Source organism: Lutjanus erythropterus, chromosome 19 (genome assembly GCF_056507025.1).
Source record: "Lutjanus erythropterus isolate fLutEry1 chromosome 19, fLutEry1.hap2, whole genome shotgun sequence".
Lineage (NCBI taxonomy): Eukaryota > Metazoa > Chordata > Actinopteri > Lutjaniformes > Lutjanidae > Lutjanus > Lutjanus erythropterus.
The window spans coordinates 31,101,907-31,240,457 of record NC_139335.1 but is presented as its reverse complement, the minus strand read 5'-3'; the positions used below and the strand labels follow the sequence as shown (position 1 = coordinate 31,240,457).

Here is a 138,551-nt window from a genome sequence, read left to right as displayed (position 1 = left end):
ATGCCTCAGCTTACATCAACATGTTTCATCATCACTTCATCAGTGTCAGAACATGTTGCCAAAGCACTGCAGTGGAAAACTGGCCAGCTGGAACATTTACATAAATGTTGGTTAAATTGTGTTTAAACTGTTTCTTTTTTATCATCTTATACTTTTAAACGGAAATAATGCAATGATAAATTAGGTTTCTACTTCTTCTTCTTCTTCTTCCTGTATGAGAGGAGTGAGAGTAGAAGAGCTGAGTGTATGAAAGATTTTCTTTCCTTTTTTTCCTTTTTCTGTCCTTTGTTCTTTGATGTAGTGGTAGCTGTGATTGTATTAAGTGTTTGAGATTGTGTTTGGTTGTATTTTAGTTTATACTTGTTTTGTGTGCTTTTGCTGGCCAGGCTTTGTCCGGTTGGAAGGCCACTCAGAAGCCGCCATAGCGTCTGGTGGTTTCTCCAAGCTGAAGAAGTGGAGCAGTGAACATGGTGGAGACAGGGATCACTGTGAATGGGCTGTTTGAGTTGCTGCTGCCACAACATTGTCTTATCTGCTTATGTGGATGATGATATTGTTCTGGTAAAAAATCAAAAGGATGTTGACCTTTTAGCTAATTTAACTAATTCCTTTAACACTCTGTCTGCAGCGAGGGTGAACTGGAAAAAAAAGTGAAGGCCTAGCTGTCAGCAGATGACATGACAGTCTCCCAGTTCTTCCCCAAAATCTGTCTTGGAAAAAAGCTGGTCTAAAGCAGGGGTGTCAAATGTACGGCCTGCGGGCAAAAACCGCCCCACCAGGGGGTCCAGTCTGGCCCGCAGGATGACTTTGCAAAGTGTGAAAATTACAGAGAAGACATTAATTTTAGGGTTGAAACGATTCCTCGAGTAATTTGAGTAATTCAATTTCTAAAATCTGTTTAAATCCAAACAGCTGTACAGCACACTGTGTTTGGCATGAGTATTGATGAGTGCTGACATTTACATTTTGATGTAATTTATTATCACAGGGCTGCAGCATCTCTCCTCTCTGCGTCAATGCAGCTCCTCCATACACACACATACAGTACAGACACACACAGAGGAGGTCAGTGTGATTCTCTGACCCTGTCTGTATCTGATCTGTTGACTTTCTTCATCAGCAGGATGTTTCATAAAGACAAAAAGACAAAACCTAACTCGCATTCTGGGTTTTTCCTACATATTAATCCACCCGTGATTCAGTTTTCACAGCAGCAGAGAAGCTGCGTGTGGAGGAGACTGTTGTTAATGACAGAGTTTATTACAACAGAAACTAACTTGATGGTTAATGACATCAACACCAACCAGATGCACTTATAAAATTAAACAACTGTATAAAGAGGCCTATACGTAAAACAGGAGAGTCTGTGTTTCTCTGTGAGAAACTTTCAGACCTTCTCACAGCAGAGTGAACAGGTGAGGGAGGAGAGGAGGGCAGACTGATCACTAATCAATCACTGATGCCGTCATTCTCTCGGACTGTTTAAAAAACATAAAAATGCCAAAACTGGTGACAAACCAAACCTGGGTGTCCATGTTGTGCCCTTAAATAGGGGGGATGATAGCGGGAGATGAGTAACAACGAACTACACGCAGCTCTGCTTCACTCAATTGTATGGAGGAAGCGGAGCGCGTCTCCATCTACCAGAGCCCTGAGGCATTACTAGCAGATCGCCGAGCAATCGATCTACAGCTCTGTATCACCAACCAACACTGTAACCCACAAGTAATGAAAAAACAACAAATGTCCTGAACATATTATATTAACGACAATAAAGAAATATTAAATAAACCCCTTTTTTTCTCAAAGACTTCACCTGAAAAATAACAAATCTAAAAATGAATTACTTATTTTGTCACATAATAACCTGTCACATCAAGTTTTTGTGTGAAACACTGCAGAGTGTAACATCGTGCTGTTTACAGACAGTCTGCTGCAGGGCCGTGCAGAGACCTTTGGAGGGGCAGGTGTTCAAAGTTAAAAGGGGGCCACGAATTTGCTCCATGGTGGTGGGGTTTTTTTTACCTTCTTATGAATTTAGCATTAAATAAAGTCAAGTTCTTTCATTCCTCATGTATCAAAACATATATTTTTAAACTGTTGGGAAAGTCACCGTCCAGACCCATAAGAAGTCGAGTATTGCTTTTCTCAGAGTCTTCTGCACACCGCGTCAACATGTAGAGAAATGTAAAGCTTGTCATCTCTAGTTACGGTTGCTAAGCTATGATTGGACAGTTGCTGTTGGAGGTGGGGCTTAGTGATGGGTCAGTTGGCATGAGAGTGAGTAGATCACTGAATTTTCGTTTTTTTGGTTGAAATGTCCCTTTAAGCTGAAGGACATGTTTTTTTGACATCACATAAGCAGTCCTGTAGAGTCAGCATGCCAGGGTCAATGGTCCTAAAAGGGACATACATTTGGGAGTCATCAGCAGGTCCTGTTCCAGACCGCAGTGACTTGGGGTGCATCTGAAATTATTTGGAGTACCAGTGAAGGCTGGCAACAGTGTAGATATTACAGGTCAGACTGTGGTCCCTAATGAAGATCAGCGTAAGTTCAATCAGGAAGACTTTCTTTTACGTTGCCTTCATTCACCGTTTTCCGTCTCTCTCCTCCTATTCCCTGTAATCAGCTGATTGTGGGCGTTCACCTTCGTCTTTGCTATCCAGTCAGATTTTGCCACGGTCTCAGTAGCCAGTCAGTTGCTGCTGCCAAACTTTAAATCGCCTCTGTCTTTGCTCCATCAGTGTCATTCAGTCAGTTGCGCGACCCTCCTCCACCCCCCTCTCTCCTCCAGTCATTGGACCCAGGCAGCAGATGACGCTCACCTCGATCCTCCCCGACGCCCTCTCCTCCAGACTTCAGGTCCAGGCAGCAGGAGTCTGGAGCCACACCTCACATTCCCTGCTTGCACCTCTTCACCACCACCACCAGTGTCTAGACCCCGGGGGGTTCTCTTCACTACAGCTCCACCACCCCCATTTTTTATATGTACATGTTGTTTTCACCATGATGGGGTCTAACCGCCAAAGACTGTCATGTTTCATTTCTCATGCTTGTGTTAATATACTATTTTCTTTTACTCTTAGTCTCTCCTGATTGAAATAAACAGATGATGCTGGAAAACAAGTGGAGAAACTTTAAAACAGTGTTAAGTGAATACAGTGTTCTTCCTTTTCAACAACAGTGTATCTTGGATAAATCTGCAGCCTCTGAGATATTCCGTGCCTGAACACAATACCTGTTACACACAGCCAGTCCATGTGTTTACCTTCATTAAATGGCCTGAATTCAACACCAGGCTGCTCCAGTATAACCATACAGACCACACACACACCAGACTGCAGTGCAAACACTGTTGAGCAACATTATTTACTACTATACTATGATATTAATTTCTACTATAATCATGTGACCATATAGGTGGTGAGATGCATTAAATTTGTTGCTAAAATAGTCAATGAATTTCTTTATTTTTTATTTCAATCATCATTATAACTACCTGATGCAAAATCATACTTCATGTGTCTTTGGGTACAGATGTGGTGTGTGGTCATGTTGTGACACTTTGAATCATCAGAAAATTTCCCTACCCTTGTGGTACACCATATTAAACATGTTGCATACAGTGTCAGGTTTAATCAGTCACTTTCCCAGCTGTGTCCACAGACTGAAGAGGCTCTGTGGTTTAAAAAAAAATAGTATGTGTTAAAAACACGGAGGTCTGGGTGTGAACTGCTGCAACCTACAACTTCCTCTTCATTGATCTGATAAAGAGCATGAAGGACAGTATGAGTGTAGCTGTCTCTGTCATTATGAACTCTCCTGTAATGTTTCTTATTTCACTGCAGCGATCATGAAACACTTCAGTGATGACAGACAGCTTTTAGTGAGTTTTGTTTTAAAATGTTGGTATTTATCACCAAAAATATTTTTTTTACAGCGTCACTGTAAATTAGTTATCAATTCAGGAGATACGAGATGAAAACTTTAAGTGAAGGGTCAATGCTATGCGAAGGAGAAGGGTGAAGCATGACGATGAAATTAACACTAGAAGTGCCAGAATTCCGTAATTACTAGAATGTACATCAGTGTCATTTTGACCTTTGACATCAAAACTTTATTATTTCTCATGATAAAACCAGACTTGGAGATTAACACATTATTTTTTTCAATCATTTTAAGAATCAAACACAAAACACCACAACGCTAATTTTGTAAAATGTATTCATACATTCATGAATATGCATGTCATTGCATATATTCACAGCAGTATTTTTCTGTAGGATAATAACCATCAGTGATCTGATTCAAATTCTACATTAATCTACAATTAATCAGAGTGATAAACTGTTAAATGTATTTTTTAAGATTATAAACATGTTACTGAAAAACAATCAGAGGCTGTGGGAAAAGTTGGAAACAAACAAAGTTGGAAACATTGTTATTTGTAATAAGTAAAGCTTCTTTGATATTTGTGCTCTTTGAGATTTGAGACCTCAGTGAGTTATAGGTGCTGAGACAAAAAGTGTTACATCTGTCCCTGGTCTCCCCTACTGAAGTGAGTCACATGCTTTATTTATGTCATAATGTTTTCACCAAGTCATTTTCCACTGTATTTTTTTTACATTTTGATTTTATCGATACAACCAAGTTTTCCACCACAGACAAGGGCAAAAACTTGTGCAATATGTCAACCTTTTTTGTTTTTTTTTTTGTCTTTCCAGTCAACTTTTCTTTTTGTTTTTGCACAAATTGTAAATTTGCAGAAAAATATGTGGTTGGAAATGCAGTTTTTGTCATAAGGCAGCAGGAGATTCCAGGCATGATGACAAAAAGACAAGTTCAAGGACAAAGGAAATCCAAAGTTTACAATAAATTGCTTTTAAAAAAACATGAAGTCCCTCTTTCCATCATGCCCCTCACCTTCTCTTTTGGATGAGATTTTTAACTGTAAACCAGATTCAAAATGTGTTATAAGTCTAATATACGGGATGCTGCATACACAAAAGCTGGCAGTGCTAGAGTCACTCAAGAATAAATGGGAGGAAGATCTAGGGGAACAAATCTCAGAAGAACATCGGGGGAAAATAATTGGCCGAATTTGTTCCACTTCTATATGTCTCAAACATTCAGTAATTCAATTTGAAATTGTCCACTGCCTTCACTGATCTAAGGCAAGACTATGCAAGGTTAAAGCAGGTCTTGACCCTACATGTGATCGTTGTCGACGAGAGCCTGCAACCTTAATACACATGTTTTGGACCTGTCCAAAATTGAGTAGTTTTTGGGAATCCATCTTTAGCACCCTGTCGAAGGTTTGTAATTCCTCACTGGAACCATGCCCATTTATTGCTCTGTTTGGAGTGACTCTAAGAAATGTCAGCTTGACTAAGCTACAAACCAATATGATAGCTTTTTGAACTCTTTTAGCAAGAAGAATGATATTACAAAAATGGAAAGATGCATCACCACCTGTATATACACACTGGATGAGAGAGGTCACATATTACATTCAACTGGAAAAAATTCTATACACAATAAAAGGGTCAAGTCAGAAATTCTTTATTGCCTGGCAACCCTTCCTGAACTATTTAGAGAATGTGAATGCAGAGGATATTGAATTATAGTATGCATGTGTGTACGTATTCAGTATGTATCTAAGTTTTATCTTATTTTATTTTATTTATTTATTTATTTATTCATGAATTTATTGATTTCTTGTTTTTTCCTTTCATGTGTCTGGCCGCTGTGTTCGGATGTTGGTGTTGTGGGGTGGGGAGGGAGGTGGAGGAGGAAAAAGGGAAAATTTGTAAAATTAATATGTTTATGGTCATTTTTTCTTAATATGTTAATAAAAAAGACCTTGATCAAAAAAAAAAAAAAAAAAAACATGAAGTCAAAAGTTTTCAGTTGTTAAAAAATGCAGTGTGAAGAACTAATCTCTCCTATCTTGACCCCTAATGAACTCTATTATTCCCCTTGAATTTCTCTGAAACATTTATCCCCATATAGATTTTATATTCAGCATCTTCCACTGTGACCACAGCACATCATTCTACTACAGAGATTTCTAATTTAGTCTGTGTGCTTGTTTAGAGAGAAGCATGTGACATTCATGCAATGGACAACTTTTATGGTGTCTTGCAGGAACTCTGGGAGAGAGATAAGAGGATGACATGTCATCAAAATCTCCAGCATGAGGTTTGACTGGATGAATGGCTGTTGGGTGTAATCCTGTTGCAGCCAATCACACCAAGTGCTCTGAAAGGATGTTACCAACTGTTACCAGCCTGAGCATCCTGTTTAAGGAGGTGGCCTCATGGATAGTGTGTGTGTGTGAGAGAGAGAGATGTAGGTAGCATGTAGCCATGTTGTCAGTGTGTGTACGCTCACAGAGAAGCGTGTATGTCTCTCTCTCTGGTAAACCGTGCAAGAGGTAATGTCAGCTATAGCCTCTGTAAGTTTCTGTACAGTCAGTGTGATGAAGCTTTACTCTACAGCCATAAAAGTTCTGTGTTGTAAGTTTGAAAGGAAGAAAAGATCCTAATAAAGACCTGATCCATGTGTTCAAGTACTCTTCCTCTCCTCCTCTGTGTGTGAAATTAGCCCAGACTGCTAGTTACCAGCACCAAACAAGCCAAGCTGAGGTGAAACAAGACTTAGTTTTATAACCAGCTGTTCCATACTACGATTAGGAACTACGAACTGTGGAGGTAACACAATATAATATTGGTTGGTTGAGATCACTCAAAGAAGCTGTGACCACACTGGATTTTTTTCCTCAGGAGACAGGTATTCATGTTGAACCTGCAGGTCATTTTTGTTAAGAGTTCATGAACGTAACAAACAAAAGTCTTCAGCTGAATCTCTGCTTTTGGGGCACCTGAAGTTGACACAGTTATCATCTGGCAGTTAACAAACTTTCATGCTAATTCAGTTGAACAGAAGTGCCAAAGAAACAGCTGTTCCACGTGTTTAAAATAAATTTCTGTGAAAGTGTAAAATGAATCATTTGAAATATCTTTCTGACCATGGATGTGGTGTAGCTGTTGAACTTGTTGATGTCCAACAAATATAACATTTAATAGTTTCTTTAAATGTTGCTTGTGCTGCAGCACTCTGACTTTAAACTAATCAGTTACTGATCTTAGTTGAAAAAACACCAGAAGAGAGGAAGTGATTCAGGAAGAACAGCAAGGTGAAGTGTCACACAGCACCACAGCTCTTAGTTCATTTTTCTCTCCTCTGCTCTGACACTGACCACTCAGAGCATCCTGTCTGTTTCAGCCATGGAGAGCTCACAACAGAGACACTTGTTCTGTTTGATCACTGGTGAGAAACATTTCCTCAAACTTACATTTCTTAATTGTTTTTATATTCACATAGTACAGGGAGGAGGGTTTACAGAAGAAATGTTCTGTTAAAAATCCTCACAGTTCATTCATTATATTTATTCCAATTAGGAAGCTATATCACAAAGAGAATGTCTTATATTTCAGTGTGTTTTTCTCCTCTGTAGTTTCTCTTTTCTTGACCTTATCTTCAACTGCTGCAGGTCAGTCCATTCTGTTGTGTAAAATCCTTGTAGTTTTGTATTTATGTTCTGTGTAAATTTTGAAATGCTTTATATGACTGTATGTCTTTTTTTTCTATAGACATTCTGATCAGATTAGCTGGGTCTGGGTCGACTCAGTGTTCTGGAACAGTCGAAATCTATTACAACAACACCTGGGGAACAGTCTGTGATGACAACTGGGACTTAAATGATGCTGAAGTTGTGTGCAGACAGTTGGGTTGTGGTACAGCACTAACAGCCCCTCAGTTGGCCCACTTTGGTGAAGGAACTGGACCAATCTGGCTTGATAATGTGGACTGTTCAGGAAGTGAAAGGTCTCTAACTGAGTGTCAGCACAGAGGATTTGGGACACACAACTGTGGACACAGTGAGGACGCTGGTGTGGTGTGTTCAGGTGAGAAACCTTTTGGATAAAGTATTTTGAATAAATGTGTCCTTTTCTGTATAATCTATCAGCTCTTTCACCTCGTCATTGTGGCTTGTGATGTCTAGAGAAGAGCAGGTAACCTCACCGTGCAGCATGCTGTTCAAACTAAAGAGCAGAATAACAAGTGTGAAATGTTGCTCCATAATTAAACTGTAATGTAGGTGACCAAGTTTGTCACAAATATTTGATCTAATGTGAAATGTGCTGTTTATTTCTTGCAGTATTTGTCAGTAATGTTAAGTATGTAAATTATTGAGAAGGTTTGCCAAATGTTTCTTACAAGAGCACTTTCTGTCATGACCAAATGCCAATCAATCAATCAATGATTCAATCAGAGATTGATTCATTGATTGTGTTTTATTCAGCAATTATTTGTATTCTGTGTTCTGAATATAGGTGATCAGATCAGATTAGCTGGGTCTGGATCTTCTCGTTGTTCTGGAAGAGTTGAAGTCTATCACAACAACATCTGGGGAACAGTCTGTGATGATGAGTGGGACTTAAATGACGCTGAAGTTGTGTGCAGACAGTTGGGTTGTGGTGCAGCACTGAGTACCCCTCAGTCGGACCACTTTGGTGAAGGAACTGGACCAATCTGGCTTGATGATGTGGACTGTTCAGGAAGTGAAAGCTCTCTAACTGAGTGTCAGCACAGAGGATTTGGGACACACAACTGTTCACACAGTGAGGACGCTGGTGTGGTGTGTTCAGGTGAGAAAACTTTTGGATAAAGTATTGTGAATGATTTCTGTATAATTGAACAGCTCTGTCACATCATTATTGGGGCTCATCATGTCAGAGCTGTTCAGATGCAGCAGACTTGAGTTTAAGATAAAAGCTGTCAGATGTCAACTTACAGCTCTGGCAGTTGTGAAAAAGACATGAAAAGTTACTTGTCTTATACAGAGTTATTATTTTCAGAAGAAATACCAGTTTTATTAACTGCAACAAATATTAACATGCAACAAGCTTGTGAGGCAGCTGGATTCATGAGAACAACAGTTCTTACTTTAACATTTTAAATATTCATGATTGTTGATACTTTCTACACATGTAAAAGTTTGTAGCCTAAACAACAAATACATTTTTTAAAAAGTTCTAATATTTTATCATTTAAAATGTGCATCATATCGTGTGTCTTCAGGTCTTTTCCTCTATGTTGTTGATACTCTTGAGTCTCTCTAGGCTAGCTGCCAAATCCAAACAAAGAAAAGTCTCAGAGGAAAATAGAGAATTTAATAGTTACAGCTCCAGTCAGATTTCTTTTTCTTTTTCTTTTGATAAAGGTTGTAGATAAGTGGTCTAGGCTACACAGCAATCTCTATGTCTTGTGGACTACATATATCTGAAGTTTCACATTGCCATGCTCCTTTATCAGATTATAAATTGATTTCTATACATTTAGTTGGTTCCAAAGATAAAAAGAGTAAACTATGTGGGCACTGGAAGCTAAAAAATAACTTAATTTAACACAAAACCTTTCAAGATTCAGTGAAAGAAATGGCACAAAATTTTATATTTGGATTGTGTTGTTGCACAGATTAGACAAAGAAAAGATCTGGTAACCACACCCTGCAGCATGCTTTTGGAATTAAAGAGCAGAATTCAACTAAACTTAATTTCATTTAACTAGATTTTGATTTAACTGTTACATAAATGAAAAACTTTAACTGAGTTTAATCTAGTGTGTAAAGTGTTACTCTTACTGACAGTCTGTGTAAAAGTCTGTACATTACTGTGTATGACTGTATGTCTTTTCTTTCAATAGTCATCCAGATCAGATTAGCTGGGTCTGGGTCTACTCAGTGTTCTGGAAGAGTTGAAGTCTATTACAACAACATCTGGGGAACAGTCTGTGATGATGAGTGGGACTTAAATGATGCTGAAGTTGTGTGCAGACAGTTGGGTTGTGGTACAGCACTGAACACCACAAAACCAGCCATTTTTGGGAAAGGAACTGGACCAATCTGGCTTGATGAAGTGGACTGTTCAGGAAGTGAAAGTTTTCTAAGTGACTGTCAGCACAGAGGATTTGGGACACATGACTGTGGACATCATGAAGATGCTGGTGTGGTGTGTTCAGGTGAGAAAACATTTGGATCATTTACAGAATATCAAATCACTGTAAACATCTGCTGTACTGTTTTACATGTCTATCATCCAATAATTGTGTCTTATAATGTGTGTCAGTTGGCACAGCAGTAAACTAGAAAACAATAAGTAACCACACTCTTCAGCCAACCATGTCTCCTAGAAATTACATTTTTATACAATCAATTTACCAGCTGAGGTGGAGGAGCTGGAAAGTGTTGCTGAAGAGAAGGACGTCATGTTGCTGCATGAGAAAGAAAATGGATGAATGGATGAATCACCAACTATCAGAGACATGGGTTAGACAGAGACAAGATTTTGTTTTGACCTTTTCTTTTCCTCTGGACATAATCCAGATGAAAATTAATTATACAAACACTTTAGTAATATATAAATGTAATTTCTAGGACACATGGTTTCTGCAGCACATGTTCATCATTTCAGAGCAGAGTGTCTAAAAGTGAATATGTTGCTTGATCCACAACAAATGCAACTGTATTTTAAAGAGAATGGATTTACACAGTGTTAGCTATGGTTAACATACTCATTATAACTAACAAAAGCCTATTTCTTTGGCTGTGAGTATTAGGGGTTTGGGCTGATGGTCAATGCCATCATCCTTCACCGATGACTGACAGTCACTGACCACTGACACACCATTGCAACATCATGATTTAAAAAACTTCTGTGTTTTAAGGTCGTGTGTCCCCTCAGAGTTGCCATAAGGCAGGAGTTTTGCTCTGTTTTTGTCTTGTAGAAGAAGAAGATGTTGCTGCATTAATGTTCCGTCTCCATGTCCTCCATGTTCTTACTAAAGCTGCCCAGTTAGGAGAAAAAGACTCTTGATTGGTGACAGTGTCATTGCTTTTCTGTGGGATGCTGTCAGTGTGTGTCTTTCAACCATGCTGCTGTTTTCTTAGCTTAGCTTCCTCATTTTTTGTTCCATTTTTATCATTTAATGGTTTAGTTGTATTTGTCTTGTTGTGCGTTGGTCTTCATCATATATTTTTTATATTCTTTACCCTTTTTTACCCAGTGCCACTGCAGCAGCCCAGCATCTCCCTGACATCTCCTAACAGAGGGTTGGTCTGGGGTCCTGAAGGTGCAGAGGTCACCAGGGGTTACAGCTTCATCATCACCTGCTCCATTAACTCCAGCTATCCTGGAGGTGTTTTCTCTCTCATCTTCTCTGGCTCCAACATCACTGACACCAAGCCAGCAGTCAACCACTCAGCCTCCTTCAACTTCCCTGTAGCTGAGAATGAACACCAGGGAAACTAAAGCTGTGTGTATGAAGTCACACTGTCCTCAAGGAAATTCACTTCTCCTGAAACAGCAACGATGAGCGTCACCATAAAATGTAAGTAGCCAGAACTGAAGCTTTGTTTTAATTCATGGGTGAACAAGGACTGAATGATGCATAAGCCACTGATGGGGGCACCGTTAATGTCTGCTGCTCATACTAGTATTTCTATGTTTTGTCTCTGTGTATGTGTATATGTATATAATATATAGTTCAGCCAAGATTTAGCCAGATGCACCAAAAATAGTCCAGTCCTGATGTATTTTTCATCAACAAGATGTATATGTGCAGTGAGTCCTCAGAGCAGACAAGTGAAGTTGTCTAGTGGCAGTAAATGTACAGTTTGCCCATGAATAAACACTGCAGAAGAAATGTTCTTGTGTCCTGCTTCCCACATGCACATATGGCAAAAACATATGGTTAAATCAAAAGTGTTTCCTAATATTGTAATAAAACAGTTTTGTTCCAAATTTCAAGGGTAATAGGCGCCTGTGGCCAATAGACTCATTTATTACCATCTGCATTTCCAGTATTGAACCATTTATCATGAAAAGTGACAATGTGGATTTATGTTGGTGCAAAACAAACAAGTAACCAACAGATCACAGTATTTCACAGTATATTATATCTTTACTGTGTGTGTACTCATCATGTAAATCTCTTTCAACAGATCCAACAGTTTATGGAAGTATAATCCGACGTGTTACTGTGCTGTTTATTCTGCTGCTGGTGATCATCGTCCTTTATTTCTTCTACAAGGTACTGTGTACATCTTTGTTCCTCACAGGCTAAAATCCACAGTTCATTCTGTGAATAATAACTGGAAGAGAGGAGAGATGCAACCAATGACATGTGCATGCTGTTATGTCTCTCCAGGCCAGAAGAGGGCAGAAGAAATCAAGCCAACAGGAGACGACTGAGGTGGATTATCAGAACCTTGATGATGTTGGAGCTGAAGGAGGGCCTGCTGAGGAGGAAGAAACCCAGCAGTAGGACCTACAATGAGCTTGTGCTCCTTCCAGGTGGATTTCTTAGCTGCCACACAACCGTCTGTCAGCTCAGTGATGGATTTGACATTTTCATATTGCAGAAGAGAAGTGTGCTTGAATCAATGGAACAAATATACATGATAACAGCTCAAATGATTTGCTGAATAAAACCATAACTTGGTTTGAAAATGATGCAGATATGCTGAGCACACTGCTGTTTATATGTACAGATGTTATATGTAATTGTTTGTGTATGTACATGCTAAAGTGTGCAGAGTGACTTTTTGATTTTTACACAATATAAAAAGTCTTTAGTGCAGCATTGATCAGATATATTGATCTGTTATTACTCATGACTCATAACTTCTTATTTTGAGCTGTAATTAATTAACCCTGTAATAATTTTTGGCAATTTTCTTTGTTTTTCATCACATTTTGTGTTTTCACTTATTTTGAAGGGAACTTTTGACAGATGTTATTTTGATTTTACTCTGTTTAAACGTAGAATCAGTGGGATTTGTCTGAGCTGTTCATGAACACACCATAAAGATACCAGGATGTTAAATACCAACGTTTTGAGTTTGTCAAGTGTCCTGAGAACAGCAAAATAATGATAAAAATGATGAAATACAGACAGAAGGCAGGTTCTCTGCAGACACAGACACCACCACACACTTCTAGTCCATCATAAGTGATGATTGAGAGCCATCATGTTTCTATGAGTCTGTGTTGTTTTTATAGGAAATGTTGCATTTTATACCTTCAATAAAACACAATGCATAAAGGCATGAAGCCATACCTCTGACTTGTTTCTATTTTTGCTTCACTCACAAACTGTATGTTCAGACTCTTTAAACTCTCACACTAAGTGACTGTAAAGTAAAAATTCCCTCTGACATTTTTCAGGATGTCCTTAACTTGATGTATTTATATGTATGGAGGACACAGCTTGAGAGGACTGTGTTACATTGTCTTTTAGTCTATAGTTGTTGACTGGGTGTGTAAAATGAGGGGACAAACTCTCAGTCCTTTGCTCTAAATCCAAACACTTGCACAGCTGGTTTGAGGTGTCTCCAGACTGCAGATAGAGAATAATGATGAGTAAAAAATATTCCTGAGGACAGGATTCACCTCAAGACTAAAAGTGTTAAATGGAGTGTATATGTAGAACTTTTCTACCTAAACTGTCAAAGTGTCTTACAGTTGAGCTTCTATTACTCCCAATGTCTCTTACTCTGATGTTCTTCACCTGCAACAAGATACTTTTAACCTGTTTTATCCCACTACCCTGTCTGAACCTGAAACTAGAAACAGTAGTACAGATAAGAGTACAAACAACAAAACAACAACAAAGTTCTTACAAAAAGTAATGGGATTTATTGTGTCCCTGTTAGATTTATGTTTTTAACACTTCCTTATCTAATGCTTGTGTCCCTGATGACTTTAAAACTGAATGTGTGAGCCCACTGCTAAAAGAAAAAGAAATAGAATGGATCCCTCCCTCCCTCAAAACTATAGACTAACCTCCAAGTCACCTTTTACATTAAAAAAGGAAAGAGAAAGAAAAAAGTGTTCAAGCCATTTCTTTCTGCACTAGAAAATAACATTTTTGGCTGCTGATGGCAGCAGGTTCTCACAGGGTGGGGTGACTGGATGAATATATTGTCTCTCGATGATGATCTGGTTGATTTTTGGGGTAATATTTGTCATTTTATTTAGCTAATGTAATGGTCTGATGAATGGTCGGTCATCCAGCAGCACAGTACACACACACTCAGTGCTCTGAGCTGTGTGAGGAGTGAGAGGTGAACAGCCTGCAAAGCTGGACACTTTGTTCTCTTTTCATGCAGTGAATTAAGGATTTAATTTGACCAAGTCAGTGTTAGTGATTGTTGGAAGAGTGGACAGACTAATGATGCTTTTCAGCTGAGTTTTAATGACGTGTGTTTTACGAGGAGGTAACGAGCCAGTTAAGTTCGTCTTAGTCTGGTAAAAAGAGAGAAACTTGAATTCAGAGACTGTGTTGTTCTATTTGTCTGTTTAAAAAGGACAATTGATGTGAGAATATTTAAATTTCTTCAAAGTTTATGTCTTTATTTTGTTTGTTGGGTGTAGTGAACCTATGCAGTGTATGTAACGTAGTGAATTCACCATTTGCACACATCTCCCAGCTGAGACTCCAGAGGATGGGAGGAGGTGGGAGGGGAGACAAAGATGTCCCCAGTCACCAATGGATGGTCTGCCTATGGAATATTTTAACAATTGCCCAACCCTCCATTTTCAGCCCTTATGCTCCTGGAACTTAGCGCAGCCTTTGACACGATTGATTACAGCATCTTGTTAGACAGGCTGAGACACTGTGTGGGGATATCTGGTACAGTGTTAGAGTGGTTTTCATCCAGGCCCAGACTGACTAATCTGGACAAACGGATTCCTGGTTAATTAATATTAATATAAAGAATGTAAAGAAATTGCAGTGCTGCTACAAGGCTGTAGCATCCCTCGCCTTGTCGACTTTGCCTCCAGTAAGCCTCTCTCTATCACTCCTGCCTGCTGGAGAAGGGAACTGTACGGGTCTGGGGGCTCACGGCTTCTCCCTCGGTCCTGTGTCCAGGTTTGGCTCCGCCCATTCCTCACGTCAGACATCCAGAGACTGTGTGTGGGCTCCAGGTCCCAAGAAAGAACTTTTACCTGTGTTTGTGTGTCAGCTCGAGTTTCCTGTTTTGCTTGTGTAAAATTAAAGGGCCATTACCAACTGTCCCAGATTTCCAGAGTGCTGCTTTTGGGTCCTAAGAACACCCATCACATGATTAGTAAAACATTACTGACAAATTAATGCAAACAGCCGCTTAAAGGCATGTCAAAATATGTAATAAACAATGAAAGCGCAACAGTAAATATAATTTACAAAGGTAAGAATGCTTCAGCTATCTAACACTAATGTGCAGTAATGTAGTTTTGTAACAAACTAAACTAACCACCATCAAAATACTGTACCCAATGTCAAGAAATAGTTACATAAACATACAAATATGAACATAAATAACAGATGACTTACAGATGAAGCTGTTTTGTGGACTTGGAGGCAAAGGATTAAGAGGATTGTCACACTTGTGCTCACTCTGCTTCCTGTTTCTCTATCAGTTCACTTCTCCCTCAGTGCAGATACCTGCAATCCCCACAAGGTGGTGCTACAAAACATATAATGAAACCAAAACACTAATTCCAATACAACTCATTCTGTCTGACGTCTCACTCTGCTAGTGACTGGTGTCTTCAAAACACACATTACAAGTTAAACAAATCAAATCAAATTACAGTCATGTGATCATGTAATGATTCATTATGTAAACACCCTCTTTTAACCAAAAGTATTTATCTTCAATGAACTTCCTTTTTAAACTTAACTTAGATCTGTTTTTAAATCATCAGTATTATTGTCTTTGTCTAACTCAATGTTCACCAAAACCAACAATGCACTTCAATACTGGGATCATGTTTCCATATTATTTTGAAATGTAATAGCAAAATCCATGTTAAACACATCTTTTGCACTATTATTCTGAAAAACTCACAAGAAATTGCATCCACATGTTGTGATGTATTTATTCCTGGCCTGCCATTAATCAGAGCCGCAATGCGTGCAGGCTTGATTATGGTTAGCATTTGTATCATTCACCTTCACTTATTCACACACAAATAAAGGTTTTTAAGCCCCTTAGCTGTTTCTAATGAGTTCAAATTTTAAATGGTGGGCAAGGTCTTTTAATCAAGTCTCTTTAATGTTACTGTCTCTGAAAGTTCTTTTAATGTCTCTGAAGACACACAGAGCCACATATGGATGAATAAATCTGCAGCCTCTGAGAAATTCCGTGCCTGAACACAATACCTGTTAGACACAGCCAGTCTGTGTGTTTACCTTCATTAAATGGCCTGAATTCAACACCAGGCTGCTCCAGTATAACCATACAGACCACACACACACCAGACTGCAGTGCAAACACTGTTGTGCAACATTATTTACTACTATACTATGATATTTCTACTATAATCATGTGACCATATAGGTGGTGAGATGCATTAAATTTGTTGCTAAAATAATCAATCAATTTCTTTATTTTTTATTTCAATCATCATTATAACTACCTGATGCAAAATCATACTTCATGTGTCTTTGGGTACAGATGTGGTGTGGGGTCATGTTGTGACACTGAATCATCAGAAAATTTCCCTACCCTTGTGGTACACCATATTAAACATGTTGCATATAGTGTCAGGTTTAATCAGTCACTTTCCCAGCTGTGTCCACAGACTGAAGAGGCTCTGTGGTTTAAGAAAAAAATAGTATGTGTTAAAAACACGGAGGTCTGGGTGTGAACTGCTGCAACCTACAACTTCCTTTTCATTGATCTGATACAGAGCATGAAGGACAGTATGAGTGTACCTGTCTCTGTCATTATGAACTCTCCTGTAATGTTTCTTATTTCACTGCAGCGATCATGAAACACTTTGTGTATTTGATGTTTTTTTTTATTTTTTTCAGGGTTACTGTAAATTAGTTATCATTTCAGGAGATACGAGATGACAACGTTATTTTATCCTCTTCTTATTATCATTATTATTTTGTTAACGTTCAACAAGAAGCATTAGGAACAAATATCATGTGAAAATAAGAATGCAAAGCTCTGAAACTAAAGTTTCTAAACTTTCCTCTGTGATGTCACTGGGTCCAATGTCAGGTCCCATTCACAATGAACAGCAGCCTGTTACCCAGTTTCCACACATGTGCTGACTTGGTTTGACTCAGTTTGACTCGGCTCGTCAGCCCAGCACGGCAGGGATTTGCATTTTCATCACAACAGGGCTACTCGCATGAAGGTGTGTCTTTAACTGAAGACGAGCAGCTTAGCTTGAGTCGAGCAGCTGTAAAACAGTCAACAAACACTGAACTTCCTACAAATTCTTCACAATAAAAGTCCTGTGCTTTTTAAAAAGCTTTGACAGTAAAATACAGCAGATACCTGAATGTAAAAACAGAGACACAGGAGAGAAACTAAACTTAAAGCTGGACTGAAAGCTGAACACACAGTCACAGACACTTATAGAAAACACTCACTTGTCTGAGGGGGAGAAAGAGGGGTCGTCACAGGTTGGCCGTGGTCAGACAGACGTCAGCCTGCTTGGAGGCGGGTCTAGCTCATTTTGGCCGCACTACAGAGCAGGTCCATCTCAGGCTCAACTCAGCACAGCTCAGCATGATAAAAGTGGTGATGGAAATTCAAATCAGAGTGTCATGGTTTGACTTGACACGGCCAAAAGTGCCTCCGGGTGCTTTGGAGGCGGGGCTTAAGTGAAGGGTCAATTCTATGCCAAGGAGAAGGGTGAAGCATGACGATGAAATTAACACTAGAAGTGCCAGAATTCCATAATTACTAGAATGTACATCAGTGTCATTTTGACCTTTGACATCAAAACTTTATTATCTCTCATGATAATTATCTGACTTAGAGATTAATGCATTTATTCTTTTAGATTATCATTTTCAAAATGAAACACCAAACACCACAACATAAATTCCATACAATTCCTTTATGTATTTATCAATATGCAGCCATCATTTGTAGTAAACTTTAATGACTGCATATATTAACAGCAGTATTTGTCTGTGGGATAATAACCATCAGTGATCTGATTCAAATTTTAGATTAATCTAGAATTCCTCTGAGCTATTTAAGAATATTATAAACATGTCATTTTAACATTAATAATAACAAGTTTCAACTTAGAACCATCACAAAAAAAAACCCAGAGCCTGTGGGAAAAGACTGGACACAAAAAAACTTGGAAAAAAGTCAGGAACCAGCAGCACTGTATCTTTTCAATTCAACAAATTTATTTGTTGTTCTTTTTTTTTTTCTTTTTGTGCAAACTGAAAATGTGCATACAAGTTGGTGGTTGGAAATGCAGTTTTTGTCATAAGGCAGCAGGAGATTCCAGGCATGATGACAAAAAGACAAGTTCAAGGACAAATAAATTAGGATAAATAAATTGATTTTAAAAAACATGAAGTCAAAAGCTTTCAGTTGTTAAAAAATGCAGTGTGAAGAACTAATCTCTCCTGTCTTGACCCCTAATGAACTCTACTATTCCCCTTGAATTTATCACCATATAGATTTTATATTCAGCATCTTCCACTGTGACCACAGCACATCATACTATATTAGGCTGCATACACAGCTGCACCATAATGTTTAAAGTCCAGTGCATTATTTTATAGACGTTTGTCTGTAATTTAGTTTTAGTGTTTAGAGAGAAGCATGTGACATTCATGCAATGTACACCTTTATGGTGTCTTACAGGAACTCAGGCAGACAGATAAGAGGATGACATGTCATCAAGATCTCCAGCATGATAATGATGTTAGGTGGTATTTTCACTGAGATCACAGGAAATCACAGCTTTTTTTAAACATTACCAAGTTATGAATATAGTCAGGATTACTGAGGTTTGTTAATGTCAATGCAGTTTTTAACTACGTACAAACATAACATAACATTACCCTCTTATATCAAGGAATTTGAGGAATCTGACCATTTTACTTTTCTGTTGATATCTGTTAACTCTCTGCCCCAGAATGCAAAGTGGGGTTTGACTGGACAAATGGCTGTTGTTGCAACCAAACACAGCAGGTGCTTTGAAAAGATGTTACCAATATGTTTTTGCAGGGTACCCCCAGGCTTTTTCAACTTAAATTTAAAACTTTTTAAGACTTTTTTAACACCACTTCCAATGAAATTTAAGACCAACCTTGCACGTATTCTGTGCTGTGCTGTAGGCGGGACATTGAGCCAGACTACAGAGCCTAGTTGTGTATTATACTGTACAGTGTATAATGATCTAATATATATATATATGTATAGTATATATATAGTACAGCACTGTATAAGTTTTTAATATTATTACCATTATCATTACTATTATCATTATTATTACATTATATAACTATGGTGATAATTACAGACAGACAAAGATCAAAGACAAGTGCATTTTTAAAACAATTTAACCCTAATCCCACCACTTTTTTATTTTTTGCTGATCCGAAAAATGATCCGATCTATGACTCAAAACCGTGACACAATCCGAACCGTGACTTTTTTTTATCTGTTGCACCCCTAGTGAGGAGTGTGTGTGTGTGCATGTGCGTGCACACACACATACATTACACAAAGGAACCTACAGCCTTCAAAGCTGTGGTAATCTAGAGTCGGGCGATATGCTAAAGTCCAAATGATCACTGTCAACCCATCTATCAGCGATTGGCGATACCATCATCCCCCAACCCGCCTTCTCCCGACCTCTCGGGTCTCAGCTGGGAGATGTGCGCAAGCGGCAAATTCACTATGTTATGCATGCTGCGGACGTTCACTACGTCCAGTGGACAAAATAAACTCACAATGTGTGTGTCTAAAAATTACGGGGTTTCACACTTATTTTCCATTTTAAATGGAGAAATACAACCGTTCACCTTATGAATTCAAGTTTCTCTTTTACCGAAGTAATACAAACTTAATTGGCTTGTTAACACCTCGGAATAACTCTACAGAAAAACATGTAAAACTCACCAAAACCGTCTTTGTTAGTCTGTCCACTTTTCCAACAGTCACAAACTCTGGTTTGGTCAAAATAAATCCTCAGTTTACTGCGTGGAAAGAGTTTAAAGAGTCTGACTCTGCAGGCTGTTTTCCTCTCACTCGTCACCCAGCTCAGTGCACTCATGGTCAGCTGAATGGGTGTGAACTGCGCCGCTGGATGAAACCACTGTCAGAGGCTGTCACTCTGCAGACTATTACATTTGCAAAATAAAATGACAAATATTGCCCTAAAAATCGGGCAAAAAAAGCCATTGGCGATGGGCTCAGCCCATCATTGATAGACGATATAGTTGTCCAATTGCCCAACCATATTGCAATCTCTACACTATATTAACATCAGACACAGTCATATAAAACACAATAACTGTGTGAAGGGTGTGTGTGCGTGAATACGTCTGTGCGTGGGCCTGTGTGTCAATGTATTACAGTAGAGGCTGTACAGCCTTCAAAGCTCTGCTGCTAATATGTTACCCAGCTGGGTAGGCTGGATACCGCTGCTAGCCGAGGTGCTTGTTGCAGAGTTCATCATGCACAACTGTGATATCGGTGCCTGTTGCTGAGTATGCTAAGTGTTTAGCATTCTCAATGTCTGAGTCCAAGGCAGTGTGTCCCATGGTTCCAAGCTTGAAACTTTTACGGCACAAATGGCATTGAGCTTCCACTCATTACCTGGTACAGGCTGAACCCAGTCGTATTTCGAGTCATTTAGCCATAACAGCCAACCATCTAACAGACAGTCCCACGTGTGATCTCTGCCTGGCTCATTGAAACAGCCTATCATATCCCTGGATGCCTGTGTTTGAATAACATTGAATATATGTTTGACAACTCATAGCGCTGTATCATGTAAGTAAGAAAGGGAAACAATAAGACCTTTCAGAACAAAATTTAAGACTTGTGAACAAAATTCAATACCTTTTCAAGGCCTTGATTTACGATTATTAAATTTAAGACTTTTTCAAGTTTTTAAGACCACACGGGTTCCCTGTATTGGTTGGTTGAAATGTGTCAAAGTAGCTCAGTGATATATACCTTAGTCTTATTTATTATATCACACACATCAGCACGATTTCCATGCTGCCTATTGGTTGCCAAAAAAAAAAAAAAAATCAAAAGGGTCATATCTGATAATTTTCAAGCTGCATTCACAAGATCATGCATGAAACCATCTTGCCAGGCTTCAAGTTATCCACTTGTGTCTGCACCAAAGGTGGTGCAGCTAAACAGCATCCTAGGAGGGACTACTGGATCCTGAAGAGCATCAGTTATATCAGAACTGGAGAGTATTTCATCATTGAAGAAGAGCAAAGAACAGCACTGAAGGCTTTTCTCCATGGAAAAGATGTTTTCACTCTTCTCCTCACTGTCTTGATCATGAGTTGATGAGTTTGATCTGATTGGTTGAACTTAGCCCATGTTAGACATGATAGATGGTTCATCCAATCACCTGCCAAATATTATTTGAAAGTACTTGCCCTTTTCCAAATAGTTTTTAGATGGTCTGTGTAACAAACCCTCTGGTGTGTCAGGTTACCGTATCTGGCCCACGGACCACTAGTTTCAGATGATTGTGGGCGTGGCTTGTTAGTAGCATCTGGGTGAATTCATGGTTTGACTGGGCACAGCAGGTCATTGTAACCAACAATGCACGTTACACAAACTGATGGATTTCAATAATCAGTTAAACTAAGCTAAAACAGTCCCACCCTCTGTAAGTGGACATTGGACTTCAGCTCACATTGATGATCTCACTTCCTACACTCTAGTGCTCAACAACGAAGCCCCCTACTGTTTATGTCATACTCCCATGACTGCAGTCCCCACAGAGAACTATTGTGAAAGTGACACCAGGTGAAGTTTGAGGAGATCATGAGAAATGGAGTAAATACTTGGAGGACTGAAATTCACTGTGACCACATGTTTCCTCAGGAGACAGGTATTCAGGTTGTACCTGCAGGTCATTTTTATTAAGAGTTCATGAACGTAACAAACAAAAGTCTTCAGTTGAATCTCTGCTTTTGGGGCACCTGAAGTTGACACAGTTATCATCTGACAATTAACAAACTTTCATGCTAATTCACTTGAACAGAAGTGCCAAAAAAACAACTGTTCCACGTGTTTAAAATACATTTCTGTGAAAGTGTAAAATGAATCATTTGAAATATCTTTCTGATCATGGATGTGGTGTAGCTGTTGAACTTGTTGATGTCCAACAAATATAACATTTAGTAGTTTCTTTAAATGTTGCTTGTGCTGCAGCACTCTGACTTTAAACTAATCAGTTACTGATCTTAGTTGAAAAAACACCAGAAGAGAGGAAGTGATTCAGGAAGAACAGCAAGGTGAAGTGTCACACAGCACCACAGCTCTTAGTTCATTTTTCTCTCCTCTGCTCTGACACTGACCACTCAGAGCATCCTGTCTGTTTCAGCCATGGAGAGCTCACAACAGAGACACTTGTTCTGTTTGATCACTGGTGAGAAACATTTCCTCAAACTTACTTTTCTTAATTGTTTTTATATTCAGATAGTACAGGGAGGAGGGTTTACAGAAGAAATATTCTGTTAAAAAACTACAGTTCATTCATTATATTTATTCCAATTAGGAAGCTATATCACAAAGAGAATGTCTTATATTTCAGTGTGTTTTTCTCCTCTGTAGTTTCTCTTCTTTTCACCTTATCTTCACCTGCTGCAGGTCAGTCCATTCTCCTGTGTAAAATCTCTGTAGCTTCTCATTTATGTTCTCAGTGAATATTGAAATATTTCATGCTATGGTATTGTCCTTTTCCCCTAAGACCTTCAGATCAGATTAGCTGGGTCTGGGTCGACTCGGTGCTCTGGAAGAGTTGAAATATATCACAACAGCAACTGGGGAACAGTCTGTCATGATGAGTGGGACTTAAATGATGCTGAAGTTGTGTGCAGACAGTTGGGTTGTGGTACAGCACTGAGTGCCCCTCAGTTGGCCCACTTTGATAGAGGAACTGGACCAATCTGGCTTGGTGATGTGGACTGTTCAGGAAATGAAAGGTCTCTAACTGAGTGTCAACACAGAGGATTTGGGACACATGACTGTGGACACAGTGAGGACGCTGGTGTGGTGTGTTCAGGTGAGAAAACTTTTGGATGAAGTATTTTAAATAAATGTGTCCTTTTCTGTATAATTGAAGAGCTCTGTCATGTCGTCATTGTGTCTTGTGATGTCAGAGCTGTTCAGATGCAACACTGGAAAGAGCTGTAACCTCACTCTGCAACCTGCTGCTATAGAAGAATAACAAGTGTGAAATGTTTCTTAATATGCTATAGTTTAATCTGTTATATAAGTGACAGTGTTTCTTAAATGTTTCATCCACTGTGAAATGTGTTATATGTTACTCACCATCTGTGTAATAAATGAAAAGTGTGTGTAATTAATGCAAATTTTTGTCATGCTCTATCTAGCAATAACTTTTTGTGTTCCATGACAAGGTGTCAGATTAGCTGGGTCTGGGTCGACTCAGTGTTCTGGAAGAGTTGAAGTCTATCACAACAACATCTGGGGAACAGTCTGTGATGATGAGTGGGACTTGAGTGATGCTGATGTGGTGTGCAGACAGTTGGGTTGTGGTACAGCACTGAGAACCCCTCAGTCGGACCACTTTGGTGAAGGAACTGGACCAATCTGGCTTGATGATGTGGACTGTTCAGGAAGTGAAAGGTCTCTAACTGAGTGTCAGCACAGAGGATTTGGGACACACAACTGTTCACACAGTGAGGACGCTGGTGTGGTGTGTTCAGGTGAGAAAACTTTTGGATAAAGTATTTGTAGTAAATGTGTCCTTTTCTGTATAATTTAACTGCTCTGTCACCTCGTCATTGTGGCTTGTGATGTCACAGTCTGTCAGATAAAAAGATCTGCTAACCTCACCCTGCATATCTTACTCAAAGTCTGTGGGAGTGATGAAAAGTATGTATTTTAAGATAATCATATTTTTTGTTAAATGTGTCTTTTAAAATCACTTTCTGTCATATACAAACAACAATTGTTCTTCTATCCAGCAATAATGTATTTGTCTCCTAAAGGTCTTCAGATCAGATTAGCTGGGTCTGAGTCTACACAGTGTTCTGGAAGAGTTGAAGTCTATTACAACAACATCTGGGGAACAGTCTGTGATGACAACTGGGACTTAAAAGATGCTGAAGTTGTGTGCAGACAGTTGGGTTGTGGTAGAGCACTGAGAGCCCCTCAGTCGGACCACTTTGGTCAAGGAACTGGACCAATCTGGCTTGATGATGTGGACTGTTCAGGAAGTGAAAGGTCTCTAACTGAGTGTCAGCACAGAGGATTCGGGACACATGACTGTCTACACAATGAGGACGCTGGTGTGGTGTGTTCAGGTGAGAAAACTTTTGGATAAAGTATTGTGAATAAATGTGTCCTTTTCTGTATAATCTATCAGCTCTTTCACCTCGTCATTGTGGCTTGTGATGTCTAGAGAAGAGCAGGTAACCTCACCGTGCAGCATGCTGTTCAAACTAAAGAGCAGAATAACAAGTGTGAAATGTTGCTCCATAATTAAACTGTAATGTAGGTGACCAAGTTTGTCACAAATATTTGATCTAATGTGAAATGTGCTGTTTATTTCTTGCAGTATTTGTCAGTAATGTTAAGAATGTAAATTATTCTGAAATTTTGCCAAATGTTTCTTACAAAAGCGCTTTCTCTCATGACCAAATGCCAATCAATCAATGAGTCAATCAAAGACATGTTTTATTCAGCAATTATTTGTGTTCTGTGTTCTGAATATAGGTGACCAGATCAGATTAGCTGGGTCTGGGTCGACTCAGTGCTCTAACATTTTAACTAGTTATGATTGTTGTTACTTTCTGCACATGTAAAAATTTGTAACCTAAACAACAAATACATTTTTTAAAAAGTTCTAATATTTTGTCATTTAAAATGTGCATCATATCGTGTGTCTTCAGGTCTTTTCCTCTGTGTTGTTGATACTCTTGAGTCTCTCTAGGCTAGCTGCCAAATCCAAACAAAGAAAAGTCTCAGAGGAAAATAGAGAATTTAATAGTTACAGCTCCAGTCAGATTTCTTTTTCTTTTTCTTTTGATAAAGGTTGTAGATAAGTGGTCTGGGCTACACAGCAATCTCTGTCTTCTCTACTACATATGTTTGATGTGTCACATTGCCATGCTCCTTTATCAGATTATAAATTGATTTCTATACATTTAGTTGGTTCCAAAGAGAATAAGAGTAAACTATGTGGGCACTGAAAGCTAAAAAATAACTTAATTTAACACAAAACCTTTCAAGATTCAGTGAAAGAAAATGCAGAAAATATATATTTAGATGGTATCGTTGCACAGATTAGACAAAGATTACACAAAGAAAAGATCTGGTAACCACACCTTGCAGCATGTCTGTGTAAGTCTGTACATTACTGTGTATGACTGTATGTCTTTTGTTCTATAGGCATCCAGATCAGATTAGCTGGGTCTGGGTCGACTCAGTGCTCTGGAAGAGTTGAAGTCTCTCACAAGAACACCTGGGGAACAGTCTGTGATGACAACTGGGACATAAATGATGCTGAAGTTGTGTGCAGAGAGTTGGGTTGTGGTACAGCGCTGTACACCACAAAATCAGCCATTTTTGGTGAAGGAACTGGACCAATCTGGCTTGATGATGTGGACTGTTCAGGAAGTGAAAGTTTTCTAAGTGAGTGTCAGCACAGAGGATTTGGGATACACAACTGTGGACACAGTGAGGACGCTGGTGTGGTGTGTTCAGGTGAGAAAACTTTTGGATCATTTACAGAATATCAAATCACTGTAAACATCTGCTGTACTGTTTTACATGTCTATCATCCAATAATTGTGTCTTATAATGTGTGTCAGTTGACAGAGCAGTAAACTAGAAAACAATAAGTAACCACACTCTGCAGCCAACCATGTCTCCTAGAAATTACATTTTTATACAATCAATTTACCAGCTGAGGTGGAGGAGCTGGAAAGTGTTGCTGAAGAGAAGGACGTCATGTTGCTGCATGAGAAAGAAAATGGATGAATGGATGAATCACCAACTATCAGAGACATGGGCTAGACAGAGATGAGATTTTGATTTGACCTTTTCTTTTCCTCTGGACATGTTCTGGATGTAAATTAATTATACAAACACTTCAGCAACATATAAATGTAATTTCTAGGACACATGGTTTCTGCAGCACATGTTCATCATTTCAGAGCAGAGTGTCTAAAAGTGAATATGTTGCTTGATCCACAACAAATGCAACTGTGTTTTAAAGAGAATGGATTTACACAGTGTTAGCTATGGTTTACATACTCATTATAACTAACAAAAGCCTATTTCTTTGGCTGTGAGTATTAGGGGTTTGGGTCGATGGTCAATGCCATCATCCTTCACCGATGACTGACAGTCACTGACCACTGACACACCATTGCAACATCATGATTTAAAAAACTTCTGTGTTTTAAGGTAGTGTGTCCCCTCAGAGTTGCCATAAGGCAGGAGTTTTGCTCTGTTTTTGACTTGTAGAAGAAGAAGCTGTTGCTGCATTAATGTTCCGTCTCCATGTCCTCCATGTTCTTACTAAAGCTGCCCAGTTAGGAGAAAAAGACTCTTGATCAAATTGGTGACAGTGACTTTTCTGTGGGATGCTGTCAGTGTGTGTCTTTCAACCATGCTGCGCTTTTCTTAGCTTAGCTTCTTCATTTTTTGTTCCATTTTTATCATTTAATAGTTTAGTAATATTTGTCTTGTTGTGCGTTGGTCTTCATCATATATTTTCTTCATATTCTTTACCTTTTTTTACCCAGTGCCACTGCAGCAGCCCAGCATCTCCCTGACATCTCCTAACAGAGGGTTGGTCTGGGGTCCTGAAGGTGCAGAGGTCACCAGGGGTTACAGCTTCATCATCACCTGCTCCATTAACTCCAGCTATCCTGGAGGTGTTTTCTCTCTCATCTTCTCTGGCTCCAACATCACTGACACCAAGCCAGCAGTCAACCACTCAGCCTCCTTCAACTTCCCTGTAGCTGAGTATGAAGACCAGGGAAACTACAGCTGTGTGTATGAAGTCACACTGTCCTCAAGGAAATTCACTTCTCCTGAAACAGCAACGATGAGCGTCACCATAAAATGTAAGTAGCCAGAATTGAAGCTTTGTTTTAATTCATATGTGGACAAGAACTGAATGATGCATAAGCCACTGATGGGGGCACCGTAAATATCTGCTGCTCATACTAGTATTTCTATACTTTTGTCTCTTTGAAGCATTTGCATGTGCATTAAAATCTCGTTTTTGATGCTGGAACAGTGAAGAGAAGTTCAGGTAGAACATGTTTGACCATGTTGGTTCAAAGTACAGGGGATAATTTATCCCAGGATTAAATTTAAATGGGAAAATCCAATTATTGTATTGTACTACATATGTATTTTTTATATATGCATATGTATATATAGTTGAGCCAAAATTTTGCCAGATGCACCAAAAATATTCCAGTCCTGATGTAGGTTTTATCAACAAGATGCATATGTGCAGTGAGTCCTCAGAGCAGACAAGTGAAGTTGTCTAGTGGCAGTAAATGTACAGTTTGCCCATGAATAAACACTGCAGAAGAAATGTTCCTGTGTCCTGCTTCCCACATGCACATATGGCAAAAAACTTATGGTTAAATCAAAAGTGTTTCCTAATATTGTAATAAAACACAGTTGTGTTCCAAATTTCAAGGGTACAAGGCGCCTGTGGCCAACAGACTCATTTCTTACTATCTGCATTTCCAGTATTGAACCATTAGTCTTAAATGTGACAATGTGGATTTATGTTGGTGCAAAAGAAACGAGTAACCAACAGATCACAGTATTTCACACTATATTATATCATAATGTGTGTGTACTCATCATGTAAATCTCTTTCAACAGATCCAACAGTTTATGGAAGTATAATCCGACATGTTACTGTGCTGTTTATTCTGCTGTTGGTGATCATCGTCCTTTATTTCTGCTACAAGGTACTGTGTACATCTTTGTTCCTCACAGGCTAAAATCCACAGTTCATTCTGTGAATAATGACTGGAAGAGAGGAGAGATGCAACCAATGACATATGCATGCTGTTATGTCTCTCCAGGCCAGAAGAGGGCAGAAGAAATCAAGCCAACAGGAGACGACTGAGGTGGATTATCAGAACCTTGATGATGTTGGAGCTGAAGGAGGGCCTGCTGAGGAGGAAGAAACCCAGCAGTAGGACCTACAATGAGCTTGTGCTCCTTCCAGGTGGATTTCTTAGCTGCCACACAACCGTCTGTCAGCTCAGTGATGGATTTGACATTTTCATATTGCAGAAGAGAAGTGTGCTTGAATCAATGGAACAAATATACATGATAACAGCTCAAATGATTTGATGAATAAAACCATAACTTGGTTTGAAAATGATGCAGATATGCTGAGCACACTGCTGTTTATATGCACGGATGTTATATGTAATTGTTTGTGTATGTACATGACTTTTTGATTTATACACAATATACAAAGTCTTTAGTGCAGCATTGATCAGATATATTGATCTGTTATTACTCATGACTCATAACTTCTTCTTTTGAGCTGTAATTAATTAACCCTGTAAGAATTTTCTGCAATTTTTCTTTTTTCTTTTTTAATCACATTTTGTGTTTTCACTTATTTTGAAGGAAACTTTTGAGAGATGTTATTTTGATTTTACTCTGTTTAAACGTAGAATCAGTGGGATTTGTCTGAGCTATTATGTTTATATGAGTTTGTGTTGTTTTTAAAGAAAATGTTGCATTTTATACCTTCAATAAAACACAATGCATAAAGGCATGAAGCCATACCTCTGACTTGTTTCTATTTTTGCTTCACTCACAAACTGTATGTTCAGACTCTTTAAACTCTCACACTAAGTGACTGTAAAGTAAAAATTCCCTCTGACATTTTTCAGGATGTCCTTAACTTGATGTATTTATATGTATGGAGGACACAGCTTGAGAGGAGTGTGTTGTCTTTTAGTCTATAGTTGTTGACTGGGTGTGTAAAATGAGGGGACAAACTCTCAGTCCTTTGCTCTAAATCCAAACACTTGCACAGCTGGTTTGAGGTGTCTCCAGACTGCAGATAGAGAATAATGATGAGTAAAAAATATTCCTGAGGACAGGATTCACCTCAAGACTAAAAGTGTTAAATGGAGTGTATATGTAGAACTTTTCTACATGAACTGTCAAAGTGTCTTACAGTTGAGCTTCTATTACTCCCAATGTCTCTTATTCTGATGTTCTTCACCTGCAACAAGATACTTTTAACCTGTTTTATCCCACTACCCTGTCTGAACCTGAAACTAGAAACAGTAGTACAGATAAGAGTACAAACAACAAAACAACAACAAAGTTCTTACAAAAAGTAATGGAATTTATTGTGTCCCTGTTAGATTTATGTTTTTAACACTTCCTTATCTAATGCTTGTGTCCCTGATGACTTTAAAACTGAATGTGTGTATCCATTTCAAAAACACAAAACACAACAAATCCCAGGCTCCATGTGTTCCTGTAGCTCAGTTAGTAGATCACGTGTCCCACACATTGATGCTCTCAGTTCTCTGTAACAGACGCTGGTTCTACTCCCACCTACGGCACATTGGCTGCGTGTCATCCTCTTTCTCTCTACCCACCTTCCTGTCACATCTTCAGATGTACCTGCCCGTTAGATTCACAGACTCTGCTATGCTGAGTTCACTTAAAGACCTCAAAAAATTACTTCAGCTGAACTCAAAACCAGACAAAACAGAGAACCTTGTCATTGGGCCTCAGCACATGACAAAACAAACTCTGCCATCTGCTGGTCCCCTGGTGGATTATATCAAACCTGTTCCAAGGGAAATGGACGCTGTGTTTAATTGATGTTTTGAGCAGCACAGTACAGCATGTGGGATTTGTCATACATTCATCTCACAACCAAACCTGAGTTCACACTTTCAGTGTCTGCTGATACCATATAGGCCTGTGTCTGTCCTCTGTCTCAGATGATAAAAGTCATCCTCAGTGTCTCCTCTGGTGGTGCAGTAGTGAAAACAATAAAACTGTAACAGTAATGGACTGCCTATTTGAAAATGTTACAGTATAACAGAGTGCTTGAATTGCAAAACTAATATGTTACGTTGTTTATTACAACAGGAGAGTAATCTCAGGACACCAATGCAAAATAAATAAATAAATAAAATAAAATAAATTACAAAGTAACAAAATTCTCTCTCCACATGTTGTGATGTATTTAATGGAGCACAGAGAAGCTCCGTCTTCAAGAGGTTCATTATTACAGCCTCATCCAGCTTCACCATGTTTGCTGCTGTCAGAAACCTTTGACTCTTTTTCTACAGTGAAACTTTTAACTCTTCTTCAGGGTTGACTCTGAGCGCCGCTCTCTGGTGGATGTTCTACTTTCATTCATCCATTCATTCATTCAACCTTTATTTATACTCGGGAATACATTGAGGTAGAGACCTCATTTACAATGTAGCCGAATAAAACAATAGGAAATAAAAGCACATAGACATAGAAAGCCAAAGAGAAACTTGCGTAAGAGTGGCAACCAGAATTAAAAAACACACAATACAACTGCAATTAAAAATGTTCAAATGTTTAAAAAAAAATAATGAATTAAAGCATCAATAATGAATAAAATAGTTAAAATCTAAAACACAGTAATCAGGTAAAACAGGAACACCTAGAGGTAAAATGTGAAACAGTTAAGGATTTAAATTGCCCTATGGATAAAAAAGATGAAAGCTTTAAATGGTTCTGCATGTTGTTCCACGTTGCAGGTGCACAATATGACAAACTAGATTTTCCAAGTTCGGTAAAAACAACTGGCACCTGCAGTGTAATCCAATCACTGGACCGAGTCCGATAAGAACCCACATTAAAAGAAAGCATGGAACTGATATAAGAAGGTAAAAGACCAATAAGAGCTTTATAAATTAATAAAACCCAGTGTCTTTCACATCTTAACATCCATACCAACGTAAAGGATGCATGGAAGTATGTGGGCACTTTTTGTGTATAAAGGGAGACTAAATGCATCAAAAGCATACAAACAGCTGACTGAAAGTGGAGGCAGCCCAAGTCATCTATCAACAGAAAAACATGCACAGTCCATGTTCTTAGCAGAACATTAAAAAAAAAAAATCCAAATTAGGTACTAAATTGTGAGTTTAGAGATTTAAATTGTCAAACCTGCAGTCAGAAGAATTTCTGGGTTGGTGTATTAATATGTATAGATGAGTTTGTAATATTTGAGGAACCAGTGTCAGCTCTAAGAAAACTCTTTCTCAACAACAAGCAGTCCTGTTTTAAACAGTTTGTTTCACAAACTTTGAGGTTAGGGTGTTAAATGCAACTTCCTACAACGTCCTTCATTTACTTCACTCTTCTGTAGTTGCACAGTATGTGTTCCCCTTGTTGTTTGTACCAACGCTCCTGTGAGGGATGAGAATTTCCTGAAGAAGCCATAAAACACCTACACTTGATGCTGACACACAAGGGCAAATTACAATGATGAGTTTTCACCTTAAATGTTATGAAGTTTGAATCAGGCCCCATTCATTAACTGTACTTAAATGATTTAGCTTTATGATAGACATTCGCTATCAGCATCCTGTTCTTGTGGGACTATTGTAATAAATAACACTTGCAGGATTATTGTACAAGACAACTGAATGTACTACTGAATGTCAACTTGCTGGCAGCACTAGACAAAAAGTCAGAGGTTCAGAAAAATAGTAAGATATATCCATGAATGTCTACAGAGTATCACAGCATAACAACATAAATTATGCTTATTATGTGATAATGATGGATATGTTGAAGAGTCTGTAGAACTTAAGATGGGAGAATAATAAGAATGATTTGACAGAACAACTTTTTAGAATTAAGTTCATGAAGTTTATCATTTACAATTGTGCCTTGTTTTATTGCAGACAGAAATCAAATGCATTTTTAGCTTCACTAATCATTTAAATCGTTTAAAACATGACAAATTAAAATTATATAAAACCACAATACAAATATTACAATATTTTAATCAGTGAAGAAGTAGAACATTATTTAAAATTGAAACCTTTTATCTTTATTTATCTGTTTCTAATAATAAAAGGGTTATTTAACTTGTGAGCAATTGTAACCAACATTAAAACATTATGTGAATAAATGCAACAAGCCATTAAATACATAAATAGTTCTTTAAAATTCATAAATAAGTGATTAAATGCATAAATCTATTTCAAATGCTAAAAAAAATGTGCACTTCATTGATTAAAGCTGTTTCTCTTTCGAGTCTCTCGAGGACGGTAGGGCACAGGACAGTCATTCTGCTATTGGGACAGTAGCGTACTTGATGATGTCACCATCTCAGCTCGTCTTGGCTTACCCACTTGCAGTTATTTTCACCATTAATGTATATTTGAAATAAAACAAAATATGATATAAAACACAACCCTCTATCGTGTTGTTTAAATGTGAGGAAAATGAATTATATCTTGTTTTACTACAATAGAGATGTCAGAGCCAGCGGCCAATTTCAAAAGGTCATGCCGGGATAAGGCTGTTTTAGCGGGGTAACATGAATGCTAACAGCCCGGTCATCTTGTCAGCTGGTGAGATATGCTGGCCGTCCCGTTAGCAGGACGACACATCTCCGAAAACTTCGGAGCAAATTTTAAACTACGCGCTATCGTGATGAATCGACCACAGATTCTAAGTTTTAATGTCTACATTCTCACATAAAATAATCCTAAAATTGCATTCCGTGATACTAAAACAGTCGTATTTCGACACTTGTAACTTAAAGTTGTGGGTCCTCTCCTCTGCCATTGTTGCTATGAAATGCATTCTGGGATACGTGGCTGCCCCAAGTCCACACAAGTCACCAACTGATGCATCCTGGATAAAACGGGCGAGGCAAGAACACATCCGGGTATTTGACTGTACTTGGCAAGATGCTGACTTTTGAATTGGAACAGTACTTGGACTGAGAATGATGACGTTTCTCAAGTACACAAGGACAGAAGTACAGAGAAGAACGCATATTGAGAAACGGCTTAAGAGTCTGTAAAAAATGTTTTAATAGCCCTTTAATGACAACAAATAAGAAATTGCCTACAGAAAATAGTAATGACACTTCCCCTTTAAGGGCCTCGATGTACCTTTACCGTAGTGAAGGCTCAGAGCATGGAGCTGAATGCAGAGGGAGAAGTGGGAGGAAAACGGACAAATTAACAAGTGAAATATTGTAAAAAGAGTTGATTTAAAACCTGTAAAACATTACCTACCTGGTTGGTGACCCATGAGAACCTCATAATAATGAACCTCAACGTTTTTTGGTAAGTTTTAACTCCTTTATTTAATTTGCCATAATGTTAACACTTGAGTGGATTAATGCTAGCAGAGAGCTAATGTGACTGTGTAAAGAAAGCCTTAAACACCACAAACTGCTAAGCATTTAATTCTCTTCTTTATTAAGGTAGCCATATGTGGGCATACTTTGTATTAAGTGAAGAAATTATGAGTTTTGTTACATGTTAGACACAAGGAGAGAGAGTAATATTGCAGCTTCGGTGCCATATTAGTCCTGTGTCAACAACGTAATGGTAACGTGACGCCGCCATATTGGGCCTGGTTGAATAGTGTGGCAGTAATATTACAACTCATGGTAAAAGTAAAGCTTTATTAAGTTCATTTATATGGACAGAGTAATTTATTTTTTTGTTATATTTTCTTGTGTGAACCAGTTTGAAGTTGGACTCGCAGTTAAAATCTTTTCCATGAAGTGTGTGTGGGACATACACAACGAGAGACAAGATGGCAAGCCAAACCCATGGACTACATTTCTAGAGACTGTTGTGCCAGTTAGTGGCTTTGTTGCACACGGACAGTTTCACTAGTCTTTCTGCATATTGTGAATCAGGTCTTCTGAGAAAAAATAGATTTCTGGACCTCATCCTGGCTCTGTTTTCAGCCTCTAAAGAATCTTGCCCGTGACAGTAGACTTTAACCAATCACAGGTCAGCTCAGACTACTGCGTTCCTATTGGCTGTTGTTCCCGTACCATCAGCAGCAGTGGAGAGCAAGAGGCAATGGCGGACAGTGCAGCAGGGAGAGTAGGTATGTCAGCATCGGCTACAACTGTCTATACCGCTAAACAACCCCAAAAAAGGAAGACAAAATTAGAAAAGAGACTCCGACAACAAAAGGAACAAAACACGTCTTAATATTGGCAGAGCGTTCCAGAAATGGCCTTGGCCTGAAGCTGGATTCAGAGCTGGCCACTCTTCTTTTGGACAGGTAAGCTGCTAAATGAATAACCCTGTAATATTTGATGCAATATGTTGCAGTGATATTTTTATTGTGTAATTAAATTTCATGAAGGCAGATGACCAGCTACTGGTATGTTGAATGCGGCTATCAGTGTAGCTTTCTGCTAACTAACAAGTAAAGCTTTTGGTTGAAGATATTTGAAATTTGTGTTTAGCTTATGTAGTTCTCTGCTAACTGCAGCTAACCTAAACAAATCGTAACCAACCTAAAGCTTATGGTTGAAACTGTTAGAAGTACTTGATTATGTAGCCTTTTGCTTACTGTAGCCACAACTAACACTTGAAACTATTTGACGTCCGTGTTGATGACAATATATCATATCCAAGGGCTTACATGCCTACAAGTTAGCCAAGACAACTTCAAGGTAATTCTAGTGTTATATGATGGATATAGGGCCTCAACTGAGAATGTGACAATCAAAATGGATGGCATTTACACTTACTCGTAAGTTACAAGTTGCCACATTGTAGTCATCCTTGTCAGTCATCTCATTGTCATATAAGCTAACATGATACTATGGCAGATAAATAAATGTTCTTTGTGGCAATGTCAAGGAAGTCAGATCAAATAGTGCATCATGTTATTTTGTATCCTCTGGGAAAAGTAAGCCTGTAGTTGTTCTCATTTTATGTATGTCATCAGTCAGCTGGTTCATTATTGTTTCTTGTCCCATGGAGGAAACACATTTTCCCTGAGATGTTCTAGCCTCCGTTTTGATATAATAGAGTTTCTTCTGTTTCATTAGCTTTCATGCTTACAAAATATACAGGAGAGAGAACCCACCCCCATCTCAGCAAAGTTGACATGGTGGATAGTTGTTTATGTTGACAAGTTTATGGTCACAATCTGAACTGCCCCGACAGCAGTTAGAATCTAATAAATATACAAGATGTGACCAATAAAGCTAATTTTACCTGTCAGAATTTATGTGTTGTTTTTTATATATTCCCTTGTAATGACATGGATTATCAAAAACTATAATGGTATTGTGTGTGTCTCTTGCAGTTATAACAAAATGAGGTTAACCTCTACTCCAGAAAAGGGTAGATAGTGCCAGACTGCCTGACCCAGCAGAGTCGAGTATTTTAACTACATCTCTATCTGACCTGTGAGTATAACTTGTTTTTGTTTGCCACTGTGAAAGCAGAATTAGCCCAAATAGCAATTTTCATTGTTGTTTTCACCTTAAATTGAGTGAATGGGTGAATCATCAGCTGAACTTATCAAGACAGATGTCATCTCTGTTTCATTTTAATTTCAGAGATAATGACCTTTCTGTTGTTCGAGTAGCAGAGCTGGACAATGAGGATGCATGTGAAGTATATTTTCCATTTATTCAAGTATACCGTTCATGCCTAGTTCTTATATTCTGGTATCAGTATTAGTAATGTGTAGTTGATTGACGTTATACTCATATTATTTTATTATTATATTTTTGACATACTTCATCAGGACCTGGCAAATCTGAGTGAAATATGTACTGACGCTCATAGCCAGACAGCTGCACCTTTTAGTAAGTATAGAGTTTTTCATTCTGTTCATTTTTTAATCATATGTTAACTCATGCAGGAGTACTACAGATGTTTATACTCATACATTTATTTTGTTCATTTTTCATACATACATATATAAATCATGGGGAGTTCATCATACCCTTGACATGTGGTACGGATCGAAAAACCTTGGGAAGAAGATCCCCCAGGTAATATTATTGAATGTACTTTATTTGATGTTGTTATCATTGCTCCACAATAATAGCCTGCTTTCACAAGTGATTTTATCTGATTTGGTTTGGAATTTCATTATGTGTTCAGGCCAGCCAGAAGAAGGGGCGCTCCCTATTACTTCGTTGGACGAAGGATACATGTAGCCACATTTGGTTTTGGCAGACAACTATGATGACTTCTTTATAAATAATACATGAAAAGTCATTTATGATCCTTCACGAGAGCCAGAAAAGCCTGATACAAATACAAAACCAAAAATTCAAAACCTGTGTACAAATATTACTGATGTGTCATTGTTTTCTAAGGATATGTGGACAGGCATACTCCACCACATTGCAAGTGGGCTCTTGACGTCTGTCACCATAGCCCCTTGTCAGACAACAGGGACAAGGATCGGATACAGATGGGATCTGTGGGACATGATGCACTCTCCGAGATAGTGCTAAATGAACGCTGGCTGGGGGAAGTTGAGAAGTACCTGAGCTTTAGGTAAATGGGCGTGGATTGTACATATTTATTTTTATGTTTTAGTATTATGTATATAAGTATTAAACAGATCAATCATTTAGAGTGCAGGACCCCCTCCTGACAAGTTTCTAAAATACAGATAATTGTAAATGTTGCGACATACTTGATCACATGCCCTTTTTATTTTTTTGCTGTTCATAACTGATCATGACAATTTTTCAGTAATCAAATATATATAATTGATTGTTGTAATCAATCAAAATGTTTTACCCTTTTTAGATTCATGACGATATGAAAGTGCTAATAGTGAGTTTTCACTGTGTAGGTCTACAGCAGAACTGGAGTCCTTTCAAAATGACATACTGATGTATGTCAGCAAGAGATTCAGCTTCACCCCACCTGTGTATTCAGCTCACACCCTACTTGTGGATTAAAATCACGTCAATTGACCAGTGCAGAGAAAAGCAGATGGCTCCAGTGAGTAAGTGCTTAAAACACAGTTCACCCATAAATGAAAAATACATATTACAATACATAGAGATGTCAGTCTTCTCTCAAGTACAGTGGGTTAGGGTTAGAGCTAAATGCCACAACTCCTGTAGTCCTCAAAGCACCAAAAAAAAAAAAAAAGAAAAATTCAAAACCAGTGTCTCTTCACAAAAATCACAACCTGGTTACGCAAGATAATCCAAAGACCTTGTGAGCAGTTTGATCTAAGAAATATTCTATTTATTCTATCTATTACTATTTCTAGTCAAAAGAAAGTAGTTCGGGTAGACTCAACTGCAGAAATAAAGTACTTCCTACATGACATTGTTCACAACAAGGTCTGTGGATTAAAGTTATGTTTTATATTAAAATAAATTTTTGGGTAAAATTGTCTCTAACCCTATGTAATTGATGTGGTGTTTTTTTTCCATTTGTGTTTATTGTGAAGTTGGTCTTAAATTTAATTTCAAATGGCATTAAAAAAGTCTTAAAAAGTCTTGAATTTAACTTGCCTTAAGCTGTAGGAACCCTGGAGCTGCTACTTTTTGTGACGTGGTATTGGGTCTGGGGTATCAGAGCAGTTTTAAGTACGAGTACTAGTACGAGTACGTGAGGGCAGTATCGAACTGATACCCAATGCTGGTATCGCTATCATACCAGCATCGGGTAAACATCTAAAGAACCAACATGATGCAGAGTTTAAGACGTTTCCTGATGCTTACAGCCTTTTTTTTGGATGCGTCATCATCGTCAGCGAGGGACTCACTGTCCTCAACATCATCCACTAATGAATGCAGTGACAGGTACTGTCTGTAAAATTCCATGTAAGTCCATGTAAAACTAAAATAAATGCGCAGAGTGCACCTGTAGACCACAGCCGGGTGCTGTCCAATAAGTCCTGGTGGGTGTAAACTAGCTGGATCCCTCAGCAATTTAATCTGAAGATGAATAAAAAACACCGCTGCCCCATTCTTCATAATAAGCTGCTACAACTTCTCTTTGTGTACTTACTCTTCACCAAAACAACCTGACAGCACAAAACACGCAACTTCACTCTTTGAGGTTCACAGCAGGGTCAACAAAACTGGTGCACAAATGGTGTCACACTCATACCTGTCCCCCCTAAACAATGACAGGTAGGAACTAATTAGCTCTTAGACAAGAGGGACATGAAGAAGAAACTTAAACACTACACATGTAAATATTAAATTAGAATACTAGTTAAAATGCTGTAAATGATAATGACATAAATACCATATGTAACACCATTTACAATAGAAATTTTAATTCTGCATAATAATAATGTGAAATTATTATACTGAAATATACACAGTAAACTGCACAGCTTATAAAATTTCTGAATCATATCGTTTATGAACTTAGCTACATCCAGAGATAAAGTTAGCTCAGCTGTTTGTACACCTGTTTTGGTGAAGATAAAGTACACAAAGGTAAGTTGTAGCAGCTTATTACAAAGAAAACAGGGTTACAGACTGGTGGTAGTGGTGTTTTTTCTTCGTTTTAGGATTAATTTGCCAAGGCATTCAAATAGTTTACACTTGCCCAGACTGAATGGATAGCGGCTGGCTGCGGTTTATAGCTACACTCTGCATTAATTTCAGTTTTAAATGGACTTGCATAGGATTTTATGGGCAGTTTCCAAAGTCGCTGCAGTTAGTGGATGATGCTGGGGACAGCGAGTCTCTCGCTCATGTTGACGGCGCGTCCAAAAAAAAAAGAGGGTAAAGCATCAGCAAACACTTTGAACTCTGCATCATGGCGGATCTTTAGATGTTTACTTGTATCGAGCAGCTACTTTTCGTGACGTGGTATCGGGTGTGGGGTATCGGAGTAGTTTTATGAGTATGAGTACAAGTAAGTGAGGTCAGTATTGGACTGATACCCGATGCTGGTATCAGTATCGGTGCATCCCTAATTTTTATACGACTTGATTGATGCACTGACCGGTTGGGCATTTTAATTTCGTTGTACATGTTGCAATGACAATAAAGATATTCTGAGTTCTGATTCTGAAATACACAGTAAACTGCACAGCTTAATAAGGAATACAAAATCAGAAACTTAGTACAATGATTTGTTACATTTAGAAAGTGACTACCTAATGAAAATAAAACCTTTTAAAAGTTATTGTAAGAACTTTAATGGCATTTTTAAGTACTCACTGGTTCTCGGTATCGGCAAGTATCCAAATGTAAGTAGTTGTACTCGGTCTGAAAAAAAGTGGTATCGGTGCATCCCTAGTCTAAACAAGAGCTACAAAATGAGCCAGTACTTCTGCAGGAGAAGACGCACCTCTTTATATCACAGTTGTAGGTATAAGTGTTCTTTTTTTCCCTTTTTATTCCACATGCCCTGGTTATGTGTTGTACGTATCCTGGTCTGGATAAATGATATATGATATAATTGTCCATTTGCCCATTGGTAGTAACAAGTACTGTTCAATTACTGTGAAATAGCACTTAAACATTTCACTGATCTGACTGCATTGATCTGTATAAATTCACGTTTAAATGTAATGTTGAGTTTGCTGAACATGTTAAAATAATACAAACTTCTACTCACCTCATGCTCGTCCCTCATTGGCCTGTCTGCCTGTCTTGCTCTTCTGGTCTCAACTTTTCCACCTGGTCCTAACCCTCCTTCTGCTCGTCCCTCATCGGCACTGCTAATTCTGGACCTCTCGCCTTGTTCACCTCTTCTGTAAGCCCGCCTCTGATAGCTCAGCCTGTAATTGAACTGAATGGTTGAGGTCTGAGGACTCACAATGCATTCGCAGGTGGAATAAAATGAACCTTATTTCTAAAAATCCCTGTGGTATTCAAGTTATACCTACAGGTTGTATTATATTTAATTGTTTGAACATTTAAGTTATGTTGACATTTTATGTACTTGAACCTCATTCTTTGGGACTCTAGAAGTTGGAGCAATTTTATATATATAACAACTTTAAACTTCCGAGGTACTGAACTTGAAGGAAAAAACAGAAAAGAGGAAATGTTTCAGGAAGAACAGAGTTACACCACAGCTCTTAGTTCATTTTTCTCTCCTCTGCTCTGACACTGACCACTCAGAGCATCCTGTCTGTTTCAGCCATGGAGAGCTCACAACAGAGACACTTGTTCTGTTTGATCACTGGTGAGAAACATTTCCTCAAACTTACATGTCTTAATTGTTTTTATATTCAGATACAGGGAGGAAGGTTTACAGAAGAAATGTTCTGTTAAAAATCCTCACAGTTCATTCATTTTATTTATTCCAATTAGGAAGCTATATCACAAAGAGAATGTCTTATATTTCAGTGTGTTTTTCTCCTCTGTAGTTTCTCTTCTCTTGACCTTATCTTCAACTGCTACAGGTCAGTCCATTCTGTTGTGTAAAATCCTTGCAGTTTTGTATTCATGTCCTGTGTAAATTTTGAAATGCTTTATATGACTGTATGTATTTTCTTTCTAGACATTCAAATCAGATTAGCTGGGTCTGGGTCCACTCGTTGTTCTGGAAGAGTTGAAATCTTTCACAACAGCATCTGGGGAACAGTCTGTGATGATGAGTGGGACTTAAATGATGCTGATGTGGTGTGCAGACAGTTGGGTTGTGGTAGAGCACTGAGTGCCCCTCAGTCGGACCACTTTGGTGAAGGAACTGGACCAATCTGGCTTGATGATGTGGACTGTTCAGGAAGTGAAAGGTCTCTAACTGAGTGTCAGCACAGAGGATTTGGGACACACAACTGTGGACACAGTGAGGACGCTGGTGTGGTGTGTTCAGGTGAGAAAACTTTTGGATAAAGTATTTTGAATAAATGTGTCCTTTTCTGTATAATCTATCAGCTCTTTCACCTCGTCATTGTGGCTTGTGATGTCTAGAGAAGAGCAGGTAACCTCACCGTGCAGCATGCTGTTCAAACTAAAGAGCAGAATAACAAGTGTGAAATGTTGTTCCATAATTAAACTGTAATGTAGGTGACCAAGTTTGTCACAAATATTTGATCTAATGTGAAAGGTGTTATTCATTCGTTGCAGTAATGTTAAGTATGTAAATTATTGAGAAATTTTGACAAATGTTTGTTACAAAAGCACTTTCTCTCACGACCAAATGCCAATCAATCAATGAGTCAATCAAAAATGTGTTTTATTCAACAATTATTTGTGTTCTGAATATAGGTGATCAGATCAGATTAGCTGGGTCTGGGTCGACTGAGTGCTCTGGAAGAGTTGAAGTCTATCACAACAACACCTGGGGAACAGTCTGTGATGACAACTGGGACTTAAATGATGCTAAGGTGGTGTGCAGACAGTTGCGTTGTGGTACAGCACTGAGAGCCCCTCAGTCGGCCGACTTTGGTGAAGGAACTGGACAAATCTGGCTCAGTGATGTGGACTGTTCAGGAAGTGAAAGTTCTCTAACTGAGTGTCAGCACAGAGGATTTGGGACACACAACTGTGGACACAGTGAGGATGCTGGTGTGGTGTGTTCAGGTGAGAAAACTTTTGGATAAAGTATTGTGAATGATTTCTGTATAATTGAACAGCTCTGTCACATCATTATTGGGGCTCATCATGTCAGAGCTGTTCAGATGCAGCAGACTTGAGTTTAAGATAAAAGCTGTCAGATGTCAACTTACAGCTCTGGCAGTTGTGAAAAAGACATGAAAAGTTACTTGTCTATTAGAGTGTTCACCTGCTGCAGGTCACTCTATTCTCTTGTGTAAAATGCTTGTTTCTTATTTATGTGCTCAGTATATATTTGTCACATTCTTGTATGTCTTTTTTCCCCCATAGAGCATCAGATCAGATTAGCTGGGTCTGGGTCGACTCAGTGTTCTGGAAGAGTGGAAATAAATCACAGAAACACCTGGGGAACAGTCTGTGATAACAACTGGGACTTAAATGATGCTAAGGTGGTGTGCAGACAGTTGGGCTGTGGTACAGCACTGAGAGCCCCTCAGTCGGCTCACTTTGGTGAAGGAACTGGACCAGTGTGGCTTGGTGATGTGGACTGTTCAGGAAATGAAAGTTCTCTAACTGAGTGTCAGCACAGAGGATTTGGGAGATGGTACTGTAGACATGAAAATGACGCTGGTGTGGTGTGTTCAGGTTAGAAAACTTTTGGATGGAGCATTTTGAATAAATGTGTCCTTTATTAGATAATTTGTCAGCTCTTTCACCACATTTTTGTGGCTTGTGATGTCAGAGCTGTTCAAATGCAACACTGGAAAGAGCTGTAACCTCACTCTGCAACCTGCTGCTATAGAAGAATAACAAGTGTGAAATGTTATATGTTACTCACATCTCAGTGATGAAGACTGTGTAAAATTAATGCAAACTTTTTAACATGTTCTGTATAACAATGATATATTGTGTTCCATGACTAGGTGTCAGATTAGCTGGGTCTGGGTCTACCTGGTGCTCTGGAAGAGTTGAAGTCTATCACAACAACATCTGGGGAACAGTCTGTGATGATGAGTGGGACTTAAATGATGCTAACGTGGTGTGCACACAGTTGGGTTGTGGTACAGCACTGAGTACCCCTCAATCGGTCCACTTTGGTGAAGGAACTGGACCAATCTGGCTTGATGATGTGGACTGTTCAGGAAGTGAAAGTTCTCTAACTGAGTGTCAGCACAGAGGATTTGGGACACACAACTGTTCACACAGTGAGGACGCTGGTGTGGTGTGTTCAGGTGAGAAAACTTTTGGATAAAGTATTGTGAATGATTTCTGTGTAATTGAACAGCCCTGTCACATCATTATTGGGGCTCATCATGTCAGAGCTGTTCAGATGCAGCAGACTTGAGTTTAAGATAAAAGCTCTGAGATGTCAACTTACAGCTCTGGCAGTTGTGAAAAAGACATGAAAAGTTACTTGTCTTATACAGAGTTATTATTTTCAGAAGAAATACCAATTTTGTTAACTGCAACAAATTTAACTACCTAACCTGCTACAAGCTTGTGAGGCAGCTGGATTCATGAGAATAACAGTTCTTATTTTAATGTTAACTAGTAATGATCGTTGTTACTTTCTGCACACGTAAAAATTTGTAGTCTTAACAACAAATACATCTTTTAAAAAGTTCTAATATTTTATCATTTAAAATGTGCATCATATCGTGTGTCTTCAGGTCTTTTCCTCTATGTTGTTGATACTCTTGAGTCTCTCTAGGCTAGCTGCCAAATCCAAACAAAGAAAAGTCTCAGAGGAAAATAGAGAATTTAATAGTTACAGCTCCAGGCAGATTTCTTTTTCTTTTTCTTTTTCTTTTTCTTTTGATGAAGGTTGTAGATAAGTGGTCTAGGCTACACAGCAATTTCTATGTCTTGTGTACTACATATGTCTGATGTGTCACATTGCCATGCTCCTTTATCAGATTATAAATTGATTTCTATACATTTAGTTGGTTCCAAAGACTATAAGAGTGAACTATGTGGGTACTGAAAGCTAAAAAAATAACTTAATATAACACAAAAGCTTTCAAGATTCAGTGAAAGAAATGGCAGAAATTTTATATTTGGATGGTATTCTTGCCCAGATTAGACAAAGAAAAGATCTGGTAACCACACCCTGCAGCATGCTTTTGGAATTAAAGAGCAGAATTAAACTAAATTTAATTACATTTAACTAGATTTTGATTTAACTGTTATACAATGAGGATGTTTATTAGATATTTAATGCAGTGTGAAAAGTGTTACTATTACTCACACTCTGTGTGTGATGACAAATATGTACATTACTGTGTTTGACTGTATGTCTTTTTTTTCTATAGGCATCCAGATCAGATTAGCTGGGTCTGGGTCGACTCAGTGCTCTGGAAGAGTTGAAGTCTATTACAAGAACACCTGGGGAACAGTCTGTGGTGACTGGTGGGACTTAAATGATGCTGATGTGGTGTGCAGACAGTTGAGCTGTGGTACAGCACGGAGAGCCGTTCCGTCGGTCTTTGGTGAAGGAACTGGACCAATCTGGCTTGATGATGTGGCCTGTTCAGGAAGTGAAAGTTCTCTAAGTGAGTGTCAACACAAAGGATTTGGGAGACACAACTGTAGACATCGTCAGGACGCTGGTGTGGTGTGTTCAGGTGAGAAAACTTTTGGATAAACTATTTTTAGTAAATGTGTCCTTTTCTGTATAATTTATTTATTTAATTATTTATTTGTGATGTCACAGCCTGTCATATAAAAAGATTTGGTGACCTCAACCTGCATATATTACTCAAAGTCTGTGGGAGTGATGAAAAGAATGTACATGAAATCAAATAGATTTTTTGCCAAACACGTCTTTTATTATTTCCTGACATGTAAAAATGTCACACAGCTATGATTTACACCAATCAGGCATAACATTATGACCACCTGCCTAATATTGTGTTGGTTCCCCTTTTGTTGCCAAAACAGTCCTGACCCATGGAGACATGGACTTGGTATCTGGCACAATGATGTAAGCAGCAGATCCTTTAGTCTTGTAATTTTTGCGAAGTGGGGTCTGCATGGATCCAACTTGTTGCCCTCTATTAACCATTGCTGGTTAATAGAGGGCACTAGGGCGCAGCCCCACCTCTCCCCACATCTTAAAACGTCTGTGAAGAAGACTTAATTACTTGAAAATGTATACTGTATATTTCTTTGAATGAGCAGTGATAATATTGTGTAGTTGGTGAGTAAAATGTATAATCTGCACTAAAATATGCTGTAAAAGATATTTTACAATGTTCAAAGTTCGGTTAGGTCACGTGTTTCCAGCTTAGGACACAATTTTTTGGCCCGTTCACTCTTGCTATAAGTTGTACATGTGCAGGTTGATCCTCTCAATACAAGAGATAGGAGCTTGGTGGGGCGCACAGAACCTGCACCCTCAGCATTCATCTAAATGCTGCTGGTTTATACATTATCAACCTCTGGGTGGCAGCAGAGAGCAACTGACTCTATCTACATCTGATAATTAATACACCAGAGTGAGATGTGTTGATAGTTGAATGGAGATATAAAATATGCAAAATCAAACAGCGTGTTTTGAGAGGAGAACATTAGAAGAGAAGCTCAGAGTTAAAGAACCTGATCAGCCGACATCATAAAGCAACAACAATCAGAGGAAGATGATAAACTCTCTGCGGAGAACATAGTGACAGTGGAAGTCAGCCTCATTCTGGGACCAGGTCATCTTCATAGAGGTGAGCTGTGCTGGAGAAAATATTCACATTCTGTATTGCAATAAAAACACCAATACCACACTGTGAAAATACTCCACTACAAGTAAAAGTCCTGCAGTCAAAACCTTACTTGAGTAAAATTATGTAACCCTTATCAGCTGTTATCAGTATGAAAAGTAAAAGTAACCACTGTGCAGTAAAATATTTACTGTCAGTAACTAGTAACTGTACCTGTCAGGTAAATGTAGTGGAGTAAAAAAGTTAAGTAGAACTATAAAGTAATATAATATGCAGATAGCAGATACTTTATATAAACCTGTCAAAGACAATTAACCAGAGAGTCTCTGAGACATTTAAATCTCTCAGGGAGAATTAACATGCAAAAATATGTTTTAAGCCACAAGATGGCAATTTTTAATTAATTTGTTTATTTATTCTTAAATCTTGTTATTTTCTAATAGGTTTTAGTGTGTTCATAATTTTCTTCCATTGTCTGAAGGTTTGTGGTATCAGATTTCTTTCATACTTATTGAGGTATTTTGCTGACTTTAGTCTTTCAGCATAAATTGGAAAATAAAATATAATTATTATAAAAGATTTGCACAAACTGAAGTACCTTAACTTACCTACCTACATACTAAGTAAGTTCCATTAGGTTATAAAACATGCTCATTTAGTTCTGCAAGTACACAAGTTCCTATTAGTACATTGAAATACTCTGGTGCAATACCTCAAGATGTTTGCCTGATTTTTGCTGTAGCCTCCCCTGGAGAAAAATTCACCAGCCGCCACTGCTTGTTTGTTCAGCACATCCCACAGATGCTCGATTGGATTGAGTTTTGGGGAGTTTGGAGGTCAAGCCAACACCTCAAACTCATTGTTGTGCTTCTCAAAACATTCCTAAACCATTTTTGCTTTGCGGCACGGTGCATTATCCTGCTGAAAGAGGCCACAGCCATCTGGGAACTCTGTTTCCATGAAAGGGTGAACATCAGGGGTATTCAACTAAAATTCAAAGAGGTCCAGTTAGAGAAAATTTCCTAAAGCAAAGGTCCAGAACATCATAATGTCTAACTTGTGTTATGATCTAGAGTGATATATACTGAAGTAATGTAGTAGTTGTATCAACGTCTACATCAGGGGTGTCAAACTCATTTTAGTTCAGGGGCCACATAAAGACCAATTTGATCTCAAGTGGGCTGAACCAGTAAAATTAAAGCTTAATCTGTTGATTATTCTGGTGATTAATCGAGTAATCAGATAAGAAATATTGCGTGTTCTGGATTTTTTTTTCTATTACATTACTTTTGCTTTATTTAAGAACAATGGTAATATACAAAAGAGAAAATAAGACAGGTCTATTAAATGAACAACTATAAATTACTAAAGTAAAAATACTCAGTAAAGTAATTTTACTTTTTCTGTAGATTTATTTTTACTGTTTTTACTTTACTTTCTACTTTTTTTTCAAGTACAAAGGTAAAAGTAAAGGTAGTAATGTCTGCAGAAACCACAAACAGAAGATGGAACAAACTCTTTTAAAGGGGAACTATTATGCTTTTCCTCTTTTCTGACCTATAAATGTTGTCACAATGTCGGATACTCGTGTTAAATGATTCCAAAGCATCAAATATTGAGGTTCATGCATTTGGAAGATGGCTCTGCACGCTGTGTTTTACTGTCTTTTTTTTAACAGTGTAGTAACATTGACATCAATGCATGCCAGACTTACTTATATGGTCACACCCCGGCATGTGCTCTAGGCCTGCCTTCGGAAGTTATATCGCTGTGCGCTGCTCTGAGGTGTGTAACTACGAAGCGAGATTAATGTGTTAGCAAGCTATGTTGAGTCTAAAGCCAGGATTTTCAGTGTCGCGAGCAGGTTATGTTCAGAGTTTCAAATTAAATCGTCTGTAAAACGTGCTGTTCTTTAACTAATTTTTGTTCTTAGCTTTTAAACTGAGGGAGGACGTTAACATTGAACAATTACTGAGCTGTATGCTCGTAATATCCCCGAACGAATCCATATAATGTAAAAATGTAACAGCGGCACAAACTGTCTGCATCGTGCTGTCATGATGGTAACCCCCGTTTGGTGATGCAGAGTCATTTTCCCCATTTGCTCCAGATCATATTAACACTTTAAATTGACATAATCCACACAGTAAAATAATGATGAAACAACTACAGACACTTTGAATACTTTTTACTGTTATCTGTTTTGCAGCTCAGATCACTGATCAGAAAATTCATCATCATTTATCACGGACAACCTTAAATCAGTTACACTCATTTTACGTTGGTTTGGTCAAAAACTTCAGTGTTTGACGTCTCTGTCATCATAGGACAGTGTCAGACAGACTTCATCATGTTTAAATCTGCTGTATGGAGTTTTATTGTTTAATGTGCAGTTTTCATGTTAGAATAAACAGCAGCATTAAGACCGCATTTAGTCCATCAGTAATTTTCTGACATCATTCTTCTTCTCCTGCTTTATTTGCAGCAACAATGTTGCTTTTTGCCGTAATGTATTTTGTATATTTTCCACAGCTCATAATTATAACAAGTTGATGATTTTGACTTAAGTAAGTGGCTCGCGATCGTTTCATTTCATGTGGAAGAAGAGTCAAATGATGCAACAGACGCCCAGGGGCTTTTTTAGTCACCTTGGGGGCCCTAGGCAAGAGTGACCATGGGGGCCCTCCCGGCCTAAAAACACCAAGAAGATCATTCAATTCAGAAATCTTTTATTTTAAATAACAGAAGTGCACAATCATGAAAGAAAACTTTAAATACATTTTAACATAACAAACACAACTGAAATGTGCAAAGTTTTCAGAATGACAAAAACACAATCAAGCAAAAAATAAAAATAGTTAGTGGTCTTTGGTTCCATATCCACATCCACGTCCTGGTGGAATTTGTTTTTAAAACTTTTGCTTGCGGGCCTTGGCTTGTGCAAATGCAGTAATGATGTCTAAGACATCATTACAGCTGTACATTAACAGTTTGTTAATTACTGTTTAAATTACTGTTGAAATAAGCTAGGCTAAGGTGCAGTAAACATGTCATTTGCAGGTGTGCTTTGTGAGACTACAGACTGGGACAAAGTGGCATCACTTTTTTTTAAAATAATGTCAGATTATACACGTTTGAATTTACCACTTTCCCGTTTTCTTTTTTCTTCATCTTCTTGTTTTTTTTTTTTCTTTTTGCATGCCCTGACGGATATGCTCACTTCATTTTTCCTCGAGTTTGAAGTACCGCAGAAAGCCGGCCACGGGCAGTCGGGGCCCCACTAGGGGGGTTCCAAACATGTCGCTGCACTGTCTATGGAGGTTTCAGGTTGTGTCATTGATATGGATCGATATTGGCCGTGTCTCTTGGTCCCTTAACACACTAGGCAGTGACAGCTAGTGGGGGCCCTATGCGGGGGGTTTTCCAATGCATCGACGTTGCAGTGTCTAAAGCAGTTCAGTCATTTTGTCATTGACAAAAGGACCAATGTCAGCGCTGTCCTGGGGCCCCTTCCAGCTCGGGGCCCTAGGCAATTGCCTACCCCATTGCGGCGTCTCTGCAGACACCCCTTTTATATGAACGCGCACAAAGTCTGAAGACGAAAACCTGGATTAACAAAGTGAGTTGATAACCACCATCGTGATACCCGTTATCTCTGATTGCAGTTTTAGGCTTTGTCGATCCAGATCATGCAGAGAAAGCCTGGCTGTGTTGAGCTTCCATCGTAGTACACCCCCTGCTGTCTACAATGATTTCAGTGTTAGTACGTTGAACAATGGCTCCCAGAAAATGATTGTTTGGGTGTGAGGGAAAGTTAACTTTGTTTAGCTTTCCTAAAGAGGCGAGCACCAGGCAGAAGTGGATAGAGTTGCTTTTTCCCGTCCAGCAAAGGAAAAATACCTCGGTGTTTGTCTGTGTACGTTACTTCACAGGGGACTGTTTTGTCAACACGGGCCAATACCAAGCTGGATTAGCCAGTAGCTGGGCTCAGCAGCGCTCGCCAGCCCTTCGGAAGTCCTCGGGAGTGTGACCAATCACAGCGGAGTGGGCTTGGCGGGAGGCGTACATGGAGGAGGGCCGGGGGGTGGAGTAAATTACACAGACCATTTTCGCGGGATGCATAATATACAAGGAAGAGATGCAGCGAGAGGCACAGCATCCCGAAGATCTACAAAGCTTTCTGTGCGGGCGATCGTGTGTAGCTGCTCTATAGGAGTCCAAAATCAAATACAAAGGCCCAAAAATGAGTATAATAGATCCCCTTTAACTGAAACAGTCACCAGAATGTTTTGTTAACATGTTAAAATTACAACATTTTTCTTCTGGAGCAGGACAGACACTCCCAGACCCCCAGGGGACAGGGGACTGGTTTACCAACATGCCACCTTTTTCTCCTCTTATGAGTTTACAGGTCTGTATTTAGTCATCAAAAAATAACAATAAGAATACCATTAAAGTACAACAACAGCAATAAAATAAAATTTTTAAATTGTAATTAAGTAAAAACACTAATACCACAATGTAAAAATACCTAAGTAAAGAATGTGAGTATTTTTCCATCACAGCAGGTCAGTGATCAGTGTTTCAGTGACTCTCTGTGGATCAGTGAATACTGTTTTATTTATGGCGGCCCGCCACATTAAAAACATCGGCACCACAACATGATTTTCTATTTTTGGAGCTGCGCACCTTTTTCGGTCGTGTCTAGAAGGTAACTCTTTATTTGCACAACTCTCGCGAGATTTGTTTCCGTTATTTCTACTAAAATAATCAAACTCGCGCGGGTCTAGGGTTCCCTTCTAGACACGACCCACTGTCTCTCTGTCAAACTACAGACAGCAGACTGTCTGTAAACAGCACGATGTTACACTCTGCAGTGTTTCACACAAAGACTTTATTTGTGTGGACACACAGGTTTGGTTTGACACCAACTTTGTCATTTTTATTTTTTTAATCAGTCCAAGATGACGACAGTATCAGTGATTGATTAGTGATCAGTCTGCCCTCCTCTCCTCCCTCACCTGTTCACTCTGCTGTGAGAAGGTCTGAAAGTTTCTCACAGAGAAACACAGACTCTCCTGTTTTATGTATAGGCCTTCTTATACAGTTGTTTAATTTTATAAGTGCATCTGGTTGGTGTCGATGTCATTAACCATCACGTTAGTTTCGACTGTTGTAATAACTCCGTCATTAACAACAGTCTCCTCCACACGCAGCTTCTCTGCAGTTGGTCTGTCCGTTTCCTGATCAGATAAACCAGCGCCGGAAAGACTAGAAAAGTTGCGCCAGTTAAAATAGAAGCATCCCGTAAAAATTTAAAATCTATTAAGAATTTATTGGTTATAGGTCTGGGTCCGTATAGGACGGCGTGTAGGTCCTTACTCAGACCGCGGTCCGCCTGTTAGGGACCCCTGGTGCACATGGTCTGCAACAATGCTTAGGTAGGTGTTAGGTATCAATGTAACATCCACATGGATGGCAGGACCCAAGGTTTCCCAGCAGAACATTGCCCAAAGCATCACACTGCCGCCTCTGACGGCTTGCCTTCTTCCCATAGTGCATCCTGGTTCCATGTGTTCCCCAGGTAAGCGATGCACACGCACCCGGTCAAGAGATCAGACCAGGCCACCTTCTTCCATTGCTTTGTGGTCCAGTTCTGATGCTCACGTGCTCATTGTTGGTGCTTTCAGTGGTGTACAGGGGTCAACATGGACACCCTGATTGGTCTGCAGCTATGCAGCCCGATACCCAACAAACTGTGATGCACTGTGTGTTCTGACACCTTTCTATCAGAACCAGCATTAACTTCTTCAGCAATTTGAACAACAGTAACTCGTCTGTTGGATCAGACCACACAGGTCAGCCTTCACTCCCCACATGCATCAGTGATTCTTGGCCACCCATGACCCTGTTGCCGGTTCACCACTGTTCCTTTCTTGGACCACTTTTGATAGATGCTGACCACTACAGTTCGGGAACACCCCACAAGAACTGCAGTTATGGAGATGCTCTGACCCATTTGTCTAGCCATCACAATTTGGCCCTTTTCAAACTCACTCAAATCCTTACGCTTGTCCAATTTTCCTGCTTCTAACACATCAACTTTGAGGACAACATTTTAACTTGCTGTCTAATATATCCCACCCACTAACAGGTGCCATGATGAAGAGATGATCAGTGTTATTCACTTCACCTGTCAGTCATCATAATGTTATGCTTGATTGGTGTGTTTGTCTTCTACAGGTGAGAGGATCAGATTAGCTGGGTCTGGGTCTACTCAGTGTTCTGGAAGAGTTGAAGTCTATTACAACAACACCTGGGGAACAGTCTGTGGTGATAATTGGGGCCTAAATGATGCTGATGTGGTTTGCAGACAGTTGGATTGTGGTACAGCACTTAGAGCCCCTCAGTCGGCTCACTTTGGTGAAGGAATTGGACCAATCTGGCTCGATGATGTGGACTGTTCAGGAAGTGAAAGGTCTCTAACTGAGTGTCAGCACAGAGGATTTGGGACACACAACTGTTCACACAGTGAGGACGCTGGTGTGGTGTGTTCAGGTGAGAAAACTTATGGATAAAGTATTTTCACTAAATGTGTCCTTTTCTGTGTAATTAAACTGTTCTGTCACCTCGTCATTGTGGCTTGTGATGTCACAGTCTGTCATATAAAAAGATCTGGTAACCTCACCCTGCATATCTTACTCAAAGTCTGTGGGAGTGGTGAAAAGTATGTATGTTAAATTAATTATAATTTTTTGTCAAATGTGTGTTTTATTACTTACTGTCATATAAAAATGTCACAAAGAACATGTTCTATCCAGCTATGATGTATTTGTCTTCAACAGGTCTTCAAATCAGACTAGATGGATCTGGGTCGACTCAGTGCTCTGGAAGAGTTGAAGTCTATCACAGCAACACCTGGGTAACAGTCTGTGGTGTCAACTGGGACTTAAATGATGCTCAAGTAGTTTGCAGACAGTTGGGTTGTGGTACAGCACTGAATGCAACTCAGTCGGCCCACTTTGGTGAAGGAACTGGACAAATCTGGCTTGATGATGTTTCCTGTTCAGGAACTGAAAGTTCTCTAAGTGAGTGTCAGCACAGAGGATTTGGGAGATACAACTGTAGACGCAGACAGGATGCTGGTGTGGTGTGTTCAGGTGAGAAAGACTTTCTGTTTAATTTACAGTTCTGTCATGTCGTCATCGTGGTTTGTGACATCAGATCTGTTCAGCTACAGAACAGGAGAGCTGGATGCTCACCCTGCAGCAGGCTGTTAGAATTAAAGAGCAGAACAACAAATGTGAATTGTTGCTTCATACATTATGAATTAAACTGTGATGTAAGTTTATCAGGTTTGATTTAGTGTAAATGTGTTATATCTTACGCAGTCTATATGAGTCATGAAAAGTATGTGCATTAATAACTTTTGCCAAATGTGTCCTACAAAATTAGTATCTGACACAACAAATGACCAATGATTTGTCTGTGTCATGAAAATAGATGTGCAGATCAGATTAGCTGGGTCTGGGTCGACTCAGTGCTCTGGAAGAGTTGAAGTCTATCACAACAACACCTGGGGAACAGTCTGTGATGACAGCTGGGACTTAAATGATGCTGATGTGGTGTGCAGACAGTTGGGTTGTGGTACAGCACTGAGAACCCCTCAGTCGGCCCACTTTGGTGAAGGAACTGGACCAATCTGGCTTGATGATGTGGACTGTTCAGGAAGTGAAAGGTCTCTAACTGAGTGTCAGCACAGAGGATTTGGGACACACAACTGTTCACACAGTGAGGACGCTGGTGTGGTGTGTTCAGGTGAGAAAACTTTTGGATAAAGTATTGTGAATGATTTCTGTATAATTGAACAGCTCTGTCACATCATTATTGGGGCTCATCATGTCAGAGCTGTTGAGATGTATTTGAACATTTTATGATTGTTGATACTTTCTGCAATTGTAAAACATGTAGTCTTAACAACAAATACATCTTTTAAAAAGTTCTATTATTTCATCATTTAAAATGTGCATCATATCGTGTGTCTTCAGGTCTTTTCCTCTATGTTGTTGATACTCTTGAGTCTCTCTAGGCTAGCTGCCAAATCCAAACAAAGAAAAGTCTCAGAGGAAAATAGAGAATTTAATAGTTACAGCTCCAGTTAGATTTCTTTTTCTTTTTCTTTTTCTTTTGATAAAGGTTGTAGATAAGTGGTCTAGGCTACACAGAAATCTCTATGTCTTGTCTACTACATATGTCTGATGTGTCACATTGCCATGCTCCTTTATCAGATTATAAATTGATTTCTATACATTTAGTTGGTTCCAAAAAGAAAAAAGAGGAAATTACTTGGGTACTGAAAGCTAAAAAATGACTTAAATTGAGACAAAACCTTTCAAGATTCAGTGAAAGAAATGGCACAATATATATATTTAGATTGTATTCTTGCACAGATTAGACAAAGAAAAGATCTGGTAACCACACCCTGCAGCATGCTTTTGGAATTAAAGAGCAGAATTAAACTAAACTTAATTTCATTTAACTAGATTTTGATTTAACTGTTGTGTAAATGAAAAACTTTGTCTGATTTTAATTGAGCGTGAAAAGTGTTACTCACAGTCTGTACATTACTGTGTTTGACTGTATGTTTTTTTTTTTTTTTATCTATAGGCATCCAGATCAGATTAGCTGGGTCTGGGTCGACTCAGTGTTCTGGAAGAGTTGAAGTCTATCACAACAACATCTGGGGAACAGTCTGTGATGATGAGTGGGACCTAAATGATACCAATGTGGTGTGCAGACAGTTGGGTTGTGGTACAGCACTGAGTGCCGTTCAGTCGGCCCGCTTTGGTGAAGGAATTGGACAAATCTGGCTTGATGATGTGGACTGTTCAGGAAGTGAAAGTTCTCTAAGTGAGTGTCAGCACAGAGGATTTGGGACACACAACTGTAGACATCGTGATGACGCTGGTGTGGTGTGTTCAGGTGAGAAAACTTTTGGATAAAGTATTTTGAATAAATGTGTCCTTTTCTTTATGATCTATCAGCTCTTTCGCCTCGTCATTGTGGCTTGTGATGTCACAGTCTGTCAGATAAAAAGATCTGGTAACTTCACCCTGCATATCTTACTCAAAGTCTGTGGGAGTGATGAAAAGTATGTATGTTACTTTTATTGTATGTATATATATATATATATATATATGTATATATATATATATATATATATATATATATATACAATATTTTGTTTTTTGTTTTTTTTCCAAAGGCATCTTTTCAAACCACTTTATGTCATATACAAACAACAGAAAGAACATGTTCTATCCAGCGATGATTTATTTGTCTTCTACAGGTCTTCAGATCAGATTAGCTGGGTCTGGGTCGACTCAGTGCTCTGGAAGAGTTGAAGTCTATCACAACAACATCTGGGGAACAGTCTGTGATGACAACTGGGACTTAAATGATGCTGATGTGGTGTGCAGACAGTTGGGTTGTGGTACAGCACTGAGAGCCCCTCAGTCGGCCCACTTTGGTGAAGGAATTGGACAAACCTGGCTCAGTGATGTGGACTGTTCAGGAAGTGAAAGGTCTCTAACTGAGTGTCAGTACAGAGGATTTGGGACACACAACTGTTCACACAGTGAGGACGCTGGTGTGGTGTGTTCAGGTGAGAAAGCTTTTGGATAAAGTATTGTGAATGATTTCTGTATAATTGAACAGCCCTGTCACATCATTATTGGGGCTCATCATGTCAGAGCTGTTCAGATGCAGCAGACTTGAGTTTAAGATAAAAGCTGTCAGATGTCAACTTACAGCTCTGGCAGTTGTGAAAAAGACATGAAAAGTTACTTGTCTTATACAGAGTTATTATTTTCAGAAGAAATACCAGTTTTATTAACTGCAACAAATTTAACTGCTCCAAGCTAATGTTGACTTGCCTACTGGACATCAAACATGTCAAAATAAGACAAGGACAGGAGGGGGAACCTTCTGATGGACTTCTGGTTGTACATTGTAATAAAAGTACACTTCCCCTGTGCTCTTCCCTTGTGAGGCAGCTGGATTCACAAGGATAACAGTTCTTATTTTAACATTGTAACATTTTATGATTGTTGTTACTTTCTGTAATTGTAAAAATGTGTAGCCTAAACAACAAATACACTTTTTAAAAAGTTCTAATATTTTATCATTTAAAATGTGCATCATATCGTGTGTCTTCAGGTCTTTTCCTCTATGTTGTTGATACTCTTGAGCAGAGGTTGCGCTAGACTTTTTCGTTGTCTGTCATTTTGATTGACAGGGTCATAGAAATCCCGTCATAATCTATTTTTACCCCTCACTTTAATTTTTAAAATGATAATAATTACATATTCAGTAGCATTTTCTTTTCATTCATTTTTAATTAATATTCAGTCCGAACAAGCTGAACAGAGAATCCACACTGTACCTCTTTTATCAACACCATCATTGTTATTGGGCTTTTTGAAGAAACTTCAGCTGCTGACGCTCAGCTGCCGTTACACTAGGTGCATTTGAGATGATCCAGGCCTGCACAGAATCAATCAGCGGTGATCGCCGCACAGTGCATGCCGGTTAGATTTGTGTCCCGACTTGATCCCGACTTGCACTGACGTCATGCACATGTGGGCAACGATAACCTCACGAGATCGAGGCGGCCGCAGTTTGTAGAGCCAGATGCCGCAGCTGCTCTCCACCAACTGCAAACGCCTGGCTGTCACCTGATTGACAAGCTGACAGGCTCTGATTGGCTCTCAATTTTGACAACAAACACCACTTGTTGTATAAAATACTAATTTTCTGTGTAATTGTAATATTTAATGCTGGACATATCGATCTTCTGTTGTGCAATGAAGTTTTAATCTGTCAGCAAGCAGATATTTTGTGTCTGATAATAATAAAGGTTATATATATATATGAATTATCAAAAGAACAGTTTAGTGCTTTACAAGGCAGATAAAAGAACAGATGTTACAAGTGTCAAAAGGAGGATCTCTTCTATTTTAACTTCAATCAGCGATCAAGAACGCACTTTATTTCTTCAGCTATGATCATGATCTGCAGACTACAGGTAACCTACAGGTGATCTAACAGGATGTTCGTGTCTCTTCCTCTACTCTCTCGCAAGTCTACTGAAAACTGTCCGACTTGACTGCAGCTTTTTGTCTCCACCTCCTGCTGTGGCCGCCTGATCTCGTCTACTCTCCAGGCGAGGCGCAGTTCATCTCAAACGCACCTAATAGCTAATTAATATGCTCACCCGCCACCAAGTGGTCAGGGATGTGAATTGCAACCTGTCAAAATGACAGATGACCTTCAGATTTTTCCGTCACCGTTTTAAAAAACCGCTCAACGACGGAAAATATTCCGTTAACGCGACCCCTGCTCTTGAGTCTCTCTAGGCTAGCTGCCAAATCCAAACAAAGAAAAGTCTCAGAGGAAAATAGAGAATTTAATAGTTACAGCTCCAGTCAGATTTCTTTTTCTTTTTCTTTTGATAAAGGTTGTAGATAAGTGGTCTAGGCTACACAGAAATCTCTATGTCTTGTAGACTACATATATCTGAAGTTTCACATTGCCATGCTCCTTTATCAGATTATAAATTGATTTCTATACATTTATCTGGTTCCAACGAGTAAACTACATGTGTGTACTGAAAGCTAAAAAATAACTTAATTTAACACAAAACCTTTCAGGATTCAGTGAAAGAAATGGCAGAAAATATATATTTGGATGGTATTCTTTTTAAAAAAAAACAAACACTTTTTTCATCAGGATTTTCCATTTAACATTTAAGACACTGACATATGTTGTTATCTCACGTTGCAACTATGTGCAAAAAATAAAGGATACTGGAAATTGCCAGCCACTAAAGCAAGAAAATCACATTAAAGGAAGAAGAAAACAAACAAACAAACAAACAAAACAATAACAACAAGCAAACAAGAAGGTATAAAACAAATAAACCTAAAAACCTACGGAAAATCAAAACAAAACTAGTGCATCATAGTACGTCTAAGCCTAGATCAGGCAGTCCAGAGTTCATTGTTCCAAGCCAGGTAACCTATTCACATAGTCTAATAATGGGTCCCAGGTTTCATAGAACCTTTTGGTCGAGCCATTAAGGGTGCATCTCATTTTCTCCAGCTTGATATACTGCATCACGTCTTTGATCCACAGATTCTGTGATGGTGGCGTAACATCCTTCAATTTAAACAAGATTAAATGTCTAGCCAATAGAGAAAAAAAGCAATAACCTTCTGCAAGTACACAGAGAAACTGAAATCACGTGGAGCTAAGAGTACACCAAAAATACCAATAATAGGAGAAGGAATTATATTACAGCTGTATGCCTTTGAAATAGTGTCAAAAAAGGATGACCAGAAAGAGGCAAGTTTTGGGCAAGACCAAAGCATGTGATAAACTGTTGCCGGGGTCTGTTTGCACCTGTCACACATATCACTTATATTCGAAAATATTCTAGCAAGTTTAGCTTTTGAAAAGTGCAGCTGGTGTAGAACTTTACACTGTATTAAGGCATGCTTTGAACATAATGAGGAGGAATAAACGTTAGAAAGTGCCATGTCCCATTCCTCGTCTGACAGTGGGACCCCTAAGTCATTCTCCCATTGTTCACGAATGTAGGATATAGAAGGATTATATCTGTCCATAATCTGAGCATATATAAATGAGACCCTGCCTTTGTTTGTCACATTGACCCCTAACAAAGAATCCAAGCAGGATAATGGAGGGATATTTGGGAAGTTAGCAATTTTTTTCCACACAAAGTCCCTGATTTGTAAATACCTAAAAAAATGAACCCCACTCAGTCCAAATTTCCTGGTTGTTCAAAGCTGGCAAAAGTTTTATCAATGTACATGTCCCCAATACTATGTATACCCTTATCATACCAGGTTTGAAATCCTTTGTCCAATAAAGATGGTTGAAAAAGGTGATTGTTTACTAAAGGTGAGTAAATGGAGATATTCTGGATACCAAAGCATTTTTTAAACTGCTTATCAATATGTAGTGATTGGGTTACAATTATTTTTCCATGGATTTTATTAACTAGTGATTGTAAGGATGCGCAGAACAAAGCAGAAAGTGAGTTTGGACTACTCATAAACATTTCAATCTGCAATTATACGGGGGCTGTACCATTCCAATCCTTTAGCCACAAGGACATAGCATTAAAATTTGCAGCCCAGTAATATGAGCGCAGGTTTGGAAGAGAGAGCCCACCTAGGTCTTTTAGTGTTTCCATGAATTCTCTCCTTATATGGGCTGGCTTATTATTCCAGATAAAGGAAGAGATCATCTGGTTAAATGCCTTGAAAAATGACTGTGGTATAAAGATAGGTATTGCTTAGAACAAATATAAAAATTTTGGCACAATACTCATCTTTACGGACTTTGTTCTCCCAGTAAGAGATGGTGGTAGAATAGACCATTGTTTAATATCCTTTTTGCGTTGTTCTAGAAAAGGGGTGAAATAGCCCTTAAGTAAACTGTAGTAGTTTTTGGTTAATTTTACACCTAAATATGTAAGGGAGTCAACTGAAAGTTTAAATGGCAGGTTGGGGTAATTTTCAGCATTCTTGTAAATGGGAAAGTACTCACTTTAGTTAAGATTGAGTTTATACTCTGGTATTTTTCCAAATTGTTCCATAACTGTAAGCACTTCGGCCATGGTTATAATGGGATTTGTGACATATATTTGGATGGTATTCTTGCACAAATTACACAAAGAAAAGCTCTGGTAACCACACCCTACAGGATGCTTTTGGAATTATAGAGCAGAATTAAACTAAACTTCATTTCATTTAATTAGATTTTGATTTTACTGTTATATAAGTGAGGATTTTTGTTAGATATTGAATCTAGTGTGAAAAATGTTACTCTTACTCACAGTCTGTGTAAAAGTCTGTACATTACTGTGTATGACTGTATGTTTTTTTCTTATTTATAGGCACCCAGATCAGATTAGCTGGGTCTGGATCTACTCAGTGCTCTGGAAGAGTTGAAGTCTATCACAACAACACCTGGGGAACAGTCTGTGATGACAACTGGGACTTAAATGATGCTAAGGTGGTGTGCAGACAGTTGGGTTGTGGTACAGCACTGAGAGCCCCTCAGTTGGCTCACTTTGGTGAAGGAACTGGAAAAATCTGGCTCGCTGGTGTGGCATGTTCAGGAAGTGAAAGGTCTCTAACTGAGTGTCAGCACAGAGGATTTGGGACACACAACTGTTCACACAGTGAGGACGCTGGTGTGGTGTGTTCAGGTGAGAAAACTTTTGGATAAAGTATTGTGAATGATTTCTGTATAATTGAACAGCTCTGTCACATCATTATTGGGGCTCATCATGTCAGAGCTGTTCAGATGCAGCAGACTTGAGTTTAAGATAAAAGCTGTCAGATGTCAATTTACAGCTCTGGCAGTTGTGAAAAAGACGTGAAAAGTTACTTGTCACACAGTTATTATTTTCAGAAGAAATACCAGTTTTATTAACTCCCACATATTTAACTTGCTCCAAGCTAATGTTGACTTACCTACTGGACATCATACATGTCAAAATAAGACAAGGACAGGAGGGGGAACCTTCTGATGGACTTCTGGTTGTACATTGTAATAAAAGTACACTTCCCCTGTGCTCTTCCCTTGTGAGGCAGCTGGATTCACAAGGATAACAGTTCTTATTTTAACATTTTAACATTTATGATTGTTGTTATGTTCTTCGATTGTAAAAAAATTGTAGTCTTGACAACAAATACATTTTTTCAAAAGTTCTAATATTTTATCATTTAAAATGTGCATCATATCGTGTGTCTTCAGGTCTTTTCCTCTATGTTGTTGATACTCTTGAGTCTCTCTAGGCTAGCTGCCAAATCCAAACAAAGAAAAGTCTCAGAGGAAAATAGAGAATTTAATAGTTACAGCTCCAGTCAGATTTCTTTTTCTTTTTCTTTTGATAAAGGTTGTAGATAAGTGGTCTAGGCTACACAGCAATCTCTGTCTTGTGGACTACATATGTCTGATGTGTCACATTGCCATGCTCCTTTATCAGATTATAAATTGATTTCTATACATTTAGTTGCTTCCAAAGAGAATCAGAGTAAACTATGTGGGTACTGAAAGCTAAACAATAACTTAATATAACACAAAACCTTTCCAGATTCAGTGAAAGAAATGGCACGAAATATATATTTGGATTGTATTCTTGCACAGATTAGACAAAGAAAAGATCTGGTAACCACACCCTGCAGTATGCTTTGGGAATTAAACAGCAGAAACTAACCTTAATTTCATTCAACTATATTTTGATTTAACTGTTGTGTAAATGAAAAACTTTGTCTCATTTGAATCTAGTGTGAAAAGTGTGACTCTTACTTACAGTCTGTGTAAAAGTCTGTACATTACTGTGTATGACTGTATGTCTTTTTTTCTATAGACATCCACATCAGATTAGCTGGGTCTGGGTCGACTCAGTGCTCTGGAAGAGTTGAAGTCTATCAAAACAACATCTGGGGAACAGTCTGTGATGATGAGTGGGACTTAGATGATGCTAATGTGGTGTGCAGAGAATTGGGTTGTGGTACAGCACTGAGTGCAACTCAGTCGGCCCACTTTGGTGAAGGAACTGGACCAATCTGGCTTGAGGATGTGTACTGTTCAGGAAGTGAAAGGTCTCTAACTGAGTGTCGGCACAGACGATTTGGGACATACATCTGTAGACATCATGATGACGCTGGTGTGGTGTGTTCAGGTGGGAAAACTTTTGGATAAAGCATTTGTAGTAAATGTGTCCTTTTCTGTATAATTTAACTGCTCTGTCAACTCGTCATTGTGGCTTGTGATGTCAAAGCCTGTCAGATAAAAAGATCTGGTAACCTCACCCTGCATATCTTACTCAAAGTCTGTGGGAGTGATGAAAATTATGTATGTTACGTTCGTTATAATTTTTTTTGCCAAATGCGTCTTTTCAAATCACTTCCTGTCATATACAAACAACAGAAAGAACATGTTCTATCCTGCAATGATTTATTTGTCTTCTATAGGTCTCCAGATCAGATTAGCTGGGTCTGGGTCGACTCAGTGCTCTGGAAGAGTTGAAGTCTATCACAACAACACCTGGGGAACAGTCTGTGATGACAACTGGGACTTAAATGACGCTGAAGTTGTGTGCAGACAGTTGGGTTGTGGTACAGCACTGAGAACCCCTCAGTCGGCCCACTTTGGTGAAGGAACTGGACAAATCTGGCTTGATCATGTGGACTGTTCTGGAAACGAAAGTTCTCTAACTGAGTGTCAACACAGAGGATTTGGGACACACAACTGTTCACACAGTGAGGATGCTGGTGTGGTGTGTTCAGGTGAGAAAACTTTTGGATAAAGTATTGTGAATGATTTCTGTATAATTGAACAGCTCTGTCACATCATTATTGGGGCTCATCATGTCAGAGCTGTTCAGATGCAGCAGACTTGAGTTTAAGATAAAAGCTGTCAGATGTCAACTTACAGCTCTGGCAGTTGTGAAAAAGACATGAAAAGTTACTTGTCTTATACAGAGTTATTATTTTCAGAAGAAATACCAGTTTTATTAACTCCCACAAATTTAACTGCTCCAAGCTAATGTTGACTTGCCTACTGGACATCAAACATGTCAAATAAGACAAGGACAGGAGGGGGAACCTTCTGATGGACTTCTGGTTGTACCTTGTAATAAAAGTACACTTCCCCTGTGCTCTTCCCTTGTGAGGCAGCTGGATTCACAAGGATAACAGTTCTTATTTTAACAATGTAACATTTTATGATAGTCGTTACTTTCTGCAATTGTAAAAGTTTGTAGCCTAAACAACAAATATATTTTTTCAAAAGTTCTAATATTTTATCATTTAAAATGTGCATCATATCATGTCTCTTCAGGTCTTTTCCTCTATGTTGTTGATACTCTTGAGTCTCTCTAGGCTAGCTGCCAAATCCAAACAAAGAAAAGTCTCAGAGGAAAATAGAGAATTTAACAGTTACAGCTCCAGTCAGATTTCTTTTTCTTTTTCTTTTGATAAAGGTTGTAGATAAGTGGTCTAGGCTACACAGCAATTTCTATGTCTTGTCTACTACATATGTCTGATGTGTCACATTGCCATGCTCCTTTATCAGATTATAAATTGATTTCTATACATTTAGTTGGTTCCAAAGAGAAAAAGAGTAAACTACTTGGGTACTGAAAGCTAAACAATAACTTAATTTAACACAAAACCTTTCAAGATTCAGTGAAAGAAATGATACAAAATATATATTTGGATTGTAATTCTTGTACAGATTACACAAAGAAAAGATCTGGTAACCACACCCTGCAGCATGCTTTTGGAATTAAAGAGCGGAATTCAACTAAACTTAATTTCATTTAACTATATTTTGATTTTATTGTTATATAAGTGTGGATTTTTGTTAGATATTTAATCTAGTGTGAAAGGTTCTACTATAAATTACACTCTGTGTGAGTGATGACAAATATATACATTACTGTGTTTGACTGGGTGCCTTTTTTTTCAATAGGTCTCCAGATCAGATTAGCTGGGTCTGGGTCGACTCAGTGCTCTGGAAGAGTTGAAGTCTATCACAACAACATCTGGGGAACAGTCTGTGATCACAACTGGGACTTAAATGATGCTGATGTGGTGTGCAGACAGTTGGGTTGTGGTACAGCACTGAGAACCCCTCAGTCGGACCGCTTTGATGAAGGAACTGGACCAATCTGGCTTGATGATGTGAACTGTTCAGGAAGTGAAAGTTCTCTAAGTGAGTGTCAGCACAGAGGATTTGGGACACACAACTGTAGACATCATGACGACGCTGGTGTGGTGTGTTCAGGTGAGAAAAGTTTTGGATAAAGCATTTGTAGTAAATGTGTCCTTTTCTGTATAATTTAACTGCTGTGTCACCTCGTCATTGTGGCTTGTGATGTCAGATTCTGTCAGATAAAAAGATCTGCTAACCTCACCCTGCATATCTTACTCAAAGTCTGTGGGAGTGATGAAAAGTATGTATGTTACGTTTATTGTAATTTTTTTTTGCCAAATGTGTCTTTTCAAATCACTTCCTGTCATTTACAAACAACAGAAAGAACATGTTCTTTCCAGTAATGATGTATTTGTCTTCTACAGATCTTCAGATCAGATTAGCTGGGTCTGGGTCGACTCAGTGCTCTGGAAGAGTTGAAGTCTATTACAACAACATCTGGGGAACAGTCTGTGATGATGAGTGGGGCTTCAATGATGCTGATGTGGTGTGCAGACAGTTGGGTTGTGGTACAGCACTGAGTACCCCTCAGTCGGCCCACTTTGGTGAAGGAACTGGACAAATATGGCTCAGTGATGTGGACTGTTCAGGAAGTGAAAGTTCTCTAACTGAGTGTCGGCACAGAGGATTTGGGACACACAACTGTGGACATCATGAGGACGCTCATGTGGTGTGTTCAGGTGAGAAAACTTTTGGATAAAGTATTGTGAATGATTTCTGTATAATTGAACAGCTCTGTCACATCATTATTGGGGCTCATCATGTCAGAGCTGTTCAGATGCAGCAGACTTGAGTTTAAGATAAAAGCTGTCAGATGTCAACTTACAGCTCTGGCAGTTGTGAGAAAGACATGAAAAGTTATTTGTCTTTCAGAGAGTTATTATTTTCAGAAAAAATACCAGTTTTATTAACTGCAACATATTTAACCATCAGAAAGATGCACATTTTATAACAAAAATTGAAACTGAAATAGCGACATTGCAACTGGTTGTAAATTTTACATGTCAAGCGATTACAGTTATTGTGACATATAAGCCTCCAAATGCCAATACAAGCACTTGCTTATTGCAGCTCACCGATATAATAAAATCAGTAAAAACGAAAGAGCTTGTTATTTTGGGTGACATTAACATGGACGGGAATGACGGCTCATCAAAATCATTGAAAGCTGCTGCAACAAAGTTTGGCCTCTATCAGTTAATTGAAGGCCCCACTAGATTTGGAAATACATGTAGTTCAGTCCTTGATCTCATCTTTACAAATCAACCATCTAAATATGAACTATCTGGCGTAATCCATACTGCAATATCCGACCACTCATTAATCTATGCCATTAGAAAAACTGTAAAACCCCCAAGAAGCCATACTTGTCGTTCTTTCTCAAAAATCCTAAACTCAAAACTACCTCAGTTTAATGTTGAAATTAGTGATATTGATTGGAGCAATGAACTGACTTTAGAAAACCCAGAACAAATCCTGTCTCAGCTCTATGAAAGAGTGGAGTCAATACATAAAAAAATTACTACTGCATACAAGGTACAGTCTCGGCAGAGTAAATTACCATGGGTAAATTCCAGAATTTTGCAATTACTCAAACAGAAGAGACTTTCTCTTAAATTGTATAGATCATCAAAAACGTTGGAAAATAAAACACATTTTATTGAGATCAGAAATAAATGTACGACGAACTACGTAAGGTTAAAGCTGCTTATTTCCAAAAACAAATTACTCAAGCTGCCTCTAAACCTAAAACACTATGGCAGACACTTAAAGTCATTACTGGGGAAAATGAAAAAAAAAGGAATGACAATATTCAAATCTCTGTACAGGAAACTATTATGACCGAATCTGAAAAAATTGCAAGCACTTTTCAATGAGTATTTTGATACTCCCTCTTTTCCCCCATTGGTTTCTTCTCCTACCTTACATGACTTTTCATTTTCTGAGGTTACACAAGCAGAGCTGTTTGAAACCTTAAATTCTTTGAAAAATTCACATGCCCATGATATTTATGGATTGAATATATATTTCTTAAAGATTCATGCTGACAGCTTCATGCCCCTTTTACTACATCTGATAAATCTCTGTATCAGGCTTTCTGTTTTCCCTTGTGGCTGGAAAACAGCTCTAATCACCCCCATTTTCAAATCTTAAGATCCAACCTTTGTTTCAAACTACAGGCCAATATCAATTCTCCCAGTATTATCTAAATTATTGGAAAAAATCCTCTATAATCAATTAAGCAACCATCTTGAAAGTAATAAACTGCTCAGTGACTTCCAACATGGTTTCCGTTCCACCAGATCGACAAAGGTCATGTCACTGGAGCTGTTTTTATTGATTTTTTTTAAAGCCTTTGATACAGTGAATCATCAGATTTTATTGCACAAACGTAGCTCATTTCAACTTTCTTCTTCCGTGGTAATGATGCTCTCTTCATATTTATCAAACAGGTCTCAGGTGGTTAGAATTGGTCATGTAACATCGTCCCCGTTAATGTGTGATATGGCAGTTCCACAGGGTAGCATCCTGGGTCCCTTACTCTTTCTGCTGTACATCAATGATCTTCACAATGTCTGTAAATACTCTAATTGTTTGCTATATGCTGATGACACTGTCATTTTTCTTTCTGACCCAGATCCTATTACTGTAAACTCTAAACTCTGCTCTGATCTTAGTATCCTACATGACTGGTTGAATGCTAACCATTTAACTATTAATGTCAAGAAAACAGAATGTATGTGCTTACACTCACCTAAATCTATATTCATCTCAAACCCAATTCACTTTGCTAGTCAAAAGGTATCCATTACAGAAACCTATAAATATCTTGGAGTAGTTCTCGATCCACATCTCACTTACCAAAATCATGTACGTTATTTAACAAAGAAACTCAACCAGAAACTGTATGTATATACCAAGATCAGACCATATCTTACCAATGTTGTTTCTAACACGTATCTTCATGCAGTAATTCTCTCAACAATATCTTACTGCCTCCCAATCTGGTCCCTCACCACAAAGGAAACTACTGGACCTATAACAAGACTGTACAATAGAGTTTGTAAGATCCATGGTAAATTTCCCCTCTGGACCTGGCCTTGACCTTTCAGAACTACACAAATAATCAGACTATGAAATTTTATCATTGGATTCAAAACAGGAACATATCTCCAACACTCACTGATCTCGTTCCAAGACACAACATAAGACAGGAACGTATCACTAGATCAGTCTCCCAAGCACTTATCCCAGTACCAGCTTACAAAAATAGCTACAGTCTGAGATAATTTTTTCACACATATACCCAACTCTGGAATGAGATACCATATCATATTAGAACAATAACCTCTGTTATACATTTTAAACAGACATATAAACACTATCTGATGGAAGGATACACTTGCAACCACTAACTTAACCCATAACATGTGCATACTTCATTCAAGTCCCTGCCTCTTTAAATGTTTCATGTTGCTGTTTATTTTGTTGACTGTTTTCTGATGTGTTTCTGTCTTTCATGTGCTGAAGAACAGGAACCTGCTGTAAAGCAGTTTTAACTGAGTCAGGCCCGATTAATTCTGACTGATTTTATTATGTTGCTTTTAATCTTTTCCTGTATAATAACCAAATAAAAAACTGCTCCAAGCTAATGTGGACTTACCTACAGGACATCAAACATGTCAAAATAAGACAAGGACAGGAGGAGGAACCTTCTGATGGACTTCTGGTTGTACCTTGTAATAAAAGTACACTTCCCCTGTGCTCTCTGCTGCCGCCGCACCAGTCCATCTATCAATCTCACGTTCCATCCTCCCCTCACTCGTAAACAAGACCCCAAGATACTTGAACTCCCCCACTTGAGGCAGGGACTCTTCTACGACCCGGAGGGAGCAAGCCACCTTTTTCCGGTCAAGAACCATGGCCTCGGACTTGGAGGTGCTAATTCTCATTCCAGCCGCTTCGCACTCGGCTGCAAACCACCCCAGTACAAGCTGAAGGTCCTGGTTCGAAGGAGCCAACAGGACAACATCATCTGCAAAAAGCAAAGATGAAATCCTGTGGTCCCCGAACCGGACTCCCTCTGGCCCCTGGCTGCGCCTAGAAATTCTGTCCATAAAAATAATGAACAGAACCGGTGACAAAGGGCAGCCCTGCCAAAGTCCAACATGCACCGGGAACAGGTCTGACTTACTTCTGGCAATGCGAACCAAGCTCCTGCTCCAGTCATACAGAGACCGTACAGCCCTTACCAGAGGGCTCCGAACTCCATACTCCCGAAGCACCTCCCACAGAATGCCACAAGGGACACGGTCGAATGCCTTCTCAAAGTCCACAAAACACATGTGGACTGGTTGGGCAAACTCCCATGAACCCTCAAGCACCCTGCAGAGGGTATAGAGCTGGTCCAGTGTTCCACGACCAGGATGAAAACCGCATTGTTCCTCCTGGATCCGAGGTTCGACTATCGGCCGAATTCTCCTCTCCAGTACCCTGGAAAAGACTTTACCAGGGAGGCTGAGGAGTGTGATCCCCCTGTAGTTGGAGCACACCCTCCGGTCCCCCTTCTTAAATAGAGGGACCACCACCCCGGTCTGCCAGTCCAGAGGCACTGTCCCCAACTGCCACGCGATGTTGCAGAGGCGTATCAACCAAGACAGCCCTACAACATACAAAGACTTGAGGTACTCAGGGCGGATCTGATCCACCCCCGGTGCCTTGCCACTGAGGAGCTTCCAAACTACCTCAGTGACTTCAGCTTGGGTGATGAATGAGTCAACCTCTGGGTCCCAAGCCTCTGCTTCCTCTACGGAAGGCGTGTCAGTGGGATTGAGGAGATCCTTGAAGTATTCCTTCCGCCGTCCGACAATATCCCCAGTCGAAGTCAACAGCTCCCCACCACCACTGTAAACACTGTGTATAACTGTATTTTTTTTTTTCTATAGGCATCCACATCAGATTAGCTGGGTCTGGGTTGACTCAGTGCTCTGGAAGAGTTGAAGTCTATTACAACAACATCTGGGGAACAGTCTGTGGTGATAACTGGGACTTAAATGATGCTAATGTGGTGTGCAGACAGTTGGGTTGTGGTACAGCACAGAGTGCCATTCAGTGGGCTTACTTTGGTGAAGGAATTGGACCAATCTGGCTTGATGATGTGGACTGTTCAGGAAGTGAAAGGTCTCTAAGTGAGTGTCAGCACAGAGGATTTGGGACACACAACTGTAGACATTATGACGACGCTGGTGTGGTGTGTTCAGGTGAGAAAACTTTTGGATAAAGTATTTGTAGTAAATGTGTCCTTTTCTGTATAATTTAACTGCTCTGTCAACTCGTCATTGTGGCTTGTGATGTAAGAGCCTGTCAGATAAAAAGATCTGCTAACCTCACCCTGCATATCTTACTCAAAGTCTGTGGGAGTGATGAAAAGTATGTATGTTATGTTTATTGTAATTTTCTTTTTTGCCAAATACATATTTTCAAATCACTTCCTGTCATGTACAAACAACAGACAGAACATGTTCTATCCTGCAATGATTTATTTGTCTTCTATAGATTTTCAGATCAGATTAGCTGGGTCTGGGTCGACTCGGTGCTCTGGAAGAGTTGAAGTCTATCACAACAACACCTGGGGAACAGTCTGTGATGACAGCTGGGACTTAAATGATGCTAATGTGGTGTGCAGACAGTTGGGTTGTGGTACAGCACTGAGTGGCCTTCAGTCGGCCCACTTTGGTGAAGGAACTGGACAAATCTGGCTTGATGATGTGAACTGTTCAGGAAATGAACGGTCTCTAACTGAGTGTCAGCACAGAGGATTTGGGACACACAACTGTTCACACAGTGAGGACGCTGGTGTGGTGTGTTCAGGTGAGAAAACTTTTGGATAAAGTATTGTGAATGATTTCTGTATAATTGAACAGCTCTGTCACATCATTATTGGGGCTCATCATGTCAGAGCTGTTCAGATGCAGCAGACTTGAGTTTAAGATAAAAGTTGTCAGATGTCAACTTACAGCTCTGGCAGTTGTGAAAAAGACATGAAAAGTTACTTGTCTTATACAGAGTTATTATTTTCAGAAAAAATACCAGTTTTATTAACTGCCACAAATTTAACCTGCTCCAAGCTAATGTTGACTTGCCTACTGGACATCAAACATGTCAAAATAAGACAAGGACAGGAGGGGGAACCTTCTGATGGACTTCTGGTTGTACCTTGTAATAAAAGTACACTCCCCCTGTGTAAAAAATTGTAGCCTAAACAACAAATAGATCTTTTAAAAAGTTCTAATATTTTATCATTTAAAATGTGCATCATATCGTGTGTCTTCAGGTCTTTTCCTCTATGTTGTTGATACTCTTGAGTCTCTCTAGGCTAGCTGCCAAATCCAAACAAAGAAAAGTCTCAGAGGAAAATAGAGAATTTAATAGTTACAGCTCCAGTCAGATTTCTTTTTCTTTTTCTTTTGATAAAGGTTGTAGATAAGTGGTCTAGGCTACACAGCAATTTCTATGTCTTTTCTATTACATATGTCTGATTTATTTATCAGATTATAATCAGATTATAAATTGATTTCTATACATTTAGTTGGTTCCAAAGAGAATAAGAGTAAACTACTTGGGTACTGAAAGCTAAAAAATAACTTAATTTAACATAAAACCTTTCAGGATTCAGTGAAAGAAATGACACAAAATATATATTTGAATTGTCTTATTGCACAGATTACAAAAAATTACACAAAGAAAAGATCTGGTAACCACAGCTTGTAGCATGCTTTTGGAATTAAAGAGCAGAATTCAACTAAACTTAATTTCTTTTAACTAGATTTTGATTTAACTGCTGTACAAACGGAAAACTTTCTTATTTTAATCTAATGTGAAAAGTGTTACTCTTACTCACAATCTGTACATTACTGTGTATGACTGTATGTATTTTTTTCTACAGGTCTCCAGATCAGATTAGCTGGGTCTGGGTCGACTCAGTGCTCTGGAAGAGTTGAAGTCTATCACAACAACATCTGGGGAACAGTCTGTGTTGATAACTGGGACTTACGTGATGCTGAAGTTGTGTGCAGACAGTTGGGTTGTGGTACAGCACTGAGAGCCTCTCAGTCGGCCCACTTTGGTGAAGGAACTGGACCAATCTGGCTTGATGAAGTGTACTGTTCAGGAAGGGAAAGGTCTCTAAGTGACTGTCAGCACAGAGGATTTGGGACACACCGCTGTCGACACAGTGAGGACGCTGCTGTGGTGTGTTCAGGTGAGAAAACTTTTGGATAAAGTATTTGTAGTAAATGTGTCCTTTTCTGTATAATTTAACTGCTCTGTCACCTCGCCATTGTGGCTTGTGATGTCAGAGCCTGTCAGATAAAAAGATGTGGTAACCTCACCCTGCATATCTTACTCAAAGTCTGTGGGAGTGATGAAAAGTATGTATGTTACGTTTATTGTAATTCTTTTGCCAAATGCGTCTTTTCAAATCACTTCCTGTCATATACAAACAACAGAAAGAACATGTTCTATCCAGCAATGATTTATTTGTCTTCTACAGATCTTGAGATCAGATTAGCTGGGTCTGGGTCGACTCAGTGCTCTGGAAGAGTTGAAGTCTTGTCCAGCAACATCTGGGGAACAGTCTGTGATGACAACTGGGACTTAAATGATGCTGATGTGGTGTGCAGACAGTTGGGTTGTGGTACAGCACTGAGAGCCCCTCAGTCGGCCCACTTTGGTGAAGGAATTGGACAAATCTGGCTCAGTGATGTGGACTGTTCAGGAAGTGAAAGTTCTCTAACTGAGTGTCAGCGCAGAGGATTTACTACACACAACTGTTCACACAGTGAGGATGCTGGTGTGGTGTGTTCAGGTGAGAAAACTTTTGGATAAAGTATTGTGAATGATTTCTGTATAATTGAACAGCTCTGTCACATCATTATTGGGGCTCATCATGTCAGAGCTGTTCAGATGCAGCAGACTTGAGTTTAAGATAAAAGCTGTCAGATGTCAACTTACAGCTCTGGCAGTTGTGAAAAAGACATGAAAAGTTACTTGTCTTATACAGAGTTATTATTTTCAGAAGAAATACCAGTTTTATTAACTGCAACATATTTAACTGCTCCAAGCTAATGTTGACTTGCCTACTGGACATCAAACATGTCAAATAAGACAAGGACAGGAGGGGGAACCTTCTGATGGACTTCTGGTTGTACCTTGTAATAAAAGTACACTTCCCCTGTGCTCTTCCCTTGTGAGGCAGCTGGATTCACAAGGATAACAGTTCTTATTTTAACATTGTAACATTTATGACTGTTGTTACTTTCTGCACATGTAAAAATGTGTAGCCTAAACAACAAATACATTTTTTCAAAAGTTCTAATATTTTATCATTTAAAATGTGCATCATATCGTGTGTCTTCAGGTCTTTTCCTCTATGTTGTTGATACTCAAACAAAGAAAAGTCTCAGAGGAAAATAGAGAATTTAATAGTTACAGCTCCAGTCAGATTTCTTTTTCTTCTTTTGATAACGGTTGTAGATAAGTGGTCTAGGCTACACAGCAATTTCTATGTCTTGTCTATTACATATGTCTGATGTGTCACATTGCCATGCTCCTTTATCAGATCATAAATTGATTTCTATACATTTATCTGGTTCCAAAAAGAAAAAAGAGTGAATTACTTGGGTACTGAAAGCTAAAAAATAACTTAATTTAACATAAAACCTTTCAAGATTCAGTGAAAGAAATGACAGAAAATATATATTTGGATTGTATTATTGCACAGATTACACAAAAATGACACAAAGAAAAGATCTGGTAACCACACCCTGCAGTATGCTTTGGGAAATAAACAGCAGAATTAAACTAAACTTCATTTCATTTAACTATATTTTGATTTAACTGTTGTGTAAATGAAAAACTTTCTTATTTTAATCTAGTGTGTAAAGTGTTACTCTTACTCACAGTCTGTGTAAAAGTCTGTACATTACTGTGTATGACTGTATGTCTTTTGTTCTATAGGCATCCAGATCAGATTAGCTGGGTCTGGGTCGACTCAGTGCTCTGGAAGAGTTGAAGTCTATTACAACAACACCTGGGGAACAGTCTGTGATGAATGGTGGGGCTTTGATGATGCTAATGTGGTGTGCAGACAGTTGGATTGTGGTACAGCACTGAGAGCCCTTCAGTCGGCTCACTTTGGTGAAGGAACTGGACCAATCTGGCTTGATGAAGTGTACTGTTCAGGAAGTGAAAGTTCTCTAAGTGAGTGTCAGCACAGAGGATTTGGGACACACAACTGTTCACACAGTGAGGACGCTGGTGTGGTGTGTTCAGGTGAGAAAACTTTTGGATAAAGCATTTGTAGTAAATGTGTCCTTTTCTGTACAATTTAACTGCTCTGTCACCTCGTCATTGTGGCTTGTGATGTCAGAGCCTGTCAGATAAAAAGATCTGGTAACCTCACCCTGCATATCTTATTCAAAGTGTGTGGGAGTCGTGAAAAGTATGTATGTTATGTTTATTGTAATTTTTTTGCCAAATGCGTCTTTTCAAATCACTTCCTGTCATATACAAACAACAGAAAGAACATGATCTATCCTGCAATGATTTATTTGTCTTCTATAGGTCTCCAGATCAGATTAGCTGGGTCTGGGTCGACTCAGTGTTCTGGAAGAGTTGAAGTCTATCACAACAACATCTGGGGAACAGTCTGTGATGACAACTGGGACTTAAATGATGCTGAAGTTGTGTGCAGACAGTTGCGTTGTGGTGCAGCACTGAGAGCCCCTCAGTCGGCTCACTTTGGTGAAGCAACTGGACCAATCTGGCTCAGTGATGTGGACTGTTCAGGAAGTGAAAGTTCTCTAACTGAGTGTCAGCGCAGAGGATTTGGGACACACAACTGTTCACACAGTGAGGACGCTGGTGTGGTGTGTTCAGGTGAGAAATTTTTTCTGTATAACTTAAACCTCTGTCATGATGTCTTTGTGGCTTGTGATGTCAGAATTGTTCAGATGCAGCACTGGAAAAGAGCTGCAAGCTCACCCTGCAGCATGATGTTAGAAGCAAAGAACAGAATAGGTAGCAAAAAATAAAATAAAAAAACTCATATTGTCTTGCCAACTGTGTGTTTTTTTGTCTATGTTCTGAGTATAGGTCTTGCACAGATTACACAAAGAAAAGATCTGGTAATCACACCCTGCAGCATGCTTTTGGAGTTCATTCATTCATTTTCTGTAACCGCTTATTCCGTGGGGGTCGCGGGCTGCTGGAGTCTATCCCAGCTGACATTGGGCGAGAGGTGGGGTTCACCCTGGACAAGTCTCCAGTTCATCGCAGGGCTGACACATAGACAGACAACCACTCACACTCACATTCACACCTACGGGCAATGTAGAGTCACCAATTAACCTAGCATGCATGTCTTTGGACTGTGGGAGGAAGCCGGAGAACCCGGAGAGAACCCACGCAGACACGGGGAGAACATGCAAACTCCGCACAGAAGGGCCCTGCCCCAGCCGGGGAGCTGGGGGATCGAACTCAGGACCTTCTTGCCACTCAGGACCACTGCACCACCGTGCCGCCCGACTTTTGGAGTTATAGAGCAGAATTAAACTAAACTTAATTTAATTTAATTAGATTTTAATTTTACCATTATATAAGTGAAGATTTTTGTTAGATATTTAATCTAGTGTGGAAAATGTTATTCTTGCTCACAGTCTGTGTAAAAGTCTGTACATTACTGTGTATGACTGTATGTTTTTTTTTTTTTTGTCTTCTATAGGCATCCAGATCAGATTAGCTGGGTCTGGGTCGACTCAGTGCTCTGGAAGAGTTGAAGTCTATCACAACAACATGTGGGGAACAGTCTGTGATGACAACTGGGACTTGATTGATGCTGAAGTTGTGTGCAGACAGTTGGATTGTGGTACAGCACTGAGAACCCGTCAGTTTGCCCACTTTGGTGAAGGAACTGGACCAATCTGGCTCAGTGATGTGGACTGTTCAGGAAGTGAAAGTTCTCTAACTGAGTGTCAGCACAGAGGATTTGGGACACATGACTGTGAACATTATGAGGACGCTGGTGTGGTGTGTTCAGGTGAGAAAACTTTTGGATAAAGTATTGTGAATGATTTCTGTATAATTGAACAGCTCTGTCACATCATTATTGGGGCTCATCATGTCAGAGCTGTTCAGATGCAGCAGACTTGAGTTTAAGATAAAAGCTGTCAGATGTCAACTTACAGCTCTGGCAGTTGTGAAAAAGACATGAAAAGTTACTTGTCTTTTACAGAGTTAGTTATTTTAACAAGAAATACCAGTTTTATTAACTGCCACATATTTAACCTGCTCCAAACTAATGTTGACTTGCCTACTGGACATCAAACATGTCAAAATAAGACAAGGACAGGAGGGGGAACCTTCTGATGGACTTCTGGTTGTACATTGTAATAAAAGTACACTCCCCCTGTGCTCTTCCCTTGTGAGGCAGCTGGATTCACAAGGATAACAGTTCTTATTTTAACATTGTAACATTTTATGATAGTCGTTACTTTCTGCAATTGTAAAAAAAAATTGTAGTCTTGACAACAACTATTGTATTATTGCACAGATTACAAAAAAATACACAAAGAAAAGATCTGGTAACCACACCCTGCAGCATGCTTTTGGAATTAAAGAGCAGAATTAAACTAAACTTAATTTCATTTAACTAGATTTTGATTTAACTGTTGTGTAAATGAAAAACTTTGTCTGATTTTAATTGAGTGTGAAAAGTGTTACTCTTACTCACAGTCTGGACATTACTGTGTATGACTGTATGTTTTTTTTATCAATAGGAATCCAGATCAGATTAGCTGGTTCTGGATCTTCTCGTTGTTCTGGAAGAGTTGAAGTCTATTACAACAACACCTGGGGAACAGTCTGTGATGATGAGTGGGACTTAAATGATGCTGAAGTTGTGTGCAGACAGTTGCGTTGTGGTACAGCACTGGGAGCCCCTCAGTTGGACCACTTTGGTGAAGGAACTGGACCAATCTGGCTTGATGATGTGGACTGTTCAGGAAGTGAAAGTTTTCTAAGTGACTGTCAGCACAGAGGATTTGGGACACACAACTGTTCACACCATGAAGATGCTGGTGTGGTGTGTTTAGGTGAGAAAACTTTTGGATCATTTACAGAATATCAAATCACTGTAAACATACTGTTTTACATGTCTATCATCCAATAATTGTGTCTTATAATGTGTGTCAGTTGACACAGCAGTAAACTAGAAAACAATAAGTAACCACACTCTGCAGCCAACCATGTCTCCTAGAAATTACATTTTTTGTACAATCAGTTTACCAGCTGAGGTGGAGGAGCTGGAAAGTGTTGCTGGAGAGAAGGACGTCATGTTCGCCCTGCTGCCACCAAAACCTGACTGATTATAAGTGAAAAGAAAATTATGAATGGATGAATTTCCAACTATCAGAGACATGGGTTAGACAGAGATGAGATTTTGTTTTGACCTTTTCTTTTCCTCTGGACATAATCCAGGTGGAAATTAATTATACAAACACTAGTGTAGCACTAACGCAATATACAAATGTAATTTCTAGGACACATGGTTTCTGCAGCACATGTTCTTCATTTCAGAGCAGAGTGTCTAAAAGTGAATATGTTGCTTGATCCACAACAAATGTAACTGTATTTTAAAGAGAATGGATTTACACAGTGTTAGCTATGGTTAACATACTCATTATAACTAACAAAAGCCTATTTCTTTGGCTGTGAGTATTAGGGGTTTGGGCTGATGGTCAATGCCATCATCCTTCACTGATGACTGACAGTCACTGACCACTGACACACCATTGCAACATCATGATTTAAAAAACTTCTGTGTTTTAAGGTAGTGTGTCCCCTCAGAGTTGCCATAAGGCAGGAGTTTTGCTCTGTTTTTGACTTGTAGAAGAAGAAGATGTTGCTGCATTAATGTTCCGTCTCCATGTCCTCCATGTTCTTACTAAAGCTGCCCAGTTAGGAGAAAAAGACTCTTGATCAAATTGGTGACAGTGTCATTACTTTTCTGTGGGATGCTGTCAGTGTGTGTCTTTCAACCATGCTGCTGTTTTCTTAGCTTAGCTTCTTCATTTTTTGTTCCATTTTTATGATGAAAAAGTTGAGTAATATTTGTCTTGTTGTGCGTTGGTCTTCATCATATATTTTCTTCATATTCTTTACCTTTTTTTACCCAGTGCCACTGCAGCAGCCCAGCATCTCCCTGACATCTCCTAACAGAGGGTTGGTCTGGGGTCCTGAAGGTGCAGAGGTCACCAGGGGTTACAGCTTCATCATCACCTGCTCCATTAACTCCAGCTATCCTGGAGGTGTTTTCTCTCTCATCTTCTCTGGCTCCAACATCACTGACACCAAGCCAGCAGTCAACCACTCAGCCTCCTTCAACTTCCCTGTAGCTGAGTATGAACACCAGGGAATCTACAGCTGTGTGTATGAAGTCACACTGTCCTCAAGGAAATTCACTTCTCCTGAAACAGCAACGATGAGTGTCACCATAAAATGTAAGTAGCCAGAATTGAAGAACTGAATAATGCATAAGCCACTGATGGGGGCACCGTAAATGTCTGCTGCTCATACTAGTATTTCTATACTTTGTCTCTTTGAAGCATTTGCATGTGCATGAAAATCTCATTTTTGAAGGTGGAACACTGAAGGGAAGTGCAGGTAGACTATATATACACACATATATGTATATATTCACCAACACAGCTCTGTCTGCTGTACTGTTTGAAGTAGCTTTAAAAAAGAAGATTCAAGTGTCAGAAAATTGTTTAATAACAGACACGGGAACAAGTGCAATTTCAGTCTCCTAACTGACACAGTCCTTTGCAGATCCTTCTCTGTGCTTCCAAATTCCACCTTGAAAAAGGCAGCGTCATCACGTTATCTGCCTAGCAACAGCGTCGGTCTACTCTGCTTTGTCTCAAGGAAGACTTCACTGGCAGGAAGGCTGAAGGGGATAATTTTTTTTGTCCCATCCACTGTAAATCAAAATGTGTTTAGTTAATTCATTTGTCACTTTCTAAACAAACACACAGGCTGTGTTTTTCTGTCCAGTCAGATGAAATCCAAATGAATGAGGGAGCCAGCTCTAACTTTTCTCTGCCTAGAGACAACAACAAAAAAATCTGACTGGGTAACTGTTTTCCTATTTTTAATTAAAAAATAGTTCAGGGGCTACAAAATTCAACAGCAGCAGTAAAATAATAAAAATAAATAAATGTCTCTCAGCTTTTCTACAACACAAACATCAAGCCAGTATCATTGTACTGTGAGGATCACGTTCACACCACTCGGAGGCATCTTTCTACATTGGTTCCATCTTGTCCAAGTGTTTCAATGCATCAGCAGTAAACGACCAGTCAGACGTGTGCAGTTTTGTCTTTGATATGCTGAAATAGTCCTGATGTATTTTTCATCAACACAATGTATATGATGCAGTGAGTCCTCAGAGCAGACAGGTGTTGGTGATCAGAGCAGAGTGATGAAGATTTAACAGTGACGTTATCTAGTGGCAGTAAATGTACAGTTTGCCCATGAATAAACACTGCAGAAGAAATGTTCCTGTGTCCTGCTTCCCACATGCACATATGGCAAAAACATATGGTTAAATCATAAGTGTTTCCTTTTTCTCTGTTTTGTTCCAAATTTCAAGGGTAATAGGCGCCTGTGGCCAATAGACTCATTTCTTACCATCTGCATTTCCAGTATTGAACCATTTATCATGAAAAGTGACAATGTGGATTTATGTTGGTGCAAAACAAACAAGTAACCAACAGATCACAGTATTTCACAGTATATTATATCATAATGTGTGTGTACTCATCATGTAAATCTCAACAGATCGAATATTTTATGGAAGTATCATCGGATATGTTACTGTGCTGTTTATTCTGCTGTTGGTGATCATCGTCCTTTATTTCTACTACAAGGTACTGTGTACATCTTTGTTCCTCACAGGCTAAAATCCACAGTTCATTCTGTGAATAATAACTGGAAGAGAGGAGAGATGCAACCAATGACATGTGCATGCTGTTATGTCTCTCCAGGCCAGAAGAGGGCAGAAGAAATCAAGCCAACAGGAGACGACTGAGGTGGATTATCAGAACCTTGATGATGTTGGAGCTGAAGGAGGGCCTGCTGAGGAGGAAGAAACCCAGCAGTAGGACCTACAATGAGCTTGTGCTCCTTCCAGGTGGATTTCTTAGCTGCCACACAACCGTCTGTCAGCTCAGTGATGGATTTGACATTTTCATATTGCAGAAGAGAAGTGTGCTTGAATCAATGGAACAAATATACATGATAACAGCTCAAATGATTTGCTGAATAAAACCATAACTTGGTTTGAAAATGATGCAGATATGCTGAGCACACTGCTGTTTATATGTACAGATGTTATATGTAATTGTTTGTGTATGTACATGCTAAAGTGTGCAGAGTGACTTTTTGATTTATACACGATATACAAACTCTTTAGTGCAGCATTGATCAGATATATTGATCTGTTATTACTCATGACTCATAACTTCTTCTTTTGAGCTGTAATTAATTAACCCTGTAAGAATTTTCTGCAATTTTGCTTTTTTCTTTTTTAATCACATTTTGTGTTTTCACTTGTTTTGAAGGAAACTTTTGAGAGATGTTATTTTGATTTTACTCTGTTTAAACGTAGAATCAGTAGGATTTCTCTGAGCTGTTCATAAACACACCATAAAGATACCAGGATGTTAAATACCAACGTTTTGAGTTTGTCAAGTGTCCTGAGAACAGCAAAATAATGATAAAGATGATGAAATACAGACAGAAGGCAGGTTCTCTGCAGACACAGACACCACCACACACTTCTAGTCCATCATAAGTGATGATTGAGAGCCATCATGTTTCTATGAGTCTATGTGTTGTTTTTATAGGAAATGTTGCATTTTATACCTTCAATAAAACACAATGCATAAAGGCATGAACCCATACCTCTGACTTGTTTCTATTTTTGCTTCACTCACAAACTGTATGTTCAGACTCTTTAAACTCTCACACTAAGTGACTGTAAAGTAAAAATTCCCTCTGACATTTTTCAGGATGTCCTTAACTTGATGTATTTATATGTATGGAGGACACAGCTTGAGAGGACTGTGTTACATTGTCTTTTACTCTATAGTTGTTGACTGGGTGTGTAAAATGAGGGGACAAACTCTCAGTCCTTTGCTCTAAATCCAAACAGCTGGTTTGAGGTGTCTCCAGACTGCAGATAGAGAATAATGATGAGGAAAAAATATTCCTGAGGACAGGATTCACCTCGAGACTAAAAGTGTTAAATGGAGTGTATATATGGAACCTAGAGGCTCAGTCTGTGTCAGTGATGGGAAATGTTGCTTTTAAAAGTAACACAATACATTACAACATTACAGCCATTAAAAAGTAACTTGTTACGTTACAACGTTACTTCATTAGGAAAGTAATTCAGAGAGCATTTCAAAACCTGAAAACCACTTTGTGACTCCCTGTTGATCATTGTTCTGATAATCTGACTGTGAACTGGGCAGAGACATATTACACAATGAAAACAATAAAAACTTTGGGTTGTTTAGCCGACACTGCATCACGTTTCAACTTATAAAAGTGCACAGGCTTTTTAAATCACATAGACTCGATGAGTCAATGTTCAGCTAGTCAGTTCCTCTGATGAGACTTCCAAAGTTAACAAGCCTCTCCACAGGCGTATTGACTCGTAGAAAGATCTGATCGTGGGGAATTTGTCATACATTCATCTCAAAACCCAACTTGAGATTTCAGTGTCTTCTGATACCATATAGGCCTGTGTCTGTCCTCTGTCTCAGAAGATAAAAGTCATCCTCAGTGTCTCCTCTGGTGGTGCAGTAGTGAAAACAGTAAAACTGTAACAGTAATGGACTGCCTATTTGAAAATGTTACAGTATAACAGAGTGCTTGAATTGCAAAACTAATGTGTTACGTTGTTTATTACAACAGGAGAGTAAGCTCAGGACACCAATGCAAAAAAAAACCAAACAAAAAAAAAACCCTAAACCAAATGACAAAGTAACAAAATTCTCCATCCACATGTTGTGATGTATTTAATGGAGCACAGAGAATGTCCATCTTCAAGAGGTTCATATATATAACCTTTATTATTATCAGACAAAATATCTGCTTGTTGACAGATTAAAACTTCATTGCACAACAGAAGACTGATATGTCCAGTGTTAAATATTGCAATTACACAGAAAATTAGTATTTTATACAATGTAGGGTGTTTGTTATTAAGCACTCTGCTTAATTTTGTAGCACTGTTGAGTATATAAATAAAGCCATATAAATTATAAACATTTGATATAATGTATGTTTTTTACATTAGTAATTCATTTTACATTATTTTTTGTAATAGTAATTAATAATAATTAATTTAAGCAACAAAAAATCTGAGGAGCCACTTGGGAGCCGAAAGAGCCGGCTCTTTTTAGTGAGCCGAGCCAAAAGAACCAGCTCGCTAAAAAGAGCCGGAATTCCCATCACTATTCTACAGTGAAACTTTTAACTCTTCTTCATAGTTGACTCTGAGTGGCGCTCTCTGGTGGATGTTTTGCTTAACATCCATGCCAACGTAAAGGATGCATGGACATATGTGGGCACTTTAAGTTTGAAACGTATTTGTCTATTTTTATATGTAAAGGAAGCATAAATGCATGAAAAGAATAAAAACAGTTGACTGAAAGTGGATGCAGCCCAACTCATCTTTGAATAGAGAAACATGCTTTTTGCATTACATTAACAAAATCCAGATTAGGTACTAAATTGTGAGTTTAGAGATTTTAATTGTTAAACATGCAGTCAGAAGAATTTCTGGTTTTGTGTATTAACATGTATAGATGAGTTTGTAATATTTGAGGAACCAGTGTCAGCTCTAAGAAAACTCTTTCTCAACAACAAGCAGTCCTGTTTTAAACAGTTTGTTTCACAAACTTTGAGGGTGGGGTGTTAAGTGCAACTTCCTACAACGTCCTTCATTTACTTCACTCTTCTGTAGTTGCACAGTATGTGTGCTGGCCTACGAAGGCAAACAGCAATGGTGAGTTTTCACCTTAAATGTTATGAAGTTTCAGTCAGGCCCCATTCATAAACTGTACTTAAATGATTTTACTTTACAATATCAGCATCCTGTTCTTGTGGGATTACTGTAACAAATGACACTTACAGGATTACTGTACAATACAATAAAAGACAACTGACTGTAATTCTGAATGTCAACTTGCTGGCAGCGATAGATGAAAAGTCAGAGGGTCAGAAAAATAGTAAGATCTATCCATGAATGTCTACAGAGTTTCACGGCCATTGATCTAACGATTCATGAGATATTTGCTTCTGGACAAAAAATGGCAGGACGAGCCACCAGTAACACACCACTGCTGTCACATACGGCGCAAAATAGAAGACCTTTGTGAGGCAGCACAGTAACCTTGTTATTAGCTGCTCCTTGTCAAGGAGTCATAACATAAATTATGCTTATTATGTGATAATGATGGATATGTTGAAGGGTCTGTAGAACTTAAGATGGGAGAATAATAAGAATGATTTGACAGAACAACTTTTTAGAATTAAGTTCATGAAGTTTATCATTTAGACAGAAATCAAATGCTTTTTTAACTTCATTAATCATTTAAATTATTTAAAACATGACAAATTAAAAATACAATTAAAATAAACATAATAGAATATGTTAATCTGGGAAAAACATAGAACATTATTATTATTAAAAATTTACAGACACAGGATAAGATGCACCTCATTATGTGTCAGTTGTAGGTTTAAATATATATATTTTAGATATATTTATATATTTTTTTCTTTTTAACCCATTTGCCCCATAATTAATTAAAACAGTTATTCCCATAGTGTGTGCTGCAGCCAGGTGGTGGGCCGTGGAGCCCCTGCAGGTCGGCCTTGAGCAGCATGGAAAATAAATCAACTGGGAACAGGTCAAAGGTCATTGACCATCAGTTAGTGGACCAAAAGAAAAAGATCAAGGAGGACATTCATATCAGTGATCATCTTTGAGCGGAGAAAGGAATTAGCATCTCTCTACACATATTATGACTGAAATTACATACTTCAGTCATGTGATAACAACTGAAACATCTCCATGACAACTGAGCAAATTCGATCAGCTCACAGAGCGTGTTCACATGTGCTAGTGTCCTGGATATGATGAGGGTTTTGGAGTATCTTGGTTATGTTTTGTGTATATCCTGGTCTCAGAAACCTGGATAAGATCTCATCCATGCAAATGCCATATCCTAAATAAGATCTAAACCAGAATAAAAAGGATCAGTTGGAGGTTTTGTTAGACTGGAGAAGTTTCAATAATATTGGTACTGGGTTATTTTAATCAATACCTTAATTAGACTATAGCTATTTGACAACTGCATTTTTTCCTGCTTTGTCTCAAGATTGGGGGGTTGCTGCACCCTTCAACTTCAACTTTGGGGGTGCATAAAATTCAAAATCCCTAAAGAACAGCAAGTCACAGAGGTGGGTTTGGGCTGATTCATGGGTCTTTAAGACATTTGTTTGACACCAGAGTTTAGGGCACATGTCCTCCTTTATACCAACTTTGCATTACTAGCTACTGCAGTGTCTTTAGATGTCAACACAGAGAGTCACCAGTCATATACAAGTCATTTTTTGCAAGTCCAAGTCAAGTCTTGAGTCTCTAACAGTTGCAATGATCACCCTGTCATCTGCTGCATACCATAAACACTGCTAAAATTATTCAGATGCAATAAAGATTGTAAAAGCCACATACATCATCTATTGTACACTTACACACACCTCCAGCCTCTCAAACCCAGTGTAATGGAAACCTAATACACCTGTAAAGTTGTGTGCTCACCAACAAACCTGTAACCTGCCTGAAGCCAATATTAATAACTAAGGTGGCCTCTAGTGGAATGTTGATTATTGAGTTTCTGGAATATTATTATCATCATGCTAAGCCAGCACATGGTAAAATATTGAGCAAATCATCAATCTAATCCAGTTAACCTCCCTTAGCCACAAAGCTACTAGCATGCTAACTTGAGATAGCTGATGCTGAGCTAAACATGTTTGCTTATCGTGCAAAGACACACCATTAACTTTCACATTAATGTTACTGTAGCGCCTCTATTCTTAATTTGAAAGAATAGCTACAGTATAATGTATATTAATACTAGGCTCTGATCAGTAGTGTAAACAAGACTCGCAAGGAGACGTTGCTTTTAGGACAGAACAGCTGGCAGATTTATTACATAACCTCTGCAACACATATCCACCAAGATGCTTTACTTTTGTGAGTGAAAATACCCCAAAATAAAATAGAACTCTTTCATATAGAAAAAATGAAAAAACAAAAAATAAAAATAAATAAATAAATAAATCATTACTTGGTGTGTCTTTGGGAAAAAATAAAGTCAATCTACCTGGGTAGTAAAAAAAAAAATCACCGTTTGAATCTGTTTGACAAGTCATAATAGACTAATTTACACTGAAAAAAACAAATAATGGTAAAAGCTTAAACAATGGCAGTTTCACATTTCTTCTTAATATACATGACTTCCCTGAAAGGGTTAATAAATTGTTATGTCAGACATATGATGAACTGTAGGCTAGTCCCTTTTAACAACATGAAATGAACACATTATTTGTCTACTGAGGTGCTACTTCAATAAAACACATTCAGAACATAGTAATTTTGCTAAATGGTCTATTTAGCAAAACACAAATAACACAGAATGAGCCAAATGCAATATGTAAGCATTTCACACCACTTCCATATCACTCCGATTGGTTGTAATAATATATGATATTAATGTGTAATATTGTTCACTGCTAATATCACATTGATTGTAGCTAACAAGATGGCAAGCTTACAACAGCGCAGGAGCGCCCTCTGCTGGCATCAGTTGATTTGCCACTCAACAGGTTAACCTTTTAGTAACAGCATATTCTATGGGGTTTACAGTACCCATAGGGGTGGGCTGATCATTACTAACATATTGATACTGCCAATACAAAGTCTTGCTTATGAAGACAGAATCTTACATTAATTGGATCGATACCAACAAAAGGATCAGTTTCAGTTTCTCTCTTCTAGTTGTATTGTCTGTTTCATCAAAGAGCAGAATTGTCTTTGCAAATAATGCTCAGTTGTTTGGTGCATCTGCTTTTTGCTTCTCCACTGCTGCTGTCTGTTCTGTACACTCAAGCAACACCTGCGTCATGCACACACAGTGCATTGCATCGCGGTGCACACCCTGCTGACTTAGTTCAACCCATCGTGACAGCTGAGGAGGAGGAGCTTCATTTGGAGATATTTCACAGCTATGAATAAGAACATGCGTGGAAGGAGGGCTGTTCACTACAAATTTGTTTAAACACATAAAACACCAGAAGAAAAAAAACTTGGAGTTGTAGCAGAAAAGAAGGGGGAAAGAGGAGGAGGAAGGGAATGCCTCACAATCTAGGAGACTCCCTAAAAACTTGGAATTTCACCCAGGACCAGTGCCTTAAGTCCTATAAAAGAGTTTCTGTTACTGTCAGCTCTCTCTGCTGTATTTTCTTTCTTCATGAATAAAAAGTTGACATCATTCATTTTCTTTGTCTTTTACCCAGTGCCACTGCAGCAGCCCAGCATCTCCCTGACATCTCCTAACAGAGGGTTGGTCTGGGGTCCTGAAGGTGCAGAGGTCACCAGGGGTTACAGCTTCATCATCACCTGCTCCATTAACTCCAGCTATCCTGGAGGTGTTTTCTCTCTCATCTTCTCTGGCTCCAACATCACTGACACCAAGCCAGCAGTCAACCACTCAGCCTCCTTCAACTTCCCTGTAGCTGAGTATGAACACCAGGGAAACTACAGCTGTGTGTATGAAGTCACACTGTCCTCAAGGAAATTCACTTCTCCTGAGACAGCAACTACAAGTGTCATCATTAAGTGTAAGTTCACTGATTTCTAACTGGCACTAAGTGTTGTCATTTTATGAACAATAGCTGGATGACAAGTAAAACTCATGATAAGTGAAAGAGAAGTAAATGTTGAAAGGTGAAAAAGAATACTGAATTAAATTTACATGAAACCATTAAAAACTGTCGGCTCTAATGAATATTTTTAATCTACCACAGATATCCATAATTATGACCCAAATGGCAGGAAAACAAACAAATCATACAATTCCAGAGGTGCATACAGAATTCCTTGTTCTAATGCTCCATATGACAAGATTCATGCAGAATGTACAAAGAGGAAAAATAAAAATGAGAACAAAGACAAAAGACAAAAAATACATGTTTAAACACAGGAGTAAAATATAATATACATGAAATAAACCATCAATAAATATAAGTAGAATAAAATATATGAATGTGGTAGACTGGTGAACAAAAGTGATCAAATTAATAATCTGTAAAGCAGTCATTCTAAATGACGTCAGAATGTAATTTCATTAAGTCATTTCACATATGTGAACACTGAGACCACAATTGTGGGACATGAACAAAGTGGTGTTTGCTTCTATAAAATGTTTCATAAATCTTATTAAATGACTTTATTGTTATTTTTTTCAAGATGTTTTATAACACTGTGTTTATATTTATCAAGAATCAGATGAGAAATTTTAACATAAAACCCAAATTATACTGCTGGGACTTAAAAGTGCCCATAGCTGGAGACACACTCATACACCGATCAGGCGTAACATTATGACCACCTGCCTAATATTGTGTTGGTTCCCCTTTTACTGCCAAAACAGTCCTGACCCGTCGAGGCATGGACTCCACTAGACCCCTGAAGGTGTGCTGTGGTATCTGGCACCAAGATGTTAGCAGCAGATCCTTTAAGTCCTGTAAGTTGTGAGGTGGGGCCTCCATTAATCAGACTTGTTTGTCCAGCACATCCCACAGATGCTCGATTGGATTGAGATCTGGGGAATCTGGAGGCCAAGTCAACACCTCAAACTCATTGTCGTGCTCCTCAAACCATTCCTGAACCATTTTTGCTTTGTGGCACGGAGCATTATCCTGCTGAAAGAGACCACAGCCATCAGGGAATATCGTTTCCATGAAAGGGTGCACATGGTCTGCAACAATGCTTAGGTAGGTGGTACATGTCAAAGTAACATCCACATGGATGGCAGGACCCAAGGTTTCCCAGCAGAACATTGACCAAAGCATCACAGGCCGGCTTGCCTTCTTCCCATAGTGCATCCTGGTGCCATGTGTTCCCCAGGTAAGTGACACACACCCTGCCATCCACGTGATGTAAAAGAAAACGTGATTCATCAGACCAGGCCACCTTCTTCCATTGCTCCGTGGTCCAGTTCTGATGCTCACGTGCTCATTGTTGGTGCTTTCAGTGGTGTACAGGGGTCAACATGGACACCCTGACTGGTCTGCAGCTATGCAGCCCCATACACAACAAACTGTGATGAACTGTGTATTCTGACACCTTTCTATCAGAACCAGCATTAACTTCTTCAGCAATTTGAACAACAGTAACTCGTCTGTTGGATCAGACCACACACACCAGCCTTCACTCCCCACATGCATCAATGATCCTTGACCACCCATGACCCTGTCACTGGTTCTCCACTGTTCCTTTCTTGGACCACTTTTGATAGATACTGACCACTGCAGACCAGGAACACCCCACAAAAGCTGCAGTTTTTGGAGATGCTCTGATCCAGTCGTCTAGCCATCACCATTTGGCTCTATCAAACTCCCTCAAATCCTTATGCTTGCCCATTTTTCCCTGTTTCTAACACATCAACTTTGAGGACAAAATGTTCACTTGCTGCCTAATATATCCCACCCACTAACAGGTGCCATGATGAAGAGATGATCAGTGTGATTCACTTCACCTGTCAGTGGTCATAATGTTATGCGTAATCGGTGTATATGTGTGCGTTTGTGTTTATATATGTATGTGTGGGTCAATGTGTGTGTGTGTGCATAGCTTCCTGCTTTTGCACTGAATGTTTCTCATAACTCCACATCTTGTTACTGTATCTAATTATCATATTTAGCAATGTGATTATTATATTTTGCATATCTATGGTAACAGTGCAAACAGGAAATGCCTATAATTTATGCAGCTGGGCTCATCTGCTTCAGGGCACTTCCTCTTTACATCAGCTAATGGTAAAATGGTGGAAATTTTTAAAGATAAACTGTTACATGTTTTTCTCTCTTAGTGCCTTTGTTGCTGCTGGTCTCCTCAGTAGCTGCGGGAATCCTGCTGCTGCTCTTACTGGTCTTGGTGGTGGTCTGTCTGGTCCACAGGGGGAGACAACAAGCCAAGCCGCCGCCTGGGGCCATCATCCAAACTCAATGTCAGTGTTCAACAGGACACACGTGACATGATTTAAGATTAGTTGTGACTATTATAGACTGTTGTTAATAATTCTGTAAAGAACTCCATTTTTAGAGATTTAGAAGAGAACTCTGTAATATATTTACTGTATGAAATCATAAAATTACCATGATGTATAATCAGAGATTAAGGACACGTTAAGTTGAAATATTTGCTTCCCTGACAACAATGCTAGAGCCACAATGTCAGTAAAGTAACTTAACTACAAATAACCTAAAATGTAATGTGTATTGTAACCATGGTTACACTTGTAGCACGAAACAGCGACAATGATTTGTTATATTTAGAAAGTGACCATCTAATGAAAATAAAACATGTTTCAAAAGTTATTGTAAGAACTTTAATGGCATTATTAAGTGCTAATATCAGTACTTGGTATTGGCAAGTACCCAAATGTAATGTAATGTCGGTCTGAAAAAAGTGGTATTGGTGCATCCCTAGAATACAGTATATATGTATTAGTATTAATATTTAATTTATTGTATATTGTAGTTATTATTATTATTATTATTAGGGGGCCAAGCCCGCGGGGGCTGGGAACCGCGAATGCAAGGCATACGCGGTTCCCAGTACCAGCGGTGCTGGGAACCCTATTGTTTTTGTTCAGATTTTTATTAGGGGGCCAAGCCCGCGGGGACTGGGGAACGCGGATGCAAGCATACGCGTTTCCCAGTACCAGCGGTGCTGGGAACCCTATTGTAATTGTTCGGATTTTTATTATTATTAGGGGGCCAAGCCCGCGGGGCCTGGGGACCGCGAATGCAAGGCATACGCGGTTCCCAGGACCAGCGGTGCTGGGAACCCTATTGTAATTGTTCAGATTTTTATTATTATTATTTTCTATTTTTATTCTTCTCCCGATAAAAGTCATACTGCAGGCTAAACCGTGCAAGGTAGGGCGGTGCAATTTGGAGGGCTGGCCCACACCCCCGCACGTACCTCAGACGCAAAAAACTGCACACGTCCGCCTGCAGGGGGCGCTATAAGCAAGGAAAACGCGTTTTGGCCTATAACTCCCACACCGTATGTCGCACATTCAAAAACCTTATATCCCCCTATTCCTTGAATGGAGCTGAGTCACTTTGTAATTGGCCACGCCCACTTCCGCCTAAATAATTTTTTCGCAAAATCGCGAAAACTGGCAAACCTGCTTTTTCGAACTCCTCCTAGGGATTTTGTTCGATCTGGACGAAAAATGGCCCGTACACTCTTCTGGTCCTCATGAGCTTAAGTTATCAAAAGATTTTTTTTGGGTTGAAAATTCCGCGAATTATTAACGAACAAATTTCCGTAGCTAGCCGTAAAAATGGAAAATGTTGCATATCTCGGTCAAAGTAAATGCTATCGACACCAAATCAGAGATCCTTGGTTGGCATGACACCGGGAGCCTATGAGCTGAATTTGGCAAATGTCGGCCGCTAGGGGGCGCTACACATGTGGGAAGTTTATATCTCTAGAACGGCTGCACCGATTTTTACGAAATTTGGTCCGTACGATGTAGGGCCACTCCTGAGGCCACACCTTCAAGGGGGTCATGACAGGTCGATGTGGGCGGAGCTTATGACAAGATAAACAAAAAAAATTAATTTCTGCCAAAGTATAATACTTAGGGCTTTGAAATTTTATGGGTACATGTAGAATAGGACTCAGATCCTGCCTACCGAAAATCACACGTGTGCTCCGCTAGGGGGCGCTATAACGCATTTTTGCCTATAACTTTCACATTTTAAGTGACACGTTGAAAAATCTTATATTGCCGTATTCCCTGAAAAGCGCTGGATTTTCTGACGTAGGCCCCGCCCACTTTCGCCGAAAATTCCCGTCGCTAAGTCGCCACATGTCCGAAACCTACTTTTTCGAACTCCTCCTACAGTTTAAGCGCCATCTGCGCCAAACTTTGCACATACGATGTCTAGATGTGTCTGATCTAAAGTTATCAAAAGAATTGTTGCACGACAAAAAATGCGCTAATAATAACCGAACGATTTCTTGGCTAGCTTAAAAAACACATGTTGTGTCATATTTCGGTCAAACTACAGTCTTTCGACTTCAAACTTAAGACGGTGCTTCCAGAGGTCATCCACAGCCTCTGTGCCAAATTTGGTGCGGATCAGCCAATAGGGGGCGCTACAAACCCAAAAACATCGAGTTTCCGAAAAGTTGCTTGGATTCGTACGAAATTCGCTGTGCATGATGTGGACTCCCTCCTGAGGCCAACCGCAAACTTACGTAATGATTGGTCAAAGTGGGCGGGATTTATTACAACAAAACAAAATCGCCACGCATTCTGCCTGTGGCACTAACAGTGCACACCCACTACAGTGAATACTGCAGCTCAGCATCAGGCTGTGTCCTGACAATTACCCTGAACTGGAAGGCCGCGGCTCGGACGACGGCGCGCGTCCCCGCGATCGCCCCGAGCCCCGCGTCCCTCGGGGCCCGCGGCGGCGGCTTCCGAGGGCCGCGGGGGCCGGCTCGCGCGGGGAGGCTTGGCCCCCGTTCATAACTGCTTGCAGTTCTAGTTATTATTATTTTCTTCCTCTATTTTTATTCTTCCCCCGATAAAAGTCATGCTGCAGGCTAAACCGTGCAAGGTAGGGCGGTGCAATTTGGAGGGCTGGCCCACACCCCCGCACGTACCTCAGACACAAAAAACTGCACATGTACGCCTGCAGGGGGCGCTATAACCAAGGACAACGCGTTTTGGCCTATAACTCCCACACCGTATGTCGCATGTTCAAAAACCTTATATCCCCAAATTCCTTGAATGGAGCTGAGTCACTTTGTAATTGGCCACGCCCACTTCCGCCTAAATAATTTTTTCGCAAAATCGCGAAAACTGGCAAACCTGCTTTTTCCAACTCCTCCTAGGGATTTTGTTCGATCTGCACGAAAATTGGCCCTGACACTCTTCTGCTCCTCAAGAGCTAAACTTATCAAAAGATTTTTTTTGGGTTGAAAATTCCGCGAATTATTAACGAACAAATTTCCATAGCTAGCCGTAAAAATGGAAAATGTTCCATATCTCGGTCAAAGTAAATGCTATCGACACCAAGTCAGAGATCCTTGGTTGGCATGAGACTGGGAGCCTATGAGCTGAATTTGGCGAATGTTGGCCCCTAGGGGGCGCTACAAATGTGGGAAGTTCATATCTCTAGAACGGCTGCACCGATTCCTACGAAATTCGCTGTGCATGATGTGGGTTCCATCCTGAGGTTAACCGCAAAGTTACCTGATGATTGGTCAAAGTGGGCGGGATTTACTACAACAAATCAAAATCACCACGCATTCTGCCTTTGCCACTAACAGTGCACAGCCACTACAGTGAATACTGCAGCTCAGCATCAGGCTGTGTCCTGACAATTGCCCTGAACTGGAATGCCGTAGCTAGGACGACGGCGCGCGTCCCCGCGATCGCCCCGAGCCCCGCGTCCCTCGGAGCCCGCGGCGGTGGGTTCCGAGGGCCGCGGGGACCGGTTCGCGCGGGGAGGCTTGGCCCCCGTTCATAACTGCTTGCAGTTCTAGTTATTATTTTTATTCTTCTCCCGATAAAACTCATGCTGCAGGCTAAACCGTGCAAGGTAGGGCGGTGCAATTTGGAGGGTTGGCCCACACCCCCGCACGTACCTCAGACGCAAAAAACTGCACACGTCCGCCTGCAGGGGGCGCTATAAGCAAGGACAACGCGTTTTGGCCTATAACTCCCACACCGTATGTCGCACATTCAAAAACGTTATATCCCCACATTCCTTGAATGGAGCTGAGTCACTTTGCAATTGGCCACGCCCACTTCCGCCTAGACTTGTTTGCCCGAAAAATCGCGAAAACTGCAAAACCTACTTTTTCGAACTCCTCCTAGGGATTTTGTTCGATCTGCACGAAAATTGGCCCGGACACTCTTCTGCTGGTCATGAGCTAAAGTTATCAAAAGATTATTTTTGGGTTGAAAATTCCGCGAATTATTAACGAACAAATTTCTGTAGCTAGCCGTAAAAATGGAAAATCTTGCATATCTCGGTCACAGTAAATGCTATCGACACCAAATCAGAGATCCTTGGTTGGCATGAGACTGGGAGCGTATGAGCTGAATTTGGCGAATGTCGGCGCCTAGGGGGCGCTAGAGATATGGGAAGTTTATATCTCTAGAACAGCTGCACCGATTTCTACCAAATTTGGTCCGTACGATGTAGGGCCAGCCCTGAGGCCATAACTTCAAGGGGGTCATGACAGGTCAATGTGGGCGGGGCTTATTACAAGATAAACAAAAAAAATTAATTTCTGCCAAAGTATAACACTTAGGGCTTTGAAATTTTATGGGTACATGTAGAATAGGACTCAGATCCTGCGTACCGAAAATTGCACATGTGCTCCGCTAGGGGGCGCTATAACGCATTTTTGCCTATAACTTCCACATTTTCAATGACACGTTGAAAAATCTTATATTGCTGTATTCCCTGAATGGCGCTGGATTTTATGACGTAGGCCCCGCCCACTTTCGCCGAAAATTCCCGTCGCTAGGTCGCCGCGTGTCCGAAACCTACTTTTTCGAACTCCTCCTACAATTTAAGCGCCATCTGCGCCAAACTTTGCACATACGATGTCTAGACGTGTCTGATCTAAAGTTATCAAAAGAATTGTTGCACGACAAAAAATGTGCTAATTATAACCGAGCGATTTCTTGGCTAGCTTAAAAAACACATGTTGTGTCATATTTCGGTCAAACTACAGTCTTTCGACGTCAAACTTAACGCGGTGGTTCCAGAGGTCATCCACACACTCTGTGCCAAATTTGGTGCGGTTCGGCCAATAGGGGGCGCTACAAACCCAAAAAATCGAGTTTCCCAAAAGTTGCTCGGATTCCTACGAAATTCGCTGTGCATGATGTGGACTCCCTCCTGAGGCCGACCGCCAACTTACGTAATGATTGGTCAAAGTGGGCGGGATTTATTACAACAAATCAAAATCACCAGCATTCTGCCTTTGGCACTAACAGTGCACACCCACTACAGTGAATACTGCAGCTAAGCTTTGTCCTGTGTCCTGACAATTGCCCTGAACTGGAAAGCCGCAGCTCGGACGACGGCGCGCGTCCCCGCGATCGCCCCGAGCCCCGCGTCCCTCGGAGCCCGCGGCCGTGGGTTCCGAGGGCCGCGGGGACCGGCTCGCGCGGGGAGGCTTGGCCCCCGTTCATAACTGCTTGCAGTTCTAGTTATTATTATTATTATTAGTTACTTATTCCCTCCTGATATACCCCATCACTGCATGACATCACTGGTTACTGGATCACTGCCTCTCATACAAACAGACATGCACACATGGACACTCACATAGACACACACACACAAGCACACAACCGTAAATTGATATCTACCCCTTGACTCCCACCCGTATCATCTTATACACCTTTGTATCTACTCTGTGTTGTCCTTTGTGTCTGTTTGTTACTCTATGTCTAATCTGTTTGTGTTTGTTTGTTTTTTGTCACACTTTATCGCCAATAACAAAAATTGAGGTCACGTCCTCACACCTGATCTGTAAAACCCCATTTAATAGCATCAAATAACTCTCCGGAAAATGAACACGTGAGAACACGAGAAAGAAAACGTGCAATCCAACAGCCTAAACCAGTGATTCCCAAAGTGTGGGACTGGTAAGCCTTGAAACCCTGCATTTGGGCCTTGAGAGGTCATTAAAAATAAATCATTAATCAATCAATCAATTGATTTTTCAAGTTTGAAACCATGATAACATACTTAGGATTAATTTTAAATTAGTAATCAGAACTGATAAAACAAAGTTAAGGGACTGAAATGACATGTTATTCTTCATTTATCTGACCTAGTTAAAGAGGTTTTACAACGTAGGTAGGAGTAGAACTCCTACCAGCACTAAACAACAACAGCCACACGTGTAAGAGAGCAACATGTGCAGCTACAGCAACAACTCTGCTTCAGCTCGTCCAAAAGAAAAGGTAGTGATGCGTGGATCGACCCTGTTAACCCACGGAGCGGGTGGGTTCAGATTGACTTTGCAGAAAATATCAGGGGTTACAACAGGTGACAAAGCAGGGACTGGAGTAAGTATTTACAGTATCTCACAAAAGTGAGTACACCCCTCATATTTCTGCAAATATTTAATTATATAACACTGACGAAATTACACTTTGATACAATGTAGTAGTCAGTGTACAGCTTGTATAACAGTGTAAATTTACTGTCCCCTTAAAATAACTCAACAAACACCATTAATGTCTAAACCACTGGCAACTAAAGTGAGTACACCCCTAGGTGAAATTGGGCCCAATTAGTCATTTTTCCTCCCCAGTGTCATGTGACTCGTTAGTGTTACAAGGTCTCAGGTGTGAATGGTGAGCAGGTGTGTTAAATTTGGTGTTATCACTCTCACACTCTCTCATACTGGTCACTGGTCACATGGCACCTCATGGCAAAGAACTCTCTGAGGATCTGAAAAAAAGAATTGTTGCTCTACATAAAGATGGCCTAGGCTATAAGAAGATTGCCAACACCCTGAAACTGAGCTGCAGCACGGTGGTCAAGACCATACAGTGGTTTAACAGGACAGGTTCCACTCAGAACAGGCCTCGCCATGGTCGACCAAAGAAGTTGAGTGCACATGCTCAGCGTCATATCCAGAGGTTGTCTTTGGAAAATAGACGTATGAGTGCTGCCTTCATTGCTGCAGAGGTTGAAGGGGTGGGGGGTCAGCCTGTCAGTGCTCAGACCATAAACCACACACTGCATCATATTGGTCTGCATGGCTCTTCTAAAGATGATGCACATGAAAGCCCACAAACAGTTTGCTAAAGACAAGCAGACCAAGGACATGGATTACTGGAACCATGTCCTGTGGTCTGATGAGACCAAGATAAACTTATTTGGTTCAGACGGTGTCAAGTGTGTGTGGCAGCAACCAGGTGAGGAGTACAAAGACAAGTGTGTCTTGCCTACAGTCAAGCATGGTGGTGCCCAAGAGGGTTAAGGCAGTGCTGGAAAACAATGGTGGCCACACAAAATATTGATATTTTGGGCCCAATTTGGACATTTTCATCTAGGGGTGTACTCACTTTTGTTGCCAGTGGTTTAGACATTAATGGCTGTGTGTTGAGTTATTTTAAGGGGACAGTAAATTTACACAAGCTGTTATACAAGCTGTACACTGACTACTTTACATTGTATCAAAGTGTCATTTCTTCAGTGTTGTCCCATGAAAAGATAAAATTAAATATTTGCAGAAATGTGAGGGGTGTACTCACTTTTGTGAGATACTGTATGAACTCCAGAGACACTGTGTGCAGTAGTCCTCCTTCTACCTTCCTCTCCCCCTCTTTGTCTCCCTCTTAGTCAAACACACACACAAACACTTAAATTTGCAATTAAAAAAAAAAAAAAAACTAAATTAGGCAAAAATATTGTACAAAACCACCCAATAACAATATATAGTAAATATATTGTCAGAGGTAACAGCTCAGAAGTGCAGTTCATGCATGCAAATGAGTTTTGGACACAATGCACAATGACATGGACATGACATCCTTTGTGTCAATCATGGAGAGCAGACAACAGAGAAACCTTTGCTATTTGTCCCTGGGTAATACACTTTTTTTCACATTTCTTTCTCTTTTCTTTTTACTTGGTATAGAACGGAGGTCTTTGAGATTAAATTTCACTTTGAAGAGCCATCACTGAATTTACATATAATGATAATCTAAATCTGAAACAAGGGCATCTTTGATTTCTGTAGTTTTCATGTAATGTAATAAGACAGTTTATTCTTTTTTCTTCTGTAGTCTCTCTGCTTTTGACCTCTTCTTCAAATGCTGCCCTTTTACTGTGTGATGCACACAATCTATTTCTATTTTAAGTTATTTTAAGTGTGCCTGATAGGTGATCAGATCAGATTAACTGGGTCTGGGTCTACTCGTTGTTGTGGAAGAGTTGAAGTCTATCACAACAACACCTGGGGAACAGTCTGTGATGACAACTGGGACTTAAATGATGCTGAAGTTGTGTGCAGACAGTTGGGTTGTGGTACAGCACTGAGAGCCCCTCAGTTGGACCACTTTGGTGAAGGAACTGGACCAATCTGGCTTGATGATGTGGACTGTTCAGGAAGTGAAAGTTCTCTAACTGAGTGTCAGCACAGAGGATTTGGGACACATGACTGTAGCCATGGTGAGGACGCTGGTGTGGTGTGTTCAGGTAAGAAAACCTTAGAATGAAGTTATTTTTTTCTGTATAATTTAACAGGTCTGTTGTCGTTTGTGACGTCAGAGCTGTTCAGATGCAGAACAGGAAGAGAACTGTAAGCTCACTCTGCAGCATGCTGTTAGAATTAAATAGCAGAATAAAAAGTGTGAAATGTTCCAAACATTCATTTAGCATTTCTGTGTCTAGATTTCAGATTAGCTGGGTCTGGGTTGACTCATCAAGAACATGTTCTATCCAGCAATCATTTATTTGTCTTCTACAGGTCCTCTGATCAGATTAGCTGGGTCTGGGTCGACTCAGTGCTCTGGAAGAGTTGAAGTCCATTACAACAACACCTGGGGAACAGTCTGTGATGACAACTGGGACTTAAATGATGCTGAGGTTGTGTGCAGACAGTTGGGTTGTGGTACAGCACTGAGAGCCCCTCAGTTGGCCCACTTTGGTGAAGGAACTGGATCGATCTGGCTTGATGATGTGGACTGTTCAGGAAGTGAAAGTTCTCTGAGTGTCAGCACAGAGGATTCAGCCAAAACAACTGCTCACACAGTGAGGTGAGGAAACCTTTGGATCTAATGAAGTATTACAAATTTGCAATTCCCTCAACCTAGATTTAGATGAATGCAATGCAAAGAAATGGTATTTAATGTTCAGACTGATAAATTTTATTGTTTTTAGTAAATAATCTGAATCTGATGTGTGTAACAAGTTCCAAAAAAGTTGAGACAGGAGCAACAACAGACTAAGAAATTAGTGGAATGTTTAAAACAAAATCTGTTTGCCCACTGTGTGAACAAGTAGTCCCATCAGTTTAAGAATCTTTCTTTACCCACAGTTTCAAAGAATTTAGAAGTATATATAATAGATAATATAAAGATATACTACATTGGCTTGGGAACACTTGGGAAAACCTTTTAGGTAAACACAGTTTGTCACTGCATCTACTGATTCAAATTAAGTCTCTACAATTCAAAGCTAAAGCCATACATCAACAACATTCACAAACACTGGTGACTTCTCTGGGCCTGAACTAAAGTGGAAAAGTGTGCTGTGGTCTGACGAGTCCACCATTCAGATTGTTAGCAGTATAACAGTTCAAAACCAAGCACCTGTGATGGTATGGGGGTGTATCAGTGCCCATGGCATGGGTGAATGTCACATCTATGGAGGCACCATTAATGCTTAAAGGTACATATAGATTTTTGAGCACCATATGCTTCCATCCAGACGATGTCAATGACGTCCCTGCTTATTTCACCAAGAGAAGGCCAAGACACGTTGCCTTGATAGTAAAAGAGTTAGGTTACTAGACTGGTCTGCCCACAATCCACTCTCCCCTTGAACATGTGTAGTGCTTTATGAAGCAGACACCCCAGACCGGTGAGCAGAATGAGAACGAATTTCACTCTTAAGACTTAAACAGTTAGTGTCCTCAGTTCTCAAATGCTTACTGAGTGTTGGTAAAAGTGAGGTGATGGAAGACAATGGTAAACATGTTTCTGCCCCAACTTTTTTGGAACATGTTACAGGCTTCAAATTCAAAATGAGTGTATATTTACAAAAGACAATCAATTGTATTATTTTGAACATTAACTATCTTACAGTCAAAATTCTAATTGCATTCTATTTTTTATGCCAACTTTTTTAAAAGTTAAGTTTGTATATTCAGTCAACACATTTCAGTGGAATCAGATCTGAAACTAAATTAACTCTGCTGAACTCAGTGTTGCCTCTGTCAGTAACATTTATTCATTTATGACTGGCAAACAATTCTGTTATTAGTGCCACAGCCACCCCTGGCCTCAAAAAAAGAGTGCTGTTATAAAATCAATACTCTGTACATGCAAATACCCTGAGTTTCAAACTTGGTATATGGAAAGACAAGGTTGGATCAGTGCATCCAAGGTAAGGTAAGGTAGCAGACTCATGAACGATTATGTGGGCCTGTTTTTATTAGGTGTGACTATAGTCAGTTATTGATAAAAAAAGAAAAAGTATGCAACACCTTTTGTCTTGCATTTACATCCTGTGTTCTGTGCCTAGGTGTCAGACTAGTTGGGTCGACTCAGTGCTCTGGAAGAGTTGAGATCTATTTCAACAGTACCGGGGGGACAGTCTGTGATGATGAGTGGGACATAAATGATGCTGAGGTGGTTTGGAGTTGGACTGTGGAACGGCACTGACCACAACTAAATCAGGCCTTTTTGGTGAAGGAACTGGACCAATCTGGCTTGATGATGTGGACTGTTCAGGAAGTGAAAGGTCTCTAACTGAGTGTCAACACAGAGGATTTGGGACACACAACTGTTCACACAGTGAGGACGCTGGTGTGGTGTGTTCAGATGAGGAAAACCTTTGGCTAAAACATTTTGAATAAATGTGTCCTTTCTGTATAACAGCTCTGTCACATCCTCATTGTAGTTTGTGATGTCAGATGCAGCAGGAAAACAGCTGTAACCTCACAGTCCAGCATGTTGTTCAATTTAAAAAGCAGAATAACAAGTGTGAAATGTTTCCTAATACACTGTGAATTAAAATGAGGAAGTTTGTCATGTTTGATCTACTGTGAAAAGTGTTATATTTTACTCAGTGTGTTTGAATGATGCAAATGTATATTAATCTTACTCTTTAGCTAAATGTTTAAAAGATTCTGTCATGACCACATAACTAAAAAAAACACATGTTCAGTCCAGTGATTTGTTTTCTGTCTTCTAAGTTTAGGACTCCATATCAGATTAGTTGGATCTGGGTTGACTCAGTGTTCTGGAAGAGTTGAAGTCTATTACAACAACACCTGGGGAACAGTCTGTGATGACAACTGGGACTTAAATGATGCTGATGTGGTGTGCAGACAGTTGGGTTGTGGTACAGCACTGAGAACCCCTCAGTCAGCCCACTTTGGTGAAGGAACTGGACCAATCTGGCTTGATGATGTGGACTGTTCAGGAAGTGAAAGTTCTCTAACTGAGTGTCAGCACAGAGGATTTGGGACACATGACTGTTCACACAGTGAGGACGCTGGTGTGGTGTGTTCAGGTGAGAAATTTGAGTCATTTATTTGATGTATGTTGTAACAATGATTATAATAACAGCCACACTGGGAGTTTGAGGGGCCAAACAAACAAAAGATCAATAAAGCTTCAGAAATAAAACACTGAGAACCTGATTACTTTCTTATTTGTTCAGTGAGGCTCCCAGCATCCCCATGAAACCTGGACATTTAGGTGGAACATTCATCCTGCAAAAAACCTTGAGATCATCCAGAAAGACTCAAACATCAAGTACCAACTCTGCTACCTTCAGTATACCTAAAGTGGACTTTGACATGGAGGGCTGGTATCAGAGTCAGTTGAGAAAAGCACCTCAGAAACTGAAACTGAAACTTGCTTCTAAGTGACTTCATCAGACTATAAATTATTGATTTGAAAAATAGCAAATAAATCGATAAAATGAAACAAAACAAGACAAAGTACTTTAGCAACACTGTAAAATCTCTCAGAAGTGGTTTTATATCAGTTTTCATACAGGGCGTGACATTAGCACCCCCCTTCCAAATGTGGGTAGGTTTCTGTGAAATGAAAAAAAGAAAAGAAAAACAAACATAAAATGCCTCTATACTGCTCTTCTGGTGTAATCCAAGTCTCCTAAAGACCCAACATGCCAAGTTGACTTGGCAAACATTCGTTACACCATGTTTTTAGCCTGAATCTTCACTGTAGATCTTTAGCTTGGAGCCACATTCACGTTTGTCTGAACTGAGTGTGTGGCATGTTGGGGCTTTAGGAGACTTGGATTTTGCCAGACGAGCAGGAAGGAGGTATTTTATCCTTTTTCTTTTTTTTTCATTTGAAAACTGGTCACCATTCACTTCCATTGTTTGGGAGATTCTGCAACACTGTTTTCCTGTGAAACTCCAGCAGTGTTTTGTGGACTAAAAAACTAAACCTGACCTTCAATCAGCATGAGGATGAGTAGATAATGACTGAATTTTCATTCAATGACTGAATTTTCATTTTTTGGCAAACTATCCCTTTAATAAACTTCAGACATCATTAGGATACTCTTTAAACTTCTGTCAAATGGTAGATCTAAACAATGATATTGATCCACATAGAGAAAATTATTTTGATCATATTTTTTGCCATATTGCCCAGCCCTGATACGATCCAGTGAGTGGCTAATAACTTTGAAAAACCACTAGCCACAGTGGCTGCTGAGCAAAAAACTTAATGTCAAGTCCTCTTGACGATATAAAACCACATTATCCAAACTGAATTTTTCAGGGAGGACACTGTGGTTCCTGTTTAATGCTTATCATCAATCAAATAATCTCGTAATCTGTCAGTAATCTTCCTTAAATTTAGTATAAATAATGAAATCAGTTAAAACAGTGTGTTCACAGACATCTGCTGCTTGATCACACACACTTTAGACTGAGAGGTAATTTCAGTCAGTAACAATGTCATGTTTTTTTATTTAAATGTAACAAAATTAGCCTAATGTGTCTCCAGTATCTCAAGAAAAACCTGCTACAATCCAGACGTGTCTGGAGATAACAGAGGAGATTTTAATGCATTTTAGGGAAAATCATTTCTGCAGATCAGTCCCAGTCATAATCTAATCTGCAAAGCTCTTATGTTCTCTCTGTCATATGCTTTTGCATTTGACCATACAAAACACTGCAAACAGGAAGATGAAATAAAAAATAATCTGAAAACTGTGCCTCCACTTGTTTATTTTTTTTATTCTTTCACCTGTGCAGCCTGTTCTCTCTCTCTCTCTCTCTCTTTACAAACAATACATGGAAATGAATAATGAATGGATGCTCTTTAACACTTTAATTTTCATCAGGGCTGCACAATTAATCACAATCACATGCAACATCCAAATCGCAGAGAAGAAGCAAATCGCAATTTCTGAGAAAAGAAAATGGAAAGAAAAATGTGTGAGAGAGCAGCATTATAGAGAGAGATGACCTGGCCTGAAATCTTGTTCTTCAGATGAAAGAAAACATGTTTGTAACCCTAACACCTAACCCTTTTTTTCATTAAAAATTGAGATGATTGTTTGTTCCTTGTAGCTAGTTGCTGAAGCAGTCCTCTGTAAAATGTCCTTTGCATAGATTACACTTTACTCCAAGTCAATAAATTGTAGCCATCAGGCCTGTAGCCACAGGATTTTGGGGAATCGGAGCAGGGTTTGAGGTGGCGAACATCTGAAGACACACTGATGAATTCATGAAATGAGGATGTGGTAGACTACAGGGTGGTGCTCCTGACTTTGCTGCAGTAGATTCATGTCATATGTGAGTTGTGTCTTTTATGACTGTACATGTGGAGACAATGCACTGTTGTTTGCATTGCATATCGTACTTTTAAGACATGTTTTATGGTGAAACCATATTCTGTATAACTGAGTTTTCATATTCATATTTAATTTAACTTAGAAAGAATATTGGTCCTCTTGTCTTATCCTGTCTACCACCTGCTCTGTCTACTGTGCTGCACTATTGAGAGTAGTTTTAATGAAGAAAATTTCAGTGTCTGAAAATTGTTTCTCTATTTCTGAGCTAAAACCGTCATTTGCAAATCCTATTCTGACTAAAATGTGATTGGTTAATTCACTTGTCACTTTGTAAACAAGCACACAGACTGCAGCCTTCTGTCCAATCAGATGAAGTCCTAACCAATGAGTGAGATAGCTCTAATCTTTCTCTGCCTAGAGACAACAACAAAAAAAATCTGATTGGATAACTATTTTACTGTTGTCAGGACAGTAACCCTTTCATTGAAGCAAAATTGATAGAAAATGAGGTTAAAAATAGAATTAGAAGAGAATTATCTAATAATCAAATTAAAATAAATCAAATATGAAATATTTAAATATAACATTAGACCTGCTGATAGGTTTGGTCTTCTCTGAAGCCCTAGAAGGCTCTTAGGGTTCCCCTGTAACAGTCACTCACTCACTCACTTTCATGTAATGTGATTTTATTGTAATATATTTTATAGTATTAGTTTAGTTTATTCACGGTGATGTACTCTGAGTGGAGAGTGCAGACATGTTTTTATCATTCTGCTGAAGTTCCTGAAAGTACTGTAAGTGTGGGAGACATGGTGTAAACCATGGCCTTGACATGACTCTGAACTCTGCAGCGCAGGCAGTCACACATTAGTTCATGTGTGAATGTGTTTTTGTAAAGGAAGCAACCTCTTACAGTGAAACCATTACTGTTTAGTTTAGTTTAGTCACTTTACAACTTATAAGACTTGAATTCACATATGAGTAACAAAAATTAAATTAATGAGTCGCTGCTTTTTCAGCATGAACAACAGAAATAAAATAAGTTTATACGACTGGAAGGTGTAGGCTTTTTACACCTACACTTCTTTCTCCACTGTCTTTTGGGGCGAGTAAACAAACTCTTGTTCTGTTTTTCACTTCTGTGGTTATGAGTGTTCCACAGAGCTGCAATAAGTGTTTGTCCACTGCTCTGAAGTCAGAACTGCTCCACCAAATGAAAATCTGCTCAAAGATTGTCAGCCAAACTTTGAAGAAACTCTGAATCAACCAAACATAATAATATTTGACGATTGTCTGACAGTAGTGTTTCTAATCCCAGCCATGTCCTGAACAGTGAACACAGATTGTTACCATCCAACCGGAGACACAGGGTGCTGCAATTCAATCAGGTTAGACTGAAAAATTCTTCTTCAAATTAAACATGGAGCTCAGTCCCTGATCAGATTTATGTTAAAGGGCCCTGAATGTCATCTTCTATCTTTATATTGTTAAATGTAGTGTGTTTGTCTCCTGTCTTAACTTTTGTGATTGTAATCTTGTTGATGTTTGTTGTTTATAATGTTGTACATTTTTTTGAACATGCAGATTCCTCTCAGTTCATTCTGATTCTCTGATGTGAAACAACTTCTGGATAAAGTCTGGAAGCATCTTATCATATACTTTGTAGATTATGTGCAGTTTTTAAGTCCACCAGTCACAGCATATTTTGTCGTGCAGGATAAAACAATGCAAACAACAGCTTCTATACATTTTTACATACATTAGTTAGCTGTGCATCACTCATTTTGAGTTGGTCAGTAACACCCCTGATGAAAATGGCTCGCTGAGTTTGTGCTTTTGTCAAATGTCACAGGAGTATGCGATTAAATCTCGAGCTTTGTCATGAAACTGATAAGAAATATCACTTGATAACTGACTAATCTGCTCTGCCACTGGGTTTGCTGGTCAAAAAACATTTTCTTTTCTGGACAAAGAATATCAATGAACTGAAACATGCAATCCTTGAGAAATACAAACACAGACCTACAATACATTTTAAAAATAGAATGTGTTTTTATTTCAGTTGTATTCAGTTCAAATGGTAGTTTAAAATGGTATGGAACAACTAGGAAAGATAAATGTAAAAAAAAAAAAAAGATATATATAAATGATATTTCTGACAATGTGTCGCGGGCCGGAGGGAGAGTGAGAAGGGGCCGGAAAAGGTCCCCGAATGAATGTATTTATAAGTGATAAGTGATCCACAGTTTAGTCCACTGAATTCTCTTGTTCTGACTGTGTAAAGAGTTTTAAAACAGACAACTCCTTATAGAGAAATAAGTGAAAAGAAGACTCTAAACTTAGTTTCTCAGTAACTTCTCTCTAAATATAAATGTAGCGGTTGGTTGCCTTCTCTGATGACTCTCATGCTGAACATACAAACCCACACACTCACAGAAACATGTGTGGTTGCACTGACATATTATCTTCCTCTTTTTGTCTGTGAATTTGTTTCTCTTGTATTTTCTGCTCTGAGGAGCTGTATTTACTGCTGTGTGCTCGATATTTAGAATCATTACATCCACCTGTGTGTAATATGCAAACAGCTTCTTGTTCTTTCAAGCATTTTTTTTTTCAGAAATTCAATGTACCCAATAAATTACTAGTACAGACTAATAAACCTGTTCAAAAGCCTTTAATTGTGTGTAAACTGTGTTAACATATGCATCAGTTATTTTGTAATGTTTGATCAAGAGCCATCTTTTCATTTCTTAAACAACCACGTGAGAAGACATATCCTGTGGTCATGGAAAAGATGTTACTCTTTTTCAGAAGAGTCAAATTATTGTCCTGCATCAAGCAAAGAAAACAAGTAAGGAGATTGATGAAACTACTAAAACTGAGTTAACAACTGTCCAACACATTATTAAAACCTGGAAGACAATCAATATGCAACACCACGCCATGGCCACACCCTTCAATGATAGCTCAATCTTTTAATAACTTTTAACATCAGTAGTTTTACCACTTTTGGCTCATGTCTGTACACAGTTGGAGATACAGAGAATATTTTGCTGCTCTGTACAAGTGGTGTGTTTAAAAAGAGTGCTAAATGTTTATTGGCCACAGCCACATATGCTAACAGTCATGCTAACAGCCACTCATGCTAACAACCCTGATAACAGCCACACATGCTAACAGCCATGCCAGCAGCAACTGATGCTAACAGCCATGCTAACAGCCACTGATGCTAACAGCCACACATGCTAACAGCCATGCTAACTGCCACTGATGCTAACAGCAATTCATACTCACCTGCACAGGTTCATATCAACCACACCCAAACATTTCACATGACACAGTTTGTTTGATGTTAATCTTGTTACTTTGCTTGTATTCTCACTCTGTTTAAATGAAGTGAACACATTTCTCACTCTGTTTAAATGGAGTGAACACATTCTCACTCTGTTTAAATGGAGTGAACACATTTCTCACACTGTTTAAATGGAGTGAACACATTCTCACTCTGTTTAAATGGAGTGAACACACTCTCACTCTGTTTAAATGGAGTGAACACATTTCTCACACTGTTTAAATGGAGTGAACACATTCTCACTCTGTTTAAATGGAGTGAACACACTCTCACTCTGTTTAAATGAAGTGAACACATTTCTCACACTGTTTAAATGGAGTGAACACATTCTCACTCTGTTTAAATGAAGTGAACACATTTCTCACACTGTTTAAATGGAGTGAACACATTCTCACTCTGTTTAAATGGAGTGAACACACTCTCACTCTGTTTAAATGGAGTGAACACATTCTCACACTGTGGAGTTAAACCAGCTCTTTTCAGTTATATTAACCATGTGTTTCTTTGTCTTTGACTTACTGTGGTTGTTGGGGGCGGTTCACTTCCTGGTTGAGCAAAAGGTGTGTCTGAGGGGTGGGGCCTCTTAAATCTGAAAGCCAGCTCATCAGACCAAACCATGTGCTGCCATGTCAGAGGGGGGGTCAGGCTTTAGTTAGTTTTTGTCTTGTATTAGTTGTAGTTGGCGTCCATCTTTTTTTCCCCTTGTGTGTTATTTGGTTTGACTTGGTCACTATATATGTTCTCTGCTGCCTCCACAACAGGTTCTTCCTTCCTCGGCCATGAAAGAGACTTTTTATTGACTCCCAGGTACACTGAAGAATTAATTAATCAATTGTATGAGGTGTTTGTAATTGTTAATTTTAGAGGTGACAAATGGAGGATAACCTCTTTTACTTTTGCTGCTTTCCTTAATGTTATTGGTTCTCTGGCCTGAACTCGTGTGCATTAAAAGCTTTTGTCCAATCTGCACAAGACAGACTTTGTTATATTCCTCCTGAGGCATCTACCAGGGGGTGGGCAACTCCTCGCCACAGGTTTTTTATTTATCCTTATCCCAAGGTCAAAGGTCAACTTCACTGTGACATTATCATGTTCAGCTCTCTATCAGTCACTGTACTCCTCTGGTAAAGGTTCTAAAAAGATTTACCTATTGAAGGATGTCACTGTGGCGTGGAGTCAAGTTTTGTTGTTGTTGTAACGTTATGCTTCATAGTCATATTTTATAAGATACTCAGCCTACAGGATAACATTTATTTAGTGTTTCAAAATGGCTCCATCACACCCCCATGGTACATTTCATCAACATGTACAAAAATCAGTAGGCACATGTACCATGTCCAGGCCTACAAAAAAGCCTCTTGGAGTTACAGCCTGAACCCAGTAGGAAGTTGGCTATTTTTAAATTTTGTGGTCAATTTTGAGGCTTTGCATGTGTTGTATTTTAACAAACTCCTACTTGAGAATTGATCATATTGACTGCAGAATCATTGTGTGCCGTCTAGATGTGATTAAAAGATCTGGTATTCTTGAGGGGCGTGGCATGGTGTCGAGGTTTGACATCTCGCCATGAAACAGGAAGTTACTGTAATTTGAGTATAAATAATCCAATCAGCCCCTTCACATGCTTGGTAAGAGTCCCTTCGTGATCACATTTCCATCCTAATCAAGAGTTTTACTCATGCGTGCACCACAGGAAGCAAGCCACGTGTGATAGTCATCTGATTTACATGAAATTTTCAGTGATGTCTAAACTTAACATACTGGAACTACAGCACAGACACTAATTTTATGTTACAAAATTAATGACCGTGCTGTGGCGCTACCTGGTGTAGACAGGAAGTGGCATCAAACTCCTTCCTGTGGTGTCCAAAACATGTGACAATTCAGAGTCTTGTTAGCTTGTTTAAATAGCCCAGTCAATGCTGCCTGTAGCTTTAATATTCTTAACATAGTTCAATCTGCAGGTTTTTTTTTTTTTTTGCTGCTGAGAAGAAAAACACTTTTGTTTTCTTTTCTTTTTGTGACACATTATCCTCTGTCTGACAGTTGACTGTTTTGGGATACTTTTGTTCTCTGTTCTGCTCACAGTGCCAGCATGTTTAAGTCTGTCTTGAGTTAGTGTTGACTAGACTGGTGGAACTGCTTAAGCCTCGAGTGGGAGTTCAAGTTAATTTAAGCCAGGCTTTTCTTTTCAACTTAAACTGATATTACATTATCAGCCCACATTATAATAAGCTGCTCACACAGACACTTATTTTCCTGAGGACAAGACGAGAAAGTGAGACCAGCAGCTCCCGTGCCCTGCAAGGGAAAATCATTTTTTTTCAATGGAGTTTTGTGGATGTGAAGACAGCAGAGACGGCGACTTCACTTCCCCCTCAGTTAAGGCTGTCTAACAGCAAAATAAAGCAGGGAAACTATTCTGAATATACACTCAAACCAGTATTTATTTCTACCAGGTTAAATCACTGTTTCCACACAGCGACTGATATGAATTTTTCTGTGATTGTTTTGTGGGATTAATTGTTTTTGTAATAAATCTCTGAGCGCAAACATGCCCATTTCAAATGTACATAAGACCCTAAATTGCATGGTCTGAAGACTTTACAGGATTTGGTTTTAGGCTTTTGTAGAGGATGAATTGTGATTTGGGGTCCAAGGCCATACTGGGTTGAGACCCCTGCCCTGAACTGTGCATGACTGCCCTGGAAACCTTCCTATTAAACATTTAGCTATGATGAAAAATTCCATCCGTACAACTTGTAATTTGTCGATATGCACTCTTAAATATTTAGATACCAGCTTCCACTTTTCTGAGAACATACCTCTTTTCTGGACATTTGTTTTCTTCTCTCTTTTATGTTTTGTTTTATAATGCACAGTCCAAATTTAGTTGTCTGGTCAAAAGCCTTGTAGAGAAGCATTTTGAAGAAGTGATACTTAAGGCCTGAGGTTTCTGTTGATTAAAAAACACAAAAGTTTTAGTTCCATTATTACATTTTCCCAGCTCTGGGAGAGAAGAAACAAGTGGCTTTAAAATTCAGTGTTTTAGAGTGTAATTTTGGACACGTTCCAACAGAATTGCACTGTAAACAAATATCTTACACATATGATACATCCCCATTAAAAATTCCAAAATAGATCGATCAAGAAAAGGCTAAAATTGTCTTGTGAGGCAGCTGGATTTATGAGATCATGACTTCAAGTTACTCGTTTGTATCTGCACCAAAAGTGGTGCAGCCAATCAGTGTCTTAGGATCGACCGCTGGCAGCTACGTGTGTGGTTTTAGGTGTGACGACAGCGATTGTCCATAGAAGTGACTCGTCTCAAACAAATAACAGCGGCTCCTGAAGAGATCAGTGTATCAGAGCTAGAGAGTATTTCTTCATTGTAAGAAGGCAGTGGAAAAGATATATTCACTCCAAACTGGCTTCTGCAAGAGCCAACTGGCTCCTCTGATAATAACCTGACACGCCAGATGTTTGCTACACAGAACCAAAGAATTCTCACTTGGTCTTGCAAAACCAGCTGCCTCGCAAGATAACTCTCCTATTATGTCATTCGCATTGCTGATTTGATTGGCTGAAGTTAGCCCATGTCTCATGAAAGACAGATGGTTCATCCAATCACTTGCCAAACGTTTCTTTTTTTTCTGTTTAAATTGCCTGCCCTTTTCCAAACAGTTTCTAAGAACAATTTCCCAGATGGCTCTGAGTAATAAACCATGTGATTTGTCAAGTTACCAAAATTATACAGGTAGAGACATACTGTCTATGGGTGACAGACTTATTGTAATATTGTAGTTAGATAATGTGATGAAAGATGTAAGCATCAGTCTTGGCTACTTTCCCGACTGCATGGGATTAGACAAAGAAGATGAGTCTCACTTTGATGTTACACACTTGGAAACTTATGAAAGAATTATCCAGACATGCATTGTTTTAAAGAACTTATTGACCCATATCTCTTACTGTGGCAAAGGTAACAAAAATCACTGTGACTTTTATAAGTTCTCTTTCCACTGAATGTTTTCCCTCCAGCCTTAAATATGCAGTAGTCCACCAGTTTCACAAGAAGCCCTGCCTTGATCCTTGATTTGGATATCTGCCAACAATACTTTTTTATCAAAATTTCAGAAAAGAAAGATTCCATCAAGATTTATGTCTTTTATGAATATTATTTTTTAAAATAGATTTTTACAGCACACATGATACATGATCTTCCTGCTGTTGGTGATTGTTCAGTGTTAACTTGATGTTATCTCTATATTTGATATTGTAAATCATGAAGGTTTGTTGGCTCACATTGTAAAATGTGATACTGCTTTAGACCGGTTTAAAATCAACCAGACTGCATCCAGAGTCCGGAGCCTTACTCCAAGTGTGTGTGAGCTTTTTTTTTTTTTTTTAAAGAGTTTTACTTTTTAACTTTGAGTGATCATTAACTTTATTAAGCCAACTATGTTGAACACTGAAGTGCACATGGTGTGAGATGTCCAGCCTCTGAATGTGAACAGAACAGCTCAATATCATGACACTGGAAACACCAAATGACTTGATTTAATGAATTTTGGTTGTTTAAAATATGAAAAATTCTAAAATTCTTTTAGCCTGTTCGGTCAGACAGTGACAGATCACAGGCTGAACTTCTGAACTTGGCATTTCATCCTCGCATGCAGCCACAGCAAACGTCAAGCTGCACGCAGCCTGCAGTTAATATTATGTTCATTATGATGTTGGTTAATGTTGAAATTATGTTCTTATGCCTCAATAACAATTATCAATACCACAAGATAAAACACTAAAGTTGTCAGTTGTGGAACACAAACTCATCAGGATAGTTTGCCTCTGTTCCTGGAACGGAAAATCTGTCAATTTTTTTTTAGAAAATATTAATATTAATCCTTGCCCCTCACCACATCACACCTTAACATTATATAGGCGAAATCTTTTGCCCCCCAACATTCAACTCAAGTTGGTGCCCATAGTATTAAAGTAAAGTCCACACTAAAAGGCATCAGCCGCAAACTTCCTCCCCCCAGATTCTCTCAGCTCTGAGGTGACAGTGCTATCCACTGAACCAAAGAGTCTCCCCCAACCTGCTGCACTACCAGCCAGAGTGCAGCCTCAGATCCTCCAGCAGGGATCTTCCCTGTTCTTAAATTCCAGCTGAAGACTAAAGGCTTTTGTAATCTGGGCTCCTAAACTCTGGAACTCCCTGTCAGTTGTGTTTCCAGACCCTTTTTGATGGGTGTGGCCCAAGTGAGACACTGACTTGTGTGGGGGTGGCATGTACATGCATCTTTTACTGTTTTCAGTACAGCAGCCCTTTCATTTCTGAAGCAAACTTGAGAAAAAATGAAGTGAAAGATTTTGATTCAGAAGAAAATAGTTTAATTATTAAATGACAGATCAAATATGTTTAAATATAACATTTGAAATGCTGATATGTTTGACTTAGAAGGCTCTAAGGGTTCCCTTCTGCTGAGTTCTCTGTAGTTTCAGTTGAAAAAAACAGCAACAAAAACAAAGAGGAAGTGTTCCAGGAAGAGCAGGCAGTGTGAAGTGTTTATGTGTATCGCCACTGTGGTTTATAGTTCAGTTGTCTGTCGTCTGTGTTGTCACTGATAAATGATACAGAGCAGCGTTGCAGACTTTTTGTCAGTCATGGAGAGCATGCAACAGAAGAAGCTTCACTGCTTGGCTTTGGGTAAGAAGGCATTACAAAATTTAATTCAGACTGCAACTTTTTGCGCGGTAAAGCAGTTTCATTGTATAGCATCAAAAGAAAACGTCTCATTTTTGAATTTCTAAATCTTTCTCTCCACTTATATCTCAGACAGAAACAACTTTTCTTCCTGCATTTTCAAATTACAGAAAGTAATCAGTCATGCCTTTTTTCTTCACACACAGTCTCTTTCCTCTTGACTTCAACTTTAACTGCTGCAGGTCAGTCCATTCTCCTGTCATGCATAAACATCCTTTTAGTTTTCGGTTTACATTCTGTGTATTATATGAAAATATTGTTTTTTATGTTCTGTCTTATTTCCCAAAAGCTCTTCCCATCAGATTAGCTGGGTCTGGGTCGACTCAGTGCTCTGGAAGAGTTGAAGTCTATTACAACAACCAGTGGGGAACAGTCTGTGATGATGAGTGGGACTTAAATGATGCTAAGGTGGTGTGCAGACAGTTGGGTTGTGGTACAGCACTGAGAACCCCCCAGTCAGCCCTGTTTGGTGAAGGAACTGGAAAAATCTGGCTTGATGATGTGGACTGTTCAGGAAGTGAAAGTTCTCTAACTGAGTGTCGGCACAGAGGATTTGGGACACATGACTGTTCACACAGTGAGGACGTTGGTGTGGTGTGTTCAGGTGAGAAAACTGTGAGAAAAATGTGTCTTTTTCTGTATAATTTCCTGTAAGCTCACCCTGCAGCCTGCTGTTAGAATTATAGAGCAGAATAACAAGTGTGAAATGTTGCTCAGTATACTGTGAATTAAACTGTAATATAGATGAAGAAGTTTATTAAATGTTTGATCGAGTGTGACAAGTTTTATATTGTGCTCTGTGTGAGTGATGAACAGTGTGGATGAATCAGAAATTTTGCCAAATCAATGCCAATATCCTGCAATGATTATATTTCTATGCTCTGAATTTAGGTGTTCCCATCAGATTAGCTGGGTCTGAATCTACTCGGTGCTCTGGAAGAGTTGAAATCCAACACAGCAGTGTCTGGGGAACAGTCTGTGATGACAGCTGGGACTTAAATGATGCTAAGGTTGTGTGCAGACAGTTGGGTTGTGGTACAGCACTGAGTGCCCCTCAGTCAGCCCTATTTGGTGAAGGAACTGGAAAAATCTGGCTTGATGAGGTGGGCTGTTCAGGAAGTGAAAGTTCTCTAACTGAGTGTCAGCACAGAAGATTTGGGACACATGACTGTTCACACAGTGAGGACGCTGGTGTGGTGTGTTCAGGTGAGAAGAATTATGAATCTCTTGTCTGATATACTGTGTGTTGTCATAATAACAATCATAACAACAGCCTTAGAGACAAAAGAACACAATTCTGAGTCTTGTATACTGGGAGGCAGCACAGTTTACAGACTTAAAGGTGTTTGTCCTCGGGGGACTGCTTTGAGGGGGCAGCTGGGCCGAGTTTTTTACTGCAGATGTATGACTTGTCACTGATAGCAGCATTAAAGAACATTTAAGAACTGAAAATGAGATCAGTATTCTCTCTGTGACTGTGTGAATACTAAACAACTGTTGCAGTAACTGTGTGTTCACTGTAATACAGCAAGCTAGCTGGGCTAGCTGGTTAGCTTATATCACTCTGTGAGGCTAATTTCCACAAGCTAAGTGGAATATCCAAATGACAGAACCAGACACAAAACTGCATTTTTTTGAAGAGGGGAAAATGTGAGAAAACGTCATTCTAATGAAGCACTGTAGTGCTGCAGAAACCTGGCCTAAAAATCTTGTTCTCCAGATGAAAGAAAACATGTTTGTTTGGAACAGATCCCAATAAATACCACAATATCATGATTTTAATAGTTTCTTCTTCAGTGAACATGAAAATTGTGATGCAAAACTGATCATTTCCACTAATCATATCGCAATTGTAAGTTCAGTCATAATAATCACAATATGGCCTTTTTTCTTTCTTTTTTTTTAATCAAATTGTGCAGCACAAAGACAGAGTTGTTGTGTTACATTAGCCTGACCTCACACTCTCAGTGACTTCTGCTGTGACAAAGGAAAATGCATAATAGACAGTGGTGGACAGTAACGAAGTACATTTACTTGAGTACTATACTTAAGTTAAGTTTTTTGAGTATCTGTACTTTACTTGAGTATTTGTTTTCTTGGAAACTTATGACTTTCACTCCATTACATTTCAAAGACAAATCTTGTACTTTTGACTGCAATTGGCTGCACGCTGTGTTCCTCACAGAAGGAAACCAATCACAGTACTCGCTCTCAACTGGGACTGATGTAAAAGCAGAAATACTTCATCCAGGCACTCTGTAACAAGAACAAGCAAACTCTCCCTCTTTCATTCAAACTAAACTCAGTAATGGTGACGACAGGAGAAAGACTAAATTAAATCTCAAGATGTTATTATAATTAGAAAAAGAGAAATAATTCCAGGTAGGCTTTTAATGTTGGATTGTTTTTATCGGGGTGAAAAATACCACATAATTCATGTAGACAACAGCTGTCCTTTTAGTTTTTGATTGTATTTCTATGCTAAAGTTTTTATAGGTGGAAGACCTTGTGTAGCAGAGTGGTTCTACAAGCATCAGTGCATCATTAGATGGTTTCAGAGATACAAGCTTCTGTAAATGCATCATGAAAACAATACAACATGTATTGATATTAGAAAATGTACTTTGTAATTTGTACTTTTGAATACTTAATTATTTTTAAAAGCATGTACTTTTGAATACTTAAGTATTTTGAAAACAAGTACTCTGGTACTTTAACTTGAGTAAAATTTTGACAACTTTCACTTGTAGTTGAGTAATATTTGACCAGGAGTATCTGTACTTTGGCTCAAGTACGGGGGTTGAGTACTTTGTCCAGCACTGATAATAGAGTAGTGCAAGTGACACAGAAGGTAGCAAACAAGCACGTACTTTCAAAATAAAATTCCAAAATAAAAACTTTTGAATGTGAACAATTCACAGTGTAAAATACCCCTATATTAGCTGTGTTTCAAATACCTCCTTTAGAACATGGCCATGGAGTACAATTTGCACACTATGTGCTCACTTGTGTAATGTGCGAATTTCAACAGTGTCTCAAATCGAGGACAGCCATCGTCCTCTGGCAATCTGGAATGCATCTTCTTCAAACTGAAGCCAGGCGGCACTTTACTGCCACCCTCAAAAACAACTACCAGTTTGTTTATTCATTTATGATCAATTTTGCCTCATTTAGCATGAATGTCCTTTTAATTTCATTTGCTTTTGTTTGCCCTTTGTGGCTTGGGAGGTTAAAAATACGATATAATCTCCATCTCCCTCCTCCTATTGGGGGAAAATGCACCAATATTTTGATTATTTGATTTGTGTTTCCAAAATGTTACAAATCTAAACAAATAAATGTGTTGTTAGCTTCAATCAAATAGCACTACAGTGGTATTTATTGCTAAAAATACATACAAGACTATAATTTGGTGTTCACTGCAGCCACTGAAGTCACCATGGCTAATTCCTCATACAGCGTTCCACACTCAACTTTTTGGCCGTTTTGCGTTCATCACCCGTGTACTCACTTCACCCGTGTACAACACACTTCATTTTGCTTGAATGTCAATGTGAACACACTTATGCACTCAAAGCAGGAAGTACAGAAGTACACTAACTGATTCACATCACTTATCTGTAATGTCTGCCCTAAAACTGCACTGACAGGATATTCATGAAGTCTGAACAGTGAAACCAAGCAGTTACCACAACTGGACCAGTGTAGGTGGTGTATTTATTTCATTCTTTAAAACATATTTCATTGTAATAATCTTCTACAAGAAGCAATTTTAAAGGAATACTCCACCAAAAATCAATAGTATATTTCAAACAAGAAGAAGAAGCAAGAACAAAATAAAACCCAAAGAAAAGGGACAGTCATGAGCATACATATTTGTTAGAATTAAATAATTTGTTTCCATTTAATACTCAACAGATTAAAGGTGCAGCACTGAAAACGGTGTCTCAGCTTGATCATTGTATTATTTTTTTCAGTGAGCCTCCCAAAGCCCAGCATCTCTATGAATCCTACTGGTGTGGTTACCTGGGGTCAGGACGTCAGCATCGCTTGTTCAGTCTTAGCTGAGCATTTAGGTGGAACATTCATCCTGCAGAAAACCTCAGGCTCATTCAGAAAGACCCAAACATCAAGTACCAACTCTGCTACCTTCAGTATCCTCAAGGTCAACTTTGACAATGAGGGGTCATACCAGTGTCAGTATCAGAAAAGGCTTTCAAGTCGAAACTTCAGCTCCCCATTAAGTGACTCTGTCGGACTCTCTGTTACTGGTAAGAGAAAAAAATATCTGATTCTTGAATGTTTCATTCACTAGTAAATCAAAAGAAGCAAACTGATAAGTCAAGATAAGTATAGCTCAGCTCAAAGGCAACACATTTAACACTAATATTGTGCTTTTTTTTTTTTTTTTTTTTTCAGTGAGCTTCCCAAAAGCCAGAATCTCTATGAATCCTGCTGGTCAGGTTGCCTGGGGTCAGAACATTGACATCACTTGTTCGATCTCAACTCAGGCTTTAGGTGGAACATTCATCCTGCAGAAAACCTCAGGTTCATTCACAAGGACCCAAACATCAAGTACCAACTCTGCTACCTTCAGTATCCTCAAAGTCAACTTTGACAATGAAGGATTGTACCAGTGTCAGTATAAGAAAAGGTTTTCACGTGGAGAATTCAGTTCACCCCAAAGTAACTCTGTCAGACTGTCTCTCACTGGTAAGAAAACTAACAAATAAATCAATAAAATAAACTGTCTAGAATTGTTATATTATACTGATGACAACATAAGAACAGATTATACAAGAAACACATTATCCAAACATTATTTTTGTGACAGTGTGTGTGATTATTGGAGTTCTTTTTTTGCAACAGCAGCTCTTCAGAAAAAATAATACATTTATTTAATTATATTTATAAATCTAGGAGGAATATTTTTTTCTTAATCCTGTTTTTTTTTTTTTTTTGTAGTGCCACTGCAGCAGCCCAGCATCTCCCTGACATCTCCTAACAGAGGGTTGGTCTGGGGTCCTGAAGGTGCAGAGGTCACCAGGGGTTACAGCTTCATCATCACCTGCTCCATTAACTCCAGCTATCCTGGAGGTGTTTTCTCTCTCATCTTCTCTGGCTCCAACATCACTGACACCAAGCCAGCAGTCAACCACTCAGCCTCCTTCAACTTCCCTGTAGCTGAGTATGAACACCAGGGAAACTACAGCTGTGTGTATGAAGTCACACTGTCCTCAAGGAAATTCACTTCTCCTGAGACAGAACAGATTATTGTTGTCATTAAATGTAAGTACCCTGAGAATTTAGCTAAATGTTTTTATAACCGTGAATAACTGAATGACACAGTTCAGTAATTGTGAAAGTATATTCATAAGTCAGGTTTGCAGTTTTTCAGGTGTGATATCTTTTTATTCATCCTTTGACCACACAAATAAGACTTGATACAAATTATAGAACAGAAAGAGAGAAAGACAAAGAAACAAGAGAGACAGTGGGCAAAACTGAAGAGAAACAGAAACTTAACTTCATTGTGGTTACTTCCTGAATTGAAAAAAAACCAACCAGACTTCTCAAAGTCATGTTTTGCTGTACAGATTTATTTAAACTCCTTTGCTTGGGTTAACTTAACGGTTCTCCACCATTTTCCAGCTCAAGTTAGGAGGTGCTGACTCCCATCCACCATGGAATAAACTGTTCCAGGAGGGAACAGTGTATGAGCAGCATCTTGACTACCTCAGCAATGTCTGCCAGATATATAGCTGAGAGAACGTGTTGGTTGAGTTCAGGAGTTCTTCAAAGAGTTCAAGAGTTGTTTTCACCACCGACAATATCCCCAGCCTGGGGCAAGCCCTCCTTTCCCCTCTTAGAACAGTTTGCCAGAACGTCCTTGTCACCGAACTAAAGTCCTTCTCCATAGCCGCACCAAAGTCCTCCCACATTTGGGTTCTTGCTTCAATGACTGCTAAAGCTGTGGTCTTTTCTGGCCTACTGGACCCGTCTGCTGCTTTAGGAGACCCCTGGGGCAACCAAACTCGAAAGGCCTCCTTCTTCAGTTTGATGGCTTCCCTCACTCCTGGTGTCCACCAGCAGGTTATTAGGTTGACCTCACATCATGCACCAATGATCTGCAATGATGAGCATCTTTACAATGGAGGCTCCACCAGGCATTCCCACTTAACCCTGACTACATGTTCGGGTTTACCAGGTCTGCCCAGGCCCCCTCCCCGATCCAACTAACCACCAGGTAGTGATTGGTTGCCCTGCTCTTCACTTCACCTGAGTGTCCAAGACATACAGCTGCAGGTCTGAGGTGCCCTAAGGTGTTTTGTGAATGAAGTACACTTGTAAACAACTTTATGCTCGAACATGGTGCTTGTTTCACCCAATCCATGGTTAGCATGTACTTTCAATGATAAAAAACACAGATAAGGCAGACAGTATTAACAGTAAAATATCACCAAATGATAGAATGCAAGGTGAGTTTTGGAGATATCATGATAAAGCCAATGAAATATCCAAGTTGATGCAAAAACATTCAAATTCACTTTACTGGATACCAACAGAAGAAAAGCAACAACTATGTGAATGACACAGTTGTGCATGAATGAATACATAGTTTTGCATCATGGAAAATGGTTGAGGTGCTGTCACTGAATCAGTGTCTTGCAGACCAAGTGGGTGCCCTGCATGTTAGTCAGAGCTGAGGATGTTGAGAGAAACTCAGTCTATTTAATGACATTATATAAAATTCTGTGCATGCTTTTGGTATTCATTTGAATGACAAGGATCATTATTTATGTACAGGAGAGGAAGAGGAAGTGAAACAGCACCTCAACGTGCATTTCACACAGGAAGTAAGCATATATGGATCTACTGATACTCATTTAACCAGTGCTGGACCTGTTCATATGAGTCAGAGTAACAGCAGATTCAAGTCTGCAGTGTAGTTCACACACTTCACTGATAAATCTGAGTTACATCACGCCTCATTATCAAGCGATCAGTTTTGTTTTGTGTCTTCATGTCTGTTAATTTGCATGATCTCTTTCTCTTGCTCTCTCTCTCCTCAGGGACTACAGAACACTTAAACATTAATAAATTAATAGAAGTAAAGGAAGCTCTAGTTACCAGATATATTTCATAATCTATCCATAATCATAACCATATCACACAACAACATCACACCCTCTCACACATGCACTGCAACTCTGCAGTTATCTAGAAACTACACAGACGAGCTGTATGTGTGAAGACAAATGTCTGCAGTTTTGGTCTGATTTAACCCTGTCAGCTCTCTAGTCATAAATCCAGATGAGCTGCATGTGTGAACAGTTCAGCTCAGTGTCTAGAGCGAGTGTGTGTGCACGTTGATATGATGCTGTGCAGCTGCTCGCCTGTGAAGCCACTGATAGTTTCATTTTCATACATACTGTTGATCAGCATCAGCCTTCATGAGTCTGATATTTTTTGATCTCATGTTTAAACGCCTTCCTTCATCATCTGTGACATGGAAACATCAGATTACATCAGAAAAACAGCATCAGGAGGCCAGGCCACGATTATGCACGCCCATAGCTGCAAGTAGTCCCTCCTAGGATGCTGATTGGCTACACCAATTTTGGTGCAGACATAAATGGATAACTTGAAGCCTGGCAAGATGTATTGTTGTAGGATCTTGTGAATCCAGCTGCCTCATGAGGTAGGGACTCCAGTAGAGAATAATGAAAAGTGCAGTGACATGAGCTGTTTTTGGCTGGTTGAAGACCAGATGTGCTGTAGAATTTACTTAATTTTTACTGTGCCAATTTGAATGGTTGTCCTGTGAGGATTTTTTTGAGTCACAGGCTACCAGGTCCAGTAAAATAACAACTGATGACCAGGCTTCAGTTCCTACTAACCTTAAAGTGGTCTTCACATGATAAGAAATTTGTCCTGGACTCACTGAGAGGCAGGGCGCAGAAAGGCAAAGCACAGTGCTACAACCACTGTGTCCTATCTGACTGCTATACAAACAGCTGAGCTACGTTTAGCTTTGGATTACGCTAACTTCATAAACTATAGTATTCACAAATCTTACAGCCCGACTTGACTGTTCACATTTTGCCATATGTTACGTTTACTAGCAAGATCATTGTCTTTTTTTAAATGTTGTGTTACAGTCTTTGAGGATCCCTGAAATACTTTTCTTTAGTTGTGTCTGGAAGGGAATCCTTGATTTGCGAAAGACTTGCAAGATTTGTGTATGTTGTTCCTTCACCATGACGTTGCACAAATATTGAAATAATCACTCTTGTGAGATCTTCTGTGGGTTGCACTTTGAAAGATCAGTGCAAGGGCAAAGCTAAAATAATTTAAATAATAATGATTTAAACTTTGACTGCAGTGGGCAACAGCATTTCTGAACAGTGCACCACCACTTAGTGGGGCACCATCACTCGCTCCATAGGAAAACAGTAGGACAGGCAGCTCAAAGTGTTTTTAACTGCTGATCATGTGTTGGGGTCTTAAGACAATGACAGTGGTGCAGATTCAATCGACTGAGCGCACGTGAAACCAGACTAGTTTGAATCAAGTAGATCATTTAGAGAGAAGAAGTAGCAGTACATTACACTTAATCAGACATGTTTAGAAGGATAAACTGATCAATGTTTTTCTCTCTTAGTGTCTTTGTTGCTGCTGGTCTCATCAGTAGCTGTTGGTCTCCTGCTGCTGCTCCTGCTGGTCTTGTTGGTGGTCTGTCTGGTCTTCAGGAGAAGACGACGAGCCAAGCAGCCTGCAGTCCTCTTCCAAACTCAATGTCTGTGCTCACCAAAACACACAGTATTCCCATTTTAAATACACACTTTCATCAAAGCGCTTGTATTCATATTTTGTGTCAATGCTTCTGTTTCCTTAGCTGCCAGAGTTGGGAACTTTTACGAACGTGACGAGGAGGAGGAGGAGGAGGAGTGGGAGGAGGAGGACTATGTGAATGTTGATGTAATGGACATCAAGAAGAACCTCAAAGAGGAAGCAGGGAGAGCAGGAGAAGATGAGAGTGATAATTATGAAGAGCCAGAGAGTGATGAAGATCATGATTATGAAGAAGCCGGCCCTGATGCAAATTTCACAACAGCCACGGAGTTCTGTTTCAGTGTAGAGGAAAACAGAGGGGAAGAGGAAGACGAAGAGGAAGAAGGAGAAGAAGATGAGACCAGTGATGATGAAGCTGACTATGAAAATGTAACCAATTCATTTGGTGAACAAAATGCAGACATTAATGCAGACAATGAGACCATTTATTCAAACTTTTAAGGTATCTGAGTGGTTAGATAGAAAATGGAAACTCGATTGACTCAAATCAACAAACTGTTAAAATCTTACAGTCATGACTCACCATTCAAATTGATGGAGGTGATAAATGCTGAAAGATGCTGCAGGAGTTGTATCCTGATCTTTGACTGCCTCAGGACAATTGGCCAGTCGCTCAGTTATCATCTTTTGAACTGCATATACCCAGATAAACTACCAAAACTCCTGAATGCATATTTGAATCACTTTGACAAACCAGAAACAAATGATGCAAATTCTTGCTCTTCCTGATTGACAGAAATTTTGGTCAAACATTGGACTGTATTTCTCTTTTGTCCAGGTGCTGAGTCCAAAAACTGTGATTTATGCCCTCCAAGGTCTTGGAGCACTAATAGCCAGACTAGTGCAGCAGCTCTGAGGATGACCAGTTGGTCGTTGGTTATTCCAGGCTGAAATATCTGGATCAGATTAGGAGAAATTTGTCTTGGACATTCGAGAGAACACAGGAGACACAGTCACACACATGTACAATCAAACTACAATTAACATACAGTATCACCCTCAGAGTATTGCACAGATGCCCTACCTAAAGTAGCTACACAAAAGCCCTACACAAACTTCTGATCAACTGTTGGATTGATTGCCATAACATTTTGCACAGACATCCCATTGTGCAGAGGATGAAGCCTCCCCTGGCTGCATGAGGTGCACAGTGTTATTTTTTAACTCTGAGTAAGAGCCAGTTTGAGCTGTTGTGACTCTAAAAAAGATAACATTTTATCTGAAAGAAATTTAGAGGCATATAATGTAATTTTCTTTCTGTCTGTTGATAAAAGTTGTGATATAACAGTTTTTGCTGGTTGTAAAACAGCACATGTAGGAGATAATATACAGTACAGTGCTTACTGTACATTATCCTGCTTATTACATGGTTACCCACCCAAAAAAATAAATAATTTGACACAAAAGATTAATTTTAAAAAAGGTTTTATTGCTCCTCTATGAACAGTACTATACAATAGCCAGTTCTTCACACAATGGTCTGTTATACATAGCACACATATAGTGTGTCCAAAGGAGGTTGTGTTTACCAGGTCCACGTTTTTGGAGAACCATCCAAGTCCAGTATGGTTCTTTTCAATGTATTTAAATTAAGACCTTGTCACTGTGATCGATCACAAACTCCTTTTTATGTTAATTTATCTTACCGGTTAATCTACATTTATCTTCTTGTATTATGAGTAGTAACAGTTAAAGGAATAAACCTTTTTTGCTGAGAATTAGATAAGAACATTGAAACTAAAGCTGCCTCCTAACAGTTGATTTAACTATTAATTGGTGCCAAGAGTCTTTGTCGACCAAGTTTTCATTTATTCATTAGTCACAGAAACCAAAATACCTCAAAATCCATTTGAGATTGCTGCTGCTGTAAGTTAGCTGAGTCAGTGCTCCTATAGGATAGAGCCTCTGAGATCAATGGAGGCTAGCTGTCAGAGAATACAGCATCTGGGGGGATTTGAAGTTTTTGTGAAGTTGTATGTTATCAATTCTCTTGTTTTAAACACAGACAGCTGTGTGAGGTTATTGAAATAAATTAACTAAATGTTGAGTCTCCTTGCTGGGTGTGCATTTAACAGGTGGCTCTCTTTATGCTCCAAAAACATATATTTAAATGATCAAATTAATATCAGAAATGTGCAATGGCTTATCCACTTTTGGCTTAAACTCACAACTACCGATGAACTAGGAAAATCTTTAGTCAGGGGGAGTCCAAATTCTTTCATTTCTGTATGCTAAATATTAAGCAACTGCTTGCTGTCGATTAGCTTAGCATAAAGCCTGGAAACACAGGAAAACTGCTAACCAAAATATGAATGAAATTGTTGTTAATTAGCGACCTTTAGAGGTGTTGCTAGGTGAATATTGTGACCTTTTGACAGAGCCAGGCTAGTCTTTGTGCTAACCTGCTGCTGGCTCCAGCTACATACTGTATTAAGCGTTCAGATGTGAGTTTGGTAATATTCTCTTCTAGCATTCAGCAAGAAAGTGAATAGGTGTATTTTCCTTTTTTTTTTTTTTTTTTCTTTTGGGATAATCACAACTTGGTTCAGGTATCCAATTATAAATGGAGTACATCTGTATTGGAAGTATTTTTTGTTAATGTGGTTTTTAAACGTATTTATTTACTTATATTTTATTGCAATAAATTTCTAAGAGAATTTATTTTAAATATTCTTGTCCATCTTTTTTTTCCCCCACACATAACTAAGATATGATAAATGAGGGGGTCTTAAGTTTGATGGTCTCACACAACCATAAATAATGACTAGACTTGACTGGGTGGTATAATAATAACCCAGTAATTTATAGCTCAGGAATCGGGAGCCATCTTGAATCTCCCTTTCTATTTCGGTCCCTGGCATCCCCTGGTTCACTGACACACTTTTTTATTTTTACAGGAGGCCTCCTGGTGACTCAAAGCTTACTATCTGTCTTTTCTTCAGTCTGATGATGTCTTAATCTACCTTCAGTCCAAATGTGGGTATCCAAACTCACCATACACACTTAATATAATCTGTTCAATCAAAAGCATAAAACCTAAATATTAGTTACACCTCTATGACACTGGCAACAAAGACAGAACTCATGTTACAATGGTAGTATTAAATGTTTGAAGATCAACACTAAAACTGTTACAACAGTCTAAATATGAGATTGATGTTGTATATCTATTTTATCTCAACATACAGTAAAAAGCAGAAGTGAGAAATACCAGAGGCATGCAGCTGGTTTCAGCCAATCACACACAAGCCAGTTCACTGTCTGAGCCAATGACGTGGCGGCAGTTTTACAGTGTCACACCTAGAAAGCCACAAATAGATTCTGACACAGGCTCCTTGTAATGCCACGCTGGCTTCACACACTCACGCACACATGCAGACAGATTCTGTGAAGTGTTAGCGCTGTGAGCTCATCCTTCGAAGAAGCCGTTATGAAGCCTCGTAACCTGAGACAAGACGGGCTTTGTTCACACTGCAGGATTAAAAGTCTGAACAGCTGCTGAAGTCAGATTCTTCATTGTTAGTTTATATCTATTTAAGCCAAAAAAAAAATAGTCATCATATTACACACAAAAAATGAAACTTACCTGTAGTGCTATTTATCCATTTATACTCCTTTTGTGTGAGTTGCAAAGTTTTGGAGATATCAGCAGTAGAGTGCCTTCAGAATACAGCAATGTCTCTCTCATGAAAAAATCATGACCAAGATAATCCACAGACCTTGGTGTGAGCAGTTTCATGCAGGAACTACTTTCTTTCTGCCGTAGAATCTAACAGGACTACCTTAAAATCTACTGGAACTACTTTATTTCTAATAGAAAGAACTAGTTCTTGTGTGAAATTACTCACAACAAAGTCTGTGAATTATCTTTAGTAACTGGGTCATTTAGTTCAATTATACTGAAGAGAAGACAGACATCTGTATGGCCAATATCTCTAAAACTCAGCAACTCAAACCCAAAGAATCTAGATGGATAAACAGGACTACAGCCCAGCGTGAAAATATGTATTTTTTGATTTTGGCGTGAACTGTCCCTGTCCTTTTTTGGTTTCAATAGGTCAATTTAAAATTAATGGTAGTGCCTTATCAAGTATAAACAAAGTAACTGTCAGTTATTTTGTCTCATTACCCAATCTGACACTCTGCTCCTATCTGACACTGTTTCCCCTATCAAGGGGTGTGCCTTAAGGTTCAATTTTTGATCCCATTTTGTTCATGATTTACATTAACAACATAATATCTACCATAAAAAATTGTAATTTTTATCTGTACGGGAATTTTACAGTTCAGTCTTGTATCATTGTAAAATCAGGCACTCTCAATTCCTCAACATTAACAAAAAGTTTGAATGAATGAATGAAAGAATGAATGAAAAGGTTCATACCACTCCCTTGTATGTTTAATATGAAACTATTAGTAGCACCTGGTTAGCTTAGCTTAGCATAAACCCTAGAAATTTAGGGAGCACCTAGAATACCTTTGTGTAAATGTAATGTCCACCAACAGCGCCCCTAAAGCTCAGTAATTAATACATCATGTTGTTTGTTAAATCCTTACAAAAACTGTGAGATCAGACAGAACAGAAGTAGATTTTGCACATAAAGTCAATGGAAAGATGTGGATGGGCACAAATTCACCTGGGGTGGCTGGAATTGCAGCAGATATGTATTGCAAGGAGATGTTTTACAAGAAAACGTGTGGCCCCCCTCCCATTCATACTCATCCTGGATCTTGTCAGGCCGATCACAACCGTTTATCTCATACGGGGCAGATTTAATATAATGACTGTGTGTGACCTAGTTGGCTATTGAGGCATTTTCGTAAACAACCAAAATAGCTGCGGCCAATGTGGAACAATTTATCTGTTGAATCTGTAGCTTTGAAGCTTTTGACATTTTTTAAATGTAATATACCAACTATGCTATGTCACATGTTTTGTTGCTGTGATTGGTTGTAGGTCTATTCAGCTGCATCCAAATGCATTTTGCTGCTGCTGATAGCGCCTCTTGGAAATAAAAAATGCATTTGCATTTATAGATTGGCCTGACAAAGGCAAGCTAAGTCAGGCTAGCAGTTTACCACTGTTTCCAGTATTTATGCTAAGCTAAGCTAACCAACTCTTGGCTGTACTGTACCTTCATATTTACTGTACAAACATGAGAGTGGTACTGATCCATCTATTATTCTTGACATGAAAGCGAATGTGAAAAGTGTACTTCCTGAAACTTAACTGCTTTCAAACCTGAATTTATTTCCACAGATTTTTTTTTTCTGGGTTAGTCTTAGCCTTGTGGAGGCTGAATTATGGTACATCAAAAGCTCAGCACATTTTATGACATTTATTTTTTATCATATGATCTTATATCTGCCTGAATTAATTTAAAAAATGCTCACATTTGCTCATATATTTATATTACAGTTTGACATTTAATTACAGTTTATTCCATTTACAGAAAATTTACATTAACTCTCTTAATTTTTCCAAATATGGGGCACCAGCTTATGCAGGGATGGCATGAAGAATGCATACATATGTGCATCTACCATTTCTCATATCTATTCTAAATTAATTACTAACATTATAGTTTCTTACAATTTCCAACATTCCTGTGTGGAAAATTTTTATTTGAAAGCTAAATAGTCTTACCAATGTGGCACCTTACAAATATAAAACATCCATAATTTATGTCCACAAAGGAAATTGTACCTCCATTGTACCTTTTTCGTCAAGCTGTGAGACTCCTAAATTTATCCTCCGCACACCATCATGAAAATTACTTCTATTTTTATGATTTATTACTTAAGTAAAGTAACCATGCAACAAATTAAAAAGTAAACTACATGCAAAATAAAAGAATGCACATTTGAAAATAGCCCACTCATCAAACAGTTGCCACATATCACCCTAAGTGCCACATAACGGGGTCGCATTTGGGGTGTCCAATCAGTTGGGGGGCAGTGCCCCCTCATACCCCCCTTTGAGAAACGCCCCTGTCTAGCAGTTCACTCAAGAAGTAAAATATAATTAAATTAACTGAGAACTGTGCAGTAAAATGATTGAAAACAAACAAATAATAACTTGAACTCAATATGATAAAAAAAAAAAACTTTTTACAGTTAAAAATTTTTATTGGGATGTGTGTTCTTTTTTTTTCTTAAGTCACTCCAATGCAATCACTCAAAACTAAATGTCAGAGTGTAGTTACTAGGCAGAAATCAAATCAGAGTCAAATCAAGGAGTCCATATGAAATGTTGGGTTGAGAGGAGTGTCTTTTCACTATCGTCGTCGGACACTCTCATACTGCTGCATGACACAATGAGCTAATGTCTTTCTGTTCACACTTTAGAAATCAGAATCTGCCGCATTTTAAGAGGTAGAAGTCACATATGGGACTGTGGTGTGAACACAGCCACATGCACACAAACCCAAACAGGATATGACCATGAGCTGTCTTTAGCCTTTTGATGAGTTGCGGGGGCATTCCTGACCTCGCTGCCACACACTAACAAACAGCTGTGAGCTCATGGGGTGTAAATAGAATGGTGGGAGGAGGGATGGGTCAGGACAGCTGGGGTATATAAGGGAGAGGAGTCTTGTGAGATCTCCCAAACTACCTGAAAGAACACAAGAACAAACTCTGGAAACTCTCTCTCTCTTCACCGGAGACTGGCAGCCAAGAAACGAGGAGGCTACAATACACAACGGTCACCTTCTAAACAAAGTCAAGTTTTTGTTGTCAAGAACTGTGTTCCGACGCTGACATGATGTCCCAGCATGCAGCCTTGACAAGCCTGTTCGGCGATGACCCTTTCTTCAGCCAGGAGAGGCTGCTGTGGCCGCTGCGTCACGAGGCCCTCTCCTCACTGCAGCAAGAGTTCTTCAACCAGAGAGCAAAGCTGGCTGACAGCCTGCTGAGGGATCTCCACGATGGGCCTCATTTGCTCAGACTTCGCCAGTTGCCCCTCATTTCCTCCACTTTGGCAAGGTACGCACAATAAATCAATTAGTGGATACACCTGACTTGCTATGTGTTGGGCTTGGTCTGCTCTGGTCCAAAGTATCTATGAGCTGAGTTAATACTTTTTCCCCTATCACTCAGTTTCTTTAAGTGAATCAAAATGCATCACGTAAATTCTTATGAGAACGTTGGCTTATTAGATATTAGATGGTTAAATGTGTCTTTGGCAGGAGCAAGTAAGAGAAGAGTACTTTTTTGTTCAGTCTGATCAGACCTTGAATCATTCTCCAGCTAGTTGCTAGCAACTGTGGATTTTACTCTTCCGCATCCCAGCATGCAAAATGCAGTTGTCTACAGGAGCCGTTTAGCTCAAACTTGTAGTAGTTTGCTTTGTAGTTGGTTCAAATTAAGGTCGGATCACATTACCACCACAAACAAATCTCTCAAGCGTTAGTTAGACTGGATCAGGACCATTTGGTCTTAAAGGTCTTGGTGTCTTTTTTCTGTTCTGCCTAGTTCTAGAGCACTGGGATTGGCTAGTACTCATTGCCTCAATGGTCCTTGGTATAACCTGGAAGCCTTTCTAATGTTGTGACAGGGTATATTTTAACCCACAACCCAATCTTTTCCTTAACTTAAACAAGTTGTTTTGGTACCTAAACCTAACAACATACTTTTCTTGCCAAAAACTAAACAAACTGCAACTGAAAACTGAAAATAATTTGTCAGCAATGTCTAAAATATGTCTAAAAGTCTATAGTTGCATCTATTGTTGCTTTATAATCTTTAACTCCTCCCAACTGCCAATGTCTACACTGGCACTCACAGCTAGCATCAGGCATCAGGTACTGGCCAATCACAGCACAGTAGGACAGAACTAGAGGGAACAGTCTGGGTATTTTGGCCCATGCACAAGTACAATTGCTGTGCTCAGGAAAATGAACCAAGGCCCAATTTCTAATTAACGCAGGTTTGAAAACGCCCCTAGACTCCAGTGGAGTCACGGAGTTGGTTTTGATCCAAATCCTGATTCTCTTCCAGGCTTTGTGATGGTGATGAGCAACAGAGAGAGACACCCAGCACAGAGCTGCACAAGGAAGCTCAGCCGGCCACAGACAACAACGGCGACCTCCTGGTGACCCTAGATGCTCGCGGTTATGCCCCCAGTGACATCACCGTCAAACTGGAGGGGCGGAAGCTGGCGGTGGTGGCCATGAAGCAGGCTGGCGCGGAAGAGAGTCAGTCCTGCTCCTCCTCCTCCTCCAGCGCCTCCTTCTGCTCCTCGGCCTCATCTCAGATGGGATTCGCCCAGAAGATCGACCTGCCCGCCCACCTGGATCTGTCCGGCCTCTCTTGCTCCCTGATGGATGACGGGCAGCTGCGTATCCACGCCCCTGTGGCCAAGCAGCCAATCGGTGAGGAGCGTCAGGTGCCCATTCGGTTCAGGACATCGCTGGAATTTCCCATCACCAAGGATAAGGCAGAGGAGAAGCACACAGACTGATGCACACACTCCACACACTTACTGAATGAAAACACATTTTTAATGCATGTTTTTATTCCCACACACATACACACACACTTCCACTAAAAGACTGTCTATACTGAGTAAAGTTTACCATTACAAAATGAAGAAAATATTTATTTTATAATTATTTGCAATTTGTATAAACTCGTGAAATAAAGTGTTTGATTTTAAGAAAATGAAACTGAGTGCCAGTGGTGTCTGCATGGTGCAGGGGATTATGAAATCAACACACAACTACCTCTGTTATGGACTGCTGTGACCACAGGATGGTGCCAGCAACCAACTTACTGCAGACGGACCTGCAGGAGAGAGAAAAGTCCTAAATGCAAGCATTACATTTAACTCCCCTCAGGTGACAAAATTAGTAACTTTAAAAGGTTCTGGTGACGTGTGGTTTCCTGGGGAGAAGTTATTTGATGGCGCGCAGGAGCAGGTGACAAACAAAAGCAGCAGTTTAATGTTTTATGAGTCCTCCCCGAGGGCGCCACAACAGGGGAGAGAAGAAATGAAGGCATTATGAGAAAAGAAGGGGGCATGTCAGGAGAGGAGAAAAGAAACAAACCTCAGACATTTTATAGAAGCTTAGTTCAGAAAAAAAAAATCATACATATATCTTGTGGTATATAGCCACGCAATTTTTTTAATCCTCTGGCATCCCCAATGGAGATAATTGGAATTTAGTTTGTAAATTGTCAACAGACAGAAAATTTAGCTCTAAAGAATCCAACAGTAGCACAGAGTGTCCCTGTTTCTCTGATAGTCAACAGAACATGTTCCAACTATCAGTTTTAATAGGGGGTCATTTCAGTAACACTTTATTTGAAGGGGTGTGAATAGAACTGACATGACACCATCATAACCATGACATGACAACCGTCATGAATATGAGTTCTATTATGTTTCTGACTGTTTTCCATAAGTGTCATTCTGTCAAACATTGCAAGTAGTTGAGATGTCTTTGTTATGATGACCTAATGTAAACCCAGACAACATGACGATGTCTGTGTTATAACAACTTGACATACACCAAAACAACATAACCTGTCAATGTCTATGACAATTTGACATTGAGAGAATTATTTAGGACACTCTTAAAAAAAGTACTTGACAGTGTAATGACACTAAATGACATCTTTATGACAGGTTTAAAAAGTACCACCATGGATAATTATGACACATTTATAATGGTCTTATGACAACCAATGTCAAAACCAGACGCATCATGTCATGTTAAAACACAAAGCTACATAAAAGGATCTGTCATAACAAAGACTTCTCAAACAATGTCAACTTTATATTAAACATCATTGATCGAATGACACTCAATGACAAAAATACAGCTGTAGACGCACAGAACCATTTGGGAAGTCATCCTTAGAAACTGTTTGTAAAAGGCTAAGCACTTTGCAGGTGATTGGATCAACCATCTGTCAATCACATTTAACATGGGCTAACTTGAACAAATCAGATCAAACTCTTGCCAAAGTCGTCTGGGAGAAGAGCGAAAACATCTTTCCCGTGGAGAAAAGCCTTCACTGCCATTCTTTGCTCTTCTTCCAATATTCTGATATAACCAATGCTCACAGTATTTACACTTACCTCTTCAGGTGTTTCCATGGTCGCCTCTCGCTGTCATCACACCTCAAACCACACCACTTTTGGTGTATATACAAACAGATAACTTGCATGATGTCCTGAATCCAGCTGGGTCACAAGTGCATATGTACATATATAAATACTTCTATGTATTGTTTTATTTTGTAATTGCTTCACATTTTCTCCCATTCCATTCTGAATTTAATTAATTATCTGTATGTTGTATTTTGCATGTATCATGTATCATGAAGGAACTACAACTCTGATGTCATTGTACAACCCTGTGTTGTGTAATTGATAACAAATGATCCAACACTTTTGACACAATTATTTACCCATGCTACAGTTTTGCAACAAAGTTTTGTCTATTTTTGGACATTTGAGGAGGCAAAGTCTAGTATAATTCATCCAAGCTGAGAAAATATTTGCAGAAATGTCAGTATAAATGGGTAAAGAATGACACATCAATGTTAATCCTTACACAACATTTTAACACACTGTTGATATCCCCAATTTTAAAACCCTTTATCAATGGATCAATCTATAGATTGAGGTCTTTCTGTCTTCCTTTCTTTCTTGCTCTTTAATAAGCTTCCTGTATGGTTCTCACTGTCTCTATCTCTCCTCAAAGTTTCATAATTGTCCTCCCAGGATGAAATGTCTTCACAGGCTCTACAGGGGTTTTGTTGTGTGTAGGTGTATGTGATTGTGACTGTGCATGTATTTGTGTATGCATGTGCGTAAGTTCTTGCATCGCCACAGTCGTAAGAACCAAATGTGCTCACGAATGTACAATGACGTCCTCCAGAGTGACGTTTTTGCTGGCAGACGAGTAATACAGATGCAAGTGTGTGTTTGTGTGTGTGTGTGTGTGTGTGTACAGGTGTGGAAAAAAGCGTGCAAAACTTGCAGATGACGATCCTTAGGCATAACCATGACGACTGGGGACACTTCAATACACACACACACACACACACTTTGTGGGAAATGACTGCACATTTTCCATGGCGACAGTTATGAGGTCATAATGATGATGGATCTCCAGCTCAGTGAGGTGATAAACTTTGTTTCTCCTGGAGACAGATTTCCTCAGAGGAGGACACTGTTTATACAGTCGGCCGGTTCACTCTAAACATACAAAACTCTCATCTCAATAATGTGATTTGTGCTTGTGTTAGCTCCAGCCTGAGAGATCCTTTGGTTGATTTCCCTCCGAATGTGAAAAGCCCTCTTTGCTTACAGCGGTTTATACAGCGAGGGCGAGCTGTCAAATATGTCGGAAAAAACTGCCTTGTATGTCGTCTGTTTTAACTAAATAAGTTGGTAGATATAACGAGACCTATACTATTTATACCCATTATTTTTACTTTGGTGGCATCTATAATGAGTAGCAGCATTAAGTCACTGGACCTCATTCATTTTGTTTTCTCTGTCTTTATTCTGTGAGCTTTGTTTGTTTCAGTGTTCGGACATCAGACTGATCAATCCAGGGTAGGAACGATGGCTGACAGTCTTATCATTTTCTTATTCAGCACAGCTAACTTAAGGACATGTGGTGCAGAGATGAGGACCCTTTTTAGACCCAGAAACGACCGTCGTCCATCGTGATGTTTCACTGTGGACATTGTGATATTCCAATTCCATAGATATCGCCCAACCCTACATCAAACTGTCTGAAAGACACAAACTTGTTGTAAATTCCTAATTTCAGTCTGATAAATTCCCCCGTTTGTGTGCTTTACTTTAAACATGATGACTTTAAACAGATGTAACTATTAGCATAACTGATGCTCCTAATTTTGTGGCATGTTTTGGGGCAGGCTTCATTCACAAAAATGCTGAATGTCACAAAAATTCAGTGTGGGTTTCAAACCTGTATTAAAGAGTGGTATTAAAAATTATGATGCAGAGGGATGCCCTTTCAATATTAATCAAGATTATAATTAACAGCAGTTTGAACTTGGCTGCAGCTGAGAAGATGAAATGCCAATTTTAGTCATCTGTCACTACCTGACTAAACAGCCTCATGGAAGTCATATTTTACAATTCTTCATTTTAACAAAAGTCATTAAAATGAGAAAATTTGTGTTTTTAACATTATTCTATTAAGCTGAAACAAATTCCATATTCTGTTTGCGTTCAGAGGCTGCTGGTGTGATGCAGTAGAGAGCTCACACTCTGCATGAAATGTTAGATACAGTCAGTGATCACTCAAAGTAAAAAGCAAAACTCTTAAAAAGCTCTCCTTCACTTGGTGTGAGATTTCAGATGGATTCTTCAGTTGTCTTTTTTTTAGTGAGAGGTCCATTTTACCACAGCCAAATGTTGAAGGTAAATCCATTATGTGCCACCACCCCCTGCCAGTAGTACCCAGCTGTGTTTTGGATAAAGTATGACTCCTCTGTTCTTGCACACTTTGGACTTTTGTCTATTTTAAATGTCGGAGCAGGACACTCCTTCACCTTCAGTCCAATGTATTTGATCCTTGGTTTAGACAGACCTGATCTTGTGAAGTATTTCCACACAAAGCTGGTGGCAGTCATTGTCATTGTGTCTAATTCAGATGATACAACCACAAGTTACTAACTTAATTAATGTTCAGAGCTGTTTGAATTCATGGTGCTTTATGATTGCTAGTGTGTAAAACCAACACATACACAGCTATTTACTATGCTTTAAAAAGTAAACTTAGCCCACATACTTTCTAAATATATTCCCATATATCTTCTTAATATTTTAAAAATGTTTTTACCAGTTTCCTGTTTTGTATTGTATATGGAAATGGTCTGGAGGGGCATTCCCAGGAATCTCATTTTCCAGAATTAAATCCTAGTTATGTTACATTAGCAAATAAAAATGTATCATTATCTTCTGCTCACAAATTTTCTGGCTCCCCATCAAATTTTAATTTAAAGTGTAAACGCTGATTTATCTAGCCTCCATGTTTATTTCTGTATGACAGCGTTCTGCCTGTTGCATCTTTGTTATGTTTTTTTTGTGCATCGGGTCAGTTTGGGACTGTGACCAGTTCACACCGGCTCTATGTAAAACAGTTTGAACAACCAAACAAAACACATCTGAGGAGTAAATCAAAATTATGCAATTAGGCTTGTAATGTGAACATAGCCCAAGACAGGGGACACCCCAACTTTCATGTGATATGCTGCCCCCAGTTTGTTTGGAGTATGAAATCCACAGGTGACCAATTCTTACTAATAGCTCCTTTCACAAAAAATAAAAGGTATTCAGTTTCTAGGGGTGGATGTGGTTAGATACTCCTGCTCGAACATAACATCTAAGCAAACACAGAGAGAGGCGTGGTGCAATATCGTAGCAACATGTTGAGTAGCTTCGGGCTGTTGGGTTTTAATGCCACAACACTGCCTGCAGGTACATCCCACCTGACTGATGCACTAATGTCACAACAGCACCGGTGTACGCACTGGTGAGCGATTCATCCTGCAGGCTTAATTTTCTTACTCGCTTTCTCGGTACCACAATAAGACAAGCAGGTCATCACTCTAACTCACATCAGCGTGTGTGTTGCTACAAACTGACAAAATCTGATTGATGACTTAAATAAACATAATATCAGCGTACCTAACCTGGAGCAAAGACTTCATGGCATGCTCACTGTGAAACAACTTATTACGGGATAAATCTGCACCCAGATCAATCAATTAAACAGATGACTAAACTTAATCTTTAGTTTGACATATTTAATTTCTCATGAATGATAATTCAGCAGTGCTGTTCTGGTTACACGCTGATTTATTTTACTGTGTGGGAAGAATAAGACACTCTAACACTGGCAGGGTTAGCTATTAGAGTCCCACTGGAGCTGCTAAAAGTGGAAGGGCTTTTGTCAGCTATTGTGAGTCATTTTGGATCAAGATGTTCACCAAATGGCATTAGAGTTATGACATACTGGCAACTGATTCATCCATGGCGACAAATGTTGCGTTAACATAATGTAAACAAGCAAGTCTGCAACCATTTGCTTCGAAGCTGCATTTCACCTGTTTTGTAGTACTGTGCATTGCAATCTCAAATTCCCTGGATTTCCTCTGCAAAAAAACACCTGACCTTTGGTTCACCAATCATCAAAAATATCTTCTGTGGCTCCAATATGGTTAATAAATCTTAGATCTTAATAAATTATAGGCCCAGGCAGACACGGTATGTCAAGTAAATGCAACCCCATTTCCAAAAAAACAGAAATAAAAACAGAACAGAAACAGAACGCAATGATTTGCAAATCCAACTTGTATTCAATCAATTACAGTATAAAGACAAGAAAAAAAAGTTGGGTCGGGGCAACAAAAGACTGGGAAAGTTGTTGAATGCTCAAAAACACCTGTTTGAAACATTTAAAAGGTAAACAGGTTATTTGGTAACAGGTGACGTATCATGATTGGGTATTAAAGGGGCGTCCTTGAAAGGCTCAGCGGTTCACAAGCAAGGAAGGGGTGAGGTTCACCGGAAAAGTGCCTGGGCAAATAGTCCAACAGTTTGAGAACAATGGGCCTCATGCAAGAACCACTCGTACAAACAGATTTGTTCTTAAGTGGTGCGTATGAGTGATTTAGGAGAACTGGTGGTGTTCACTATTTTTCTCGTATTTTGAATTTTCTTTCAGATACGAGTACATTTTTCAAGTGGTCCAGAAGTTTTTCCACTAATGACCTTATATCTCATTAGTCTGAAGAGTTTGAAAAGTAAATTACTCTTCAGAATTATGTCAACATTATCCTGTTTGACTACATTTCAAATGATAATATAATCATAAACTTACATATAAAGCCTCTTGTCCTTCATTCAGTGATCTGTTATTACCTGCTGTCAGGTGTGTTGGTTGTGTATCTCCACATGCAGGTTTATGAAGTTTTTTGAAGTCTCTATCTAGGTGAACATCCTCACTTATTCTGTCCTCTGTCTCCATGTTGAAAACTTCCCTTTAACCCTCTCCTCTTGCTGCAGTTATCGATCGACCCTTATTTTGGCTGTGGGGAGTTTTTTTTCTCTAAAGTCATTTTCATATCGAGACATTTCCTCTTTATTTCAGTGACAGTTTTTTCAGGTAACACAGCATTAAAAGCACTTGCTTTTCTTTGCTTTATCAGCTCTTTTAATTCCACTGCTGATCCTTATGAATGTTATTTATAAATGTGCAGTCTTTTTAATCTCATCATCTATTTTAACATTAGTACAAACCATGAATTCAGAACATTGTTTTTTTTAACTTATGAAAACAGTAATAGTGAATTATCTTTTTTTAAAAGACACTGACACTGTTAAAATGACAGATTTTCTTTTATGGATCTCTGAAAGCAGAACGTTGAACTCCAAACTCATAAAGTTCTTTTATTTTTAAGACTTCCTGACATATTGAGCAGAAAGCGCAGCCTTATATTGTGTTATTGGGGTGTTAATTATGCTACTTCACAAGTCGTGCACGTGCACTCAAATTCACACAGGTGGATCATTAACATGGTTTTCTGAAGCGATTGTTGAATCTGAGGTGGGGTGTTCATACCAGCCCTGTGTATGAAGAAAGGTAGAGAAATTTAAGACAAGAATACGAAAATGTCCTTGCATGAGGCTCATTGTTAACACAAAACCACAGGAATTGCAGGGATTTCACCACCTACAATCCATAATGTCATTTAAAGATTCAAAGAATCCAGAGAAATCTCTGCATATAAGGGGCATGACTGAAAACCAACACTGAATGTCTGTGACCTTTGACCCCTCAGGCATGGCATTAATAACTACATTAAAAACCCACACACTTGTATAAAAGATACATGGGCTTAGGAACATTTTGGAAAACCGTTGTGAGTAAACACGGTTTGTTGCTGCATTTACAAATGATTCCATCAGGCACAGCTGTGTAAGATTATAGCTGCACCACGTTTGCCGGAGATGATTGCTGCCATTATACACAGTACTTGTGATTCTTCCAGCAGCGTTGCAGTGTGTCCCAGAAGCATCTTACCTCTCCTCTCCTTTCCGCTCCGCTTCAAATGCGCACCAAGTCTATTTTTGACGAACACCGCACCAATCTGCACAGAGCAGACTGAGGGGACAGGAAGTCAGACAGAAAAACCATAGAGAATCCAGTCAGTTTTCAAGACAAGACACATTCTGCATGTGTGGTTTCATGGTCAAAGAGTTTGGGCACCAGACTGGCCTGCCTGTAGTCAAAACTTCAACAATTATTGTTCTCAGTTACCAAATGCTTAAAGTCCTGTTAAAAGAGAGGATGATGTATCACCTTTGGAAGGTGTATATTTACAAAAAACAATCAAATAAATCAATCTGAGCATGACATATTTTGTCTCGACAGTATTCAGTTGAATAAAGGTTGAAAAAGTTTTTTGTGTGCTGTTAGTGGACTAGTCAGCCACTGGTAAGCATACAATCAGGGATCACCTAGTTTAGTTCACAGGTTGTGGAGGTTCACAAAACACTCCTGGAGCTTCAGCGGAAAACAGCGTTGCAGTCAAATCCAGTACAATTGAAGTGAATGGTGACCAGTTTTAAAATGTAAAAAAGGAACACAAAAAAGACACAAAATGTCTCCATACTGCTCGTGTGGTGTAATCCAAGTGTCTGTAAGCTGCAACATTAAAATTTGACCCAAAAAGACACCGTTTACACCATGTCTTTAGTCTAAATGTCCACTGTAGCCTCTCAGACCTGATCCACGTGTGAACTGGAGATCTTCACCCATCCTCACATCAGCACAGGGGTGAGGAGATACTGAGTGAAATTTCATTTTTGGGTGAACTATCACTTTAAGAAAAGTCTAAATAAGACACGGAAAGCAAAGTGAAACAACTAAAATGTCCAGTAAATTCCATCCAAACCATTTCATTGGCACCTTGGCTCCAGTTGGACACTTTGCTGGTATGGAAGTCTGTGTCTCTGCTTTTCTATTTCAATCTAGCTGCAGACAAAAGTGATCATTTCCGACAAACATTTTTAAAATCTGGGTTATTTCAGGGCTGAGGATGTCTCATTCTTCTAAATCTCTCTTTTCCCCTTCTTGTATTTGACTTCCCTTTGGTCTGTTGAGCTGTGCTTCTTTCTTCTTTAAGGTGTTGTCTCTAATTTTCTGTCGTGTGCCCCTTTATTTTTTTCTGCCCCCATTCTCAAAGAGGCCAACAGGTGTGTGCAGGATGTGGGAAGATCGATGGTTGAAATGAACTTTATTGATCAGAAGAAAAGCTACCACGGTTAAGCCTTGGGGCTCCTCATCCACTTCTTTACCCCTCTCTCATTTCTCTATTTTATTTATTTATTTATTTTTTTGAGAATTTATTGCCCACATTTTTTTTTACTTGCTTGCCTTTCTGGATCCCCACCCTCTCCTTTTTCTCCACTGTCTATTTAATCTCACTTCTTTCTGTAAAGATATTTTATATAGATTTTTCACCCTCCAAGTCACAACATCTAACCTGTAAGGACCCTAGGGGCTCCTCCATCTTAACCTTTCTTGTGCAACCGCACAAACATCTGGTTTCCCAGCATCAAGTCAGAGGAGTTACAGCAGGGCACTGGACATAAGATGGAGTTAATGCTGTTTCTGACATGTCATAAATATGAGGGGTAGCTTGTATTATGTTGGGCAGAGCCACATGCCCAAGGGAAAAACAAGGCCTTGCATCTGCACAAACTGATACCTCAGACCTCAGTGTTTACCTCAAGAAAACACCCAGCAGAGTCAGGTGCAAAATGTCAACAGCTCTATGTAATTATGAAAGTCAAGTGATTGTGTGAAGACTTCATTTTTAATGATATCCACTCCTAATCCATCTTCTGACACTTATCTGGTTCCCAGTCATGGAGTGACAGACTTGACATGGAAGTTTGGATGTGCTTCTCTCTAACTATGTCTTCTAGATCTTATTTAGTGGATTTCAAGGTGTTCCCAAACCAGCTGAGACATATAGAGCCCTGTTTAGACGGTCTATAGTGCATGACTCAACGGCATTTAGGGAGTGTCCAACTCCACTTTGTTATTTAAACAGTGCATCTTAGTAGCAGGAAAATACTGCAACACTGACTCTAGACCAGGTTTTTGTTGGTTAACAGCGCAATTGCTTTCTTCTGCCTTAAGATAATAGTGTACCAACGATCCACCACGGCTCACAATAAAACCATGTGTGCATGGATGGGGACAAGTGCATTTGCTACTTACACAACACGGGTGCTGGGTGAGAAAATGTCAACTGCATCGGTCAGAAAATAGCAATGGCAGGTGCACTGCGCTGTGCACCAGGTGGAAGATAGAGCCCATCATCTCTCCAGAATATTCCTGAGTCATCTGAGCTGAACGTATCAGCTTCTGTCGCCTGCGTGCACCATTGTGCATCACGGTTCAAAATGTGTCTTAGTGAGTACAAATGTGATTAAAGTCTTGCCAAAACAGTGAATGATTTAATAAATGGGCTTAGGGCACTGAGTATTTGGGTCAGAGAATTGGGCGTGAATTGAGATATTCATATGGTAGCTGTGTGTGTGGTTTTGGTGGAAAGAATCCGTTTTGAGAGGAGAGACCTTGCTTTTGAGTGCAGCATTTTATTTTTTTTTTGGAATCTTGACAAAAAATTCTTTGCAGTTTTGTGTTTGGAGTTTGGAGAAACTGAGCCAGACCAAGTCCTTGTTACCCCATCTTCATATTCGGATGCTATCCATCCAGCTTTTGGGTCCACCAGCTGGTCTTTAAAACAGTTCCTGCTCCAGTTCTTGTTTAAAGTGTAATCCAAACTTACTTCTCAGCCTCCCACTTGACTTTTATGTGCCTTAATGTAAAAACAGCACATGATGAATGCTTTCTTTTGATTTCCTGTCTAGTATTTATACTTTTGATTTAGACCGTGGTTGCTAATTGTCGAGATGCTGATATTAAAAGAGGCTATGAGAGACGATGATAGCATCACACAGTTAATCAACAGGAACAGATAATGGAGTTAGCAGTCAGATAGAATTTCATTTAGGACATGTTAGTGAAAAGAAAACAAAAGTGTAATAATATGGCTACGAAACATGATCTCATTAATCTCAGCCGTTATATTATCTGTTGTTATATTTAATAAAAGGGGTTGAGGCGTGTTTTATGACACACTGTTGGGAATTAAACTGAGAATATGCTGCCGTCTCTGCCGTAGGAACAACGAAAGACAGACATCAGGCAAACACAAGCATTGCAAAAATACACAATGAGAGGCAAAGTGAGAGTAAACACACACACACACACACACACACACACACACACACACACACACATACTCACAGCAGGGTCCATTAGAGTGATGTGTTGTTTTTGTTGCTGATACGGCTGGTTATCAGTGAAGTCTGGCTGTCATGCTG

The 138,551-nt window shown here is 39.3% G+C and overlaps 3 protein-coding genes across 3 annotated transcripts; all 3 read left to right on the top strand.

The window, feature by feature from the left end:
- Window positions 1–7,290: 7,290 nt before the first annotated feature.
- On the top strand, window positions 7,291–11,376 carry LOC146310120 (scavenger receptor cysteine-rich domain-containing protein DMBT1-like). The gene is made up of 6 exons (XM_084744250.1): window positions 7,291–7,333; window positions 7,521–7,556; window positions 7,657–7,971; window positions 8,401–8,715; window positions 9,773–10,087; window positions 11,132–11,376. The coding sequence occupies exons 1-6, from the start codon at window positions 7,291–7,293 to the stop codon at window positions 11,374–11,376; spliced, it is 1,269 nt and encodes a 422-aa protein (XP_084600376.1).
- Window positions 11,377–22,328: 10,952 nt separating this feature from the next.
- LOC146310119 (uncharacterized) lies at window positions 22,329–120,282 on the top strand. Its single transcript, XM_084743350.1, is given in 41 exon segments — window positions 22,329–22,515; window positions 22,701–22,736; window positions 22,837–23,151; window positions 23,510–23,818; window positions 24,104–24,444; window positions 25,514–25,820; window positions 37,091–37,099; window positions 40,586–40,900; window positions 41,296–41,631; window positions 41,914–42,228; window positions 42,507–42,836; window positions 43,896–44,207; window positions 51,537–51,851; window positions 52,139–52,469; window positions 52,660–53,111; window positions 53,961–54,296; window positions 54,643–54,957; window positions 59,278–59,613; window positions 60,760–61,074; window positions 61,367–61,702; window positions 62,868–63,182; window positions 63,494–63,790; window positions 68,057–68,371; window positions 68,667–68,981; window positions 70,057–70,371; window positions 70,663–70,977; window positions 72,129–72,443; window positions 72,735–73,049; window positions 73,894–74,208; window positions 74,948–75,262; window positions 95,490–95,804; window positions 96,076–96,255; window positions 98,009–98,152; window positions 98,529–98,846; window positions 110,523–110,859; window positions 111,138–111,439; window positions 114,211–114,504; window positions 114,653–114,946; window positions 115,199–115,522; window positions 118,899–119,033; window positions 119,133–120,282. Coding segments are annotated over 41 exon segments (11,877 nt in total). The 5' UTR covers window positions 22,329–22,472; the 3' UTR covers window positions 119,531–120,282.
- Window positions 120,283–125,685: 5,403 nt separating this feature from the next.
- Window positions 125,686–127,758, top strand: hspb9 (heat shock protein, alpha-crystallin-related, 9). The gene is made up of 2 exons (XM_084744154.1): window positions 125,686–126,076; window positions 127,091–127,758. Exons 1-2 carry the CDS (start codon window positions 125,853–125,855, stop codon window positions 127,551–127,553), a joined length of 687 nt encoding a protein of 228 aa, XP_084600280.1. The 5' UTR covers window positions 125,686–125,852; the 3' UTR covers window positions 127,554–127,758.
- The last annotated feature ends 10,793 nt before the right edge of the window (window positions 127,759–138,551 follow it).

Bases quoted from the DNA above. Each gene is read 5' to 3' on its own strand.
- hspb9 (XM_084744154.1), top strand. From the start codon at position 125,853: ATGATGTCCCAGCATGCAGCCTTGACAAGCCTGTTCGGCGATGACCCT. The intron at 126,077-127,090 runs GTACGCACAATA...ATTCTCTTCCAG, and splicing joins ATTTCCTCCACTTTGGCAAG to GCTTTGTGATGGTGATGAGC.
- LOC146310120 (XM_084744250.1), top strand. From the start codon at position 7,291: ATGGAGAGCTCACAACAGAGACACTTGTTCTGTTTGATCACTG. The intron at 7,972-8,400 runs GTGAGAAACCTT...TTCTGAATATAG, and splicing joins CGCTGGTGTGGTGTGTTCAG to GTGATCAGATCAGATTAGCT. The intron at 8,716-9,772 runs GTGAGAAAACTT...TTCTTTCAATAG, and splicing joins CGCTGGTGTGGTGTGTTCAG to TCATCCAGATCAGATTAGCT.